Source organism: Neolamprologus brichardi, chromosome 19 (genome assembly GCF_056152115.1).
Source record: "Neolamprologus brichardi isolate AB-2024 chromosome 19, ASM5615211v1, whole genome shotgun sequence".
NCBI classification, from domain to species: domain Eukaryota; kingdom Metazoa; phylum Chordata; class Actinopteri; order Cichliformes; family Cichlidae; genus Neolamprologus; species Neolamprologus brichardi.
The window spans coordinates 7536217-7678847 of record NC_142122.1 but is presented as its reverse complement, the minus strand read 5'-3'; the positions used below and the strand labels follow the sequence as shown (position 1 = coordinate 7678847).

The following is a 142631-nucleotide window of genomic DNA, read 5'->3' as shown; positions in this document are numbered from 1 at the left end:
CTCCAGGTCGGGCCACTTCTGCCTGATGCGGTCCAGCATCTCCTGGTAGCTCACCATCTTCTTAAAGTTCCACTTGTTGCCTGCAGAGAGGAGACGAACCAGGCAGTGTAGCTTTAAACAATGGATGTTTAAAACGTTTGCAAGAGCATTTGAAACTCTTCAGGGGACGTGAGTACTTACCATCGAAGGGCATGTACTCTATAAAGCGCACCTCCAGAGGCTTCTTCTCTGTCAGTGCTGCAAAATCAAGCAGCTCTTCCTCATTGAGGCCTCGCATGACCACGCAGTTGATCTACAGAGAGAAGTGAGCAACAATAGGCCTCTGATTACTGAGCTATTATTTTCCTAACAAGCTGGTTATGTAACAACCGACAGAAAATGACTTACTGAAGATGTGTGGGCCAATATTTAATTATGTAACACAATAATAACAGCCTTATAAGACTGATGAAAGATACATGACAATTCATCCAGTGATGTTAACGACTGGATGAATTCACCACATTTTTGAAAATTTATAAAAGCAGAAAAAAATAAAGACAAGTTGAATAAAGCACAGCGAAAGTAATTTAGGGGAAACATTAACATGACAGCTGCAGAAGTGGCTGAAACCGAACCATGTGAGGGACTGCACTGAAAACAAGCAGAGTATTTGTTCTAAATGTGTTCTAAAGAAGAAAAAGATGCAATGCATTATGCACTAATCGCATGATTTATGTGAGTTTTTTGCAGCAGTTTGCTACTTCCGTTATGTATTGTTTTAACTTCTGTTGCGTTTTCTTCTACTTTCTTATGCTTTGTGTGCTTTTGCAACATTTCTGTTGGCTTAGGTTGCCGTGCGTTTGACTTCTCAGGGCCACCGTAGGATTGATCTTAGATCAGTAAAAATGCTGGTCCCCAAGAATCCATCCTCGGCCCCTTGTTGCTCTCCAGTTTCAGGCTTTCACTCAGACACATTATTCAAAAACACCATATGAAAGTCATCACAGGGAACTCACCTTTCCTAACCATGATTTTATTGTTTTCTCTCACTGATATTAGCTGATTATCTCAGAGTTTTTGGGCACTCTGCATTTTAATTTGCTACATTTCTGCAACTGTGAAACACTTGTGCAATTAAATCTTACCCATTTTAATAGTTCTATATAAACAGCAAAAATGTTAAACAGTAACAAAAAGGAAGACATTGAATCGTAGTGGGGATATTTTCCATAACAGAGACTTAATATGAACAAATACCTTCACAGGACTGTAGCCCAATTCAATGGCCTTTTCAATGCCCTCCATTACTTTGTGAAACCCTGGAAAAGGCAAGTAGAAAATTAAATGTGACTAAGATTAACATTTTACATTAGGTGCATTAGTAATGCTACTAATAAATAATAATAGTAAAGTTTCTTTAAATTGTATGTTATTAAACTACAACTAAAGTTGAGAATGGTGTGTGATTGGAGGCAGGTTTTGAGAAATAAAAATGCACCGAATCATACAACAAAAACAAAGATCAGAACAAAGCTTTGTGGTTTCTGAAATGAGTGGTGCTTCCACACGAAAAGCTCGGCCTTGTCTGTTCTCCTCCACCTTTTAATGTCCATAATTCACCACAAACCACTTATATAGAAACATGTAATCCCTCCACAGCAGCTCAAGCTTTTGAAAAGCAGACTGTCAAGGTCAGAGTCATTTGTTTTCACTTGCTCAAAACAATTCAATCAAAGCAGGATCTTTATGTAGGATGAGGCTTATGTTTTATTTACAGTTTGCACAACTGCAATTTGTACTGAATAAAGAAAAGAAACAAGATTTCAACAGTAACTTCTATTACAAACACAAGAAGGCAGGTGCTGTAAAGCCAGTTTTCTTTTCTCCGCTCTTCTTCATGTCCTAATCTCAGTTAGTCCATCTGTGTCTGCCTTTCACGAGCCAACCACCCATAGCTCTGCCCTGCTGTCACCTGCAGTGTTTACAGCTTACAGCCTTCTTCCCTAAGCTTGTGGGATGGACCCACAACAAAACTACACAACTACACAGATTTATGCCTATCATACACTAGAAGAAAAATCTGAACTAGGAAAACACTAAAAAAAGGAACAGTTTCATACATAAAGACAGTGAGAGCTTTTAGCCAAACATGAAGAATATTAAATATGTTTAATTTCATCTGAAGTCAGTCAATCAGCCAATTATCTGGGCACACTTTGGGCCAGTTAGCACCAAATGAGCATTATTTAAACACTACAGCCTGTCCGAGTACAGTTGCTCAGTACCCATCACTTTATCACCACAGTGACAGTGATATCTCCCATCTTCTGACCGCTGCTTCCAGCAGGATAACACACCACGTCACAAAGCTCAAATCATGTAAAACTGGCATCTTAAACATCACAATGAGTTCATTATACTCAAATGGCCTCCACCATCACCAGATCACAATCTCCTTCATATTTTCTAAAGACGTAGGGATTTAGAAAATATCTCACTGACCATCTGACACTTTTGTGGTTATACACTCCTAAACTACAGCGTCAATCAGCTATAGCCTCGTGATGTCGCTTTGATGTCGCTCAATCTACGCACACTATTGGTGTTTTGATCATATGTCTCACACAGCTGACACTGATACACTGACGACGCTTCCATACCTTTCCGTCTGACAATAAACTCAAATTTGGCAGGAACTAATGAATCCAGGCTGATGTTGATCAGGTCCAATCCGGCGTCTTTAAGGTTTGGCAAAAGCCGAGCCAAGTTCATGCCATTGGTTGTCATGGCAATAGTCTTGAGGCCCTCCAACTTTCTGAGCTCAGCTGTAGAGTAGAAATGGAAAGCAAGACAGAATGAGTGAAAACTGATGAATGCAATGAGTGAACTTTTACCTTTAGGTTGAAATATTATATAACAGATGGGTTTATCCATACATAAATCAATCATTATTCGGGGCAATCATGGTTTAAAGAGTTGGCTGTCCATCTTGTAACTGGACAGTCTCAGTCTCGGTCGTTGTGTCCTTGGGCAAGACACTTCACCTACCGCCTACTGGTGATGGCCAGAGGGGCCAATGGCGCGATATGGCAGCCTCGCTTCTGTCAGTCTGCCCCAGGGCAGCTGTGGCTACAACTGTAGCTGCCTCCACCAGTGAGTGAATGAATAGTGGAATTGTAAAGCGCTTTGAGGGCCCCGAAAAGCGCTATATAAATGCAATCCATTATTATTATTATAGCATGATAACAGAACGAAATCTTTAGCCATGTAAAGTGGATATCTTTATCTGTTACTATGCACCATATTATGTCACTGTGAAATTATGTTTCCTTGCTTGAACGCCTGTCAATAAAAAAGGCTTCTTTAAATAAATTTATGGGTTATTAAAGTCTTTATTATCCATAACTAGTACAGTTACTCCGGTCATTTTGACATTAGGCAAAGATAATGCAGAATGAACTCACAAACACACACAGCACCACAATGCAACTAAATCCATCCAGTAAACCTAGCCAACTACGATTACTTGTAACCAGTAGATCCTTTTTATAACTGTACACGCCACATCAGCGGTTCTGTGAGCCAACAAAAACAACACAACCAGCTTCACTGCAGCTTTTTCACCCTCCTCCTGTGAGCCATTCAGCCTCTGTTCCTTGAGCTTTAAATCTCAGTGCAGTCGTTTCAGACTCTCATTCATGTGCTCTGCCTCCTCCTCATCTCCACCTTTATTCTGGATGCTCAATGTGCCTCACCAGTCTCCAACTCTAATCTCCATCAGCAATACTGTTGTGTATTTCTTCCTACCAATGTCGGCAAATCATTTATTAATCAAACTCCGCACTTCAATAAATTATATTCCGTCATTTCAAGTGATCCTCTTGCTTCCTGAAATAACTAGTGCAACCAAATCCAAGTTATGCATGAAGTCTCATGAGCCCCACACACAGCTAGTGGCAATCAATGGTCCTCTTTCCAAAAAGACCTGACCCACTAGTCCTGCCACACACCCTCATTCATTCACGACAGGCTTTTTCTTGCTGCAAAGGCTTCACTTACAAAGTTTAATTTAAAACCAGGCTGTAAAATTCAAATGATGCAATAATACATCATTAGTCCAAAAACACAACTGCAGTGTAACAAATCATTTTCCCTTCCACAGAAACCCTTAAACTGAAGCCATGCTTGCAAAATTGCTTCTCTTCACTTCAGCTGCAGTCAAGTCAGCAGAGTTAGCACATGAAGGGTCATATGATTGTTGGGTTTTTCTCTGTATCTATGAAGCGCCTTGAGGCGACTTTTGTTGTGATTTGGCGCTATATAAATAAAATTGAATTGAATTGAATCATCGGTCGCCTGGTTGCCAAAGCTGACTTGCTCCTCTGAAAACAGTGTCACTACATCATTTTAGTCATACGGTAAACTGAAGAAAGCAAGTTTATGTTTGCTACAAGCTGATCCAAAGTGTTAAAAAAGTGTGAAATGACTCAAAGCAGCTTCCAAGTTTTTTTATTATTGAAAAAAAAAAAAAAAAGCCTGCACAAACTATTTTCTCCTTGTTTCTTACTGATAATATGGAGCACATCAGGTCTGATGAGCGGCTCCCCTCCAGTGAGGCGGATCTTGTCCACCCCCTCTTGGACGAAGAGGCGAGCCAGGGTCAGCACCTCAGAGGTGGATAGCAGCTGGCCCCGTGGTGTGAGCTTCACCCCCTCCTCTGGCATGCAGTACTGACCTAGAAATGAGAAAGATGAAAGATGTATTTTATCCTACATTAGCGAGAATTCCTTCTTTTACTACGATAAATACTGAAGTAACACAACGAAATAAAAGGGAACAAGGGGACAAACCAAAAACTCTTTTGTGCAGGAAAGAAAACTTTTTCTTTCTCCAGTAGGTCAGCAGAATTTGGGCATTTTAGTGCACTTCTGTGAAAGGTTTACTAAATACAATGGTTAACTTGGTCTAATAATGTTGCTCCACTAGTGGGCTGGGAATGTAACAATGGTTTCTTGATAAGATCCACAGAAAATAAACATTTACTCACAGCGGAAGTTGCATTTCTCTGTGAGGGAGATTCGTAGGTAGTTGTGCCTGCGGCCAAAGTTGTCAGTCAAGAACGCTGAAAAGGGAAGTATGCTGTCGTCCCTGAGCCTCTTCTGGGGAGGAAAAGAACCGGGAAAAGACACCGATCAAACTATATACCCTGGCATTCAACTTATTTAGAATAAAACACAACAGCCCCTCTGAGTCCCATCATGCCAGAGACACAATAATGTCAGCTGAAGCCAAATCTGTGTCCCAGCTCCTGACCTTTGCCCATCACGCATGAGCACCTGCGGTTATGTCAAAAGTTACCAGTATAAAAGCAAACCAGTGACTCAGCAGTTGCTCGGAGACACTCTGTTAATCAACAGGCTGATCATTTAACTGCACTGATCTTTTTAGACCTTCCCAAGTCCCTTCATTGTTTCTTAAGGTAAAAAGCTTCATATAAAAGCCACTTATGCACACTTTAGTCAATTTTTCCCTATTATTGCCCTATCATAATTATTATAGTCACTGATGTAAAATGCACCTGCAACCCAGAGAGACACAGCAAGAAGATGAACAATGAATGCTACTCTGTTATTTGACTACTGGACATTCAGGAGCATGCTTGCTCTGTTAATCATCTCTGATTATCAAGCACATGGATAGAGTAAGTAAGTAAGTAAGTAAGTAAGTAAGTATGTATGTATGTGGTAGAAACAATATTTTAAAGAAGTAGACTATCTCAATAACACCCTCTTAAACTGTTTATACTTTGGGCCTCCAAACGGTCCAAAAGATCTCCAAAAGATTCAAAATCTGTATCATCTAAAGCACAATTTCAATCCAAATAGAAAAAATTACTTTTAATCTCAACCAACTTTATTAGTTTATAACAATTCTTTTCCTACTTGCAACTACTGGCTATCACATCTATCTTATCACATGATATCAAGTATGTAAAACTACAAAGCAGTGACAAACGTAAGGAAGGTGAGGTGTTGTTTCCCCCCTCTGATTGGTTTTCACAATCACGCCAAAAACACACCCCATGACCCCCTTTTATATCACAGCCACGCTGTCATAATGGATAACCATTTGGTTTAATATTTATTCCTTAGTTTAGTGTTTCCTGGGCCCAGTTTATAACCTGTTCAGGTTATAAGCTTCTCACCTTTACCCCTTCAGACAGGACAATCTTAGCTGCAGGCCCGGCTTGTGTTACTGTTTTGGAGGTTGACTTACCTGTGTTGCCCTGGTTTTGAAGTTGGAACCAGCAATAGTCGAGTCTGTGAGTTCAAGTTCATTTTCCTCGTGCGTAACACCGGAACAGCTCCGCGCGATGCTTCTGTTCACGCGCCGTGCAAACAGTTTCCTAACACGTGTCAAAGCGCCGTTTCTGTCAAACAGACGGCAGCACATGCTAACAGGAGCAGCCATAGTTCAACCATTTGACAACTCCGAGGTCCTCTGTTTGCTCTTTCTCTCCGACCTGCAGTTCAACAACGTCTCTAACCAACCTGGACCAATCACAGTAACGGACGCATACCATGGTGCACTATGGGTAGTGTAGTCAAGCGTAACCAAAGATTTTTTTTACATAGAAACCGCCAATGGAGGGTAGCACTGAGACAGGTTATTTCAGGGAACTAAAAGCAAATTAAAACTAGGAGTGAAAATAAAATAAATTAAAAAAAGACGATTTTAGACAAATATGAAACCTAGCTTAAACGTGCTGTGAGTTAACACAGCAAAGTTGTATTACCTCTTATGAAGTTCTTAAATCAGCCATCCTGCTATTATATTTAAAAAAACAAACATTTTTTTTAGTAAAACCTAAACTAAAAAAAGAAAAACTAAAAACTAAAAATATTGTGTACTTGGACACAACTCGGATCTTGGAGAGGTAATACTGACAGATTATGTTCCCAAACAAAATAAGCAAAAGCAGCCTGTTGTAAGACACTTCTTTTCCTCATGGGTGCTGGTGTTCAGTGATCCAAACTGAATAACTCGTAAGGTGACAGTTCCCATGCTTGATCCTCTGAACCACACAAAACTTTAATTTAACATGAGTGCCATCTAACTTATAAATAAGCTTTCTCCTTTAGGAAGGAAAAGAGTCTTGAAGGAAGTCAGGCTCAGGGCATGGTCCCTCCAAATCAGGTCTGGAAGAACCTCAGAGCTCTACAGTAATGATCTAAACTCAAAATAATCCCTGTTACTTAAAGTACTTAGTCTGACCATGGTTTGTGACTTAGTATTTCTTAGTATTTCTAGTGCCCCGACCTTTGATGGATTCTCATATATACTTTACATCTCAGGGTACTTGAATTTTATTGTTCCTATTTTTTCCCCATCCTACATGCATATCTTTTATTTGTTTGTTTTAAATAAAGCTTATAGCGTAGTTTTCATCTATGTGCAACTTAGCACATAGATGAAAACAAAATAAGTAACGTCTTTATGTGTGTTGACTTGGCAATTACATTATTTAGCAAGAAATATTGAGAGTAATTAGTTGAAAGCAAATTATAATACTTAATAGCTGCAGATGATGTGCTGAACTCTTGCTTGGTGCATAGTTTTGGTGTTTTTCATAACATCCTGTAGCAATGTGCATAGGCATTTGGCTTTTTCACCAGCAAAATTCACCCAAAAAATTAATTTAGTGCATAAAAATTACCAGAACTCTCAGCTCAGTGCATGAAAATGATGTGCTGGACTAGTCCAAACTCGACTAAACTAAAAGTAATATTTAACTGAATATGCAACAAACTGAAATAAATATTGAAAGTACTGTTTTGCATTTTTTATGTTTTGTTTGTTTGTTTTTTTAACTACTACAAAATAAGAAAAAAAATGGGAAGCATCCTGCGGGAGTCTTCACTACTGGAATCAGTCAGCAGTTCACACCTTGCCCACTAGATGGAGATGCAATCACATGCGGAGCATTTAGGTGTTCAAACGTGAACCTGTTGGCTTAATCAGATGAATTAAATAGAAAAGGGAACATTTTGTGATTGGATTCATTTTTCAGACCTGCTCTCAGTATAATCTGCACAACTCATACACATCATGACACAAAATAACAGACTGTGACTAGTAAATATTTAGTGTAGCAGGGGATATCAAGGTGACTTTTCTGGCTCTGAATACCTGTAAATCAACACCTTTTAGCAAATACAACTGCAAAACATTTATGTGAATTTTAAGCTCTCAGGCAATCTACAGCATAACTGTGAAAATAATAACTCCCTCCCAGAGCTATAAATAGTAAGGCCAGCTGTTGGATCTGCAGACTTTCTGTTTCCCTGATGAGGGCTATTGTATTGCAATCAAGACACCTCGTTTGGACTAAAAAGCTCTTTGTCTGTGGAGTATATTTCTCAGCACCCCTGCTGAGTTCAACCCTGCCAGTAAATATGTATTTCCACAATACAAGTATATCTTGAAATAGGTGCGAACATACTGCGTGTTTAACGCTCTGTTCCTATAAAACACAGTTATACACCATGCAGTGCAATACAAGGAGAACCTCCAATAACAAATACACACACACATATGTGTATATATATATATATATATATATATATATATATATATATATATACACACACACCAAAAAGCGAGCTCTGCAGAGTCTCAATCACGTCAGTGAGATGACACAAAATCAAACCTACCTGTCTAGTGTTCACAATGTCATACCCCTTAGATTTCCTTCTCAACAAATTTTCACTAGCTCAGTGCACACAGTGACAGTGAATCCATGCAGGTCATCAAGGGGTGATTTCAGGTATTAGTGTTTTGGTTCAGTGCACACAATTTTGCCTTTAATAGATTCACATTTTCATCAAAGCTTCATTTCATTTGACTTCGAAATGCTACATGAATATAGTAACTTGCAACTCAAGCACGTATACTTTCCACCACCCTGAAGATGCAGACTGCCGCCTGGGATCTATTTGAGCTCTGCAGTGAGCAGATCCTCAACCAATCTAAAGGTTGTGAATTTCTTTTGTGATTGTTGTTCTGATAGAGGCATAAAAAACCCTTACGCGTTTGATTCAGATCTTTATGGTCCAAGGTGGGAAAGTATTCTTGCACTAAGCATGAAAACATGTTTTAGCTTCTCTCTCTGAACCTAAATGTTTTGCAGATTTAATTATCTCTGTTTTATCGATTAACGATTCCTGATTATGATTTGACTTGCCTTGATAGTATTTCTCATCTGATTCTCCCATGTTTTAACATTTCCCAGTGGTGAAAATTAACTCAGTTAGTCAATAACTGTGTTTCAGTACAGTTTTGAGGTATTTAAATTAAAATTTTGCACAACTTTATCCTTCTGTCCTTTTATTTTTATTTAACAGCTCTATTACTATTCACTATATTATTCAGTCCAAGATTTTGCACCACAAACTTGATTTGGTTTTTAATATTTTTAATAGTACAGTCCCATGAAAAAGTATTTGACCCCCTGCTAATTTAATTCCCCCGCCCCTTTTGCTTATTTGTAAATTTGTCACAGTTAAATGTATCAGATCAACAGATCAAAATGTATCTGAATGAACTTACTCTGGGGAAATATAGCAGGAATAATTCCTGGAATTAAAGATTGTAACTCCTTATATACTATATGGAAAAGAAATACTAGGCCATGAACACATTCCACCTACAGGAGCTGCTCAGCTATGGAAACCCATGCCGTGAACCTCCAGCACACAGTTTTTGTGCTGATGTTAATGCCAGAGCTCTTAGAGCTCTGCAGTCATCGAGTCAGCAGAGGTTGGCGACTTTTACACACTAAGCACCTCAGCAAACCCCACGCTGTAGTGGTCTACCTCCTTGTGGCTGAGCTGCTGTGGTTCCTAAGCACTTCCACTTTGTAATACCACTTATAGGTGATCGTGGAATATTTAAGAGGGAATACGTTTCACAAGGTGACTCGTTGCAACTGTGGCATCATGTTACAGTGCCATGCTCAGTTTCAGTGAGCTCTTTAGCGTTGTTTTACAAATGCTTGTAAAGGCAGTCTGCATGGCTAGGTGTTTGATTTTATACACCCGTGGCAATGGGACAGAAAACACCTGAATTCAAAGAGTTAAAAGTTGTGGCTTAATAATTTTGTTCATATAATATATAATAGAAACAGACCAAGATCAAATTTTAACTAAAAACATGAAAAAGATTAGTATAGAGACAGGATGGCCATCTATGTCAAGAATTGGTAGCCAGATATTTCATCTGTTTAATATCTATCCAGTGCATGTAAACGTTGTGGGAATGTTAGCACGCTTAACATCACAATAATGAAAGTGGATTATAAGGAAATAGACCTGAAACCAGCTAACAGGGGTTCATTGTAAAGTTCTGATAATCATTGCAGTCTTGGTTTACCACTGTTGATGACTATTTACCTTTGCATAAAAATAGGCAGACCTTACCCTGAAAATTTAGGGTTATGAAAGGTTTTTATCTCCATTTATTTTAGTGATCAGCACATTTCTACATTGGCTATTGCACAGGTTTCTCGTCTCTCTTAGCACCTGAAATGCATCCAGTTTCCCAGACCTCTTCAGCTGGGCAGAAATCGCAGCCAACCAACAATCCTGTGAAACATGCTGATTTCTTCAGTACTCAAGAATATCACTAAAATGTACCTCTCTTTTTTTTCCAAACTCCTTCTTTTTCTTTTCTTTTTTAGCTCTTTCTTTACCCAACAGGTGACCATGCATGATTTTATGTTTTTTGTGTCTCTGGATTTTTAGTTTTTGGAAACATCAGTCGAAGCTCAAGGTTGGAAGAATTTGACAGGATCTGTATTTAAAATGCAGGTTTTGCACACTGCATTCATAATGTGAGCAAAAATGTGCAACAAAACCCATGATAAGTGCATCAGTGTATTTATTAAACACAGCTAAAGGCTGAATGACTCTAGACAAATAATTATTCATCGAATTTCAAATGATGGCCATTTGCATCACAGAAAAGCTGTGAAATGTCGCTTTTTAGCAGATGCACAGATACTTGTCAGAACCCTTAAACATCTGACACATGGCTTGTGTTACTGCTGTGGTCTGGCTAGGTGTGAGGAGTGCTTTAGCACTCAACCAAAGCTGGAAGGGATGCACGTTGAAGCAATACCTTTCCCTCTCTTTGAATGTCTATGCCACTATTCTATCTTTTTAGTTAATGTTCATATTATTTTCATCGCTATTTTTCCACCAAACAGCAACCACAATTCCCAACAGAATCGTGGCAACACACCGAATAGTGTTGTGCGGTCTGCAGGCCTGTTGATGCCCTTGATTAGTTGGTAATTATCCTGTCATGACACAGCAATTAAACGGTGGTATTTAAAGCCAGTGTACAATGTGAAAGAGTTTCCTCAAATAATAGGCTCACTTCCCACTCCCGTCCAGCAGCAATTCTCCTGCTCCGTGTGGGTGTGAGTTACTATTGAAATAAAGGGAACATGAATTTGCATATGGCTAACACCAAGTGGTTTAATAGCTAATCTCAGGAGTTGTTTTTCCTGAGCGCTGTGTAAGAGTTTAATGTACTCGCCTTTTCGCTTTATTTATTTATGAACTGAAAGAAATAAAACCTACTTACTACACCAACTATTTGTGTGTAGTGGAATAAATATATATTTGCTTTAAATATAAATATATTATAAAATATTAACTGACATATCTCTTTATAATGTGAATACAGTGTAGACGATAGTCAAGCCATAATTTCTTTCTAGGAAGTTTCTAAACAGAACTGAAAGATGGATAAATGCAGCCAAACAAACAATAGCTCATCATGATGATATCACTGCCATGCATCATGTTGTGTGTTTGACTGTGTTAACTGTCTTTGCTTCATTTATTATAATTTGGTGCCCTCTTGGTCACATTAGGTATTCTGGGAGGTTTGTAATACCCAGCTAAGGCTAACAGCTAGCTAATACAATTGCATAGAGGTACAGTTTTAACCAAGTGAAATCTTGGCCCAGGTAAGCCTCTGCTATCACCTTGCTATTTGACTCAGTATGATTTGAGTATATTAAGTTAAGTTACTCAGTTAATAAGCTGTGTAGCTATGATTATTTGTATGTTTAATACTAGCAAGTATAAATTAGCATGTGTATGCTAATGCGTTATCAGGCATAATGCTACTTCACTGAATGTTATTTTGAATTTATTTAGGCTACTTTGGGATTTATATTATTGCTATTTATGACAATGACACTCAGTGTCAGCGATAATGTTTATGCATGCTTAGTCAATGAAAAAAAAACAAACGTTCCCCTCACTCCCAAGGCGTAATATACCGATGATTTGTCAAGTCCCCAGGCGTTCCTGAGGAACACGAAAGGTGACCTTCCGCGTTCTTATGCTACACGCTGGGTTATGGATGAAATCGAGTAGAATGATGCTACATGTTCCAGCCATGTATTCCAGCACTAACCATAACCTTATCCCTAACCAGCACTTTAATGACGTTAGTGTTTTCCAAAGCGATTTAAGTAAAAATAAAATGTGTAGATTCATTCAAAATGGTTCTCATGTTTCCTAATTTTTCCGATCTCGTAATATAGGGACGTATTAGGTGCCCGCAAGCATAATATATCAATGATTTGTCACCTAGCGTAAAATGTTACGCTAGGTTTATTTTACGCTAGGTGACAAATCATTGATATATTATGCTTAACGCTTTAGGAGTGAAAACGTGTTGGAAAAAACATTGATCTGTATTGTTGTTTTGTGTTTATTTAGTTTTACAAAAAATATTATCCTGTGCTTCCTAATGTTATAGATGTGTAAAACAAATATGACTTTTATTATTAATTAATAATCTTTAGTAATAAACTGTATTATGGCTCTGGTTTGACAACACTGGTAATGCAGAGCTAATTGGAACACTGTGTCTAAATTATAGTTTAAACTATTGCACCCATACAAACAGGAGGGGGGGATGGGATCACTTTTGGATATGAAGACATTTTTAGTTGTAAATCTGTGTCGTTTAACAATGATCTCATTTTTGAATAAATAATGAATTACAATCCACCCCCGCCTATTCACGGCTCAGTGTTTGATTCACTTTTTCTTTGATTTTTCTGTGGAGCTCCAAATTATTCACAGAAAATTGTGTTGTATATCTTTATGTCAAGTTATTTGTAATTCCTCAGTGTTTAACCCTTTGTTCTTGTTATCCTTTGTTTTCGCTTTCTGTTTAGTCTTTCTAGTTTCAAGTATTCTTAGTTTTTCCTTCTAGGTTCTGCTCATTTTAGTTATCATGCTTCCCCTGTGATTGCCAAGCTTTCATTTGCAATCCTGTGTTTAGTTATTTATAGTTTTATTTTATTAGCCCTTCGTTCCATGTGCACTGTGTCTAGTTTAACTTTCCTTGTCTCATTATTGCTGATTGTTCCTGCTGTGTGTCCCACCTGTTATTCCCCTCGCCTCATTACCTTCTGTATGTCTGCATCCTCTCCTCATCCTTTGTCGCATACTCCCTCCTTGCCATGTGTTCCCTTGGTTCATGTTTCCCAAAGTTATGTGCTCTGTTGCTCAGTGGTTTCCTCAGGTAACAGCTGAGATTAAAGCGAGACAGTTATTAGAAAAAATACTGATATTATCTAACTTTTTAAAAAAAAAAAAAAAAAGCATAAGCGGTGCAGAAAACCTCCCTCAAGTCAAAAACTCGTGTTTTCTTTTATTTCTTTATTTTTTTCAGTAATGGAAGCAAACTGCTTTGATTTGCCAGGTTGCAATCACCTCACAGACACAAGTGATAGAAAGAATTTGAGATTTTAGCTCACGATCAACAAACATCTAACATATAACAAGGCATTTCTGTGAATTTGTACCATATCACATAAAATCAACATTCAGCTTTTGAGAAGGTGAGAGATTCTGCTTTATCAGCTACTATGACACAAGGACAGATGTGAGGATATTGCTCGAAAAATCGTGATACTTAAGGTGGCATCTGTGGTGTGATGGTTAATCCAGCCTTGCAAATTAAAGCAAAAAGGTGGCATGACAAAATGTACACATTATTCCTTCATAACTGCTCCACTTCAAGAAAATATCTATATTTTCCTTGTAGAAGGTCTTTCTTAGAATAGAGCCTCAAGTATATATTTTTTCTGTCCACATTGGCCTTAATATGCTATTACACTCTCTGTACAAGCTTCAGGAGAAAATAACTACTTATTTAGCTGCTAAAGGCTGCACTATGTACTTCAGTCTAGTTGCAAGCTTTGTGTTTGACATTTGCTGCTGGGCTGACAGCATGCTGCACGGTCTGAGGTTTTATTGTGGATTGAAAAAATGGAACAGGTAGAAAATCTTTATCAACAACTCTGATAGAATAGTTATTACGTTATTAAGAAATACTCATTAAATCTGGTTTAACTTTTGCTTCTTTATTTGTTATCGTTTCCTTTTATTTAACTATTTCTTGCCAAATCTTTTGTCGTGTTCATAATCATTCATGTGTCTCTCTCAGTTTTCAATTTGAGTGTAGTCAGTGAGTCCAGTAGCCATCAGAACTCATCAGAAAAAAAAACCCTGAAACTCAAATTCTGAAAGTATTAGGAAACAAGTTATTTTTATATGGTGATGAATGACTGGTGAGTGGCTGAAATGCAGAGGCAGAGTATAGACCAGCAGCAACCACAGCAAGGAAACAGGCAGCCTTTTTAGGAAAGGTTAATCTCACCTTGCTTGTGTCTTAACGGGGATGCTTGCATATTCACCAAAAGGTGACTAAGCCATGTATCATATTTGCATATAATATGTATGCCATAAAAATCTACACAAAAACCAGTCAAATATCTAAAATCCACAAGCAACTTGGTGAGACTCCGTTTCTCAAGGAACCTTCAAAGGCTGTTCAAAGCTCTGTAGTCAAAGGACCAAACAAGTGAAGAAGCACTCCACCCAATTCAGTCAACACTGCACTTAAACCAACAGCCCTACACACAATAAGTTGAACCACACGATCTGTTTCATTCCCTAAGGCTAATATAAGGCTTACAGGATCCGTCAACCATACACAGAATAGCTGCTCAAGTGCGTGGAAGACAGAAGCATACACAAATCATTAGAATGTTTAATAGATAACCAATAAATATTTCAGAGTTCTCGTGTGCAAGTTGATGCATTTTAATGTGCAAGTCTTTTTTCTTACAGTGCAGAGTGTTCGCTGAAGTGCAAATGTGCCTAATGTTCTCTAAGAGAGAATAGATTTTATTCAGGATCAGTAACAAAATACTTCTTCACCACACACATGAAACTTCTTTTTCGAGGTTTTGTTTTTGGCACAGCTCTGCTGAAACTCATGTCTCCTACAGAACAGGTGGATTTCCAACAACTTGCTGCAGGGTGGCAGTTAAAATCATTCTGCCCTCAAGCAAGATCTCTTTGTGTTTCTGGCACCAGTGATTAGTAAGCAGGTGGTGCAGGTCTATGAGGCTATTTAATCATTAGTCATCAGCATTTGTCATGCCATTTGGGATGCATGGAGCCTCCACAATTTTTGCTTTTATGGTGCAGGAAGTCGGGCATCCGCCTGTTCCCCACTGATTGGAACCTGCCAGGTTTGGAGCTTTGATGCATACATCTCACTGAATGCCAGCCCAAAAGGAAAATGAGATTTTTAATGGTGTGAAATAATGCTAATAAGAATAAATCTGTTCTTTCTAAAGCACAATGACTCCAGGCGTAGTTTTGGTTTTGGTCCTTTAAAGAAGCTCTTTCACCCAGCCACATTGAATCACCTTCATCCATTTGTGTGTAATTACCTGCTTTTAGCCTCTCAAAGTAAAACCATATAATATATCATTCTCCTTGGCCTGGAGTTTAAATGAATGGCAGAAATGGCAGAAAAAGGAGCTGTGTCTTTCTACAAGCTACTCACGCATGGCAAATTACTTACTGAAATATTTCAGGCCCTTTAATGAGGAAAGGATTTTGTAGAAGATTGTAGGAGGCCAGTTATTAACATGTCACAGTTCAGGCTTTTTTGTCATCTGCCAAGAACACCAGGACAAAAACATGACAGCTGAGATGTTATGATGGAAGATGACTAGAGACAATCTGATGTTTTTCAGACTCCATCAATCTAGCTGAGTAATGGCACATGGCATTGTCAACTCATCACCCATTACATGCCCACAAAGTACCTTAAATTATTGAGCGTGTTGCTTTTTAACGCTGGCGATGGCAGCGATGACAATCAATCTGCAAGTCAGGTAACGAGACATATGCACTTCAATTTTGGGGAGGCTGACAGTGCTTTCCCCATATATAAAAAGGAGGGAGGACAGATTAAGATGACCATTTCCAAAGCTGTATCACCAATGAAGCATCCACCAGTAGATGCTAAGGTCACTGGGACAACCACTGGAGACATATAAATAGCTTCTGAAATATCGTGGCCTATGGCGAGATGCTATCATGCATTTTATAATACTATATGAATTCCATATAACAGTTTATCACTACAGAATGGCAGGAAGGTGACTTTCTCGTTTATGCTCCTAACAGCACCATCAGTCTGGTCTCAGAAGGAAAGACTGCTGAGATAAAAGTGCAGTAAACTGTTTTTTTTTGCCCTGCCAGAAAACACCACAGCTTTTTAAATATTCTCCCTTTTTTACAGTTTCATAAAATTGGGAAAACGGTTAATTACAAAAATACAACATACATAATAAATAAGTATATATAAATAAGTAATAAATATATCAGATGATGATCATCCATTGTCCATTGTTTCCTATTATACTCTAGCATATATTCCTTGCTGTCCCAAAATACAGTTTGCTGCAGGGGTCTCAAACTCCAGTCCTCGAGGGCCGGTGTCCTGAAACTTTTCCATGTGTCCCTGTTGCAATACACTTGAAGACAATTAGTAGGTCATTAGCAAGAGTATAGAACTTGACTGCATGCTCAAGCGGCAACCCATAACCATACTCAAGTAAATTTAAGTAAATGTTTGGAAAAATGTACTTCTAAAAGTATTTTTATTGCACCATATTCGTTCACTCATGAGCTGCTGTAGCATGAATCAAATGGCTGAATTGCCACCTCAGCATGCAGTCAAGTTCTATAGTCTTGCTAATGACCTACTAATTGTATTCAGGTGCGCTGCAACAGGGACACATGGGAAAGTTGCAGGACACCGGCCCTCGAGGACTGGAGTTTGAGACCCCTGCTTTACTGCAATGCTTCTTAGTTTATTTAGATGAGGCTTGCAGTAGTCACCATGGCGCCACAGAAGGACCATCAAAATAAATTGAGGTCCTCATTCAGAAATGAGGGGCTACCTCTGTAGGTTATGAAATGTTATGAAAATTATGGCACAAACTGCTCCCCACCACAGACACCAACACAATTAACCTCTTGTGCTATCTATGCAAGGATTATGTGAAAGAGTGTGGAGAGAGTTTACGAATGAGAAGCAAAAAGAGCCATCAGCTGCAGAGTCAAATGTTAGAACAAGCTTTTGCTGGCATATCATATAATTAAGACTCATAAGGATAATAGCGACAACTTCTATCAATAGATATATAGTTTTGTGCACTGACCAAAACACTCGACTCCAGGTATACAATGACCAACCGAAAACATTTCTTACAAGTCAATTTGCCTTGTTTATATTACGACTGTTAGGCCAAAGTAGTGAAGGAAATCTACAGCATAGCATACTATGCTGCAACAAAAGATAAGTGAATGAGTTTAATGGTGCACTTTATCAGAGACTGGACACTCTGCAGTCATTGTCAGTCGGAAAACCCAGACTATACTGTAATTTAGAAGAAAGCGGACTGAACATTGCACATACATGAGAAAAGAATGACGACAACACAACAAAGACCAAAGGGAGATTCAGACGATGTACAGGGCAGAGGGGACACACCTGGGGAACGTGGCTGAAAGGAATCTAGCTGACAGGAGACAGGAAGTAAAGCAGCACGTAACATGCATGGGTTAAAAGACTGTCAAAACAGGAAACACAACACACCGAGAGCCAGACATACAAACTAGACATAGGGAAAGAGTAACAGAACACAGACACATGACAGGGACCACAGATGAACATAACCAAATATACCAACAGAGAGATATGACAGAATACAAACAGACCCACAGACTAAACCTGACATGGGACTGTAAACCACACTCGGCCCAAAGGTAAACAAGCACTGAGACCTGACAGGCGCAGAAACACAGACTGACACAGAGACGGAAAAGTAATCAAACATGGACACATGACTGATTTCTACAGAGGGTGCATGGAGGTGAGACTAGGACAGAAGATATGGGGACACAGCTGGAGGGACAGGCAAGAATACAATGCAAGCAAAACTACGGACTATGTAGTAAAACTTCACAGCATCCACCAATAGATATTAAACCCTGTGTACATTAATATATTATTTTGTAAATTTTAGTTGTCACATGTGAAAAGGACAGACCATGTGCACCATGTGTTTTGATGAGTTGTAGGATGACATATGCAAAGATATACTTACATATGGACATGTGCTGTTTCCTGTCAAAAGAACTTGACAAGCTGACAAAAATGTCTTTTTTCAGCCACCTACATTTTCTTGTAAGGGTACAATTAAATTTTTTTTACAAAACAGAATATTTTTTCCCCTTTCTCGGCTCAGTTTAAAAAATATATCTAACACAGTCATACTGTATCCTTCACAGAAAATTTCCCCATTAAAAAAAAGAGAGAATACAAGCTCTTACCGGAGTTTTAATCTGCCAAACGCAGCTTTTTGTTTTTCCCCATTTTGGCTACTAACAGTCTGTCTCTGCACCATCGATCTTGACACAACTGAGCTGGAAAATGAGTCTTTCTTTATAATTGATAGCTTTGTAGGTCGGGGGAAGATATCTCTATTGACAAGGGATAAACACACCAATCAATATCATCCAGAGCCGCTGTTCTTTTGACTCAGGGATACCCCATTGTTCTGTTTTTTTACTTAAAGCTCTAGCTGTGGGACGCGAATCCTCCTGGCACATGCGGTGCGTCTCTGAAGTTAATCCCCAAGCTGTTTATCAGTTCTTAGCCAGAGTGGGTGTTAGCCACAAGAGACCCCTTTGGAAAATACTGGGACATAAAGATGTTCAGAGGCAGGCAGCAGGACAGCTGTAAAATCATAATTTGTCAGACATTAGATGATAAGACCGGTTTGGGATGGAGGATTTGCCTTATGATGCAGTGCTGCAAATGCACATTGATTACAGATACTGATTCTGTAATCACATGGTTCCCACTCCCAGGCAGTGGAGAGGTTAAGACGATCATGCTGACTGAGCATTGCAGTCATTAAACTTTTATATTGTTTTCCGTTGTAGTCAGCATGAATTGTAAATTTAATTTCCCGAGATACTGCATAAGAAAATGTCTTGTACAACACTGTAGACATATTCTTATGAAATATAGTTAAATGGCTAGTACTGCTTTTACGCTATTGATTGACTGATTGATTGAAATGTGTGGACAGATGCGAAACATTAAACAAGACCTATGATCATTTTCCTTATTCGCTCATATACAGTATGTTCTATATATTAATATATATTCTTTTGGTAGTGAATACTCATATTAAACACATAATGAGGTCAGATTACCTACAAGAAATGCCAATCATTCACTCGGGTGGAGTGATAAAATATGTAGAAAAAAATATTAATGTGGGCTTTTGCTTAGCCTCTAGCTTCAAGGTTAAGGGAATACTCACTGACTTATGGCCCACTGATTCTCAGCATGCTGCTTCGTCCCTTTCCCATCCTTTTGCATCTTTACAGGAGCTATTATTAACTTCTGCAGAGGTGAAGCACTTTCTCAGAGATTAATGAAAAGGTAGTCAGCACGTGAATAATTTAGGTTTGCCCTCTTCATTCATTGCTGAACTCAGTTTTGGACATATTTAACCCCAGAGTTTCTCCTCCTTTGATCTGAGAGCGCTACAGGAATTTTTTTAATTTTAATTTTAGTGCGCAGTTTTAGAATCAGAAGCTGTAAACAAATGAATAAATTATGAGTAAAAACAGAAAAATATGGTAATCGGAGAGAAAAGTAATTTCTATGAATGAGTGAACTTTAAAACTGCCAAGCCTCAGCAGCTAAGCTCCGCTTAAAGCTGCAGTGGAAACCATTATTTGACAGTTGACTGTCAAGTTTCTGCTTCAAAACATCACTAAATATAATTTCTAGAAATGCTTGAATGCAATTATGGAAATATTTGCAAGCAGTTCAAACATCATGCTTTAACTTCAGCACTGAGAATATTCTTTGCCAGCAAAAATGCTGGAGTTTAGTCAAAGTTAACTTTCTCACAGTCTTACCTATTAGAAACTTTAGTGTACAGCCGTCATATACACATCATCTCAAGTGACAGGAAACATCATGGTTTTGGATTTTGATGTAGTTTTGCTTTTTTTTTTTTTTTTTTTTTTTAAATTGTGGCTAACCAGTCAGTTTTTTGGATACTAAATGAGGGAAATGACTCTGCATGGCAACCATAATGAGGTGTTTCCTTTATTACACATGTAAACAGAGAATGCTTCTGGAAGAACATAATGCTGCCCCATTATTCATAGTAACGCACCATTTGCACAAACAAATGCTCAAAATATCTTTTATGTGATGCTTAAAATGTAAAGATTAATTTGTAACCTGCATATATATTCTGAGCCTTCAGCTACAGGCTGTTAAGCTCACCGCCAAACTCTGAACACTATGCTGCTGTGATAAAAATCTGCTTCTTATGAAGTTGCATAACATACAACATGTGATGCCAATTCATCTGAGTTGACTAATTTTCTGTCTCTGTGAGCACCTGTGAAGTGGGCTGGAAATGTTTAGCCAAGGGTGAAGAAAATGTTTTTGGGGTCATGGTGTCAAAGGAAACGTTTTCTTTTAGATTTAACATTTACTTATAATCAGACTTTAACACTATTAAGATATTGTTATGGAAAGAGTGCAAACTGTGTTTGAAGCCCACGCAGAATTTTCTCCTATACAGCCTGTTTCTAAACACAACAAGCAGCTGTTTCCCACAAATAAGCCGCAAAATCAGCTTACAGCTTGATATTAATACTTAATGCATTGGGCGAGTGTGTGTTTAATCGTAGTGTCTTAGAATGTGGATGTGTTTAACCCAGTGCGTGATGCAAAATGTGCAGGGAACAGCAGGAAAGCTGTAATGTAGATTAGAGAAGAGATTTTGACAAAGAAAAGAACAAGAGTACTAACGAGTGAAGAGTGTGTACTGAGAAGGTGGAAGGAGTTCTTTGAGGATCTCATGAATTTAAAAAAATGAGAGCAAGGAAAACAGAAAGAGGAAGGTTAGTGAATCAGGAAGTGAAAAGGAGGAAATGAGGGCAGCTATGAAGAGGATGAAGAGCGGAAAGACTGTGGGTCCAGATGACATACCTGTGTAGGTATCTGTAGGAGAGAGGACACTGGACATTTTAACCAGATCATTTAACGCTATCCTGGAGTGTGAAAGGATGATTTTCACTTCACAAATAGGGGTGATGTGCAGAGCTGTTGAGTACAAAGGGATAAAGCTGATGAACCATACCATGGAGATATGGGCATAAAGTATTAAAACGAGCTTAAGAAGAGAGGAAATGATCAGTGAGCAGCAGTATGGCTTCCTGCTGAGAAAAGCACTACAGATGTAATTTTTATCTTTGAGAGTGTTGATGGAGAAAGATAGAAGACGTCAGGAGGAGTTGCACTGTGTCATTGTAGATCTAAATAAACAATATGATAGGCTGCCAAGAGAGGAACTGTGGTACTGCTTGAGGATGGTGCAGGAGATGTATTAGGACTGTGTGACAGTGGTGTGGTGTGCAGCAGGAGTAAAAGGTGGGTTCACGTTGGGGGTGGAATTACATCAAGAATCAGCTCTGAGCCCCTGCTTGCAAGACTTCTTCTTCCATGATGGATGAATAGCCACTAAATCTTGATAAAAATTGAACTCTGTCATTACCATTCTCCAACAAGGTGGAAGTTAAGGTGGATATTTAGAAATGGTTTGATTAAAATGTAAAAAATTGCAAACATGGTGGAACTCAGTTACCCATGAAGTGTAGAAAAGGCACTGAGGCAAATCACATTTAAGGAAACATGTCTTTGTGACCAGTTATCATAGAGAATACTGGCATTTTACTGGTGATTAAAAAACTGATTTTTTTCAGCTTTTTAAAAGTTTAATTTTATCATTCGGTGACGAAGGCGTTCTGATAGTTTGCTCATCATGTTGTTCGGTGTCTTTGTTTTTACACTTTGCCGTTCCTTAAAGAAATGTGGCTTCTAGGTTCAGAAACAAACCACTTGTTTTAAAAGCCATGTAATAAATCTTTGCAAATGAGAATGCCCCTCTAGTTTATACTGGTGCTTTTTTCTACTATAGCATGTGAAAATGTTATACAAATGTGCAGCATGCAGGCTCCGGCTCTGAGGTTGCCTGGGCAACTTTTGCACCTCATGTGAAATGTACTCATTTCACAATAATAAAATATGAGAATATATAAACGAACCAGAAGGATGTGGGGACTTTCTGCACACTCTTTTTTTCTGTTTCAGGATTTAGTAAAGCTGGAAGGAGGATATGTTAATGTAAAATGTGAATATAGAAGTGGTATCTCAGCAGGAGAAAGCTTCATCTGCCCTCAAGGAAAGAACAAGCTCTATCTCAAACCGTCCCCTTTTAGTTGTTTGTCCCCTGGTATTCAGAGCGCTGGAAATGCACCGATGTACATACAGCCCAAAGTACAGCATGGAATAAAATATTCCCATCCTTCCCTAAAGGAAACATTTTGCATGGTCACAGCAGCTCTGCAGCTTTGACATTTTAAAGAGCAATTTGCAAGAAACGGATGTGAATAAGAAGTGAGCTCAACCATGTGATTGAGTTTCCCTCCTGTCCCCAACGATATTTAGAAAAGCTCAGCGCCCAGAACAGTAGAGCTCAGAACACATTATCCTCAGTTGGGTTTTCTCAAGAATCACAAAGTTGTGTGTTTGCCATGGCTGAGGGAGTGCTAATTTCTTATAGGATGATTAACAAACGCACAAACAGATGATAGTTCCTTAACAGCTTTACTTAACTGATCCCTTTAACGTTAACTAGTGATGACTTCATGAACTTCTTCACAAATAAAATTTTTATCATTAGAGAAAAAATTACCAATAATCATCCCACAGATGTAATATTATCTACAGCTACTCTTAGTTCCATTGATGTTAAGTTAGACTCTTTTTCTCCAATCGATCTTTCTGAGTTAACTTCAATAATTACTTCCTCCAAACCATCAACGTGTCTTTTAGACCCCATTCCTACAAAACTGCTCAAAGAAGTCCTGCCATTGATTAATTCTTCGATCTTATATATGATCAACCTATCTCTAATAATCGGCTATGTACCACAGGCCTTCAAGGTGGCTGCAGTTAAACCTTTACTCAAAAAGCCATCTCTAGACCCAGCAGTCTTAGCTAATTATAGGCCAATCTCCAACCTTCCTTTCATATCAAAAATCCTTGAAAGAGTAGTTGTCAAACAGCTAACAGATCATCTGCAGAGGAATGGTTTATTTGAAGAGTTTCAGTCAGGTTTCAGAGTTCATCACAGCACAGAAACAGCTTTAGTGAAGGTTACAAATGATCTTCTTATGGCCTCTGACAGTGGACTCATCTCTGTGCTTGTCCTTCTTGACCTTAGTGCAGCATTCGATACTGTTGACCATAATATCCTGTTAGAGCGATTAGAACATGCTGTAGGTATTACAGGTATTGCACTGCAGTGGTTTGTATCATATCTATCTAATAGACTCCAATTTGTGCATGTAAATGGAGAGTCCTCTTCACACACTGAGGTTAATTATGGAGTTCCACAGGGTTCAGTGCTAGGACCAATTCTGTTTACATTATACATGCTTCCCCTAGGCAGCATCATTAGAAGACATAGCATACATTTTCACTGCTATGCAGATGACACCCAGCTCTATCTGTCCATAAAGCCAGATAACACACACCAATTAGTTAAACTGCAGGAATGTCTTAAAGACATAAAGACTTGGATGGCCACTAACTTTCTGCTTCTTAACTCAGATAAAACTGAGGTCATTGTACTCGGCGCTGAAAAGCTTAGAAATATGGTATCTAACCAGATTCTTACTCTGGATGGCATTACCTTGGCCTCCAGTAACACTGTGAGGAACCTTGGAGTCATTTTTGACCAGGATATGTCCTTCAACGCACATATTAAACAAATATGTAAGACTGCGTTCTTCCATTTGCGCAACATCTCTAAAATTAGAAATATCCTGTCTCAGAGTGATGCTGAAAAACTAGTTCATGCATTTATTACTTCCAGGCTGGACTACTGCAATTCATTATTATCAGGATGTCCAAAAAACTCACTGAAAAGCCTTCAGTTAATCCAAAATGCTGCAGCAAGAGTACTGACAGGGACTAGAAAGAGAGAGCATATTTCTCCTGTTTTGGCTTCCCTTCATTGGCTTCCTGTTAAATCCAGAATTGAATTCAAAATCCTGCTCCTCACATACAAGGTCTTAAATAATCAGGCCCCATCTTATCTTAATGACCTTGTAGTACCATATCACCCTATTAGAGCACTTCGCTCCCACTCTGCAGGCCTACTTGTTGTTCCTAGAGTATTTAAAAGTAGAATGGGAGGGAGAGCCTTCAGTTTTCAGGCCCCTCTTCTGTGGAACCAGCTTCCAGTTTGGATTCGGGAGACAGACACTATCTCTTCTTTTAAGATTAGGCTTAAAACTTTCCTTTTTGCTAAAGCATATAGTTAGGGCTGGACCAGGTGACCCTGAATCCTCCCTTAGTTATGCTGCAATAGATGTAGGCTGCCGGGGGATTCCCATGATGCATTGAGTTTTTCCTTTCCAGTCACCTTTCTCACTCACTATGTGTTAATAGACCTCTCTGTATTGAATCATATCTGTTATTAATCTCTGTCTCTCTTCCACAGCATGTCTTTTATCCTGTCTTCCTTCTCTCACCCCAACCGGTCGCAGCAGATGGCCGCCCCTCCCTGAGCCTGGTTCTGCCGGAGGTTTCTTCCTGTTAAAAGGGAGTTTTTCCTTCCCACTGTCGCCATAGTGCTTGCTCATAGGGGGTCATATGATTGTTGGGCTTTTCTCTGTATCTATGAAGCGCCTTGAGGCGACATTTGTTGTGATTTGGCGCTATATAAATAAAATTGAATTGAATTGAATTGAATTGAGGATCACCAGCCAAAAGAATTGTCATCGTATGAGAACAAAAGGCAGGGGGAACCTTTATGATGTTATATCTCCCTCATGGGAGGAACACAAAGGAGCAATGACAACTAAAAAAGCTTTCAGTGCAACTTTTTAAAGTGTGGCTTTGTCCTAATGGCAGAAAACCTTTTTCTATCACTTACTTCTTTTTGTATCGTGCATCAGCTTCTAATTTGTCCACATTTTGAGAATGGCACATCTTCTGTTTACAGCGTTATTTTTATTTTTTGCATTTTTAAGTTCTTCTAGTTCCTCTTCTTCTTCTCATTTTAGAAGTCACCTCAGCATCATCTGCCTCCCGAACATCCACTGCATGTTTTCCCTCACTATATCCTTCTCTGAAAGTCTTGAGCCTTGCGTCTCAAAACACGATCCCTCTAATATTTTCATTTCTAATCTAGTCTTTCTCGGCCACTGCCATTGAAAACCTTAACCTTTCCAGCTCTGCTACCTCCAGCTCACCTCCTGTCTTTATGGTAGTCCCACCGTTTCCAAACCATAAATGTAAACTCTTGTTGCTAACCTTCTGTCACAAGTCACCCCAACATTCGTCTCCACCCACTCCATCTCTCTTCTTCGTCTCTCTTTAATGCCAGGAATGACACAATGACACAACCAGCACAAAAGCAGCTAAAACTGGTCAACTGAAACAGCACAGAAATTTAGACTCTATGAGAATAAAAATACCTTAAACAACATATTGACTCATCTCTGTGAGATAGAGACGCTTGTGAGTAAATCTTTTGTGCCGTGCTTGTTGCCTCTGCGTTTATAGTTGAACACCTGCATGCTCTGACAGTGACAGCGGTCTATTTCTCCCGACTTCTGTGTGTTGTTACGTCTGATCAGGATGAGAGGGTGAGCAGTGGGAGGATTTGGAGATACTTGTTCTGCTTTTTGCACTAAAATGACTTTTCTTTACTGTGATTTTAGTGGGCAAGGCAACCTGCTTTAAGCTGAACCTAATTAAGTAGTATTTAGTGCATAACCTAAGGAGTGATTCAAAATAAAAGTAACAAGCAAAAACACAAAATATCTTCTGAGAGCAAAGAGCAAACACAAAGGAAAATAAAGAGCAAACCACATATGTTCCAAAGGGATTCATTCCATAAACACCCCTTTGGTTTCTGAAAGCTTGAGTTTTATTGCTCTTTAAAATTGGATACTTATCTCACGGTATCTGACAGAATAGCAGCATTTAACACCTTGGCATGAAAGTGTTTTGAGAGGTTGTCTGATTATACCAGCTGCCACTTTATGCACACTTCTCGTCTTGCTCACCTGGCAAAAACTTATTTTGCAGAATCCTCTATGTCAGAAAATGACAACAAAGCCTTGGTGCATGAAAATGTGATGCAAAGGGGCCCTGACTCATGTGACAGGTTGACAGTAAGAATAAGTTGGACAAGTAGTTTTAAGGGTTTGTCAGGGTGTGCCGAATATTAGAACATTACACGTGTCAGTCCACAGCCACACAGCACAGCGGACAACCTCTCAACCCCTACCAGCAGTGGCATTTCCAGAGAGAACATGCATTATTGACCAAGAAGTGCTTTGCAAAACTAAAAAAGAGAGGCACAGAGAGTCTCCAGCGTCGGCACTTGAAAACATTCTCTGAAAGAGGCGAGCTGCCCTAAAAAGTAGACGGGGTCACCAGCTGTGAGCAAGTGGGGTCCAACGAAGAGTACAAAGCAGTTATTGAGTGGGTAAGGCTGAGTGCTCTCAATCTGTCTGAAAGGTCACCATCCTGCCGCTTTCGCCGATTAAAATTCTAAAGATCAATAATTTAGCTGTCAGAAGGAGTTTTGAATCAAAGCAGTCTCCACCTCAAAGTTACATTTTCCCCTTTAGACTGAAGCGTTTTTTGAGAACGCCAAAGTCGAGTTCACCCTGAAAGATTCTGAAACTGAATAAAAGGAACACATGCGATTCTGTTTCAGTATGCCGGTAATAAGCATGCACACACACACACACACACACACAGCAGCAAAGACTCAAATGAAACTCACAAAAATAACACACTTGCACAATTTGTGTTTCCCTGAAAGACACCGCCAGAAATACATTAACAGCTTGAGTCACTCCACAAGTAATCCAACACTGGTGAGTCTCCCTCTGTCGCCTCGAAGCACATCTAACGTCTAGCAGTACTCCCCAGTGACACCAGCGTGCTACCTGTTGTTTGTTAAGGTTGACTGACACAATTTTAACCTAAGTGCTTGGTGTTAATCTTTAAAATGATCAAAACTACAACAGGCACCTTAAATCTTTCATCAAATGAAATGCCACTGGGCTGTAATATTATTATTCTTATAGCACCAGTGGATGAGTAGGACCACTTGCAGAATATAACTTAATACATATATTATGGTACTTTACAGAAGAACAGACTGAGTGCAATTGTACGTTATTCATAATTTATATTTATTTAAGTATTTATATGTTAAGCTGCTACTTTCTGCTTCGACTCTGCTATTTTGAGGCGAATTTGTTTAATTTTTAAATATTAAGATATTTGCATATTTTTTTAATATAAATGTATTAATATTTTTAAAGCTACTAATAATTATATTGATGTTATCAGAAAGAATTTAAGAAAGACATTAGGGCACACATAGAATCCTAAAAATAAAACTTCCTAATAGGAAAAAAAAACTTTAAAAAAATCCTGTTTTGAGGAAAAGTGAAATTTTTTAAACTTTTTTGTGACCATGGAAATTTAATTTAACATAAAAATAAAATGCTGCCTAGATACGTGTTGTACGAGTTGTGAGACTTACTTCTAGTAGGACCTTGATATTACACTGTGATATTATGAATAACTCTACTCAGCAGTATGCAAGTAACTACAGTCATCTTCAGTAAATTCATTCCAAGGTCAGACTGTGCAGTAAAAAGTCTGACATCTCATCCAGAGAATTTCAAACAAATTCAAGAGCTACATTTCAGACTCTATAGGCCTCAGTTAATATGTTTAATGTTAAAATTTAAAACAGTACAGTTAGGATGTTTGACCACAATGCACAGCGCCATGTTTGGAGAACTCACAGCACAAACTCCTCATACCAGCTGTCAAGCACGGTGATGGAGAGGTGATGATGGATGAGAGGAGGTAAGAGGAGTAAAAACTGACTGCTGGTACACGGGCATCCAGACAGGTGAGTTGGACGCAACAGGGCAGGCAGGTGAAGTTAACTGGAGATTTCAGCAGAGCTCCTCTGAAATGCAAACAAGTGAGAAACCAGAACTGCAGGAAGGACATGGACAGGTAACTAAGAGGCAGATGGAGAAATGATGTTAATGAATGTATGTAAATGGAATATTAGGTTAACAAAGACAGAGCATATTACCACCATGGTTAGCATAATGATCAGGTAGAGATCATCAGCTGTGGTAAAGATCATAGCTGATGAAGAGGTTTGGAACAGACGTAAAAGGACATCTGAAAGAGATTAAACTGAGAATGGACTTGAAAAATGAGTGAGAGAGAGAAATAGAGAAACTAAAACTCCCAGCCAGCCTTGATCTGTATATCTGTATTCTAGAGTCACATGTCCGACCATCTGTTCAACTTCAGCTAAAACTTTCCACAGCATGTCTTTCATCCTGTTTTCCTTCTCTCACCCCAACCGGTCGCAGCAGATGGCCGCCCCTCCCAGAGCCTGGTTCTGCCGGATGTTTCTTCCTGTTAAAAGGGAGTTTTTTCTTCCCACTGTCGCCAAAGTGTTTGCTCATAGGGGGTCATATGATTGTTGGGTTTTTCTCTGTACCTATGAAGCGCCTTGAGGCGACTTTTGTTGTGATTTGGTGCTATATAAATAAAATTGAATTGAATTGAGTTAGCTGAATTGAGTCATGCAATGGAACAACGACCCCATGCTCATGAGGAACTCTGCAACAGCAAAGACTGAAGGTGTTGCAACGGCCCAGTCAAAGTCCAGACCTCAGCTGTGCTGGGACCTTAGAAGAGCTGTGCATAAACAATGGTCCACAAATCTCAATGAATTGAAGAGACGTTGTAACAGTGCAACAGATTAGGTAAAATTGTTCAAGATGTGAAAAAAACATATATTTCAAGTATTTAAATATTATTGTGTTTATTTTTTAAGCAGTCAAAACCTTATATAGCATCACAAATAGCACACCAGTTCCCCACACTGTCATGGTCCTGAGTCTGCCGACTCAGTGTTTTGTGTTTCTTTGTGCTTTTGTTATTCTGAGTATGTATTCTGTTATTATTTGCCATTTGTTAGGGTTTTGTTCTCTGCCTGCCCTGGTCCCACTTCTGTGTTCTGTCTGTCTATGGTGTCACACTGTCTGCGTGTGAACCTGTCTAAGTTCAGTGTCTCGTCTAGTTCTCTGTGTCTGTGAGTTTCCTGTCTTATTCTAAAGGTCCCCTCTCATGTGAGTGTGTTCAGTTTACGTTTCCCCTGTCCCGTCGTCTCTGATTTCTCCCAGGTGTGTTGCCCTCCTGTCTCTCATCTCCTAATTACCTGGTGTGTATTTATACTGCGTGTCTGCCTGTGCTCCTGGTCGCGTCGTCTGTGTTTCTCTGTGAATCTTCTGTGTACTCAGCATTATTCCGTGTTTCACCGTGTCCTCCTTTTGTATTCGTTTTCCCAGTTTAGGTTTATGTTTCGGTTCTGCCCGCTTCTTGGTTATTACTCACTGTAAATAAATCTCACTTGCACCTCCACCACTGGCTGCTATTTGGATCCTCCTTCTCACCTCCACACGACTGCCGCTCCAGCCGTGACACACCCTGGTCAAAATCAGCATTTTTGGCAGTAATTTTGAAATCAACACATTGCAATCAACAGTGCTCAGACTGCAGTTTGTTGGTTTTATATATTATGTATAAAATGTTTGTAATGTGAGAAATAGTGCATTGTTTATACTGTGTAGGTGAGAAAAGGAACCTTTGTCGAGTGCAGTTAATCTTTTAACATTCACCAAATCACTGGTGCAGCTGTGTTTTAGCTTTCAGCCCCTAGTTTTCAGATTTTACCTTTTCAAATACCCTCTAAGATGAACCTAAACCACAGATCCAGATCATGCTATGCATTTACTGCTTGTGCACTTAAAAATCCTGATGGGAATTTGAATAAAAGTGTGAAATAAGCATTGCTCTTCAGATGGTAACCTGTCTCCCAGTGCAGTGCTGATATCTGATCAAGTGGAAGGAATCTTATTACACAGAGACTTGCTTAGATTTCAAGTAATACGACCCTGTTTCCTATTTTCATCTCCAGCTTAGTAACACCTTAAAAATATCTGTAATGATTCATTCCTCTGACGTGCATTAGATGGGGGAAAAAACCCACCTTGTTGCTCTATTAAATCTATTACAATAAACTGCGGAGTGCATTCAATGTGGGAGTCCAGTCTGAAAGCAAAAAGCTTCGATGAGGCAGAATAATAAGAGCAAGACTGTTATTTAAAGACTGGAGCCATGACAACAGAAGACCACTGCTGGCGAAGAAAATTAGTTGTCCTTTTTTGAGAGTGAATTAAGAGCAGATGGGTACGTGATGCTCTAATGTTATGCATGATATTCACTAAAGGACATAAGGTTTACTTTTAAATTGAGTACAATGAACTCGACTGACACCAACACTTATTGTTCTCTGTTTTGTCTCACTAGACAGCAAAATCAAAGAGCTGCATGTTTAAATCGAACAACCCTTTAAATCTGACACATCGCAGTCATATTTGCAGGAACAAACCCCGAGGCAGAAGTGTTGCTGCAGACTGGTGAGAGGGTCTAGGATCTAAGATGCAAGAGTTGGCTTTGTTGAGCCGATGTGCTATTATTATAATGTCAAACCCAGAAAAAGACATGCACACTGCAGAGCCTAACAGGAAAATCTAAGATTTGCATAGGTGGGATTGATTGTTTTCCTTGCAGTTTTTGTTTTCCCACACACAGAATGGAAAAGAGAATAATTTCTTTTGTTGGATCAGTGTGTGATGATGTTGAAAACACACATGTTTTCTTAATACTATAGTTTCAGGTAGTTTCCACACACCCCTAAAAATGAACTGTTCAAAGTAGTAATACAGATGTTATAGCAGTTGTTTTAAGTAGTGGTATACTTCCAAGAGTTCAGGCTTGATTAACAGAAGAAAGGCTCAATCATCTGGATTTTAAGAGAATGTAGGAAGAAAGAAAAATGTCTGGAATACAGAATAGAATAGAATAGTCAGAAAAACACTGGAATAGGATAAGATGATAAGAATAAAAATAAGAAACTACCCAAATTGATCTCGTTTTTATAGGTGTGTATTCACTAAATTTTAAAAAAGCCAAACAACAAACTCCATAGCTGAAAAATGAAGCCCACGCTGAAGTGACAAAGACTGCAGTTCTTCTAATGTCCACTTGAGGCAGAAGTCAGTTACCACAGACTTCTCTCTTCAAATCCTGACTTTACAGCAATAATAAATATGTTTACAGCCTGTTAAGGGGCGGGGATTTCTGACTTATTATACACACAAAGTTTGCGCTATTACTGCCGCAGAGAACATTAGCATTAAAAGCAGAAGCATTAAATTAGGTAGATTTTTTTTTTTTTTTTAGGTTCTGGTGAGTTTAGTGTAAGATTGGAAAGGACTCCTTCAGTTTTTTTTCTAGGCTAACAAAATCAACAGATGATAGTCGTGTGCACAGCTGTGAACTCAAGCAAAGGAAACTCCAGTGCACACCAGGGATGTCTAGGTCATCTCCATTTATCCATAATGTGTTTAGCAAGAACAAAAAAAGAAACACATACAGGCCCTTTTGTTTTCCTCTAAGATCTAGTTGCCACGCGAGCCTCATTTTTGCTGCATTATATTTCTTTAAAAGTACCTGAAAAAAATGAGCATGGGAGAATTCAGCTACCTAAACCCACTCCTACATGCATGCATTACTAGATTACTGTTACCAATAGAGCTAATTAAAAATAGCAACTTTACCATCAAGATCCACATGGTGACTCTGAGGTTGGGGATTGTGGGAGATATCTGGTGTGAAGCATCAAAGCTCCCTGTGGCAATCCAGGTATCGATAAGGAGGCTCTCGAGTCTCTGATGTTTGTTTACAAGTTGCCAATGATCAAACATATCTGAGGGGAAATAGATGAATTATATCCTCCTGTTTAGAGCAGATTTTCTGATCCACCTTTGAAGGTCGCTGCAGACTCTGGTCAGCAACTTGTAAATCAAACCTGAATGTGTCCCTGCCATGCAGTGGGAGTGAGACTGAGTCATCTGTAATGGTTGCTGATGCATAACATATTAAGTGCTATATTTGGCTGAAGTCAGCTAAGTTATATCAATTTCCCTTCATCCTTACACACACACACTATGTGATAAACAGTTAAAAATTTACCTCCAAAGTCCAGCACACATTTAGAAAAAATCTGGAGGTGCAAACTTTTGAGTCACACGCCCTGAAAACATGACAGCACAAACATTTTACATAGTGCTCTCTGAGCCAGTGAAGCTGACAGATCATCATCTGAGACGGAGGATGAGGAGGTGGAGGCAGGACAGTGGAGTGAGAAGGAGACGGAGAGGAACAGCGGGTGGGGTGGGGTGATTTTCAGCACTCAGTGTGTGTGTGTGGGTGTATGTAGCTTTACTTTGAAGTGTTTTCCCAGCGGGGATGGCCGTTTCTAACAGACCACTGCACTGTTTTGTGTCAAATGCAATGCACAAGGAGAGATAAGCACGGAAAACTTAAAGACCAGCATGGAGATTAAGATCCAGACAGGCAGCTAGAGATACACAAAGGCACACACACAGCTAGACAGACACACACACAGGATCAACAGTTTCATTGATTTATATCACAGAAAATACTGACCCGTTCCTGCACATATCCTGCACCCACTCTCAGTGGTAAAGCATTTTTCAGGTCTGGCTAATCAAGCAGTTATTGTTATATTTCCTGTGCATGCCTGCAGGAAGAAACAAACAATGGGAGCTTAAAAGCAGCAGCTGTAGGACTGTTTAGAAATCAGCAGAAAAATTTGTCAAGGTCTCAGAGGCGTGCATTTTTAGAACCTTAATTTTGCAATTTTGTTCTGTTAAACTTTCTTTACTTCATCATTTTTGGCATCTCTGCTACTCTGTGTGTAATCTGTGTGAATGGATGTGGCAGTTTGCCGAGCTAACCCTGTTGTGGTTCAAATGCACAGAAACTATGTGATATACTTTTACTGAATATGTTTCACTTGGGAGGCTTTTAGTGCTTATACACTTGGAGCCATGTCACCAAAAGATGTCAGTATGAATGTTGAAACATATTTTGTGTGGATGTTTTAAGGATTAAACCTTTCCTCTGTTTTTCCAACACATTATTTGTTTGGTCTGACTTCTTTGAACTGTGCACTTGCACTCTTTGTGTATTTGTGTACTTTTGGATTTCTGTTTTTCATGACTCAGTCCTGTGGACTTTGTGTGCCAGGTAGTAAGCTTCCATCAGCTGTCAAAACTTCCTTTTTATTGTGTTTGTATGCCTCATGTGTCCTGCATTTCAGTCCTCACTCTTAAAAATCAAAACAGACACACTAAACACATAAATAAAGATTATGTACATCATTTATGTACAGTCACCACCCACATCATGATTTTCCTTGATTTTGATTCTAACAGTCTCTATCTAGGGAAAGTTTGATGGACTGAGGGGCACTGCACACTCAGGCAGTAGCACTCAGCTGCAATGTAGCCACACCCCAAAGCAAACCCTGCTTTTTTATTCTAATATGACTATGATTAATAAAATAAAAAACATGTTGCATTGAAAAAGAGTTAAAAGCAAGAAAATGTTAACTGAGGTCATAGGCCAAGTAAAGCCCATCTATCTATCTATCTATCTATGTTGGATAGATGGATCTATCTATAGATAGATAAATACAGTTGGACATACTGGACATGAAAAAGAATTTAGCCATTTTTCACACCCAAAAACTGAGTCTGTATATTTTATATACAATCTGTCAGTACTTTACACACCATCTTTTGTTTATACTCTTGTTTCCAGTTCTTGTATCTGGGCCAAGCTACAAGAATTTATTCATCTACAATCACTTTATCCAACACTGCAAGCATGCTACCAGACAGAAATATCATGCATATCATCTTTAAACCAGGTCTGTTTCTCCTGCTGAACTGAATCATTTTACCCGTGAGTTGGGCAGACCTAGTTTGCATGAAAATTAATTAAAAGCCTCCCTTTCCATCCTGTCAGCCCCTGCAACGTGACAATGCCATATGTGTAATTACAACACAGCCTTCATTGAGTGAAGAGGCAGCCCTCTACAACTGAAATGGATGCAGCATTTGTTGTGCTTCATTTCTGTTGCATCAAATCTGGACATTTCGAGTTGCTGTTGAGAATTTTTAGAACAGGCTCTGTAACATCAGTCTTTACTGACTCATTGTTAAAGGGATGTTATTTACTGGAGCTTTTCAAGTCTCGCTCTAGCCTGGTGATCGAACAGAGGGAGAAATTTTATTTCAAAATTCTCCCGAGTATCTCTGATCTGTGGAGCCTGCGGTTGTTTGGTTTTGCAGCAAAGTTGTTGAGCTGTTAGTGACAGAATGTAGGAACGTTTGCTTCAGGCGAAACCTTAAAAAATATTGTATAGGGCTTAAAAATTATTTGCACTATGAATTCAATTTTTCATCCAGAAAAGGAGATTTATGTCCCTGCGAAGTGAGTAAAACAAGCAATTTTATACATCTGATCAACTACATAAATAAAGTCATGTAAGATTGACAAACACAACACACAGAACTGATCCAGTCTTAACTAAAAGTCTCACGATTGTAAACCTCCTCTTTCCCTCTTGCTGCTATCCTTCTGTCAAATATCACCCCTGACACTCATCTCCACCCACTACAGTTTGTCTGCACTCTCTTCTCCACCTTTCTTCTTCACTACTCAGTTGAACCCAGTTATTTAAACTCATCCACCTTCACTATCTCTGGTCTTCCCAGCCTCACTATTACATGTGTCTCCCTGTCATTCACACACAAGCACACAGTCTTGCTACTACTGACATATAATGGAATATAATGGAACTAAATAATACTTCCCTTTTACTGCTCGAGACATCAAAGAAATACGTTTTGAAAAACCCAGAAATTTCTCTTTTCAGAAATCATGACCTGACTCATGAAAACCAAGTTCTATTTTTATTCTAGTTATTTAAAAATATATTTAAAAGGTCACCTGAGCACCAGTATCAAATGTAAAGTAATGTATAATTTCTAATGTGTTTTCCATTCTTCTTTTTGTTGTTGTTCTTTTGGGGTGGCAGGAGGTCAGGAGGTGGAGTTGTTCTATTCCTGGTTGTATCCTTGGGACTGAACCTCAAGCTGCTTTCCGTATGTGTGTGACATTAGATAGAAAGTGCTTAGGTGTAGAAAAACAAATGCTTGTATGAAAGGATGAATAACGTATGTTGTATAAAAAGCTTTGAGTTATCAAGTAAAGTAGAAAAGCACTATATTAAAACCATATGTCCCCAAAGCTGTGACACGAACACTAAAATGATCTCGCAGCACAGGCCAGAGGAAAATATGTGAATTTGACTTTTGGTGATAAACTGTCCATTTAAAACAGGTGTCAAACCTACAGTCATAAATAGCCCATCATTTCAGGCCACTGAATAGTTTAGCAAATGGCAAAAATTGCAGAGAACCAGGCAGCAATTTTGGACTTCTGCTGTATTTTGCATCAAGGAGCATTGTGTTGCAGGTTCTGAAAAATCGATCCATCATGAGAGTGGTCATCCAATTTTGATCTGAGTCAGAGGTCTGAGTCATTGTCAGTTTTCGATCCTTCTCGCTGGCAAAGATTTTAACCATTACTTGCCATTCAGCACTGAGGTGAGATCACCGCTCCAATGGGCTGTGCCATGCCTCGGTAAACAGACTAAACGTCGAAAAGCTCAGATTTATTGCTTTATCTTTCTTCCCTATTTTTTTCCTATCACGCTCTTTATCAGGTGTTTGATGGCTCTTGAAATGTGAATGTTTTCAAAATGTACTTCTTTACAGTAAAAGAACGGGGGAGAATTGGAGGTTTTTGAGGTTGTAAAATGAAATTACACTGTGCTGGATGCAGCCCATGAACTAAAATGAGTTCTATAAACAGGTTCACATTTTAACTTTGATTTACACAAATTGCAAACAGCTGTAGAAATCAGTATACTAATGTGATTATATTTTCTGATGATATGGTCATTCTTAGTCTGTTAACCAAAGATTCAAATATTGCTATTTACAAAAATTAGATTGAAAGGATTGGTGTAAGAAGCACAGCCTGATGTTTAAATGAATAGAAAACCGAGAAAGGTATCTTTGTTCCAAGATCTGTTAGAGATTACAGTCTGACTTTAATTAGCAAAGAAAAGGCTGAACAGGTGACAGCATTCAAGTATCTAGCTGTACACTTTGATTGTCAGTTACAGTGGGTTGTATGTGTGTGCATGAATTAGTCAGCGCTTGCATTTATTGAGAAGACTCAGGGTCCATAACATGGATAAATGCATTGTGTTACTATTTTATAGGGCCACGGTTGAATCTATTGTATTTTATAGCATTACTACAGGCTTTGGTAACCTTTCTACCAAGCTCAGATCCCAAATTCAAAATTGGATTAAAAGGGCTGGAAAGATAATTGAACTGCTCCCTCCAGGAGATATTTGAAGGGTCAGTGATAAAGCAGAGTCTGAAAGTCACTAAGGATTAAAAATCACATCCTTTGTAAAGAACATGAGTTGATGTCCTCAGGAAAAAGGTACAAGGTACCAAACTGTAAGATAAATAGGTACAAATTTTCTATTGTCCTTTTATAAATCGAATTATTCTCCCAGAGACAAAGGCTAATCTAATTGTTTGTCATGCTGGTATTTAACTAAACTGAGTGTATGACGAACTGATTTGCCGTTATTCTCATTCATGTTGATGTAATGATTTTCTGAGGACATGCACAATATTTTTTCACATGCAGAAGCTTTAATTCTGTGACAACAGTCTTCACAATGACAAAAGGAGATAAACGGGCCACAAGCGAAAGCAACACATTGAAAATGGCCCAAACAAAGCGACAGAGGACTAAAGACAATTATGTTCTCTGTATAGGCGTTGAGTTCATAAAAAAGAATTATCTGGGGGCCTTTGATATATTTACTAAATATAACGAATGAATTTATTTTTTTCTTTAATCTTTTGTTTCGGTCACACCTCAGTTAATAAATTCCTGTTTCAGTCTCTTTCTTTTTTTCTTCTCAGAGTTTTCCTTTCTCCTAATAGCTATTTCTCCTGCGCGTCTCCTTGCCGGACTTTAGCTCCATCAGCTCCACTTCATGCTTCGCCGCTGTCTCCAGAACTTTCTGCTTGTTATAGAAGATGACAAAGTTGTTAATGATGGGGTGGATAGGCAGCGCGATGGCTATCACCCCGCACAGAAAGCTCACGGCTGCGTTGCACTTGCCCAGAGTGGTTTTGGGGTAGATATCGCCATAGCCCACTGTGGTCATTGTGATGATGGCCCACCAAAAAGATTGCGGGATGCTCCGGAATAAAGTCTCCGGGTGGCTTTGCTCCATAGTATAGGCCAGCGCTGAGAACACGAAGATGCCCACGCCCATATACATAAGCAGCAGCCCCAGCTCTTTGAGGCTGTTCTTCAGCGCGTAAGTCAGAGTTTGCAGTCCAGAGGAGTGGCGCGCCAACTTGAAAATACGCGCGATGCGCATGATGCGGAGGGCCTGGACAGCTTGCTGTACGTTTGCCAGCTCCATGATGGATGTGGTGCCGAGGTAAGTCAGGGCCAGGACCACGTAGAAAGGCATAATGGCCATAAAGTCTATGATGTTCATGATGGAGAGCGCAAAGCGCAGCTTGTTTGGTGACGAGGCGAGGCGCAGAAAGAATTCCGTGGTGAACCACAACATGCACACCGTCTCGATCGCCTCCAGAGTCGGATGCTCCACCAGTTTCCCTTCAGCGTCCATCACCTGGAGCTCCGGGATGGTCCCCACACACATCACCACTGCCGAGACCAAGATGAAAAGGAAGGATGCGATAGCGATGATGCGCGCCGGCAAAGAGGAATCCGGCTTCTCCATCAGCCTCCAAAGGAACCTCTGGCAACGCTGGGTGCGCGTGATGCACTGATCCACCTCCATATCCTCCAAAATGACTTTAACTTTGTTTGCAATTTCTTTCAGCTCTTCCTCCTTCTCACTTAAGTAACTTTTACAGCATTCATCTAAAACATTTTGGTCTATTTTCCAAAACTCCATCTCTTTGATGAAGCAGATGGGGCAAATGCCGCGTTTGATGTGGATTTCATCAAAGTAATAAACGTCGATGATGCACTTGAACGCGTCGGGATCTCGATCAAAGTAAAACTCCTTTCTGCCCGGATCGAAGTCATCGCAAAGTGTCGAGATAAGTTCGGAATTCTGAGTTGAGCAGTTCACCAACTCAGCCAGTCTGCTCTCCGGGTAGCGGTTCAAAACATCCCCGAAAAGCACCACTCTGACTCCGCCGATGTTCACAGCAATCTCCCCTTCGGCGCACAATCCAGCTCTGTAGTTTGGCTTCGGAATTGTCCACATTTTATCAACTGATCGATACTTGTTGATCCTAAAATGCAAAAATGAAGCTTACTAACCGGAGTTAATGCCCATGATGGCTTGCGCGTAAAATGCTTCTCTTCCAGAATGCTTGGCGCACTGAATGGCAGAGTTAGAGCAGCCAGCTTTTTCTAACGCACGCGCTCTCTCTCTCTCTCTCTCTCTCTCTCTCTTTCGCCCTCGCTCTCTTTTTTCACACACACGGACTAAGAGAGAACAACCTCAACACCTATCATCTCTATCGCAAGCCTCCCTTTTTATCACTGCAGTAATCCAGTAAAGCTTTTGGCCCTAAAGAAAGCTCAGAAACAATTAAACAACACAATTAACTATTAAACACACAAACTGTGCATAATGGCTTTATATCCTTATTCTTCACTTGATACTTTTCTAAATGTAACATTTCCACACTGTGCATCATAGAGTTGAATTAATCCACCAATCAGCTCCTGTACTGTCTCCAAAGGTAATCTTACAGCAGGAAACATGTGGATCAGATATGATTTATATCAGACATCAGATAAAATGGTTGATGCACACAGCAGAGACAGTGCACTCTCTGGTGACCATGTACTGAATAACAATTCAACTGTAGAAAGTAACTGAATACATTTACTCAAGTATTTCATTTAAGCACAATTATTATTTTTTTTGTATCACTTTCACTTGACTATTTACAATTTATGCTACTTTAAGGAAGCACTTTGTATTTAAATCTACTCAATATGGACTTTAGCTATATTTTTTCATGATCCTAATGTTTTTGTCTTTGTGATTGACTGCAAAAACTGATCAATTAATTAATTAAACAAAAAACAGTATCTTCCATAGATGAGGTCTGCTAGTGGACTCGTATCCATTCGAGTAACTTTGGGGTTGAGTTCTTTCCTTAGTATAAGTTACACTGTGCACGTAAACTCCAAATCTCAGTTTCAGAAGCTGGTAAGTCCTTACTCTGATTACAAGGTGCCAACATGAGCTGAGGTTATTCCGGTGCCTGCAGGTGATTCTTGGTTTCTGTTGTATGTGTATAGGTTTTACCTTCCCTGTGCTCATGAGTGTTTTCCTTTTACCAAAAGCAGGAGACTTCTCTATTTCAAATTTTAGCTCCTTGTGTGGTGTTTTGTATTTTTACTTCCCTTCACTGTTCTTTTTTCATCCTTGATATTGTTTCAGTTGAGTTTACCCACACCTTATTATCCCACTTCCTGGCGTGTACGTATACATATAGACTGTGTGTTCTCTTTCAGTCAGGATGTCATCTAATCTTTCTCCCTTTCTAATCTTTCCTGTGTTTAGTTTATTTGGTTAGTTTATTGGAGTTTTTATTCCCTCCAACTGTGAAGTGCTTTTGGCTTTCTGTATTTTCTCATTGCAGTTGGTTTTTTTGGTGCAATCTGACTCAAGCCTCACACTGGTCCACATAAAACACCTTATAAGAATCCAAGACCAAACGAGAATTAGTCATAAGTTCAACAATAAAACGTAAGCATTTGACAAAACTCTATTTTCTTCTTTGGTGTGCTGTTAATCATCTTACAAAACCTGCAAAGCAGCTTGTGACCCTTGTGAGCTCATGTTAGGAACCCCTGAAGTAAACTAGTACTGCTATATACTACTAGTGGTACAAAGAGTATTTTCATCCAGTTAGCAACATGTTTAGATAATATTTTTTTCTTCTTATTAACACATTAAATACATGCAAAGGTCCTCTTTATTATCACTACTGCAGAGGTGCATGCTGCTGTAGTATGCATACAATTATGACAAACTTCATATTTAATCCACACTGTGAATGTTTACCTTCTCATACCTGTTGCAGCACAAAATTTACCTTCTGCATCACAGACGATACTGAGTCCCCAAACGTAATCTTGTAATAGGCAACACATGGATCAGATATTATTTATATCAGAGGAAAAACTTGTGGGCGTGCATACTGCTAAATGCAACCAGATGCATTAGGATATCTTAGCATCTTAGCAATTGCTGGCATATTGCATTTCACATATTTGCTACTGGGGCATATAAAATCTTAGTAAACCATACAAAATCAATCAACATACTAAACAGAATGATAGTATTGGAAAATGCACCACTGGTCTCCAGCTGTTGAGCAGAGTTGGCTGCAGATGTCTGTTAAGCACTTGATCACAGCCCACCTTAAAGCCTAAGAAAATCTAATTAGTGTTTTTCCACACGCTGCATGTTGTTATTGCAAAAATGTCAGTACTGCTTTAATTAGCAACAGCACCTGGTGATTGTACAGACTATAAAAATATACTGACTAATAAAAAAAAAGAATACTGATTAGAAATATTACTCTGAATATTGACCGCTCTACCTACTGAGCTATCCCTGCCCGTGGCTTGTTACAACATGGTGACTACTTTCAAAGTGAACCTGTTTTGCTTTTCTTTATTGTTTTTAGATACATGTACAGTTCCAGTAGTGGATATTCATAGTGAATGGCAAAAGGAGCTCTTTTCTCACCCTTGTATTTGTGTGATATCACTGAGGTGAAACTCCAAATATGGTCATTTCAGGCACACAGATCTGGCTCTGAACACAGCAGCCTCACTCACCTGCTCTCAAAGTTTCTATTTATGAAAGGCAACGAGTGAAAAAAAAGATGGTTTAAAAAGGGGGTGTTATAAAGGGGGGAGGATCTAAGAAGCTGCACCAAGGCCTGATATAGCATACGTGTGAACTGTGAATCATGCAAAAGTACTTTATTTCACTAGCTGGGCCCACATCGTCATTTTAGGTTTGACAGCGTTTTAGTAGGTAAAGGTGAATGCTTGGACATGAATTGAGCTGCGGTTTGGGAAAGGCCTTGAAGTGGACTGGCGACGGCTCCCGGGCCTGGCAGATCCCCAAAGAAGGCATCCCCTAGAAGCATTAATAACTGTGTGATACGAAGGTCGAAGACGTCAGCAGAATAATTAGATTTTTCGATTCGACTTATTTATACAGCACCGAGCCACAGTGACAGACACCTCGAGACCCTGCAATGATGTCTAGAGGAAAACCCAACAATCATATGACTCCCTATGAGCAAGCACTTTTGGCGACAGTGGGAAGGAAAAACTCTCTTTTAACAGGAAGAAACCTCCGGCAGAACCAGGCTCAGGGAGGAGTGGCCATCTGCCGCAACCGGTTGGGGAGAGAGAAGGAGAAGAGGACAAAGACGAGCACACGGAGAGCGAACGTCCTTCCGTGGTGTGGAGTGGATGAGCTCAGACAATTCGGAAGGAATGGCAGGAGAAGAGATCAAAGGAAGTTGCAAACAACGGAAATCTTAATGGATGAATGAGGAGAACCTTCGATCGGGTAGCGACATGGCTTGACTTTGAGCTGAAGCTCTGACAGAGAAGAATGCTGGATTTGAGATTTGAGGTAGGACTTGGCGGCTCAAAAAGCTTGTGAGCTTGTCTTTGAGTAGAAGATGGAGAGGGGGTGCTTAGCTGGTTAATTACTTCAGATAAGGTAGCAATAACGACTGAGCTGATTTCTGAATTAACAGAAGTGACAGCACCAGCTCGGGAAGAGTTGATGAATTGAAAGACTGATTAGAGGAAAATAATCCGTATAATAATAACCCCCAAAATCGTCCGAGAGCAGAGTGTGAGTCCACTGGACTTCGTGGGAGATGATAAGCCGTTCAGACGCAGTCAGAACTGTGAGTCAACTTTGAGAGCAGTCTCGAATGATTGTGTCGAGGGTGAATGCCTGGTGATGCTAGTGAATGCACATCAGAAGTGAAGGGACGCCATGAAGAATTATGTGCACGACGCAGTTTGGATGTCTTAAAAGGAGCGATAGAGGACATAACCTGGCATCTCGGTACCACGAAGGTTCACCTTTCCTTTACTAAGGCAGGAAAGATGGCAGCGAAACTGGCATTGCGGTGCAGAAAGCATGCTGCTGCATTTGCGAATGAGGGATAAAGAGAGAACCTGGCATCTCGGTGCCAGAAGGGTTTACTACTGCTTTGCAATAACGGATGCAGAGAAACTGGCAACGTGGTGGAAGAAGATTGCTGCTGTGATTACGAATGATGGATATAGAAGGAACCAGCTTGAAGGATTCTCTAGCCATGATGGATGGACAGGAACTGGCAACTAAGGGGTAAGAAGCTTGTCACTGCGGTTTGCACATGGCAGATATAGCAAGAACCTGACATCACTGTGCTAGAAGGGTTTGCTGCTGCTTGCAATGATAGAAGCGGAGAAATTGGCAGTTCGGTAGTAGGGAAGCTAGATGCTGCATGCAAATGGGGGATGAAGGAAAACCTGGCAACCTGGTGCCTTTTTATTTATTTGTCTATGCAGAAAACTGCCAATCCGATGATAGAAAAGCTGCTGCTGCTTTCGCGAATGAGGGATAAAGGAACCTGGCAACCCGGTGCCGACATTTGCTATCGAGTTTAGCCGAGGAGGGAAGAGGGAGTGAACCTGGAAACTCTGTGCCCGAAGCATGCTGCATTTGTTACGGAGGGAAGGAGTACTGGCAACTCTGTGCCCCCCTTTTTTTCCCCTTAACTATGCTGAGAAACTGGCAACCCGATGGTCGAAAAGCTTGCTGCTGCTTTTGCGAACGAAGGAGAAAGGAACTTGGCAACCCGGTGCCGAGGTTCGCTGCAGAAATTTGCGAAGGATGGATGGGTGGCTGAGAACCTTGCAACCCGGTGCCAAGGTTTGTTGCAGAGTTTTGCAGATGAGAGGTTGGGAACCTGGCAACTCAGTGCTGACGTTTGCTGCAGAGTTTAGGCTGAGAACCTGGCAACTCTGTGCCAGGTTTGTTGCAGAATTTTGCGGAGGAGGGATGAGTGGCTGAGAGGCTGGCAACCCAGTGCGATGTTTGCTGCAGAGTTTAGCAGAAGAGGGTTGAGTGGCCGAGAACCTGTAGCAGAGGAGGGATGAGTGGCCGAGAACCTGTAGCAGAGGAGGGATGAGTGGCCGAGAACCTGTAGCAGAGGAGGGATGAGTGGCCGAGAACCTGTAGCAGAGGAGGGATGAGTGGCCGAGAACCTGGCAACTCTGTGCCAACATTTGCTGCAGAGTTCAGCAGATGAGAGTTTGGGAACCTGGCAACTCGTTGCCCACGTTTGCTACGGAGTTTGTGCGTGTGTGTCTCGTCTTTCCTGAGAAACTGGCAATTCGGTGGTAGGGAGCTTGCTGCTGCGTTTGCGAATGGCGGATAGGGAAGAACTGGGCAACCCAGTGCCAATTTGCATAAGCATTTAGCAAAAGGAGAGATGGAAACATCACGACGATGGAGAACAGTTGAGAGTATGGCGCTAGCGACAGATTTCCAGCTTGCATTAAATGGTGTTAGTGGGAACGAGAACAGAGCTGAGCTGAGCTTCCCCCTGCTACCTGGCGCTGGCGGGTGGGTGGAGATGTTGGAGCTGCGCTTTGTTTGGAAGCGTGGGTTCGGCGCTGACGGCTAACTCGCCCGGCCTGTGACCCGTTTCGGAGCAAAATGAGAGGAGCTGTGAGTTCTGCTGGCGGGCGACCTCGCTGGTTTTCGCTGAAGTGGCGGGCGGCCGGAGTTACTTCATGACTGGATTTAGCGGAGATAAACCGACTGGATGGATGGATGTAGCAGACCGTATGTCGGGTGGCGAGAAAACTGCTAGAAGGTCCTCGGCATTCGTTGTTTTGGAAGCGCCGCCGGAGGAAAAGCGATGGAGGCAGAGGTTGAGTAGTTGTTAACGTAAAATTACGTTACTCCTAAGAGATTAGCTGTTTTTAAAGGTATTCGCCGAGAATAGAACCTGATTGCACGTAGACGACAATGAACAGTTTGCAGAACTGGGGGGAACCTATATAGATGACAACCGGAAGGAGCGTGTTTGGAGGCGTGGTCCCGCTCCTGAAATTCCGATACATAATCTCCAGAATCCAGAAAAACACTATGGAGTTGAAAATGAGCAGAACGGCGCCACTTTAAGATTTTGAGACTTGCAACACATGAACATTCTGATCTAAATTGGGTTACAAGTGATGTTTCTATACAGATTCATGAATCCATTCTCTGGATAATGCATTTCTAAATGTACTAGGCTGTCTTGCAGAATAACAGGCAATGGTGAATGAAGAAATCCATTTTATTTGTGCAAGCTGTAAGATTTCTAGAAATAATGTGCTCACCTAAAATGTTTGAAACTGACATTAATATTTACAGTACATATACTTTTAAAATGAATCCCTGAAAAAAAATCCCTCTGATATTACACATATTTTAAGGTTTTCCACAATTCCACGTGCAGCACATGACAAACACAGGACACGTGCAGCTTGCTTTGTGGTGAAGACGACCCAAGGATTATTTACACCTTCCTGTATTTACACCTTACATCTTTCTCCTTTAAGGGAAATGTTGAAAACAATATATTTATATTCTCCGGTTTTATTTTAGCGATCGGGGTCTTTATGTTTCTGGCTGTGAGTGACTGAACGGGAACAAATCACAGCTTGTGTGTGCTTGCTCTTTCAGTCTTGCTGTTGACAGCTAGCTGATGTCCAACACGTTGGTGCTGATATGAAAGCAGATGTAGGAGAAGTACTCCTGCTGACAGAGTCCTGGGATGTCACAGCTCACCTGTTTGCAGATCAGACACAGAAAACAGTCACGCACACACTGAACCAGCAGCAGTGTTTCACTAAATTCAGCTTGAGTTTGTATGTTTTTATTGTTATTTCCCTTTTCTCTCTGTTGTCTCAAAGGTCACGAGTGAACTTGACTGAGAGATATGTTATTTCCTGCTGACTGCTGACAGGTTCTTCCTCACTCAGACATCAACAATCTGGGAAAGCACTTCACTTGTTGGTCTGTCACTGGTCTTATATAACGATACCATTTTTACCCAATAAACTATTTGCAATAATTCTGTCATGTTCTTGGGTCTTTTGCTGTTTTTTGGTCATTTGGGTTCTGCTGTTGTTAAATATCTTCAGTTTATTTCTTAGTTTGTTCCCGTGTTTAGTTACTTATTTGTCTCTTGTGCTTTGTATTAAGTTTCACATCCCTTGTCTCGTTGCCTCAGTTGGGTTCAGCTGTCCTCCCAGGTGTCTCTTGTTTGCATTAATCACCTTGTATCTATATTCCTTCAATTTGTGTGGGGTCTTCGTTTTGTTCTCCTCATGGTTCTGTGTGTGGCCCTGCTCTGTTTCACTAGTTATTGGATTTCTCATTCCTGTCCAGCTTTTATTTTCTATTTTGTATGAGTGCAGCATTAAACCTGTGTTTGACTTTATTCCTGTCTCTTGTGTTTCTGCATTTGCATCCAAATCCTGCCTGCAGCAGATGCACATCATGCACAATTAATTTGTGAAAACATTTAGCTCTAAGTTATTTGTTGTTGCTTGAGTCTTGATTTCAAAATGTTTAATATTTTTAACCTAAAAAAAAAACAGGCTACATAAAAAGGTTCAGGTAAAAATTTATATTTTACATCACCAAGCAGCAAAATAACTGTGCACATTGAGGAAAGTGCTTACAGTCAAACCCAGAGAAGTAAAAGCTGTTACAACAGTTAAAAGGAGTCCAAGAGTACACTACGAATGCTCCCCTGTTCAAAAATGAAATCTCATACTTCTGTCTGTGCTACTTTTGTAGAAACACTCTTATTTAATAAGTAAACTACAGCAAGTTTCCATTCAAATTAAATAGCAAATAATTCAACTGTTATGAGATTGCATATTGTTGAAAAAAATAAGGTTTGAAGTTTTTAAATAATGTCTACCTGGAAAAAGCTCAATTTTAGTTTATCAGGATTAGTTCAGGCAGGCCATCAAGTCGAGCACTCCCAGCAAATGAGCTCATCTGTAACACAGTGCAGATCAGATTCTCCTACATATCTATTTGATAAGCTGATTTAACCTGGCCACAGTTGTTGTGAGCCACCTTGCAGCCTAACTCTACCCAAACTCATCCTTTTGAGGGTCTGTTTGATTTACTGAGTCACACAAAAGCTTCACTTGGATTCACCATAATGTTTCCCATTAGTGTTAACAGTTTTTTTAAAGAACAACATTAAGGTGGACATTTCATCTTTCACTAAGGAAAGTATCATGGGTATGTTTGCAAAAGACAGCACAATGAATACCGTACAAAATGGCCCAGGTCATTCCTTCCACTAATTTTCAGATATCTGTGTCTGTGTGATAAACCTATGTAGCACACAACTGACGAGGCCAGCATTAGACAACAACTTCATTCTTTCATCCATATATGGTCCCTCCCAGCTTCAACAAACAAGATGTCGTCAGTTAAATCCCTCAATTTGTGGCTTTTCCAACTAATGTTGGTGCATCCATCTTCTGTATGTCTGTGCTTTACATTAATATAATGACAACATTATAACACTGTGGCTCCTTACATCAGTAATGCTGGCAGTGGGGTCCAGATGCACAAACAGTGAAGCGAGTTCTTCTTTCAGTTTCTTCGAGTGCTTCCTGTCAGTCTGCAGTAGAAGAGCCTGATAATTCACAGGTAACCCATACCTGAAAGGAAATATCATCACATGAATCAATCGCGAGCCTTCTTCACGAAAAAAAAAAATCACCACTGTCATCAGTTGCCGACCTCAGGACTGATTCCACAAACACCCGCAACGCTTTCAAGTGAATCCAGGCAACAAACACTTCACTGAAATTCACCTTCAGCCAGCGTACAAAGATTCCCTGCGAAAGAGAGAAGCGCATTAATAAAACACCAAAACATAAAAAAACTTCAGAGAGCGTGTGTAATGTTTGACTCACATATTGCTCCTTTTTGTGAAAACTAAGCTGCATAATCTCCCGCTGCTTCTGCTCCTCCAGATCAAAGCTGTAGTCCCGCACGAAGAACCTGTGTGGACCAGAGGCTACACTTTGGTAATTCAAACAGACAACACAGATTTGACTATATTGGGTGTTTTCTGTCACACCGTCCTGCTTACTTGCTTTCCTGGGCTTTGGCTTTGAATTCACACACAGCTCTTTTGAAAAGTGTCACTGAGAAGACTCCCCCCTCTCCATTCTCATACAGCTTCCTGACAGTCACATAAGAACAATAGAAAAGATGTAGCAACAAGGTAAAAGACAACAAGGAGTAAGTCAAGTAGTGTTTGTTACTTGCATTTGAACTTATTGCTGCAGGTTCATTTCAAGTCTGTGTTTATTGAGCCAATATAAATCGCCTTGAAGCAACTGTTATTGTGATTTGGCGCTATATAAATAACGCAGAATTGAATTATATGGAATTTGTCATGAGTCCTTAACAGACTGATCACAATGTAATAGCAGGTTGATAGGATTTACATGGGCAACATCAGGTTCTCTGTAAGAAAAACACTCATCGGCCACTTTGTTAGGTAAACCAAGTAGTAGGGTCAGAATTTGGCATAAACAACATGAAAGCATGGATCCATCTTGCATTGTCATCAGGCTTGTGGTGGTGGTGGTGTAATGGTGTAATGGGGATATTATCTTGGCAAACTAACTGAGTATCATCTGAACACCTGTTGCTGACCATGTCCATTGCTTTATGACCACAGTGTACCCATCTGCTGATGGCTGCTTCCAATGCTTGCATGACAGTGAGTTCACTGTACTCAAATGGCCTCCACAGTCACCAGATCTCAATCAAATAGAGCACCTTTGGGATGCGGTGGAATGAGGTTTTGCATCATGGATGTTAGCTGACAAATCTGAAGCATGTGCGTGATGCTGTCCTGTCAATATGGACCAAAATCTCTGAGAAATGTTTCCAGCACTTTGCTGAATCTACACCAGCACAACAAGTTGTACCTAATATAGTGGCCAGTAAGTGTATGAGCGTTACAAAAACTAAGATGGAATGTGGAGTATTATTTTCTAGAAGTTAAACAATTATCAATTTAGCTGTCTAGGCCTTATACCGACAAAAGAGTGTCTTGCAAGTGATAAGTAGATTTCTTGGATCAGGGGTGCCTCCAAGGGGGGGCGCAGAGGGGGTACTGGTCACCTCCCAAAATTTGTCATTCATCATTTTTTGTCATTGGTATTGTGTCACTTGGTATGTCCCTCACGATTTCCCCTTCCTGTTTTGGATGATTTTATTTTTTATTTTTTATAGAAATTGGATTATTTCCTGCACATCAGCTCTGACAAAGTTATTTTTTTCATGTCAACTTTAACATTTTACTTGTCAAAAAAGACATTTTCTTTTCGCTTCTGCAGATCCAGGCCAAAAGACTCTTACTTTCTGCTGGTAATGAAACACCTCCGGTTACTTAGCCTGACCTTTTGGATGCTGAGAGCAGCTACCGGTGCACTTGTACTTGGATCGAGTGGAATTGTTTGTCTCATGGCCAAGAGTGCATAAAGACAGCTCACCTGCTCGACCGCGGAACCACAAATTTTGAAAAGGACTCGTAACTCCTCTCCCATTGCGAGTAGCTCCCTCTGTGACCAGAAAATATGCAGAAACAAACATTTTAATATTAAGACTATCCCAGAAAAACATAGTCATGTTGTGTCACTGACCGGGCTACCACTACCAGCAGAGTGGTGAGGTACTCTGAGACCACCAGGTCTTCTTTCCTCACGACATCATTCAGACTGCAAGTTTGTAAATTGCCACTGCAAAGACAAAAATTCCACTTTAGTATGTGGATATGTATACATGCATATCTATAGATAATGTAGGGATTTTTTTCTATTTAATATAACTAATGTTTCTCACTCTAGTTTGTGCTCGAGGTTTTGCAAGCTCGTTTTCACACTGTTGTACGCTGCAGAACGAGATTTTAACTCTGCCTCCACCTGCGAAACTTCCTGAAACACATGCAGGTGTTAAAACTTGGGTAGGCAACATGTTTCTGCCATCTGAGAGGGAACTAGAATCATGTAGCTGCTTCAGAATTTGTTTTCAGCCTTTGGAAAAGCTAGCCTGAAATGCAAGGTTTTTGCCAAACGTCTTTTCAGAGTTTATAATTAGAATAAAGTGTTGGAACTGGTTAAAAACAGAGGACTTTGAAGTGGAGGAGCAAAGTCTGAATTAAGTGTGATGTCAAAAATCAGCAGTGACTTGTTCTGGTGCACAGAGCTTAAACAGGAGAAGCTGTAAAAGTAGTGCTCACTTTCAATTTTAGGAGTATTTTTTCTCCCTCGTAGTATTTAGCTTTAACAGCACACACACATCAAATATGTAATGCATTTACTAAAGGTTGCAGGTTACATTGGCTCATAAATTACTAAATGAGCCAATGTAACCTGCAAGTTTATCTTTATTCTACTGATGTCAGCGTTAATCTCGTTAAAATGACGTTAAAGCCATAACCGCATTACCATGGCAAATCTCCGTTAGCGAGTTAGCGCATATCGCCCCGTGCATGGGGCTGCATGGCGTCAACGCATTAGTGTGGTTAGCTCATTAACGTGTTAGCTGACAGCACTACTTTATTCATTTTAAATGTAACTGAATTTAGTGAAATTACAATCTAGTGAAGTTTACTCTGCCATTAGTAGGATTTCTGTGACACACTGTGTAAAGAGTTGTTCAATATCTCCTGTAACTCTGGCCTGAAAATATGAAAATGTAAGAGTTTGTCGTGATGATCTTTAGCTGTGGTTTATTTATAGCCTCATGTTGGCATTTTACTTCTAATGATTGCTTTTATGCTTCAAATATCAGAAAAGTGAGTCATTTCATTAAGATTATGAATAAAATATGTAAGTAACTTTTAATGTAAACATTTTATAACATCGCCCAGTCATATAAAACTGCATATGAAGCTATGCTAACAGGTAAATATGTTAGCATGTGAAATGTGACTTTGCTGTATTTTTTGTGTCTATCAACTTGACAAGAGTTTAGTTATAAATTGCTGTCATATTTATGTCATTAATTATCATCCCCACTTTTTTATGAGGTTGTACCTTGTTGATGATTTCTGCCAGACTGGAGAGAGTTAGAGATGTAGGATATTTTGCTTTGTCCCACTGAAACTTGATCATGAAGTTCATCAAGTCAACTAAGAGAGAGAGGAAAAAACATAAGTTGTGTATCCAAATGACACAACTTTAAACACACCGAGGGTTTGGTATGTCTTTAAGAAAAAATCAAGCAGATACTACAGATGTGGTTTATAATAGGAGTCACACAGAACTGCACTCCAGCTCAAAGAGCAGATAAAATACCCCTCAGAGACTTGAGGTAAGCTTTCAGGGGTGACAGGGCTGCTCTCTGGTTCTTGCTGTGGTCTGATGGAGGGAGAGTAATCAGACATGCTGGTTAGCCTGGTCTGCTGTTGTTCTCTCCTACAGCCTGCAAGCATTAGTCTACAGTAAAAGCATCAGGCCTTTAATGGAGTTTTTCAGTAGCTGTTAGTCTTAATAGCAGTGTGTATGTGGCCTGTATCCAGTTTCCCTATGAGATAATTAACACTCTCGGCGTGTGTGTTTGTGTGTGACTCACCTCCATTGGCCAAAGCATTTTCCAGCACTTTGTCACTAGACTCCAGCACCTCCTTCATACACTGGCATGTTTTTTTGATCACACTGACCAGGCGACAGGAGAAACACCATCATTACACAGTGTTTATATGTTTTGCATAAAGTTCCTGCTACACACAATGAACTGCTGATGTAGAAACATCTCAGACTGAAGAAAAAGTAAGGAATAAAACTAAAGAAATCTTTTTGCATTAAAGACTTCCCCTGATGCTCTGCTTGCTTGCTTGCCTAACTTGTCTCTGTGCAGATCTCTACACTGTCCAGAGCTCCTCGAGTGTGACGTAACTGTTTTCTGTCCTTGGTTCGCCTGTTGCCTGTTTTCAAGCCTCTTATATAGTTTCGCAAGTGTACCAGTTGCTCGAGTGAGCTTGGTTTTAGCAATGATTTTGCTCACTTAGCTTAGTTTTTTATAAGTTTTGCTGAGGCGTTTCAAGGACACCCGCTTGCTTGCCTATACGTCATATTTCTATTCTTCAGTAAGTCAGAAACAGACCATCACAGAGAAGTGTTCCTGTTAGATTCTATTATAGATGGCCGTGGTTTCCAGGTCTGGAAAATTAAGCCAAAACGGAAGTGCCTCGCACCTGCATTCTTTCAAATGGCCAGCAGGGCCTGAGTCCACTGGCTGCCAAAAGACTTCTGGTAGTATAAATGTCTATGGCAAAACAGTCCACAACTCTCATCTAAACACTTTCCTGATCACTTGATGGGCTTAATGGCTGGTTTAAAGTCTTTATTTGGTACATAACTGTAATTATTTGAATCAGATAGGAGGGTTATTTATGTTATGAATTCACTGCAAGCAGTAATACACATACAATCACATCCAGATTCTTCCAATGCTTGTGCAACTGTTTAATTAAATGGCAAAATTATGATATCAAAAAAGTCTGAGCTCCACGCTTCATATTAAGACTTCAGTGGATGACATCACCAGGGTCTGTCCATCCATCCATCCATCCTCAGGGTTTTCAGGGTTGCAGATGGCTGCATTTACCAACAACATAAGTTATGCTTACTTTTTTACTTAATGAAGTTCTTTCTTACATTTTCATTGTGCAATTCAACATTTCAACACCTGAAAATACTGACATTCACACCTCTTTGTGTTTTTTTGTTTTGTTTTTTCCATGTTCTATGTTTTCCATGTAACTCAAACTGCATTTCTTATATTTGAGATTTTACTTTTCAATAGACAAAAACTAATAATTAAATTCTTACTGTTTTCCCTTGTAAGAAATTACTTAGTAGTGAATTATAGGTTTCATAGCTTTAATGAATGCAACTAGTCTAAAGTATCTGCTGTCATAATTAAAGTTTTGTTTTGATTTTCACTTTTCCTAGCATTTAAATCTGTTCTTCTGGTCCATGTCCTGCTTTTCCCAGTTTGTTTCCTTATGTTTTTCAGTTGCATAAGTAAATTTTTAACTTTAATTGGATTTATGGGGTTCTTTGTGTTTGTTTGTTTTATTTTTCCCCGCAGCATCTTAAGTTCTTACCTTTAATACTCATTTTACTTTAGGGTGAACTGTCTCTTTAAAGTCTGGACTGTGTCAGCTCAAATGCACCAGCAGTGAATTTAAAAGCAGGAGGGAAAACTAACCGATAGCTGCCCCTGACCATCAATTAATCATGGCACAGACTGCACAGGAGCTCAGAATCATTGGGTCTTAATGAGGGACAAAGCTGCACGTGAAAATGCAAACATGCGATGATTAATGAGACAAACTTATTCATTAATCAGCAGGAACAGATTGAGAGCAGCACATTCAGCTTTTTTACCTTTCAGTCAGCGTGTCGAGTTTGGAAAGATCATCTGACACGCTGAGCAGACTGTCCAGTACTCCCACCTGAGGTCACGGCACACACAGCACAGTTAATGTTACTGCAACCTGCGTTTAATAAATCTGACTTCATAACACCCTGCATTTACAATCACTACATCTAAAGCTGCTTAATGTCTGAACTCTTGATGATACAGAAATGCGTTTCCTGGAAGACAAGATGCTCATTGATCACGTTGAGTGTAACGATTCAGATGGAAATTTTGCCTCAAACTGTAGAGAGCAACCTGAGCCTTTACCTCTTCATCAGAGAAAGACACCAAACACCATCACTCTCCTGTACTGCTAAAAACACAGAGCTAACACACACTCATGCCACTTACTCTTTGTTTTTGTTAGCGCTGAGACACAATATCATTTTTTTTAATCATTCAGAGGATGCACATCCTCACCTTAAGATCTGGAATGGAGAACCTGCAGCAGGAGGAGGCCAGGTTGGTTTTGGCAATGGTGCGCTTGAGTTTCTCTACACTGGTTAAACTTGTTTTGTCCAGTGGAACAGAAATCAGCCAAAAGTCCGTCATGACTTCCCACAGGTACTGCCTTTGGCACCAAACTGTGATCCTGAGCAGACAAACTTATAATAACATGAACTCTACCACTGAAATATGTAGAGTCTTATTCTAAGGCAGATTTGTAAAATAGCATGATTCACCTGTGCTCAGGATTTTGTTCTTTCAGCTCTTGCCTTGATAATGCAGTAAAGGAAAGAAAAACCTCTTTTCAGAGCAGAGACTTACCTTCAGGTTATCTTCATGACCGTGCTGTGCCTGTCCCCGTGTGAGTGTTGGAGAGTCTGAGCAGCAGCTCCACCTGAGACTGGCTGAGCCAGCCCACTGTCCTCTGCTGTCTGTCACCAGAAGCAGTTACATCACTCCAGGTGATCTGAGCACAAAACAAAATAGTCGCCATGTTTGTGTGTGTTTGTGTGGATGGGCCGACTAATAGATCGATGAGCGCGAAGAACATAAGTCCAATTCGTAAAGATAAACATAAAGCTCTGATTAAAATGAATCGGACGGTTCAAGAATGGTATGATCTTTTTGATGCCAACAAATAATCTCTGTATAATCTCTTGAACATATTTCTAATTTCACAACAGAAGTTTGGCTTATATATACAGTGGAGGTAAAAAGCTGAAGTACTTACTAGAAACATAAACAACATGCAAAACAAACCAAAATGAAGCCAACTGTTATTTACTGCATTACAATAAACCCCAAAACACTGAAGCAACATTCAAAGTTCCACCCATGGTAAGATAAAAGAGGAAAAATATAAGGAAGAGGATATAAAGGCAAGTATTCAAGAGCCTCAGACAATAAACTCACAAATAAACCTCTTCAAGTTCATTTTTAATTTGGACAAAATGCCAATGTTATTAAAAACATTTAAATGATACGGTCCAATTGTATATGTGAAATAGCCCCTTAGCCTGAACACTGGAGCGCTGTCAAATAAATGACCCGACCATTTCTGTTCAATGAACATATCACCTTTCATTTTGCAAAAATGATAATTTAGATATGTATAATTATAAATGAAAACTATAAGAAGAATAAGAATAAAATAGGCTACAATATTCAACTGGAATGTGAAATGTATAGTGCTTAAACTCTTACAAAAACAAAGAGTCCACATGCTGGAGTCTTTGCTCTACAGCTAGATTTTTATGAGATTGTACATTTTGGCATTAAAGGAAATGAAACTCCAGCTAAGGAGCCATAAAAAGCATTTTCATTGATTTAGTTTTCAGCTTCAGACAGAAGTCAACAATATAATCAAGTAGAAATTGAAGGAAACATGGCGATAGCAAAGGGAAATAGGTAAGAAAAGGATGATGGTTTCACAGAAATGGAAGGAAAGGAGAAACTGGGATGTATAAGAAGGAGTATAAAACAATAAACTATTATCAAGACTTGGATTTGAAGACATTGGATTAAACTTAACATAATTTATATCTATTTATAGCTTTTTCCCCCCTCATCTCGACTCTCTAACTTTATCTCCAAAATAGTCGACCTAAGCTGTTCACAGCAGGTCTCACTACCATCTTGGAAACTTTTTCTTTCACTCTTGCTGCTATTCTTCTGTCACAAATTACCCCTGACACTCATCTCCACCCACTCACCCCTGCCTGTCTCTCTTCTTTACCTCTCTCTTGCACTGTCCATTGCTTTGAATTGACCCCAGGTATTTCACTTGTCCACATTCTCTACCCCTACTTATAGCAGCTCCTCCTTCTTACCTGTCTCCCTCTCATTCACACATATATTCTGTCTTGTTTTTACTGACTTTCATTCCTCTTCCAATCAGAGGATAGCTGCAAATCTCCAGACTCTTTCCCACCTGCTCTCACTACAGATCACAATGTTGTCTTCTAACATCATAGTCCATGGAGACCCCTGCCTGACCTCATCTGTCAGCCTGTCCATCACCACCGCAAACAAGAATGGGCTCAGAGCCAATCCCTGATGTAATCCCACCTCCACCTTGAACCCATCTGTCACCCCGCACACCTAACCACAGTGTCACTGTCCTCATACATGTCCTGCATCGCCCTCACATACTTCTCCTTCAACACTCTCAAAGCAAACATTAAATCTGTAGTGATTTTATTCAGCAGGAAGCCATACTGCTGCTCATTGATCATCACCGCTCTTCTTTAGCTTGTTTCAGCAACTCTTTCCCATATATCCGTGGTATGGTTCATCAGCTTTATCCCTGTGTAGTACATTTTTTGTACATGTAGTACATTTCCATCTCTGTCCTTAATCACTCCAACCTGTTGCACATTCTTTTCAAATTGGTCTTGCTGCCTTTAGCCAATCATTATAAATTGTCTCCTTCTTTAGTGTCCAACCTAACCTCACTATAAGCCATTTCCTTTGGTTTCACCACCTCTCTATTTGTTGTACCTAGGTTCCTAGAACACGTCTTCTTTCTTCATCTTCTGGACATCCTTCCTTTGAATAATCTAAGGAGCTTGGAAAGAAAAACGACTGGACTTCGTTAAGTGTTTTCTTTCCAAGCTCCTTAGATTACCATGGCCTGGATGACTAAGAACCTACACAGACATCCTCCTTTGAATACTTTACTGAATACATTATTCATAACAGGGCAGCAAAATACAGGAGAATGTGACTGGGCTTTCTCTTTCTTTTGAATCCAGCAGTTTGTTATTTACCAACAACAAACAGAGAAGAAGAAGAAGAAAACTGGAAGAACCCTTTCGCTATAGCTATTGTTTAATTTATTTAAAAGGGACAGTGAAGTTTAACATAGTCCAATTACAAAACACGAGACTGATGTAACGCACATAAATTTATAGCTATTGCTAATTTTCAACCATTGTCCCTTGTTGGGCTTACAATCACAATACATACATTATACAATTATTTATAATGCTCTGTTTTTGTTTTGTTTTGTTGTCTATTTTTAACTAAAGTTAAACTACATTTTAAATTAAACATAGCTAGTTAAAACAGGTATATGATACATACAAAAAAATAACTATATATGTGTATTAAATAGCGAAAACAACGTAGCTAACTGGTCGTTTTTGAACCTCTCGGAACTTTGTGTAGTCTGTGCAGTTTCTACTCGGACCCGTTTCTCTAAACTCACGTCCACTTCCTGTTTTTGCTCCTCTAGTAGCAACGTGGGTTCAGCACAGCTCGCCGGTGTATAGCAGCAGCATCAGTGTTATGCTCTCGTTCTACAATGCAGGTTTCCAGCGTGAATGATGTCAAAATTTACAATTTAAGCTACGGGAAGTCTCTTCCAGAGGTAAGAAGCACACTTCCTGCTCCTGATGTCCTTCATGTCATACCTGAGAAGTTACTGCTTACCTTCACCTTAGCCGGCTAACCAAGCTAGCCGTAAGATGAGTGTTCTTAACACTGTATTAATGAAATGTTATAGCTGAATTCATACTTATTAACACCGCCATTTAATGAAATTATTCATATAAATAAATGGAAAAAATCTGCCGCTGCTTGGAAGAGGTTCACTGACGTAGATGAGGTCATACTCAGAAAATTTAATCAAAGTTTATCTGTATTTACAGCAGCGATAGTTGTTATTATTTGGGTATTATCACGGATCAAAGGTCTAACATTTCAGATACTACATGAGAATTGGGTAAAACTTTAAAATGTCTATTTAGCAGTTACAAACTTTATTTATAGGCATCTTTCAGGCAGGTTAGTGCAGGTCAATGTGCTCCACAGACACAGTAAAATGTGGTAAAACTGAGTAAATGATAAATTAAAAAGACAAAAGATCATAATATAAAATAAAATGCTCATTAATTAAGGGAGCCTGTTGAAACGGTTAATGTATCTGATTAGGATGCTTTCTGGATACAATGAATAAAGTCCACCTTTAGTCTCCTTTTAAGTTTTCTTCGACATGTTGAGAACAAAATACAGCCGGACCACCTCAACCAGGAATCAGTAAGAGACAAGGAATACAACTGATATGTTGGTGTTGTCAAAGTGGTGATGTCAAGCTCATTCTGAGAAAAACAAAATTTTGAGATAATCACCTTAAAAAAAGAGCAGTTAGTTAAGTCCATACATATGCTTCTTTCCATATTCAAAACAGCCGCGTCCTTGTGTTTTCTTTTTTCAATTTCTGACAGTCTGCTCGCTGAGGCAGATTCTCTATTAATGGGTTACCATTGATGTCACCTGACAGTTGCGGCTCCATTTGAGATCTTTCTTACTGTTGACCCTGTTAACTATTTAGGTTACCTTTTTTACCTTCTATGTAGCTTTGTTTTTGTGACCTGCCATCAAACTAAGAGAAGAGGAAGCAGCTGTGTTGTTGAATGTTATTCTTTATGCTAAATCCTGATCACCTTTGTGTTGTTAACACAGTGGCTGTCAGACAGGAAGAAGAGACAGTTGCAAAAGAAAGATGTTGGTGAGTTGACAGCTATAATTACAGTTTCCCACACGTATTGATTTCCTTCTAAATGTTTGTCTTTACTCACACGCTTCTGTTCTTTGCATTACTCAGAAATTCAACGCAGGATTGAACTCATCCAGGACTTTGAGATGCCCACAGTGTGCACCTCCATCAAAGTGTCCCGGGATGGTCAGTTCATCCTGGCAGCAGGTAAAAGATATATAAAGCTATATTTCCACCTAAAAGTCTTTTATTCTCAAAACTCTGGAATAACTCTAGAAGTCAATGAATTTATCAGAGTCAATCAAAATCAGAATACTTAATTAATCCCTGAGGAAAGTATGTAGTTAAAAGCTTCCTTCAGACCGTTGTTAGTCTGCAGTTCTTAAACAATTCTTAGGCAAATTAATTGGCTTCATATAGAAAAATAAAACAAAAACAAAAGCTTTGGTCTTCACTAGTCATCCTTGTCTAAAGCTGTGTCTTGATTTTAGAGCTGTCGGAGCAGAGAGCATTAATTTCACATTCTGAAAAATTTCAGCTGAGCTAGCGCACTGTAGGTAGCAGATTTCTCTGATATTGCAATAAACGTGACAGTCCTCTGCTCAAGTTGCAGTGCCATGATAGTAACGAGCAGTTTCTGCATCACATTGAAATCCCTGAATAAAGCATTTTTTGTTGCTAACTGACAGACATGCTCCTGTAGCAGAGGCACACATCCTGCAGAAACTGAGCAAGGAGCCTAAACCACTTGCACAAATAAGGAAAAGGGTGGCCAAAGTGATGGTTACAGTAAAAGGGCAAGGTTGGCAAACAGCACTCGATGACAAAGCTGATGTCAAATTGACATCACACCTGCCATTTCTGCATGTTGTACACCTCTCGATTTTATAACCTGGTGTGTTGTGACATTGCTGCAAAAGCTGGCAGCGTCGTGAGTGTACGATTGTGTCAGTTTTTACTACCATTTTAATAATACATCAGTACAGATGGTCAGAGATTCATAAGTTATGTGGGGGAGATGTTGCATTTGTTAGAAAACATGGGACTTTGTGGAAACTGTATGTATCAGTCTTAATTTGAAATGTAACAAATGTTAATTTTTTAAAAAGCCTATTTACCATGAGGCTAAAACAAAGCTAATAGGCAGGTTGAAAGTTAAAAAGTTAAAGTGATCATCTTGTCTTTTTAGTATCCTTATAACTATTGTCACAGCCAAAGGTGTCAGAGGATCATTACAACTCCCAAGTTCACGCAGCAGAACCATCACTTAGTGTCATCTTAAAGTAATACTGCCCGAGTCCAGGGATGCCTACAGGGTCAAATCATTTTATTTTTGTTCTAGGCACTTACAAACCAAGGATTCGCTGCTATGACACCTACCAGCTGTCCCTGAAGTTTGAGCGCTGTCTAGATTCAGATGGTAAGTTTTTAGACTCCGGCTTTGCTCAGCTCCGATTACTGGACAGTGACTAAATTTCATTATTGTCTTTTCTTCCTCTGAAAGTCGTGGCCTTTGACATCCTGTCTGAAGACTACTCCAAGGTGCGGGCGGCCCGTTTATTTTGAAATGTTGAGTTTTTTCAGCATTTTTAAATTCTGATAGTTCAAAACTCACTCTGCTTTTTTGTTTGTTTATGTCATTCTTCTCTGTGCAGTTGGTGTTTCTGCACTGTGACCGCCACGTAGAATTTCACTCTCAACATGGACACTACTACAAGACTCGTATTCCCAAGTTTGGTCGGGACTTTTCCTACCACTATCCCTCCTGTGATCTCTACTTTGTGGGGGCGAGGTGAGAATACAGTCGGATTAAGAGTCCTCGGGTGCATGATTTAGCAGTCAGCTAGCAAAGTTAAAGCATTAATAGGGTTCAGCATTTGCAAAAATCCACTACTTTGTCTGTAAAAGAGCAATTTAACATATAATAGACGGCAGGAAGTCCTCAGACATGCCAAGAATCCCTGAGTTAGTTTGTGCAGGAAAGTAGAGCGGACAAAAGCACCTAGAAGGGGGTGAAGGTACGCATGTTACTTGTGAGTTTAAAGTGCCGAGTGCAATGTTTGTCTTCCCTGTTACACCAGAGCTCTTTGCTTTACAGTGATGATAAAAGATTTAGTGGTAAAAATGTATATCAAAATATAAATCTGGCAGTTTTAGGGTATTTTTATTTATTTCTGTCTCTCTGTGACTTATTATATTACTGCCAGAATAAAAAGAACACAAGGTTCATTTTACTCAGTTCACTTTTATTTCTAAAGCATCAGCTCACAATAAGTCATCTGAAGATACATTTATATTGTAAAGTAAAAACTGGACCGTGAGGAGCAGCAGGGAGAAAGAGACCTATGACAGAGCGAGGCAAATTAGTCAAGCAAGCATTAATATTTTAAAGAGTAGTGTGCAATTAATTAGTGTGGTTGTTTTCACTTTCAGTTCAGAGGTTTTCAGACTGAACTTGGAGCAGGGACGTTTCCTTAACTCTCTTCAGACTGATGCTGTGTAAGTGTTTTCTGCTCCAGTGAAAAGGTTTTATGTGCGTTGGTACTAATCCGGTGTGATCCGATATTAACTCCTCAGCCAATCTTTTTTTTTTTTTTTCCCTGGACTTCTCAAACAGGGAGAACAACGTGTGCGATATCAACCCCATCCACCATTTGTTTGCCACAGGATCCTCTGAGGTAAGTGTGAAACGGTGACTGTGTCTCCTTTTAATGCTTATATAAGGTTATTATTTAGTTGTTTATATTGTTTTTGCACTTTACATAATCTGTTCTCATTGTGCCACCAGTGCTTGGGCTTACTTACATTATGTGTTTCTCTTTTCAAGAGGTCACTAGCTACAGTAGAAAAATTAGCTCCATACTGAATAATGCATTTATTTTTTCCCTTTTGAATTTCTCAGCGGTAGATCTTTCTCTTCTCGCCTCTGCTCGGTATTGTTTGTTAAAAAGAATCACACACCAGCTGGGCTGACAAAAATAAGTGTTTCACATGATTTCTGGGTGTTAAAGTTCAAATCGTTGCCTCTCACATAAAATTTAGAGCTGCCCACGGAAGAACTTGCTTATTATAGCTTTTCAATAGTTTTAAAGTTGTTTAGTTAATTAGAAAAGCTCAAATTTTCACTTGTGCGACTCTCTGACTTTTCTTCTGCCGACTCACCAGGGACGGGTCGAGTGCTGGGACCCCAGAGTCCGTAACCGTGTGGGCAAGCTGGACTGCGCCCTGAGTAGCCTCGCTGAAGGAACAGAGTAAGGAGCAAACTGTCACGCTCAGAAAGCTGATCTCAGCCTGACGACGCATATGCAGCCACATGGCACTTTTCACCACAGCCTGCATGAAAAACAAGCTGCAAGCTATGTGTCATTATGGCATAAAACACAAATATCCAGCTTCTTATCCTGTTTCTGTGTGTTTTACCCCATCTTTAAATGGTATTCTCTGGAACTGTCGACAGAGTTCAAGCTTTGCCGTCCATCAGTGCGCTGAAGTTTAACAGCTCCCTCACCATGGCGGTCGGCACCACCACTGGTCAGGTGAGCCTAAACATTCATGTTACCAGAAGGCTTCTTTTTCTTTATCTATGTTATTGCCAATCTGAAAACAGCATTTTGACATTATCTGTTGAACAGCAGTCAAAAAACACCTTACAGTTCTGTGGCTGCATTCTTCTCTGCTTCTTCTGTGTTTGTTTGTTGTTGTGAGCTGTCAGCTCCCCACAGGCTGCGCAGTTACTGTGACTAATCAGCTCACAATTAGGTGGCTGATGTCATGCAGTTTGCTAACAAGTTAACGCAAGTTCAGTTTTCAGTAAAAGGTCAAGGGATGAGCTTTTGGTTAATCGTGTAGATGCTTTCTCATGCCTTTAATTGCACTTCTCTTTGTTTTGGTTTTTACATTTGGCAGACAGCTTCATCCAGGATTCTGACAGCTCTCTTTACTTTTCTGATCTCTTGCAGGTGCTGCTGTATGACCTGCGCTCCAGTCAGCCGCTTCTAGTCAAAGATCACCTATACAACCTGCCAATCAACTCCCTCAACTTCCACAATCAGCTGGACTTGGTTGTGTCTTCTGACTCCAAGATCATAAAAATCTGGAACAAAGACACTGTAAGTAACAGCCATCAGTTACAGATTATTGTGCTTTCACTATGTGGATCACTAGAAACTCATGCTCACTCTCATCTTTCATCCATCGTATATCTTTTCCACAGGGAAAGTTGTTCTCCTCCATACAGCCTCAGACCAACATCAACGGTGTTTGCGTCTACCCAAATTCAGGTGAGAATTAAGTTGTGGAAGCTGGAAAGAAAGTTTGAGGAGAGCAGCCGCAGAACATCAAGAATGCATCTGCTTGACCTCTAAATGAACCAACACTGCAGATGTAGCACTGCAGAAATATTCAATAGGATGTTTCCCACATAGTTAGAGTCTAACTGTGGCTGCAGCTGTGAGCTGTGGAGGGTGGTCAATGTCAGTTCAGTTCAGGGTGCTTTATTAAGCTTCAGGATTTCCAATGAAGCAAGAATGATGCGATTATTTTAATATTTAATTTGATATAAAGATTAATTATATGTGTGTGCTGCTTTCATATAGCGGTGTACTTGCTGTCCTCCGTGTCTCTATTTCTGTTCTCTCTTTGATCTCTTAAAGTTTTTTTCTGGTTTGATCAAGCGTTCGACATCTGAAAAAAATTACTTTTATCATTATCCACTTACATGACCTGTTGATTTTTAACTAGCAGCTGTATACAGATCAACCTCATCGCCCCAGCTATATTTACTTTAATTTGAAGTTATCCTCCCTAACTCCACTCCTTGCATTCTTAATATTACAATGTCAGATAACTGCACATAAATATGCAGCAGTGATACGTTCTTGAACTTCTGATCGATTGTTATCGGGGGTCGGGTTTAAGATGCTGTGCTTTTCATTAAATTAATACAAAAGTAGAAAATTCACAGGTGGTGGTGGGTGGGTGGCTGCTGTGTTGGGCCCCCACTTAAGCGTTGGCTGTCTTTTAATATGCCTGCAGGTATATTAAAATACAGCCAAAGCTTAAACCCATCTAGAAACCCACTGAAGCAAAAACATTGTGGAAACTCTGCAGTGTGTTGAAGCGCAACCAGCAGCTTTTATGCATGACTAAATAGGCCTGTGAATGAAACAGTAATGATTCCTGTAAGTTAAGCTGGTATTTAAAACGAGAGTTTTTTGTGCAGCTCCACCTCTGGATGGCGCCATCTTATTGTAGAGCTCCCACACTTTTACTGTGTGACAGGCAGTGTGTACAAGGGGAATAAAACCTCAGATTTTTCTATAACTTATAGTGATGTTCTCTAAAGCTGTTAAAAAGCAGCACCAGCTTCTTGAGTTTCTTCTGTTTTTGTTCATTTTGGCTGCCTGAATGTTTTTTTAACTCTTCATTATTAGAGCAGAAATGGGTTTTTCCATTATCATATGAAAATCCAGATTCCAGACAGTCTTTCATATACCAGTGCTGAAGGAACTTGACCTATAAATTACTAGATGAGGTTTTAACTGTTCCTCTGCTCTCTGGTTCATGAACAGGTATGCTCTTCACTGCCAATGAAGATCCCAAGATGAACACATTCTACATTCCAGTGAGTACAGAGACATTTATATTCTCATACACCAGTCACATTTATATTTACAGTACACCAAAGAATGATTCATGTTGCAGCTTTTCACACAGCTTTGCAATGCAAGGTCACCTTTAGGAGCTGGCCAAAGAGTGTGCACGTGCCATTTGTTTTCTGTCACCGAGTGAGTCATTGTCAAACCTGTGGGGCGGGGATGAACTGCAGGTGTGACACACAATGATGTGAAAAATAAGAAGAATCAAACACGAGTTTGTTGATGGTGTTTTTGCTGGTTTATAAAAATCCTGATGTGAGGCCTGTTAACTTTTTCCCAGCTTCAATAGTGAAGCATGCCTGAAAAAAGCATGGGATCAGACTTCTCACGAGGCCCCTGCTTAATGAGTAATTGTTCCTATCAACAGTCTGTTCTGGGACTGATATGATCTTACCTCATGTGATATTGTCAGTGCATGCACGCGCATCTGTGCATGCGTGTGTGTGCATATGTGTGTACAGTCAACTAGGGTTTGCTTTGTGTAAATGGGTTCTTTCCAGCCCTGTGGAAAGGCTGGAAACTTTGGTCCTTTTGTCCTATGAGAAAAGGTGACTCTGTCATTGTTTGAACATACAAGCCGATAACTTTACCTGATTTAAAATTAGCCGACCTCCCATTCAGTATCATCTTCTAAGGCATCTCCTGACATTTTCCAGGACCGCTGCTGTTTTTAGACAGCACCATGGAAGTCCTGTTTTGACCTCTTATGCTGAGCGCTCGGTGATTTCACCACGAATCCCAAACTTGGGCAGAGAGCAAAGATCAATGCCGGTTTCAAACTGGCCCAAAGTTCATATCAAATATCATCCCTGGTAATGAGAGCTAGCTCTCTAGTCAAGGAAGAGTCTTTCTACTGCAACTCTGCAGTAGAAAGAGAGCACTCATTGGAAGCGATCAGTTTGTTTTGTTTTTTTGCCCACACCAACACAATCTTTGCTCACCACCTAACAATTTTGCCCCCTCAATATCATGATCCGCCTCATGGAAGTCAACAGAGGAGATATAATATGTACATAAATGCAGACATGCGAGAGGCTACTTGTGATCACACCTGTCAGGATTTCTTAAAGAGGTGGTATTGCAGAAAAGTTGGACCTGTAGCTGATTTGGAAGAAAATCTTAAAGTAGGCTAAAACATAATTGAAAAAGATCGTATTCCATGTGATTTTTGGTGTTGACATGTTTATGTTTTGAAAAAGCAGATCCGAGTCACAGATTAGCCAAAAAAATGAATTTGGGATACTGCCTGCAGCGTCATTCATGTTGACAGAAACTGTTACAACCTAAAACTGTATTACAATTGAAATGTTAGCAAAAGAACTGATGTGCATGTGCATCATGTCCTGATAATAAAATAAATGTATCTACCCACCATGGATGCACAGTAGCTTCAGATTTTAGGATTTTTGAAGGGCACACAAAGAAATATTTGAAGGTTTCAGTATTTCATCTCTCAGTTAATTAAGACAAGAATTATCAGATAAATAAAAATGTTACAAGTGGTAGTAAAAGTGGTAATAAGTTATATTTGCTACCCTGTCTGGATAAGTGGATCTGAAACAAATGGTTGTTTTCTTTAAAAGCTCATTTCATCACTTTTCCTATTTCCCAGGATTTAACAGTAGAATGCTGTTGGTGTGACTTCAGGGCATTTTCAACCAAACTGACGTTTTCTGAACCAAAAAGGGTTCTCATCTCCACATGTGACCCCTGATGATCTGTGTTAGCTTTGTTAGCTCAGGAGTGATGTGACTAAACAATGACAGGGACACTGGACTTTGACCTCAGTGGTGTGACATCATCGGACTTCGAATCAGTTACTTCTTACTCAGCATTTCGATCAGCGTTCTCCAGTCGAAATATTTGAACTTTGAGAACTCGGTCACTACAAAGTGAAGAAGACGAGCCTTCAGTTTATTGAAGCACGTCATGATATAAACAGATGACTGAGTTTGAAATGTAAAGAAAATTAAAGTAAGCATTTGGTATGATCATCCTTGTAATTCTACACAGCCTGCACACTCAGCTTTCTGGAGTTCTTTCTTGTAAATTCTTTAAGTAGTTTTCAGGAGGAGTTCTCCAGATTTCTTGAAGGATATTCAAAGCTCTTCTTTGGATGTTGGCTGTCTTTTGTTCTGCTCTCTGTCAAGATGATCTCACACTACTTTAATAATTTCGAGTTCTGGGCTCTGCGGTGACTGATAGCTTTCCCTTGTGTATTTTCCTATCCTGGTGTTGTTTTACTGCACTGGCAGTGTGTTTGGGATAGTTGTCATGATGAAGATTGAAGCTGTTGCCAATCAGACACTTCTCAGATGGTTGCATGGTAGATTACAATCTGATGGAACTTTATTGTGTTCATAATTCCTTAAATTTTGATCAGATTTCTAACACCGTTGGCTGATAAAAAGCCCCAAACCACAATCACCAAAGACAATCACGGTTGCAACTCCCACCTAACCGCCTCCATAGATATTGACAACTTTCTTTCTTTCTTTTAGATTTGTTACTTGTTTTGTCCTCAATTTGTCTGGTTTCATCATTCCTTTTAAGAAAATTACAAAAATCTTTTTACATTTTTTGTCGATTCTACTAAAGACATGGAAACAAACAATGTGTCTTTACAACAGGCTGCTAAAAACCAAAGTACACAAAGATAGAGTTTACTTTGGTTCTTTTCTAAGTTGTCTGTTATGTGTAGACACACCACTGAATCATCATTTGAGTTACATGCCTTTTTTATGCTTGAATGATTCATAGGTCAGTGTTAAGTAGCTTATAAATCAACAAAACACTCCTCTGAATATGATGAAGTCACAAGGACTGCACTGAAAATCGGTGAAAAAAAAAAGCCTAAGTTAAAAAAAAAATTCTGGCTCCCTGGAAGCAAAATGTAAAGAAATGAAGTGTGGCTCATTTTTTTTCACAGTAGTGAATGTCAGAGTCTGACAGATTTAAGTGTCTGCATTAGATGGTGAGCGTGGGGCTCTGGGCAGATACGTGCGCCTGCAAATATTCTTTTGTGATGTGTGGATTTTTCCTCAAAAGTGCTACAATACAGTGCATCACTATGCGTGTACCCTTTAGGCAAACTTTAAGCAGATCACAAAAAAAGCAGGACTGTGCATCTGCGGTATCTGCAGCTGTCCCTGCTGTATACTTTAAAAGCTGGTTCCTGGTTTCTGTTGGGTGTTTTGCATGTTTGCCTAAAAATAACTGCAAGGAATGATCGAGTCTTATTTGTAACTCCTGCTGACCTGAAGCTCTTTAGGTTGTTCGTAATGTTAGTTGTCTACATTTGAGAAAAGTACAGAATAATGCCCAGTGAATTTTCGAGTGGTCACATGTGTTTGCTGGTCACCATCATGCTGTCCTGACTGGAAGCAGATTTAACCTTAAGTTATATAATATCTTCAAGAAAACCTCGGTTTTCTCAACTCTAGTGTCACACTTTCTATTTTATGTTATGGCTTATGAGCTGGTTTATGGTAAAAGAGTTCTGCAAGTTAGTGACAGTACTGCCAATTTCCACTTTTTGGATACCAGGAAGTTTTAACTAACAGGGGGCAGCCTGGTATTTGGACCCTGAGATTACAACCAACATATATGCTTTAACTAACTTTAACTTTAACTGATTGTCTTCGAGATCAATGTTTATGAAAACTTTACAGAGAAAGGCTTGGAACAGAGGTTCTGTGGTGGAGACACATAAATCCATCTTCATCGGAGTCACACGCTAGTCTACTTCTACTGCTGGTCCCAAACTCAAATAATTGACAAAGCTGTCTCCGTAAGGGCATCCAATGTAAAATTGGTGCCAAATCAATGTGCGTGTCCACACGCTGTGGCAACCCCTCGGGGTAAGAAGGAAGCAGCTGTTTCTTAGTGCTTTTGTATTCTAGTGGATTCTTCTTCTTCTTCTTCTTCTTCTTCTGTGAACACACAAAAGGATTGTTTTTAAAACTACACACTCAAAAAGCGATTTCTCGACCTTTTGCTACTCTGATTTTCCTGTATCACCAGTGTTGCATTACAAGTCGTTACAGTTCCCTGAAAACCCTTCAGGACATTTTTTTCCTGCTGTAATGGAAACATGACCTGACCGAGTTGGGCTATTTTTTTCTAACAACAAACAGTACTCAACAGTCTAAATCTGAACCAAGCGGGTGGATGTGTTTGTGTGTGTGTGTGTTTAGGCTCTGGGCCCAGCACCTCGATGGTGCTCCTTCCTAGACAACCTAACAGAGGAGCTGGAGGAGAGCCCGGAGAGCACGGTGTATGATGACTACAAGTTTGTCACCCGGAAGGACCTGGAAAATCTGGGTGAGACCTCATTACCTTAATTGTACCTTATGAAACTGCAGAGCACTTGGAGTAAATCAGCCCAAATTTGAGCACTTTTAAAGCAAAAAAAAAATCCTCAATCTAAGTGTGCAATTTTTGGCTCTTTTGGTTAGAAAGCAAAGAGAGCTCAAGAGATCTTTACACAAAGAGTGACTTTAATACCAGCCCTGATAGTTATATCCAAAACTATGAATCAGTGTGAGCCACTTCGCCGCCTAGGGGGGTTAGTTTGAGTGGCTAGACTGTCTAAGTAGAGGCCACGGGAATGATTGAAATGCTTTAGGTAAGAGAAGTAGGGTGTAGGGGTAAGAGAGGGGGAGCACGAAGGGTCAAAGGAGTGGATATTGGATGGGTTGAATGAACACTGGAATGCAGGCTCAGCAGGAAAGAGATCAAATGACAAGAAGTAGAAAGATGATTGGCTGATGTGTGATAAAAGAAGAGGAGGGAGTAGGCAGGGGAACAGCACTGTTGGTATACAGGAGCCATGTAATGCGGCCCTGTTATGTAACACGTCCATATTGAGTACAGCACACTTGTGAAAGTTTCTGAGAAGAGGAAGTTCCTCATCATTCAGCTTGTAAGAGCGTGTCCTTGTCTACTCACGCTATTACACACATCCTGTGATGTATGGGAGTATTTGTGCAACTTTTAAGCTCAAGTCAGGCGTGGAAAGAAGAGCAATATTGACTATTTCCATATTCAAGCGTCATTTACTCACACGTTCACTGGGGTCTGAAAAATTTATTGAGAAGTCTTGAAATGTGACAAAACCAAAGTTTTTAGATATATAATTTTATGAAGTAAAAAGATGTTAATGTTTAAAAAAGGACTAAAATGCAATCGTAATATAGAATAATATAGGGGTAGGTCACAAAGATTTTTGCAGTTCATCCTGAAGGGAAGATGAACGTGTGAAATTCGATCCAGTACCTGAGACATTTCACTGATCCACAAACAGTCGCCTCTCGTTAGGAGAAGGGGAAAGCACGAAAGCCCTCATCTTACTACATTTAGAGCCAGTCAGTGAACGTGTATTTACTGAAAGATTTCATACTAAACCACAAAGTTTCTCCTCTTAAAGGTGACACAGGAAGTCAGTCAGTGACACACGTCATTAGAATTCATTCTCTGGTTACTGTCAATGTCTCAGTCGCATTATGTGGCAATCAGTATATGGAATATCGGTAGTCATATTTTTTTAGCGTTACATTTAGTAGATGTAAAACTACAGCAGATTGTATTTGCAAAATATGTGTGTGTCTATTTTTTTTTTTTTATTTCATGGCCAGGTTTGACTCACCTGATCGGATCATCCCTCCTGAGAGCTTACATGCATGGTTTCTTCATGGACATAAGACTTTATCATAAGGTATCATCCTTTTTGTGTACATCTCAGACTTTTGTCTTGTTCAATTCAAACTGATCCTAACGTGACACACTAAACCTAAACTGCAAATGTTTATTTGCTTGGCCGTAGGTTAAAAGTATGGTCAATCCTTTTGCGTACGAGGAATATCGCAAGGATAAGATTCGCCAGAAGATCGAGGAGGCCCGAACACAGAGAGTTCAGGTTAAGGTGAGAGTTTAGTTTTTCTGCTAGTTGCTATGGAAATGTCAGGTCTCATTTTACTGGCTTTTTCGTGTTCAGTACTGAAACATCATAGTTAGAAGATGAATCAACAATCAGCATTTGCTGTCTAAGAAACGGCTATAGCCTCTGAATTTCATTATGGTTGAGCAAACATTCAGATTTAAGTCCTTTTAGTCCATATTTGACTGGTTTGGTGCAACAGCTGTAGCAGAATAAACACAATTCATCTGCTTCTTACAATGTCAGCGTGTGACTCCTGTGACAGTCTGTTTATCTTTTACCTCCATGCCCTCATACAACACTTTTCTGTGTAGTATTTATTATGATCAATCTGTTTTTGAAAATATGACCTGAATAAATAAGATTCAGAGCTAAAAATCCCAATAACCTGTTGCATCAGCTACATAAACAGAATTCCACAGAGTTAAAACCCATTAAACTGGATTTTACTGGATTGAAGTTCAAACCTTTACTCACATCCTGTCACACTAAGTGCAAAAGCTAATAAATGGTATGGAATGTGTGATTCACTCTTCAAACTGATTGGATCATTTTCTCTCCGTTCTCGTGTGTGCTAAGTACAATTTGTTCTCTCTGAAACAGAAACTGCCGAAGGTGAACAAGGAGTTAGCTCTTAAACTGATGGAGGAGGGTGATAACGAAGCAGAGGTGGTTTCCAGGAAAAAAAAGGGCAAGGTAGAAAAACAAGATTGCAACATTAATGTTTTTGATTTATTGTTAATGTACACATTCAGAGATCATAATGTTCTGCCAGGCAGCTTCGTAGAATTCATGACAAAATGTTCCTCTTTGTTGACTTTTTCCAAACCGCAGGCTCTCCCCAGCATCTTGGGAGACGACCGTTTCAAGGTGATGTTCGAAAACTCAGACTACCAGGTGGATGAGCAGAGCGAGGAGTTCCGCCTGCTCAACCCCATCGTCTCCAAAGTCGGCCAGAAAAGGAAGAAGAAGCTGCGGCTGCTAGCTCAGCAGGCTGCTGTTTCCGAGCAGGTAAAATGGTTTCCAAGCAGGTAAACGACACGGTGTTTTACTGCACGAGCAGGTAACACTGCATCGTTTTACTGAGATGGCCTCTTGTGTGTGGAGGCCACGGAATTAAAATTTTTTAATTTTTTAGTTTTTACCCCTCAGCCATAAAAGGCTGGCAATAGCCCATCAGTCAGGTGGGTGTGCAACATTGACACCCAAATTTGTGGATGCGATAACTTGAGAATGAAGCAACCTAGGAGTTTCAAGCACCACAGGTGCATCTACTAAAATTTGAAACAAGTCTGAGTCTCGGTGACCTTGACCTTAAGGTTAGCGGGCAGGTTTTTTGCAAATTTTGTGAAAATGATAACTCAAGAACAAGGTGATGAAGGATTTTAAAATTCATAATTTAGGTACATTTACTAGGAGGCTGAGGCACTTCTAACTCTGACTTGCCAATTATTTATGTTCACAATAAAAGTTTAACTATTTAACAACATTATTTCTAAAATAGGTTAAAGGGCTTTTTTGCACAGTTACCTAGTATTGATCTATAACTGTGTTAAATATATTCCTCACTTTAAGGATGTCAGTATTTGGCTCAACTTAAAAAACGGTGTCCTAATTTGTCAAAATAAAATATATGAAAAGGCCCTTTTATTTATGATCAACTGGGTTCTCCCTGCCCTGCTCTCAGTCTCATTATGATTACATCTTAGTACTCATGGAGAGAAATAAGACAAAAACAGCTAAAGAGTTCATTGATTGGAGGATAACACATATACACACATATGTAACAGAAAACACAAAAGTTGGTCCACAGGGAAAGCTTTGCCTTTCAGCTGTGTCAGTTAGTTTGACCACCGATTGCAGTTACATTTAAACCCCCCAAGCATCCAAAGAAGAACAATTGTTTGTTGTAGGTGTAAAATATCTTAAAAGCCCTGAACCTTTACTGTTAGCTTCCTCAATGTCATGTTGGCTCTCTTACTGATGACATGAGGCAATGTAAAGACACAACATAGACCTGCATGCATAATTAGAGCTTTTAGAGCAGCAATGGGACTGATATCAATTTCAACTACTCACTGGTCATATGCCATGTTTACGCAGGTTTAGGTGGTTGTCATGTCTCGTTTGTTTCAATCTGCACCACAGAAATGTGGTTCAAACTCTTACAGAAGTGCATTAGAGCCGAAAGGATGGGCTAATCAGATGGGCACAAAATCAGATACAGCTATGGCTAATTTGGTGTGCAACAATGGACGATCAGCTGAAAAACCAGCTGATCCCAGTCACCAGCAGACTGGTGTATATGCGGTGTTCAGGCCTTTTAGAAAGCAAGTATGTGCTGAAACTTTTGCACAAAAGAAAAGGGGGCGGGGGTGTAACTAAACAGTGGCTTTTCAGATTTATTTCCATTATTGGAATCAGCGCATTATTAATCCCTCTGGACATGATCACATGTTTTTCTGTTGTTTACAAGCCTCACTGAGCCAGCTGTGTATACACGTACTGTGTTTTCTTGATATATTGGAAGATGAGGGCCCAGGAAGCAGATCACATCAGTGATTTATTCTTTTTGCTCATTTTCATCTCCCTGCAGGTGCCTGAAGATAACGACGAGGAGCCAGAGGGGCGAGCCAGCTCCGAGGAGGAGAGCTCTGACGATGACAAAAGCTGGGTGGAGGAGGTGAGGGAGCAGCGGAGGTTGCTTCGGCAGGAGGACAGAGACCGCCGGCGGCAGGAGAGGAAGGACGCAGACCGCAACACTGTCCTTGTGGAGAGGGAGCAGAACGGAGGAGAGGAATCCTCAAATGTGGCTGAGAGCAAGAAGACGAGTCAGCCGCAGTTTTATCAGATCAAAGCTGGCGAGGAGTTCAGAAGTTTTAATGACATGGCCCGCAAGCAGAAACTACAGAAGTATGTCTTTGGAAATGTACTCTGTGCTAGATGAGTTATTGTTTGAGACACTCTTTGAAACCCAAATTGCTTCAGGGTTTGCAGCTGTTAAAGGCAGAGAATCACCCCACCTGTAAAGTATTAATAGTCTGTGTCCTAACGCTTTATGACAACGCTCTGTCTGTACTGTTTTGTATATTCTGCCTGACGATCATGTGTCCCCCCTTCTAGGACTTCTCTGGAGGAGCGGCTAAAGTTAGAGGAGCACTCCGAAACCAGTGGCATGGCTGACACCGCAGTGGGCAGCAAACAGCTGACCTTCACTCTCAAAAAGGTACACTGCTTACTTGATGCTTTGCCTCTAGTCTCTTTAAATCATCACAATCACTCACAAAGCAGCAAATAATGGAGACACTTATGATGTCTCCGGGATCCAGAACTTAAATCTGGAAAATGTTCATAAGATGAAGGTTTTTTTAAAAAAAAAAAGAGATTTAACCACTGACTCTATACATTTATCTCCCAGTGAGATAAATGTATAAATGTAAGGTTACTTTGGCTACGTTCACACTGCAGGCGAAAGCACATCAAATCCAATTTTTTTGACCCTATGCGACCCATATCCAATCATGGTATGACAGTGTGAACAACACAAATCCGATATTTTCAAATCCGATCTGGGTCACTTTCGTATGTGGTACTGAATCCGATACATATCCGATGTTTTAGAAAGTGACTGCTGTTTGAATGGTCATGTCGCATTAAATTTGTCTTTTACGTCACCGGCACAAGACAGACGCCAATTATCAGCGCCGGAGAAGACATCGCAAACGCTTCCTGGCCATCCAGTGTAGATGTCAGTGAAACTGTTGGGAAGACAGCGTTGGAGAAACGTGAACATTTTTATTTGTACTGTATAATCTGCAGATTCTGACAGAAATCTGCAACTATCCTTTGAAGCTCCTCTCTAAAACAGCAATAAGGATCGTTATTAGGTTATTTACATTATTATGTAAATAACAAAATAACTTAGAGCAAAAATTGGGAAACGTAAAGTCCAAGGTCTTTATATTAACGGCCATCAGTCAAACAATACTGTTTGCTCTGGGTCTAAACAGAGCGCGTTGTGTGTGACGTCTTCTTTTGCGCATGCGGGCCGCTTTGAGCGTTCACACTAGAGCGCATTTGCTGTCGCATTTTATTTGTAGTGTGAACAAGCAGACAAAAAAATCGGATTTGATCAAAAAATCGGAATTGAGCATCAAGACCTGCAGTGTGAACGTAGCCTTGGATAATCCTTAAGAATAACTGCATCACTTTGCATCTTTACATAAACAATCCCTCTCCTCAATTGAGAATTACTTAATGTCTGGATGACATTTCGCTGGTCTGAAGTCATCTCATTGTCAGACAAAGCAAGCTAAAGTGCTTTTAGAGAAAATGCAGAGAGGGTTTGTTGGTATATGATTGGTTCTTCACCTTAAACAAGTCAGTAAATACATCATCAATCTGCAGGTAGAATCGCAGCACTTGCATTTGTTTAACATCCGTCCTCCTGTCCTCCTCTGCAGTCGGAGCAGCAGAAGAAGCAGCAGCAAGCGGAGCGGGAGCACCACGAGGAGAGGAAGAAGCTGAGGCGCTCCGCCGGACACTTGAGCAGCAGCAGGGGCCGCGGGAGAGGCTGGGGCGGCAGAGGACGAGGTCGCCATTGACTGACGCCTAACTGGCAGAAACCTTGCCCTGAAGTCAGAGTTGAATAGTTTGTTCCATTAACTCAGCTCTGGCAGTCGTCTTCAAGAGTAGAAGTATTGTACTGACTTTAAGCTTTTAATCAGTGGTGGGAGACGTGCTGCAGAGACTGGTACTGCTGCACAGACGAGCCCGTCCCTCTCCTGGGTGGTCTGGGTCATGTGTTTATCTGCTCTCTGCTAATTCAGAGCATATTAAAAAAAGAGAGATTACCCATGTCGCAGTCTGTATGAATATAATGCCAGGCCATTATCCATAAGTACCCTGACTGCATATATTTTAGCAGGAGGGCCCAGGAGAAATTAAACACAGACAGCTGAGAGGACTTGGCATGTAGCTGCTTTCTGTGGCGTCTAGTTTCTTAAAGTGGCTCCGTGGTGGAGCCTGTTTCAGCTAAAGAAGAATGGAATGTGTGGAATGAAAATGTAATTGTTTTTTTATTAATGCAGAAACATTGTTAAGCCAACACTGAATTAGAAACATTTGTACTATATTATATTATATTTGGTACATTTGCCTGTATCCATTGTTTTTACTGTTGAAAATCAAAATATAAAATAATCTGCCAGAATATTGGAGCCTCCCTCCTTTGCAGCAGATCACTCCCTACTTGTGTGAGAGAAGAGGAGAACGAATGAATGAGGAGACCTTCTTCCCCTTCCCCAAATACAACTGCAGTTCTTGGAAACTGGAGGCCTTCCCATCAGTCCTTCCCATCCCCCAACCTGCTGATGGTGTGAACCCCCTCTGTTGCTCTGTGGCTCTTTTCAAATGTGAAAGGGGGAAGGTTTCTGCACTCGGCGTGGTAACCCCAACCATTTGATGTTACCACGCCTCTGCACCACAATCCATCAGGTTTGTGACAGCGTGGAGAGTATCTCATGCAGGAGAAATCCATTTCAGACACATACTTACTGAAAAGTTGCTGCAGAAGCCTCATAATCTGTACTCTGTATAGAAGAATAGTTTAAAATGAACAAAATGTAAGTGAGAAAAAATACACCTAAACATTAATACTGTATTTACATGATTAAACATAACATGGGGATTTTATTATTAAACAACCTAAGTTAACTTAAATAACCTGAGTTATCTCAGTCCTTTATTTATCCAGGTAAAAAAATCTCATTGAGATTAAAAATCTAATTTCCAAGAGAGACCTGGCATCATGGCAACAAAAGTCAAAATACAAATACCACATAAGTATATAACATTTAAAACAAATACATTATTATGTACAAATGTGAAAAATAAAATAACAGATCAAATTAAGCGTGACTTTAAGAACAATAACACTGAGTAAAAGAGTTATTTTCTTGTTCCTTTAATGGACTTAAACTCCTTCAAGGTAACCAATTCTGATCGTTTCAGTTCCTTCTGCAGATTATTCCAGGAAGCAGGGGCAGCGTATTTAAAAGCCTTTTTCCCTGATTCTGTTCTGATTTTTGGACAATCAATGGTATGATATTGTGAGGACGAAGGCTGTATTGGTTGTGGTTTTTACACATATAAACACATAAATAAGATGGAACCAGCCCAAGGAGAGATTTATAGATAAAGATCAACAAATGGGAGAATCTTCGAATATGCAAAGATGGACATTTAGCAGCAGCATACAAAGAGCAATGATGTACACGATTTCCATAACCAGTAATAAAACGTACAGCACAATGGTACACAGTATCCAACCTCTTTAGGTACGGGCAGATGCATTCACTAAAAGCAGGTGACCATAATCTAATAAAGGTAAAAACGTTGCATGAATCAAATGTTTTCTTACTTGGAGGGAGAAACAGGATTGATTTCTAAAAACACAACTGCACAAAGTGCAGTTTTTAAATGAAGTTTTCATTTTCTAAGGGAAACAAAAACCATCCAAACCTACCTGGCCCTGTGTGAAAAAAGTAACTGTCCTCTAAACCTAATAACTGGTTGTTTCACCGTTGGCAGCAAGAACTGCAATCACGCGTTTGCGATAAACTGGTACTGAGTCTTTCACATGGCTGTGGAGGAGTTTTGGCTCACTGTTGCATGACCTTAAACATCCTCTTTAAGGTCAAACCAAAGCACCTCAATCACTGCTCCTGCATAACTCAAGTGCACTTGAACTTTAGGGTACGAGTTCTCAGGGATCATCAAGATGTTTTTGGCAAATATGACAGAAACTTTTGTGGTCAGCAGTGATTTTCTCCTTGGAACTTTCCCATGGGTGCCATGTTTGACCAGTCTCTCTTTTCTTGTTGAATCGTGAACACTAACCTTAACTGAAGCAAGTGAGGCCTGCCGTGCTTTAGATGTTGGTCGGGGTTCTTTTGTGACCTCCTGAATGAATCATCATTGTGGTCTTTGAGTGATTTCGGTTGGACGGCCACCCCTGGAAAGGTCCACCAAGCTTGAAAGTTTTCTCCATTTGTGGTCTTGGTTCTCACTGTCGTTCACTTGAGTCGCAAAACCGTAGAAATGTCTTGGAAACCCTTTTCAGATCTTTTTTTGTGACTTAACAAGGCGGAGCCTTTACTTTTTCACACAAAGCCAGGTAGGTTTGGATAGCGGTTTCCCCTTAATAAATAAAATCATTATATTCACGAATGATATTTGTCTAATATTAAAATTTGTTTAGGTATGACAAATATAAAAGAAATTAGAAATAAGGAAGGTAATAAATACTTTTTCACAGCACTGTAGGCATGGACATTGGGTCTCTAGTTGTCTACCACTAAGGTAGTGGTACAGGATGGGGTGTATATAAATCAGGCTTGTTTAGAATCTGGGTCAACATCCAGCAATTTGATTCACTGACTCTGAGCTTTTTATGAGCAGTTTTTTTTTGCTGGAGACAGAAGCCCTGGTGAAGGAGGTTGAAACTCAATAAAAGACTTTTTTTTTTTACTGTTAAGTCAAACTATATATGAATTGTTAATATGTCCAGAGGTGTTTTAATGCCTTAGTATGGAGATGATTTTCTTTTCTCTACGCATATGACAAATTATATCAGTGCTTTCACATCTACCTCCCACCCATACCTCCCCAAGATATCAAATTATGATTTTACCCTTTACTCGAAATGAGGACGCGCTCCTTTAATCCTCTCAATTTGTAAATAGATCTAGGTGTAATATACTTTTAAAACTTTTCCAGGGTGAACAGGAAGCTTTAGGCTTGTGTAAGTGTGCAATAAAGGCTTGGTGACGAGACCCCTTTGTTTGGGGACACTGCTAACGTTTCTGGTTGAACAAATAAACATTTTTTTTTAAATGTCATCTGGTGTAGTACCAGCCAGATTGGCCTCCTTTTTGTTCACAATGCTTTGGCTTCACCATGACTACTGGCAATTAGGCCACAAGAACTGGGTCAGCCAGTGCCAGCAGAGAGAAAAGAACCTGAATGTAAGATGAAACATCATGCAGGTCATCATGAGGTGTGAATTGAATTTTGGGTTATGGAAGGTATTTTTACATCTGCTAGAAAAGTTATGTGTGTGGTTAATTTTTTTGTTTCGCTGTATAGAAGATATAGAAAATATCATAAACTAATCTGGGGACTTTATGCATGCTGGACTTAAAAGCCTCAGACTTCTCTGGTTTTTCCATGTAATGATCAATGAAAATCTCAGATTGGTTGTAGAATAGTGGCCCCTTGTTTGTTTCAGATTTAATTTTATGTTTTACCTTTCTGATAAGTAATTGTGCATCCAGTGGTTAAGGACAGCAATGGAAAGGTACTAATAAGTGAAGAGAGTGTTGAGAAGACGGAAGGAGTTCATGAAGAAAATAAGAAAGGAGGGTGGATCAGGATTACTAAAGAGGAAATGAGGACAGCTATAAGAAAAGTGTGTGTTCATGCAAAAAGCCAGATTTACAGTCTGTATCGGTGGAAAACTCAAGAACCTGTCAGTTTAGCTATTAAATGGTGTGAATGGGCATTTCTACAGCTGTCAATACTGAATATGTATTTGTAGGATTTTCCCTCTCAGATTGCAAAACATTTTGTGGGGAAAGTTGAACCCACAACAAAGAAAACCATGTTATATTTTTCTCCTGACAGAACTGTATTATGATCGTTGAATTTATTAGCACTAGGACGCGGAACTGTTTAAAGCTGTGAGTGCTTTGCCAAAGACTATAGCTCTCTGTATCCTCATTACCATGTTTAGAGCAGAGCCCCAACATGTTTCTGGTCTCAGTACTACTTTTTATGAAACAATGTAGAAAGTAACATAGAGCGATGGATGAAAGGGAAGAATATTTGCCCAAAACAAGATTCGTAGTAGCCATGGATATATTACATACCATAAACTTACCTTTCACGCTCAACAGAGGAGTTTGTAGTATTTCAGGTTTTTAATTACATTTTTACAAACGGTAAATGTCCTGGTTCTCATATTGTAGTCTTGTCTTCTACCTGTGCATTCATACAAGCACTTTTTTCTATACATAAGTGCTTTCTATCTAACATTCATACTCTGATGGATGTATCGGAGAGCAACTTTGGGTTAGTAACTTGCCCAAGGATATTTGACATGCAAACTGGAGCAGCCAGGGATCAAACCACCAACCTTCCGATTAGTTGATGACCTGCTCTACCGCTTCAGCTACAAATACCCAACAAAGACATTGCTCCACACTGAAATCTGCAGAGTACAAAAGCCCCTGCATGTTTTTAATCAGCAGTGTGCACACACAGCTCTGCAACATCACAATTTGGCTTTTATGTATAATTTTTTTAATACTCCATTATTCTTTTACATATCACGTTGACCTGCCTATAGAAATGCGTAATAATGTGATTCATGTTAGAATAATGCGTAAATCTTACCAATGTGTAATTCAGGTGTTCTTGAATGAATTCAGGATTTTGAAGAAATCATAGTTGCACAGGGAAATGTGAGTCAGAATTTTCCCTTCAGATACCTGCATCTTCATGGCATGCAGTACAAATGTGTGCATTTAGACATGCGGTACATGTGACAAAATAGCATTAACTTCATTCATTTTCTGATTATTAGGATTTGATGCATATAGTTAGGGCTGGACCAGGTGACCCTGAATCCTCCCTTAGTTATGCTGCAATAGATGTAGGCTGCCGGGGGGATTCCCATGATGCATTGAGTTTTTCCTTTCCAGTCACCTTTCTCACTCACTATGTGTTAATAGACCTCTCTGTATTGAATCATATCTGTTATTAACCTCTGTCTCTCTTCCACAGCATGTCTTTTATCCTGTCTTCCTTCTCTCACCCCAACCGGTCGCAGCAGATGGCCGCCCCTCCCTGAGCCTGGTTCTGCCGGAGGTTTCTTCCTGTTAAAAGGGAGTTTTTCCTTCCCACTGTCGCCAAAGTGCTTGCTCATAGGGGGTCGTATGATTGTTGGGCTTTTCTCTGTATCTATGAAGCGCCTTGAGGCGACATTTGTTGTGATTTGGCGCTATATAAATAAAATTGAATTGAATTGAATTGATGATAAATAATGTTTTGTGCTGTTCTATAAATCCCACGTGTCAGCTGTCGGACACAGATTAGTGGTTTATTAACACAGAATTTTACCCATATATTAAAATATACAGGTTCTCCTTCGACAACCTCACATTGATCTCAACCGACACACTGTTTCTGGAGTGACATGCATGTATAAAACCTGCACTTGCACTGCAGTGTTTTTGTTCTATATTGCTTGCGTTCTTGTTGGGTCTTCTTAACTCAATAATTTGCATTCCTCTTTGTGTGAACTGTGTTGGTCATTATTGAAATGAACTGGCTGTGACAGTGGTCATAAATTTACACATTGTTACTAGATTACATGCAACACCTTCTGCTCTCATCCAACCAGGCATCTCAGTAATTTGACCTGCTTAGTAAATTTGGCCCTCAGTAGTACAGTGTGTGCAGTTAGGTATGAAATCCACTTCTAGATCCTGGTGCCAGTTGTCCAACTTCACCAAACAACCAAGGCTTCACAGCACCAACTCCAACTCTTACAGGGTCAGCGGAGATGTGAAAATCAATGAGATGTACAATAGTGCCATTTTTCTTTAAATTTATTACATGCCAACTCGGTGTGATTCTGCAGGCCTCAGTAGGTGGCTTATTATTTATGCAACGTTTTGTACTTTCATCCTAAGTTTCATAGACTAAATAGTAAAACTGTGACGCATGAAGTGTAAAGCTTTAAGCCTTCTCTTCAGTCTGGCACTTTTTCTGCGAAAGGATCAAAGGAGTGAAATGTGCTGATGCAGCAGCCTGTCCGCAGAGCTTCAGGCCAACCCAGGACGCATAAAAAAAATCTTGCAGTGACAATACCTACACTCTTTTTTTCTTTTTTTTCTTTTTCGAGGTCTCAGTCCTCACACCACCATGCGAACAAACGCCGAGCAACTCAACCCTGAAAGAAGAAAAATTGATGAGTCAGCAGAGAACAAGCTGAAACAACCCACTGACAAGTGGGCAAGTAGAGCATAAATATGTTCAAAGCCAAAGGCATGATAATAATGTTTTTATTATACTGGATTTTGAAATTTAGATTTGAAATTATTTCTTAATTGGTTGTGGTAATTTTGTAAATTTGACATGTTTAAGATAAGAAACGTCCTTTTATTGCGACTTTTTGTATTCTGGAAATCAAGAACAGCTCTCAGATTTTACCAGACTGTTCTCATTCCTGGTCCAAATAACAATGTTATGTCAAAGCTGACAGTGAGACTAAGTTAGGCACAAGTTACTGGGCTGCTGCGCATGATTCACTCAGCTATGCCAATAATGACACATCACTATAACTGCCGACTTGTCTCAACAATGAAGCTTACTGTTATAAGGACATGTTTTACCCCAAACCACAGTCTTGCTGGTTGTCCGAAGCTAATCAGTGAGTAAAAGTGTAACCCACCAAATATTTTGACATTGCATCTCCTTAGGCTGACTGTGTTGTCTTCGTGCATAGTCTTGTATTAATACATTTAAAAAAAACACGTCGCACCTTCTGCATAATGGTTCATCCATCCATCCATTTTCTTACACTTATCCGAGGCCAGGTCGCAGGTGCAGCAGCTCAAGCAGAGAAGCCCAGACCTTCCTCTCCCCAGTCACCTCCTCTAGCTTGTCCAGGCCAGCCAAGAGATATAATCTCTCCAGCGTACAGGTGCCCAGGAGGCATCCTTGTCTGATGCCTGAACCACCTCAACTGGCTCCTTTCTCTGAGCCCCTCCCAAATGGCTGAAATTCTCGCCCTATGTCTAAGGGAGAGGGCAGCCACCCTTCGGGGGAAGCCAATTTCCATCCTTGTATCCGTGATCTCGTTCTTTCGGTCACTACCCACAGCTCGTGACTATAGGTGAGGGTAGGGATATAGATCGACCGGTAAATTGAGAGCTTCGCTTTTACACTCAGCTCTCTCTTCACCACAACAGACCGGTATAGCATCCGCATCATTGCACCGGCAGCACCAATCCGCACAAAGGGCAGGGCCATATCATATATGGACCAATACTTTATCCAAACATGGTATTTTCTGGCTCCAAAAATTCAACATGATGGAGACAAAAATGCTTATTTTATGAGACTTCAAATACAGTGGACACTGTCATCTTTTATATACAGTCTTTGGCTGTGATGTGCCAATGTGACACCTCGATATGTCCTAGGTGGCAGACATTATTTTATGGGGACTCTGCAAAACCATCTTCCCCCCTTGTCTTTCTCACCTACTTTGGGGTTAGAGATCCACTTGTCCTTACTGGATTCCTATGAGCTAGAACTTCATGGAACCAGCAGCTCTGGAAAGACATAACAGTCTTCCTCTTTCAGATCACTTTTTTCATGATACTTTTTTTATTTCTCCTCCATTTGAATAATTCAAAAATCAACCTGCAGCTACAAATTCACTGAGTGGTGTCCACTAAAAGCGATTAAGATTTAATCTTGAGTACATTCATCTACGAGTTGACACAGCTTGCCTGAAATGCAGGAGTAGGATCACATCAGTGATTCTTGTCAATGAACAGCCAGTCAGCAAGCACTCACAAGAACAAACCTTTAATTGACTTTTTTTTTAATGTATTGTGGTAACACGCCTCACTTTAAAGTCAAACCTAAATTACAAGCCTCTCCATGCCTGTGGATTTAATGTAAATGCAGATCTGAACATTTAGTTCCATTCTTTCACTGGAATTTCTTAGTCATACTAAGTAGTCCCATTCTTGTTTTAGCTTGCTTTATTTCAGTATGCAATAATGTAATAAAACTGGTTCTGGCAGTAGGTTGTGTAACCTCACTCTTCCTGTAAAAGGTGCCTAGTTGTGTTGCAATCGTTTTAGCTCTAGGCAGCAGTCAGGTTGGATTCTGTGGTCTCACCTGAGCTTTAAGTTAATTAAATTATCTGCATGTTTTGTTGCAAGTCACACTGTCTAATCTGAAATGAAGCTATGTAAACAAACACCGCAGGTACCATGCACTACACCAAATGGTATGCAGGGAAACATTAAGATTCCCGGTCTGATCCTCAGTCTGAGCCGGAAAGGTCGAGTCCATTTAAATGGATGAGTGAATTAGCTGTTGCTTTAGACAACAGATTTATACAAAGTGAATGTACATTCGCTTGTTATCCTGTTCTTTATTTTTTTTTATTTTTGTCAAGTCATAATTAATAACTGCAGTTGCAACTCTGGTCAAAGCTCAATAGACAAAAGCAGTTCAAGCATGACCTGAAAGAAGAATAATTTGTTATTCCCACAGGTAAAATATCATCCCCAAATAGGGGATGACACCCTGACAGGAGATTGCAAATTCACGAGTCACTTTCTTTTTCTTGTGAAAAAACAAAGTTATATATTTTGCTTCAGAACCTAAAAAAAGTACTTAGGCAAGAGCACAGAAGGCAAAGTGATAGATGGATGGAATCAAAAACAAAATATTCCAGAACCATGAGAGCAATTAGTAGCTCAAATTCTCAACTATCAAGAACTACTGAGAATGCTTGCTGGCAAGGAGACGAGGGGTGGCCCCTTCAGCTGTCACGCATCAGTAATATTCATAGAACCAGTGTTACATCTAGTAACAACTTAATTCAAGTGGAACTTTGGAACCTTGGTGAAATAAATACTTCCTCTTAAACTTGTTTCTCTTAAACCTTGGGCAAGGAGAAGGTTACACCCAGGACAGGTCTCCAGTTTATTGCAGAGTTTTACGTTTTTATTTAATTTAAATATTAAGTTATCTTTAAAGCTTTATCAACAATTAAAATTGAAGCGTTAATAAAGTTCTGTATTTTCTAATTAGTTTTTATTTTAGTGCTGTCAATCGATTAAAAAAATAACTAATTAATCGCACAATTTTCTGTAATATAATCGCAATTAGACTGTCAATTAGACTGGCTTGAAGTACCAGATGCCGGACTTCATTGATTAATGAAAACATTCTTGGCAAATGCTTTCGCTTTCGTCCGTCTTGCGCCGGTCCAAGAATTTCACCTCTAGCGGCACAATACGAATGCCCCTGGCCGTCCCTCTTAATCATGGCCCAAGTTCAGAGAGAAAACCCACAAAATAGAACCGGAGTCCTATTCCATTATTCCTAGCTGCGGTATTCAGGCGACCAGGCCTGCTTTGAACACTCTAATTGAAACAAGGAACCAAAGCTATGCATGTTCTCAACAATATTAAAATGGCCTGTATTTGTATAGCGCTTTACTAGTTCCTAAGGACCCCAAAGCGCTTTACACATTCAGTCATCCACCCATTCACACACACATTCACACACTGGTGATGGCAAGCTACACTGTAGCCACAGCTGCCCTGGGGCGCACTGACAGAGGCGGAAAACTAAAACTAATAGTGAAACTAATAAGAGGTGTATTAATAGGTCTGCCATTTGTTGCAATTCACGTGGCATTGTGTCAGGTCAATATGTCTGAGGTAGACTTACTGAGCCCCCGATTCTCCGTTAGTGGTTTGTCACAAGCAGGCTGACGCATTAGCCAAAGTCCTAGCAGCATCGCCGACTAATGTATGCTTTGTGTCAATGTGATATTTGAAGCTGGAAATGCTTCGATGAAAAGAAAATTCCTTCTTGCACAATGTGCATAATACTTTATGTCGATCGATTGTTCCGTCTTGTTATTTTTTTTTTTTTAACTCAAATTTCCCATTGAGAGGGCCAGTATGCGTTTATCATCTTCCCTATTGAGTTGACTGGTTCAGCTGCCCATCACTACAAGATCAACTGCCCATTCGCGCATGTGCGAAGGTAACTCTACTTGGACAAACTGCTCTAAATGCGTTGACAGAAACATTCCAGGTATTTTGAGTCATTCTGCACTTCAGATGCGTTAATTGCGTTAAAATTTTTAAAACAGACTCCAATTTGGACAATCGAAGGCCCCCTCCCCACCGGAGAGGTGACATTCAACGTCCCACTTGTCAGTCTGGATAGCCGTGACCACCACCCAACACACAATAATGTCATGAAAGCATCATTTTAAAAAGGGCTATGCAAACATGGCCAGTAACTTTCATTCTAATGATGTGCAAAATGATTTGGGCACAAAACAAATTTTGCTGTTAGAAAACTTGCAGACTTCACTATATACAGTGTAGACCCTCTAAACTAAGTTTGGGGGATGTGATCTTTCAAGAAATGCAGACCAAACTGTTGTTGGTTTACTTACACAGCATGTCTTGTAGAATTAACTGGAGTCAACAGCAACAGCATAGTGCAGCCATATCTCAAGTCTAATAACAGAAGACAGGAAAAGATCAGTAAAGAAACAACTTCCCCAAACCAAAGCACAAATAAAACAATAAGTAAAACAGGCTGATCTAAAGTATGATTAAAGTTCAGCCTGATTAATATAAATGTCACTGACAGTTGCTAATATATTGGAAAACCAAAATACTTACCACTGAGTTGATGTCCTTCTGTCCAACAGCAGGAGTGCTGGTCATAGCCTCAAAGACAGTAAGAAGCAAGCAGAGGGAGAAAAAGCAGAACATTTTTCAGAAACTGGTTTGATCCTTAATGGCTGTGCAATCATTGTAACATAGAGTTTGCTTATGTTGTTAAATAAAGGCTAGATTTGACATTAATAGATGCCACAGATGTTCAAAAGCTGCCACAAAGCATGAAAAAAATGGACGTCTCCGAAAACGTCGGAGCATTTTTGCAAATATGTGATGTCTTGATAAATCGAACAGATATTTGAACTTTACACAGCTACATTCTCGCCTGAAAATATCTTAAAATTTTATTTTTGTGACCCAGAAAAAGTAATAAGTTTTTTAGCCGCACTCCTCCGCCATTGCCGCACTTACAAGTACGCACAGGCTCCGACAACCGTGGCCGACAAATGCGATCCTCCTTTTCCCCAGACCCTTTCTGGGTCACGAAATAACCTTTTAAGATATTTTCAGCCGAGAATGTAGCTGTGTAATTCTCAAATATCTACTGAATTTATCAAAATATCACATATTTGCAAAAGTGCTTCCACGTTTTCGGAGAGCTGTTATCCACCAGCGCGATAGCTGACCGGGAGGTCAAGGCTTGATAAGAGTCCACGAGCACAGCTAACTCCTGGCTTATTGTTTTAAGCCCCTGCGGTCTTTTGCTACTCAGGTTAAACATGATATATATATATATATATATATATATATATATATATATATATATATATATATATATATATGTATATATATATATATATGTATATATATATATATATATATATATATATATATATATATATATATATATATATGTGTATATATATATATATATATATATATATATATATGTGTATATATATATATATATATATATATATATATATATGTGTATATATATATATATATATATATATATATATATATATATGTGTATATATATATATATATATATATATATATATATATATTAGCCATATATATGATGGCTAATTTCACCGACATATTTTTATGTAAGGTTTTTAAGGCTGTGGTGTTAATTTTTAAGTAACATGAGCCCAGCGGCAGCAGCAACGCTAGGCTAACACTAACTAGCTAGCAAGATTATAAACCTGGTGCTAAACTAAGAGAAGCCACAAAATCAGTTTGAATAAGAGTAAACATTTACTCACCAAGTCAGTGTATCAGGTAAAGATTCACAGCAATGACAACAATAATATCTTGAGCTGACGCTTTTCCAGGTTTGCTCAACATATTCCATAACAAATGCTGGCACCATGAACATGCGGACTGATCCGAGAGGGAGGAGGACGGTAGTGACATGGCATTTTCAAAACACATCTTTCATCCTTCCACACTGAGAAGCAAAACTTCCAGCTTACTTAGTTTTTCTAAGTTAAGACAACTCAAATAAATTGAGTTTATCAGCGTTTTTGCATAAAATGCACTGGTAACTTATTAAAATCTAGTTCTAATAAGAAATTGATAAAAACTAAGTTCAGCCTATTTAATATTTTTAATTAAACACAATATTACATTTTACAGTGGAGTGCAGTCCATTCTTGTGAGAAAACTGAAAATTCTTTTCTTATTCTCAACTGCTGCAGAAACATACACAGAAACTCTAAAACTGTCAGTCTGTCAGCTGATCTGTGCACAACGAAAAGCAAAAGAAATGAAGAGAAATAACAAAGCCAGATACAGCGATCCACGCAGGCACCAAGGCGCTTAACACTGTGCTGTATCTTGTGGGTGGCCAGTAACAATTATGCTCCTTGTTTTTGGTAAGGCCTTGGAAATGTGGGGGAGAGGCCACACTGGTACACAGACGTGCTAACGGAAAGTCCAGACAAAGCGAGATACAGACATTACAGGAAGAGGAGAAGGAGAGGGGAGAATCATGGGCAGTTTGTGGAAAAAAAAAATTACAAGAAATGAATAGCTGGAGTGCATGGAAGTAGTTTGGTATAAATGTTGCTTTAATGTTTTTTTGTTTTTGATCTTGTGATTTTGAAGAAGCTGATAAACATCTGCTGAAAATTAATTTGTCCCCATGTGTGCCCACTTCCTGCCTGACAGGCATGGGGCTGCAAAGGATGTGAGGCCTCCCTGCATGCCTACTGGAAGTTCAGATTCAGGGCACGACTATAAGGAAAACTGCAATGTATGAAAATAACTGGAGATTATGTCATCATGCAAGGTTGCTGCTAAACCTCACTTTAACTTTCTGACCAATCCACAAAGGGCTTCACTTTGTAGGTTTTTGGAATAACTTACATCATTCACCAGCCCTGTAGAAGATTTGAAAGGAAACTCTGTAATGCAAAGAGTAAAATACTGTCCTGATTACAGCCTCAAGACCTGGAAAAGATATTAACTTAAGCCCACAGAAACAGTATGTGGTCCTCACGAAGTCCTAAAGTTTCCTGCAAAATGCCTGTGCAACATTTCCACATGTACTATTGGGTCACACTAACCAAATCCTTCGTTTTCCTCCATTTAGTAATGTCTGCTTGCAAACCAAATGTCTATGAAAGCAACCTTTGGACTGATTAGACTGTGCAATGAGGGGAAAATGTCTGGAGCCTGGTTAAAAAGCATTTTACTGCCTTGAAGTAGAAGCTTCATGAAAGTATTCTTTTCAATCCTGAACACTATTTTTAGTGGGATGTGTATTTTTCTATTCACAGAAAGTTTTTTTCTGAACTAAGCTGGACATAAAAATGTGCCGTCATTCTGTGAAAATGGGGGATTACGTAAACAGCAGCTGTAATTACACTGTTACAATTACCACTGTGGTGCTGTACAAAGGGGAAATTACACAAATATTGTCTCACTGTCTAAATACTTATTCACCCAATTGCATATATATATATACACAACACCTGACTTCACAGAGCTGCTCTGGCATCTGTGCTTGTGTTGACACTTCTGAGTCATCCTGTGATCTCCTTTAATCTCATTATACAGGTCAGGACGTCAGAGTGTGTCTAAGCAGACTGCCGTCAGGTCACGGTCTGAGATTGTGCTGCCAATGAGACACAACACACTGCTGCAATCTGGCATCATAAATGAGTATCTCTGGGATTAACACAAAATCAAGTGTACGATATATGACGAGAATATATTAGTATCTCCGAGTATCAGTTTATTAGTATATTAGACACAGAAGATCAGTAACTCATCAGCCTAGCTTGCCTTATAACTAATAATAACATTAACAGTTAAGGCATAATGCTAGTGGATTTGTTTATTTGCTTTTATTGTTATTCATTCCCCATTTTGAATCAAAAAAACAAAGATAACATAAATTTATTTAAAAGAAAACCCCAGCTTGCTATGTTAGCACTTTAAACCTAATGGCTAACAATCTTACAATTGTCAACCAGTGAGTGCACCCAGGTTTATCTTGCACTGATGGACTATAATTTACAAAATTAAAAGCAGGTTTTAGTCAACATGACCCAATATTAGTGATTGAGCCCAAACGTCACCAGAAAATTGTTTACCTAGCTCAAAGATGAAGAGAGCGGTAGATTGTTTTTTTATACAACTGAAAATCTTTTTGGAACAAGATGATTCGCCCACTGCTAACCAGTAAAATGAATACAGGTTTAAGGCGTCACTTTTAAGACCTCAAATCTACGTCCCGTCAGTTGTATCCTGTCTTTGGCCTATGTTCTCTGGGCCCTGAAGGTGATACAAGGCTTTCATCTAGTATGGACTCTTCCAAACAGTCTTCTAAAACATTTACATGTGATGATGATGCCAAAGTCCTTTCCACTTTATTAGAAAATTCCTTTGGCACATAATGAATCATGGCTAAATATAAACCTGTTATAACAAAGCAGGCAAAAAGGAGACCTTTTAAATGCTATAATTGCTTTGACCAGCCACTTATCTCGTGTAGTGATATGAAAGTGATATGAGACTTGAGAGTTTACTCTTTTTTTCTCCAGTAAATCATTATGGGAATCATTAAAACACACGGGTTACTTGTGTGTGTTTCTGTTACTGTAGAACAATCAATTTGCTGCTTCAACTGTGATGTATGCCATGCAATTGATACTCAGAGCTAAGGAAAAATCATGCTGAACAAAAAAATTTGAATTTGCCTTTGGACTGGTTGTAAAATTGATTTGGTTGCACTTTCTAACAGAGCTTAAATATAGATTTTAACCCTGAAGATTTCAAGCACTGCACCTCATAAGTTATGTGGGACTGAAAGTGCTGTAAACAATAACATATAAATAAAATAAATGGAGGGTTACAATGTGCCACGTTTTGACACACTGCAATATCCTCTAAGGTCGTGAAACTTGTAAAATATTAAAATTTTGAACGGCTTCATAAAGTTAATTACTAAATTATTGTACAAAAAACAAACAAAACAACTGCTTCTGATGAGGTTTTTTTTAAGATAAGATAAGATAAGATAAGATAAGATAAGATAAGATAAGATAAGATAAGATAAGATAAGATAACCTTTATAGTTCCACACGTGGGAAATTTGTTTTGTCACAGCAGGAAGTGGACAGTGCAAAAGTTATGAAGGAAAAATTAGAATATAATAAGAATAAATACAATACACAACTGTACAGAATAGAATAAATAAAATACTATATACAGTAGAATAAAATAGAATAAAATATACAATAGGATAAAAATAGAATACAAATGCTATATACAACTGAGTAAAAAATACAACGATGCCAGAAAAGAGTATTGCACTTAGTGTTATTGCACATGTGTGGATGTGTGTGTTTGATCAGTTGAAATGTGTGTGTTTGTGTGTGTCAGTTTTTCCCCGGATTTGACATATTTTATATGGAACGAGCCAGTAAATTTAAATTTGAGGTTTAATTCAAATCTATTGTGTCTTGTGTCTAAATCTATGTAAGAATTCGTTTACATCTATAGTTTTCCATGGTTGTGTGTTTTGTTTTTAATGTCTCATGGAGAGGTTATTTAATATATAGTATATATGCACACTATTACAAAAGCTTTAGTTACCTTTGTTAATGATGCGTGTGTCATAAACCAAGTTTGTCTTTCCCACCATGTGGATGAAGGGGACAAGACTAAACCGGTTCCTATGTGGATGCGAGGCCGGTTCCAGCTGGCTGCGTTGCCGCGGTAACGCGCGCTCTATAAATACTGCCGGGCTCTCGTACCGGCTTACACTCAGTTCCATCTGTGTCTGGGAGGTTGCGCTTCTGGCAACGGTCTTCGTCGTAAAGGGGAACTGCTTTATTTCTTTTTTATCCCAGCTTTTGGGTCTAATGGACAAACTCTTTGTAAATGCTTTTTAAGGTAAGTAAGGGTATTTTGGTGAATTATCCTTCAATGGAAGTCTTTTTTTTTTCTTTGACTAAATACTCTTTAGCTTAGATTAACTGGCAGGGTTTTTTCAGTTGTCGCGAACACATGAACAGTTTTGACATGTTATGTATTCCTATGTTATTTTATAGTAATTGAAATGTTGGTTTGATTCCAAACTGTGTTGCTGTGGATCGTAGAGTGTTAACAAACAGCACTACGTGGCCGGCGAAACAGATGGGGTGGTTAGCTTGTTAGCATTATCCTTTTTGTGTGTGTGCCTGAACAATAAAAGTACCCTCCGAGAGGTTGGCTTGTGATGGATGTTTTTTTGGGTCCTTTATGTTTGGTTGCGAGACTTTAGGTGAGTAAAGTTAACCTGTCTTGCCTGTTATTTATGTAACAAAACGTGTTAGTTAATGGTAACCAAAAATTGCCTCATGGCACGAATGTGGCTAAGCGGAACCGGTATAGTGACGTCGGCGCTAAATGTTAGTCGCTGATTGGCTACCTTTCATGCTCTTCATGTAACTTTAAAACGGGGACGGTTTTGTAATTGGGTAAATTCTTGAATAGGCGGGACACTCTTTTCTTTGAATGACTTTTTCCTGTGCAATATCCTCAGTTATGAAACCCAGTGCCATTAGAGACTAAAGTTAAGTGCGTGTGTTTTAAACATGCCTGAAATCTCAGAAATGCTAGTTTTAATAGAATAACTGGTAATCATGTGTTTAAACCGAAGTGTCATCATTTCATTAATGGGCTTTTTGTTAAACTGTCAACTGCTCCTGTTTGCAGAATCTTCACTCAAGGAAATCACACACTGGCTACTCAGCAGGCCCTGGCCTTGAGTCTTATTTGAAAGGGTTTAACTTCACTGGTGAGCCACCTTGGCTTCTCTGCACCTGAGTGACAACAACACCAAATTCCATTTCTTTCATATCAAAGTAAGTGTTCTGCATCTGGTTGTTTGAAACTTGATTTAACATTGCATTGTCATCTGGGCATGACTTTCAGATAATATTGTATCAAAAACACCTGTTCACTTGGTGCTTTGAGAATTTTTTTTTCCTAATTTTTTTTATGTAACTTTGCACTGTCCACTGCTGTAACAAAACAAATTTCCCACGCGTGGGACTAATAAAGGTTATCTTATCTTATTACTCATCTGTGGAATATGAAGGGGACTTTAGTAACTGAAAACATAGAGGACAGGGTGTTCTCAAAGTGGCATGTAATCTGAGTATCGTTTCTTTTTTCCAGTTCACCAGTGACCATTCTAAAGGACTTCTTGCAACCATGAACACTGCCACGCCCACTGACTTTGACTTGTCTTTCCTCGATGAGGGTTTCTCTGCTCGTGACATTGTTGAGCAGAAGATCAATGAGTCGTCCATGACGGTAAGCATCCTGTGCTGGCACTGATGCACTAATATTAAAAGTACAGTCTAGTTTATTGTGTAATTCATCATGTATTGATTTTTTTTTTTTTTTTTTTTTTTTTTTTTTCACCTGTTACAGGATGACAGGGATGCCTTTTATGTCTGCGACTTGGGGGACGTGGTAAAGAAACACCTGCGATGGGCTCGGGCTTTGCCTCGTGTTAGACCTTTCTATGCTGTCAAATGCAACGACAGCCGGGCTGTGGTGATGACACTGGCGACCCTCGGAACAGGCTTTGACTGTGCAAGCAAGGTAGGCTTTGAAACTGCTTTCATAGCATTAGATGATCTCACAACAATGCAGTACAAAGCACTCCTGAAGATTAGCTGAAATTGCATTGGCAGCTTGTATTTTTAAGTTGGCACTGTCTCATTGTTGACTTTGCTGCCCTCTAGACGGAGATTCAGCTGGTTCAGTCTCTGGGAGTGGATCCAAGCAGAATAATCTATGCTAACCCCTGCAAGCAGGTTTCTCAGATAAAATATGCATCTGCCCACGGGGTCCAGATGATGACCTTTGATAGTGAGGTGGAACTCATGAAGGTGGCGCGCTGCCATGACAATGCCAAGTAAGACTTTTTCTATCTCCAACAAAGAGTCTTTGTCTTGGTTTGTTTATTTCTCACCTCTTAACTCTTTGTGTTCAGGTTGGTTCTCCGTATTGCCACAGATGACTCGAAGGCCGTTTGCCGTCTGAGCGTGAAGTTTGGGGCCCCCCTCAAAGCTTGTCGAGGTCTCTTGGAGCGTGCCAAAGAGCTGGGGCTTGACGTGATTGGTGTCAGCTTCCATGTTGGCAGTGGCTGCACCGACCCGGAAACCTATACCCAGGCTATCGCAGATGCACGCTGTGTGTTTGATACAGGGGTAGGTTTTGACTGAAATGCACACACAGCTGCAATTATGTGGATTTTTATAAAGCCAACTTAACCCTGTCTGTTGTGAACTCTAGGCTGAGTTGGGCTTCAACATGGATCTCCTGGACATTGGAGGTGGTTTTCCTGGGTCAGACAATACAGAGCTTAAATTTGAAGAGGTAACTGCTTTATTATAATAAATGGTATGGGTCACATTTATGCATTTGAACTGTTTTAAATGTCATATTCAGAAAATGCAAAAGTTTAACATGTACATGTGGATACTTCTCTTAGATCACAGGAGTAATCAACCCAGCCCTGGACAAGTATTTTCCTGTTGACTGTGGTGTTAACATAATTGCTGAGCCCGGGCGCTTCTATGTGGCCTCTGCTTACACACTGGTTGTGAACATCATTGCCAAGAAAGTCATCATGGATGAGGAGTTTGCCTCTGATGGTAAAGATTCTGCTTTCTACTAGCAACACTTTTTTTTTTTTTTTATAAATCAGTTTCTTACTGGTTCTACTGATGTGATGAAATTAATTTTGCCTCCACAGAGGAAGATGAAGGGACCAGTGACAGGACTCTGATGTACTATGTCAACGATGGAGTGTATGGCTCTTTCAATTGCATTCTTTATGACCACGCTCACTGTCTGCCAACCCTGCATAAGGTATATAAAAAGGCATTAGTTAATCTTTAAATATAAAAAAGGTGAAACCTGTGTAACACATGTATATTCCTGTTTTAGAAGCCAAAGCCAGATGAAGTGATGTACCCCTGCAGCATCTGGGGCCCAACATGTGACGGTCTGGACCGCATTGTCGAGCAGTGTAGCCTGCCTGACATGCAGGTGGGCGACTGGTTGGTGTTTGAGAACATGGGCGCCTACACAGTGGCAGCCTCCTCCACCTTCAACGGCTTCCAGAGACCCGACATTCACTACGTCATGTCACGTCCTACCTGGTGAGTCAGTGTCACAGAGGCTCAAAGTCTGGTTAAATGATTCGTAATAGGAAATTTTGCAGCTTTAATGTAACATTTATTATTGTCTTTCAGGCAACTTGTGCAGCAGATCTGTTCACAGGGCATCCCAGCACCTGCAGAAGAGTCATACCTGTTTGAAGTGCCTGCCTGTTGTGGCAGAGAGAGCAGCTTGGACCTGCCTGCTGAGCCTTGCCAGGCCCATGTGATTTAGATATGCAGTATGTCTGTCACATGTAACATCAGTTTATGGACAAGGGTTCTGTGTATAAGGATTTTTATTTTCTTGTTTTTCTGCCCTGTTACCTAAAATGTACAGTGCTTAACAAATTTATCACACCACTAGCCATAAAAACCAAGCACAGATCTTAACTCTGTCACATTTATCAGGCAGAAAGAAAATTCCACTGTGCCAGTCTGAGGTAATCAAACCTAATATTTAACCACTGAAACCTTTCCGTTCAGAAATTCAAGTGAATGACTGACATTTGTCATTTTAACAGTATAGCTCTTTTTTTCTTTTTTTTCCTCCTCCTTCAGCTCCATGATGGCAATAATTACCTCTTGGCATTAATTATTTTGATTAAACAGATTACACATACTGGTAGATGAAACATTACAGAAACAAATGATCTTTGGCACTTGCACTAGTGTTAATTAGGGCAGCTGTGGCATAAACCTTCCACTGGATGGTGCTCTAAACTTTTTAAGCACTGTATGTGAACTTTTCCAGGCCAGTTACTTGACAGAATGAGAGGGATGTGTCGCAGACATTTCAGTTCTTTATGGAAGCTCGAGATCAACCCTGAATGAAATGAGGCTGAATCACACTCTTGTGTCTCTGTTGGTTCCAGGTACAGTGCAAAGCTCTGTACTTGAATTTGCTGCTGTAGGTTTCCCAGCAGAGTCTGTAAGCGCTTGAGTACTGTAGTTCACAATGAACCTATTTAAACTGGAATAGTATAGGGAGGGAATTTGTATGGACTTGCAGCACTGGAACCTGATTTGGAAACAAATTTTTGAGCAGACTTGACAGCACAAAGTAAGAAGGCAGGTTTATTAAAGATCCAGAGGCTTCGATTTGGTGCACTGTTTTGTGTGGTAATTATGTTTTATTAAATATCTTTTTGTGGGTTAACTGGGGGAAATGAATTACTGTCTCCTTTATCTTAAGTGAGCCCTCTGGTAGCCCTTCTTTCTGTAGTACTCAAATACAATCTGGATTTTTAGTATTCAATATCAAGTTCTCATTTATTTATTATATTTATAAGAAGTCAGGGAATGTGCACCCTTTTGTTAAACTGCTGTTCTGTCTACAGCTGAAGTAACATCCTCAGCTGGTAACTTGCACAGAGGCAATGGTGTGTGGTTTTAAATTCCTCAAAAGTGGCTGCTATATTATTTAACTTTTCCATGATCTTGACTTCTGTAAAGAACATCCCCCCCCACCCCAAGAGTGTTAATCCTCAAGATGACAAAGCTTATTTATTTGTCAGCAGTTATTTAGTGCTTGTTCTATCAAAGCTTCTCTGTAGATTTTGACTATAACCTGTATTTTCTGTATAAATTTTGAATATGTCTCACATGGCATGATATATGCATGAATCATACTCTGCATGTTGAAACAGCATATATAATGTATATACGCAACAGATTTCAGAGACTACCCAAAATCAATCTTAAAGATTAACACTTGAGCACAGGGACTCAAAGCAGACTGCCCCTCTTCTCTCTTCTCCTTTCCCTTTTTTTTTTTTTTTTTTTTTTTGGTTAAATTTAATTTGTTTTCCAGTTATCATATTAATGAGCAGAAGCAGTGTTTTAACTATACTTTTGAAATGGATATGAAAGAGATGGGAATGCATATTCATAACGCTTTCCTATGGAAACTGAAGTTTTGTATTTTTTTAAATAAATAAATGACCACCTTAGTTTGTGTTTGTCATTTTCTTCTCCTTTTGCACAAATATAAATGAAAAACCATTTAGTGGCTGAGGGGGGGAAGAGTTTTACTTTAACTTTGCATGCAGTTAATAGGAGTAGTGATAGAGGATGATCCCCTGAAACTCCACTGCCCCCACCCACCAGTTTAACAGTATGAGTCAACATTGTCTTTTTCAGGAAGTTGGCCATTTTTACGTGTTGCGCAGCTGTTTTATGCGTGAGCTGTGGGGCGTGCCGGAGTGTCTTAGAGAAATATCCACACGCCATGACCAATGGGGATTGTACCCGTACATATATGTGGAGAGATATGCTAGAGAACTTACATTGGGTGGTGGTCTAACAAATTTGTTAAGGACTATATTTACATAAACACACGTGTGTTTATGTAAATATTTGAACATCATGGCAATGTACTTTTCATTATTTCTTTAAACAGTCCTTGTGATTGCACAGCATACATCTTTAATGATTGTAGAAAACAAGAATTAAGTGCACAAATTTGAATTTATTTTGGATTTTTAACGAAAATAGGATCAAAACTATACATTTAGCCTATAAAATGGCAACTATAAAAACTCATCCATGTTAGCAGATTTTAAGAGCTATGATTTCTTCACCCAAAGTTACCAAACCTAAAGTTTTCCTACTAGATGTATATGACTATATATCTAACAACAACTGTTTGAGTTTTTTCTTTAGTTCTGCAGCATTTTATTGGCCTACACAGTGAAAACTCCCCTGTGTATGTGAATGAGATGAAATACTTTATTTCCATCCAACCAAGAAAGCCATGATTTCATGGTAGGAGGACAGATTCTTTTGCAGATCAGTATTATTTATAACTCCTACATGAAAGTGTGAGTCTATGACTGCACCACAGATATGCCCTTCCGTTCATAATGCTTCCTAATGTACTCAGTGATGGCGCTCTCATGATTAAGCTCTTTCCTGAACAACATAATATAACACTTGGGAGCCAAGTGACAGCCGAGAACGCTGAAGCATGAAGTGAGGATGGCTGCACTTTGTACGGCAGGTTTGTATTTCCCTGTTAAGGTCAGATAAATTGGGAGGAAGATAATCCAGATGACCACAAACAGCAGCATACTGATGGTGATTAAAGATGCATTTTTGTACAAATCCGGCAACTGTCTACCTTTGAATGCGAACACCAAACAAATAAAGCCCAAGAAAGCGTTGTAGGCTAACATTGCTATAAAGTATTCATGGGATTGTGTCTCACACTGCTGCAGAATGGTCTCTTTCCCTGGCATCTCTTTAGGAATTGGTGGATTTACAATCAGCCATGAGACAGACAGGGCCAGCTGGATCCCAGAGACAATAGTAACTACCAACAGTGGCTTATTCAGCTTCTTTATCCAAGACCCTACGTTAAGGTTAAAGTTGAAAGCTACCAAGATCTGAAGCAAGTTAGCTAGAATGCAAGAGATACAAAGGGTGAAGGATACACCAAAGAGAGGCACACCTACACAGTGAATCTTCTCAGTAGGTTTGCCTATGAAGGTGAATGTAAGACAGAAGCCAGCCACCAAGGAAAAAAGCTCCAGAAAACACAAATAACCTCCAACTGCCTTTACAATGGGAGTTTTAAGATATACTGCAAACAGAACAGCAAACACAACGGTAGTAATGATCCCAATGACTGCAAGGGAGCTGAGAATGACTGAGAAGGGATCGGTCCAGAGGAGAAATTCATCCGTTTTGTTGAAACACTGATCCCTCTGTTCAGCAATTGAATATTGGTTGTCAGTGCAGCTCTTGCATGCTGAACCTGCAGAGGAAATACAAACATAAATAGCATAAGGGAAGAGGAAAATGTTTTATTACTCAATGTAAAGATTAAAATCCTTTGATAAGGAGCAAGGGGGGAAACCCCTGCATTACAAAAAATGTGCTTTTACGTGTGGAGGGACCAAACTACATCATCACAGAGCAGCAGCGTGAGAGATCAGAGGATATTTGCAAATTAATGCAAAACTGGCTTTGGATATTTTGGGAGAGAAGACAGACAAGAGTATATGCGTCTAATATGTGTTCATCTAATAAGTACAACAGTTATTCCATTTTTAGTATACAAACTTTTTAAATTCCCGAGCTCCGTGTCAGTGACAGTCAAAAAAACAACTCCAGAAAATCAAACAAGAAGCATCTCTTTTTCACATGACTGTAAGTGTAAAACAGGTGCATTACAAGGTTTTCAGTCAGATTTTGTAAAGTGTATCTACCTTAACATGAGGTCAAATGTTTTAGTTTAATATGTATTATTTAATCTTTGTCATTTATTTTATGAGATTTAAGTGTTCGCAGAAATAGATCTAAGTATGCTAAAGTTGTTTTAAGTTATTGTTATCCTTTCTTTGGAACAAGCTGCCTTTTGATTATCTGTCAATAGATTTGAAAACAGACCTTTTTATCCACACTTATTAAGTGTTTTTTATTTTGGTATGTTTTGTTTTGTTTGTTTGGTTTTTAATTATATTTTGTTGTTTTTGCCACCTTAAGGGATTGTAAACCTACATGTTTTTTTTGTTTTTTTTTTTATATTTTTGTCTTCTGTTAAATGCATTAAGTTTAGATGTAAAGAAGTGTTAAATCTAAATAAAGTTGCCATTTCCAGAATAAACTATTTCGTATAACTTGTCCACAAGCTGAAATACAAATTTTCTGTTTGAATTAGCTTTCATATTTGAATTTTTTTAGCAAAAACTTTCTTATCTAAAACTTAATATGGAAATAAACTCTTCAGCTGTCACTGAATAATATTTGTTTGCTACATTACTATCAGAATGAGCTGCTGAAGTGCATACAATCAATTTTTGCCTGTATAATTGAACTTTATCAATATTTGTAATAAAAGATTTACCATTTCCAGGGGAAAACGTGCCATCAGCACATGAAACGCAAACTTTACAACAGACTTTTCTCTTCGTTAGTTCTTGTCCTGGATCACATGTTTTCGCACAGTTATATGCTGAGCCCTATGGAGGAAACAGTACACATACATGATGCTCATAAATTATTATGGGTAATAAATGAATGTTGAAATTGAATCTCACCGTCTGATTTATCAAGTGTACAAGAGACTCTGGGACTTTTGTCATTTTTCCATTCGGAAGGTATTCTCCAATAGTTTGTATTTGTACACCCATGTTGAATTCAGACATATTCCAGTATACAATATCGTATCCCAAACTGGGATCTCCATCACTATTAAAAAAGATACGTGTGGTTCCCACAGTAAAGTTTACTTTCTGGATTTCTGAGAGAAGCTGTGAAAACAATATGAACATAAATCAACCAAGACACTTGTTTAAACTGTACAAAATACAAAGAATAAAGAGAACTTTTAAGGGGGTATGTGTTGGACTGTTTCTTTGTTGGAAGTGATGACTTGCGCAATCCTACACCATGAAGACATTACCCATAAAATGAGAAATTATTAAAACATTACACACAAAAACAGGGCAAGCTGTCACTTTTGTAAACTGTTGGCATTTCCACAGTTATATTATATTTTAAGCCAAGGTCATCAACTCCTGGTCCAAGTATTATACTTTGACATAAAAAAAACTTGGTAAATGTCTTAAATTAATGAACAGCAAAACAACAACAACAACAAAACAATTAAAAAACATATTTCCTGTACCTCTGATGCTGTGAATTTGGAGCTACGTTCACAATGATGGTCGTCACACTTAAGCAAGTGTCTGAGCCCCTCACCAATGACTTGAACAGCTAAATAGATATTGTAAGATTCTTCCTTGTCAATGCAATTAGCCAAGAAGCTTGTTCCCAGACATTGATTAGATTCCAGCTGATAGTTTAGCGAGCAATTATTTGCTTTTACTTCTTCAGACTGATTTGAACAAAGTGGATGCTGCCTCAGATAATATTCGACAAAGGCGTTTTTTTGAGTTCCATTAAAAATCGACATGACGTAGTCTTTAAAGCCAGGCACCTCATTCTGCTTAAATATGAACCCAAAAACTTGTCCGGCAAGTTGGATGTCTGGAATTGCAAAGATCTTTGGAGAGCTAGACCATGTATCACTTGCAATCCAAGTTCTGTTGAATTTATGTTTAATCGCTCCTTTCAGGATGATTTCAACATTAATCTCCTTTGTGAAGAGGATGATGGCTTCAGCGGAGGAGTTTTTGATTTTTTCCAGTAGTTCAGTCAGCTCAGTTTGGGTCTTAGCACTATTTATATTAAAATCAGCAGACAAGATGTGAACAAATTCACTGCAGATATTGGTTTTGCTGAAAGTTTTCACAAGGCTATCACTACCATACTTCCCGTACTCATCATCACTTCCCACAATAATCACTGTTTGCCAATAAAATGTCTTCACCAGCTCAACCATACCCCTCGTCTGATATTCATCACTAGGCACTGTTCGTAGAAATGTAGGGAACTTGTACTTCCTGCTTAGCAGCTCACTAGTCGATCCATAACTAATCTGTTAAAAGACATAAAATAGGTAAATTCACCAATATTCATACCAGGTTAGATTCTCATATTTCTGAGGTTTGTAGTGCAGTATCAGATAAAGAAAGAACCAACCTGGGCAACTGAAGACAGAGCAACAAGTCGTGCAACAGCTATAGATGCTTCTGAGGTCCTCTCACCGATCACCACCTTGGTTTCGGGTTCAGGTAACTTGGACTGAGCATCTGCTGGCACTAAACAGCTTTCTGGGTCTGACTGATTCTTCAGCAGCTGGAGAGTCGCTCTCAAGGCGAGGCCGACATCTCCACAAGTGTCATAGATGTCGTATCCTATGGTGATGTTAGGTAGGTTGATTTCTCTGAGGGCGTATATCATCACTTGACTACGGAGGAACATTTGTATGTCATAGCTGCAAAAATGGACAGAATACAGATTAAATTCATGAATCATTTATTCACAGTAATGAGCCGATGAACTAAGGCAGTACTTACTCCTGACAGAAGAGAGGTCCAGAAGTGTCAGTCCTATTGGTTTTTAAGTGAATGGGGAAAAGTCCTCCAATGATGATATTCCCAGGATAGTATACACGTAGGAGACCATTCTCTCCTAAACAGGAATGAAACACACTCATGACAAATAGCTGTATGAAGAACATTGTGGATCCGCAGAGATACAGATGTGCATTAGTTGTTTCTGGTGAGTATAAACTGGCCCACAAACACTAGCTGTTATAAACTTCCCCTCATGGATTATTTGCATGGTCAAACAGAGTCTTTGTAACTCTATGCAAAACAGTCTGTCTTCCTTAATTCTTCCCAATACGAAAACACAGAGATGATTTGAATCACTCATAGAAAAGGACTTATTCGTGAACAGGCCTGAGTAACGGTTTAATTGTTTTTAGATGACAGAAAATAAGCGATGTTAAGGCTCGATGTCAAGGATTACTCTCTACTTTCTATCAGCCGCAGTTGGTTTTGGCTGACAATGACTAAGTGGTGAGTCAGGCTGCTGCTACTGACAGGGTCACCTATTATGTGCCAAAGGTTAGATGTTAACCTGAACTTTGGTCCTTTTATGTTTTTAAAAGATTCTTAAACAAACAAATAAATAAAAGCTTCATACAAAGAAAATCCAGTAATTCAAATGCTGTTGTTAAACTATGGGGTTATAATTATAATTCAACAATGAACTGTTCACTTTGGATTGTATCAACCATAAAATGATTTTTACATTTAAGTCATACAGAATAGATATCAAAGCCTTAAACAGGCTGACTTCTGCTAAATGGGTCAAACTGGGCAGAAAGTATACAAACACATAACATCCTTATAGAATCTGATGTAACACTATAGATCAACTTACCTCAGAATATATAAAGCATATAAACATATATACAAACATTCTATCAACATGTTGGAACTGGAATTCCAACATGGTGATAGAACCAGACATGTGTCAAGTTAATCTGGCTGTAGGCTATGGCACTTGGAGCTAGTTTGAGTGCACACAGAGTAAACTGCACGCTTTAGTCATGAGGCTAAATCACAGAAATCAGAGGGGAATGATAACGTAGACAAGATTCACCAGATCGTTGACTTTTGGTGACTCATTGTGACATTTATGAGGTCAACTCGTGCATGAGAACAACACCAGGTAAACTCACGACAGTATTAAATATTTTACTGTCCAAGTGCAATAAGAGTGATGGACCGTGTCACAAATGTCACAGATCAAATGAATGAATGACCCTTTATTTATCACTTAAAATTGGACTTAGCAAAATTGGACCCCTTCCGACCATACATACATTACAGAAACATCACATTGGGGAGACGGGTCAGAACAGGTAGCTTTTAGAAAAATAAACAATGAAATGTGCAACACAATAGGGGAGAGGAGGAGAAAAAAAGAGAACTCTACCCATCAGTTTGAGAACAGAAAACAAAAACTCCTCAGCACAAAAAGCACATGGATCTTCACACCTTTACGCCATTAAAAAAACACACATGACAAGCAACAGGGGTGGGTATGGGGTATGTGAGTGAGCCGGTGTAGACAGCAGCATCCAGTCCTGCAGCAGCTCTCTGCTGGTCCAGTTGACCTGCCGACTGCATAGGAAAGGAGCAAGCATTGAACACTCTTCCAGCCGGGGAAATTGGCACGGGGCATTGCTGTCCTGGGGATAGCAAAGCAATCCCCAGGACGGCAATTCCTATAAGCACTGTGCATATAGGAGCTACTGTGTAGAGGTCTGGGGAAACACATAAAAGTAATACACAAAAAATAACTATAATACAGAAAAGGACCATTAGATTAATATATAGTGTGGGGTACAGGGACCATACAAATGCACTCTTTCTCAAAATGCAAGCTTTTAAATTCCAAGAATTGGTGAAGTTTAAAACGGGGCCAATAATACATAAAGTAAGAAATAAAATGCTTCCAAAAGAAATTTGTAAATTGTTTCTAGAAAAAAAGGTGAGTATACCTTACGTTGTTAATGGAATTTAAAAGTACAAAGTGCTAGAACAACTTTTAAAATTATGTCTATCTCAATAGCAGGAGTTAAATTATGGAAATAGATAAATAGAATATAAAAAAACTAATTTTAAACAAATATAAGAATGAAGAAAATGGGGTTAACCCAGGACGGTAGTGGTGTTCTTTTTTTATTTTTTCATAAATTGTGAATCTGCAAATTTACTTAGTTTATTTCTTGTTTTTGTTTTATGTATGTAAGTTTGTTTTGTTTTTCTTTTGCTTTATATGTTGTTTAATTTAAGACTAAAAGAAAATTAAATGAGTGAGAGGTAAAACTTGAGGGGGTAGAGCCAAATAATTCTGCCTACGCCTTTTCAAACAAAAAACTGGAATGGTATTTTTTAATGATTTTGAATGTACATGTTTGAAATAAAAATGAACTGAACTGAGCTGATGCCGAAAGAAGACAGTTGACCAAAAAGCTCGGTGATAGGAAAGTTGGTTGATTTATTTCGTAAGAACTAGGGAAGTGAAAGTTATCTGGCCATTTATTTTTTAAGGCACACTCATTTGAATTATTTGTTGACATTTCAGTCCCCACTCCACACCAGTTGATGGCGGTAATGCACCATTTAGCTGTTTGCCAATAAACAATATAAAGAGGAAGGTCGTCCATCACCCCTTTCCGATACCAAGTAAAATTCAGGGTAGTATCGATGATACTGATCTGATACCGATACTTTGTACAAAAACATGTTTTATTTATTGTATCTTTTATTGTATCTCAAATTCAAGTGTCGTAATGATTACAGGACATCAGATTACTTGTTCTTATCACTTAATAATGCAGAATTCATCATATAAAAATAAAAAAACTGAAGTTGTGCACTATTTGAACACCTTGCCTGCCTGCAGCACTAAAGGACTCCGTGAGAGACGTCTGTCTCGCCCTAGCAGCACCTGTTCCTTTCCTCCACTTCAGTTCGCCTCAACATACGCTCATCATATGCTGTGATATGATTTACTCTGAGGTGTTTGACAAGGTTAGTGGTTTTGCCACAACACCTCACTTTCTTGCCACATGTATTGCAAACCACGTCTCGGCTGTAAAATACGTCCGCACACAACTCCAATTACGCTGAGCCATTGTTGTGAGTGCATACACCAGGGGCTGGGACACATTTATACAGCCGTATTTTGCACATGACTATGAAAGGCGTAAAAGGAAGTAGTTCCTTCCAATGTAGACAATGCAAATAATATAGTTTCTTTCCACTGTGTTCCTGTTAATGATAAACTACAAATTTACCCTAAATTCCTAAAATATCGATATTTTAATGTGAGAATCGATTCTAGAACATAAATGATTGGTATCGGAAGAATCAATATTTCAGTATCGATCCGCACATCACTACTGAATGCTAGTGCAGCTGTCCGCTGAGCTCTGTTTTGATGACGACAGTTTCTGTGCCAAGAGTTTTTGCTCACTTAATCAGTATCAAGTAAAAGAGGGTGATTTTCCAGACTTCCTTGGTTATTCGGTTCGCTACATCCTCTTATTCAGAATTTCCACTATCGTTTATGTTCGCGGCCCGCTTGCCACCTCTAGCTGGTAAGTTTTTCCTTCCCTCTGTCTAACTCTAGGGTTACAGTATAAAACTCTCTCTGTGGTGATTTAGCGCTATATAAATAATAAATAAACTGAATTCAACTACTCTCTTCTGTATTTGCACGATGGGATGTTTTATCCCCAGCAACACAGGCAAGACTGTCAATTTTGGGTGGCTTGAATGAAAGTCAGTTTAATTCATAGCAACAAGTTGAAACGTTAGTAGTGAATAACATACTTCTGACTTGTTGGAGCTAAATCTGCTGACAGTCTGCTCAGACTGATGAACCCAGATTTCTCATGATAAAGGAAAGTTTATCTAGTAGTTTTCTAACACTCACTCAACACAGTAGTACAGGCTGTTGAGACTGACCTGATTTTAGTTAATTTATTCAAAGCACCTGAGCTGATTTCCTGATTAGTGTGTGATGTCACGGGAGGGGGCGTGGTCATAATTTTTGGTCGAGCCGCCATCTTAGTAGGCCAAACAAAGGGCTACAAGAGCTAAAGCACACGGAAACATCAGCTATGGCTCGTACTTGCCGTGTTGTCAGATGCAGTTTTAGATGCACGATCGGGAAGGGAATACGCTAGAAAATGGGCTCTCTTTTTATCGTTTCCCCTCCTGGAAGCAACGCGAGGGATTTCATGTATCTTATGTTACCAGACGAAGACGTCAGGCTTGGATAACAGCGGTGAGACGAGCTGATATCGAGTTCTCTGCCACCAGTATTTTTGTTGGTGTGCTCCCGAAATTTTTATTCTGGTAAGTTCTAAAGAAATTCATATTGCTCTTTGTTGGCTTTTAATTTTATTTTCAATGCGCCGAGGTCATAGAAAATTAGAACAAACATCCTAATGTGTGATGCAGCAGAACTGTGTTCTGTTTATGGAGTAGCTTATCGGTGACAACTCCAGAGTAGCAAGTGGAATTTGCCTTTTTTGCGGACGGCTCCTTTTGCCTTTCACTGCAGACGGTGTGTTTCTGTTTTCATCTAGCGCATTTTTTTTTGGCAGCTGCTGAGGAGAAGTCAAGTGGCCAGAGGTGCTGCTGGTTGATTCGAGTCCACGTTAGTGCACACAAAGTAAACTGCACGCTGTAGTTGTGAAGCAAAAACGCTGAAATCGGAGTAATAAAACGTAGGAGGGGAACGATAATGACGACAAGAGTCTCCCAATCGTGTCCTGTGAACAACATCAGCGTGGTGTTAATTGTTTGCTGTTTTGGCAATCGCGTGGCGCATGAGAATATCACCAGCTAAACTCGTGACATTTTTAAACATTTTGTTGTTCAACAGCATCAAGACAGACGGAGTGTGTTTGAGATAACCTCACAAGTGTCACAGATGACACATTTGGTGTTTATTTGCTGGTTTGTCGGTAGCAGCTCCTGAAACGCAAGTGTGCCACACATCTGTTCGACCAAATCCAGTTAATCTGCGAAGCCAGATCTGGGCCGATGGTGCAGTCCAGTACTTCAGCTAGAATGAAAAAGACACACAGCTGGAGTTATTCTGTGTCTTTATGCTGCACAGCTGTTTCTTCTTCTCACACACACACACACTGTAGGCTGAAGCTGCAGTTTGATCCAGACATGGAACTAATGAGGGCAGAAAGACAGAAAAAAGAAATTGCCTTAGAAAACCTAAGCATAGTGTACTAAAGACTGCTAAGTTAGACCAACCTATTCATTGTGAGTACTCAGTGGAACCTGAAATGTTTGTCAGTGGGACAACTCACTCAGGAAATGCCAGGTTGTTCTTAGCACTAAATTATGAAACAACTTGTATCAACTTGCTCTTTTTTAGTTTGCTGACATACAATCACATTATTTTATCATCCTTGAACATTGAGATTTCTACTGCCTACAGTATTTATGTTAAGTGTTGTAAGTATGATTCAAAAAGAATAATCTCGAACCACCTAGGCTGTTTTAAAATAGTTGACCGTGTACGGTTACATAAGCGTTTCTCAGCAAACGGATTCGATTCTGATCAAATATGTTTGCAGTTCAATTAAAAATGGATCCAACTGATGATCATTATTGTTCAGTAGCAGACAGTAACTGCAAAACTGAGTCATTGTGTATGCTGATCAATGGTTTGTGTCTTCACGCCAAAGTAAAGAAGAGCAGCAGCTCGCAGGAGAAGGAGGAGCCTGTGCTGACCCATCATCTTCCCTGCCACATCTGGCAGAGGACAGAGGCATTCTACAGCAGAAGAGGTGGGTGTAGCTACTTGTAGTGCCCGGCAGGTGCGGGGGTGCAGGACGTACGGGAGGGGTGGGCGGGCGGGCATGTGGTGGGCCGAGCGGGCGGGTAGTGTGTGCGGTTGAGTAGTACGGGCTGTTGACAGGTGGAGGACGGGCATCTTGCCCTCACCTCCATGCTTGTCCTGTCCACCGTTTGTGCCACTTTTCCGTGCAAGCTGCTCTTCTGTTCGTGCCGCTCCTCCGTCCGTTCCGCCCCCCGGTCCATCCTGCCCCTTCGTCCATACGTATCACACTTCCGACCGTGCGTACCGTCCTTCGTATGTTCCGTTCTTCCGTGCGTGTAGTAGCTGCACCCACTCAGAGGGGTCTCTGACTTGCTGTTTTTTTTTTTTTTCTCATCCACACAGATTCTGATGACGAACAGCCTCCAAGAAAAGGTTTCTCCAGGACCCTCATGAAAGTACCAGGTATAGAATATTTTAATGTTTAGTGTGTGTGTGTGAGAGAACAGAAAAATTAAGATCTCATCAGACACCGTCACTTCCTGTAATAGTGTCTGGGACAAGAAAATGTTAAAGGCAATGTCTAATACCCAGTAGAAAAAGCCCAATAAACAAGGATTGTTTTCAGTTGACAACATTGTTATACCTCTCTGACCTGTCTTCGCCATGTGATGTTTTTGTGTAATGTATGTATGGTCGGAGGGTAAGATGGCGCCGCCATTGCGTGCAATAGGTCGGCAGCCTTAACATGAAATTTCCCCTTGTGGGACTAATAAAGGTATATCAAATCAAATCAAATAGTCATTCAATAATAATCATTAATCAGTCAAATATTATGAACGCAAAGAACTGGTTTAAAAAACTAAAGGAAGGAACAGCAATTAGTTCTGATCTTATCTGCTTAAAAAAATCCAGAAACGATGGGGAAAAAGAGAAGAAATACTCCACAATAAACTTAGTTTTAAATGGTTGCTGTTAGCATTTGCACACATTTAATAAAATAAATCATGTGCATTTAAATGAATGGTATATTTATGGTTTTGGAAAGTAAACTTGAACATGACAAGAACAGCAACAAAAAAAAAAGAAGAGTTTAAGTCACCTCCGCAGTCACCACATATAAATACAATAGGACATCTTTGGGATTTTGTTAAACAGGAAATTCACATCATGTTGACACATCTGCAAAAGTTACATGATGCTGCCAAGTTCTCTGGGGAATATTTCCTTGGTGAATTTGTGCAATTAAGTATTGAGGCAGTAAGGGAGGATTCAGGCTCACCTGGTCCAGCCCTAACTATATGCTTTAAGAAATAACCATGTTCATCTCTCCAGTGGTGACATAGATAGAGGCCAAGTGTCAGAGATCACCTGCCTGATTCAGTTCCCTTTTTATAAAGAGATATTTTTACCAACTGTATTTGAATAATATGCAAAATGCATTTTATTTGCATTGTAAATATTTTTTGCTGTATTGAGGCAGTTCTGAAAGCAAAAGAGGTCCAACCAGTATTAGCAAGCTGTACTCAGAGAGCATATTGTACATTTATTTTATAACATTTATAATGTGCTTAAATGGTTGTAAATGAGAACACTTGGTTTTAGTTGTTTTTTTCCCTGATTTTAAAAAAAGCATCTATGTCATTAAGCTGATAAAAGGAAAAAAAATGGTATTTTGTCCGAGGCCTTTTTCTTCTTTAGCATTTTGTCCCTTACAGAAAGAGTTCATGCAAAACATTGAAAAGTACTTCTGGGTATTTGTTTCACTTTAATCATGCATTTCCATCCAGGAATTAATTTCCATCTAGGGAGTGGTCCAGGGTGACAATGTCTCGATTCACAGGGCACGGTGTTTACAATGTCCATGAATGGTTTATTCACTGAGTTCGGGGACTAGTGCCAAGTTAAGTAACAAGGACACCTGCTATACCTTCTCCCTTTCATGCAAGCTCAGCATGCTGTGACTGAATGACACACGCACATTGCCTTTTTTATTTTACAGATTGCACATCCTTGATTCCTCTTTTTGACCCGTCTCCTTGCATTTCAGAGCCTCCTGCAGAGATGGAAGTAGAGGAGGTGAGGAAGATATCCTACAAGAGGACTTGAGGAAACAGGCATTTAACAAAATGAGGCATCTTTGCTTTGTAGCTTCATTTCTAAGTGTTGTCAGTTCAATATGACGTTTGGCACAGCTGTACCATAAACTGTGTTCTTATAACCCAACAACACCTATAGTTGGCATTTGTTGTTAAAGAAGTAACAGTTCTCCAAAGTCACATTGTATGTATAAACATACGTAAAGTGACCACAATTAGAATCATAATCAAAACACCAAAGTATTGTATATATTTAATTCAATTCAATTCAATTTATATAGCACCAAATCAGAACAACAGTCACCTCAAAGTGCTTTATATTGTAAGGTAGGCCCTACAATAATACATACAGAGAAAAACCCAACAATCAAATGACCCCCTACGCGCGAGCACTTTGTTTTTTTTTTGTGTTTTTTGCCTGTCCTGTTTGGTTCTTTTGCCATCAGAATTATTGTCTAAAGGCGAAGAAAGATGCCCAACGGATTTACTTTACCAAATGGACCCTCCCAGCCTTGCCGTAATGGTCTATTTGATTCACCTTTTATTGTTTATTTTATTTTTTATTTTCACTTGCTAGATACGGGACAGACTTGAATGATGAAAAGAGAAGGGAGAAAGAAAGAGGGAAAGAAAAACAGCGGAGACGAGGGACGGGGATAAAGGACAAAAACCAACAAAATAAGCAGACAAAAAATACATATATCAATCACCTGGATCACCTGTTGAGAATGAAAAAAGAAAACAAGCAGAAGAAAATGAGAGCAATAGAATAAACAACATCATGATTATCTATGTGAATATTCCCCATGTGATGTTTTTGTGTAATGTATGTATGGTCAGAGGGTAAGATGGCGCTTATTAAACATTAAACATTATTGTGCAGCACGTAAGATCGACAGCGCACAGTGTGCTTTGAGGTAGAAGCCAAAAAGGGTGTCGTTAGTATCTGTGAGCACCCGTGTGTACACCTGTGAGCATGAACGTGCTTGTTTTTCAAAGGTTCCTTCATGTAATGATCTGCTAGAGGGTGTGGGGAGCCACAGCCCTGTCCTCCAGGGCATGAAGCAGGTATGGAGGAGATCAAGACTCCAGACATCCAGAGGCCCTCAGAACACAAAAGACCAAGGAAGACCAACAGAGGGGTAGCCGCGTCACTATCCCAGAAAGAGCTGACGAGAGTCCCAGATGAGGGGTCACTCAGCAGCCGCGCTTTGCAAACGCCTGGAAGAATTGGTTGAGCTGCTCATAATCACAGGTCTCTGTCAAGCTTGTCAACACCTCCTTTACAAAACATGCATCGTTTAAAGCACCACTGGTTGGATCTAGGATTAGATCAGCCTTCTGCGATGGTGAAAGAACGTCCAGAACTGCCAGCTATGGATACAAAAAAGTAGAATTCATGAAATGCATGTCTTTTGTATAATTTCCAGAATTTTGCTTTGCGATTCTCAAGAAAGACAGGAAGAGTAATGTAAAGCTTACCGTAGAGATGTTGAAGTCTTTGAAGTCAGAGTATGATGTATATTGGATCAATGGACCCAGATTTGCTTTAACCCATTGGGCATCACTCTCATTTTGTTGCCTGCAAGCTAAGGCATGCAAACAAAAGTTATGATTTGCTCAATTTAGGAAGGTTTCTGACAGGTAGACATGAAAGAATTTGTGGGCAAGTTTTTTATCTGAGTGCTTTTCAAGACATTTCACATTGGAAAGCACATAACGCACCCTATGTCTGCCCTACCTGGCTCATTGATGGCATTTTCAGCATTTCTTAGGTAGCCCAGCAGACCATGTGTGATCTCTTGCCGTCTGTACAGTGGCATCTCCTGGATAACTAAAGCCAACCCACTCACACTGCAACAGTTGAAAGAAAGCGTTCTCATGCTGCTCTTTGTCACTATTGTCATTTTCATTTACAACAAAATCTTGATTGCTCCAAGAAAGCTACTCACATGACTTGGTAGTTTGTGCAGCTGATTTTTGTGGTTGTGTTTATGAGCATTTCTGGAGTAAAACTGGCAAGGATATGAATCAGTTTCACATGGAACCAAAGTTTATAGTCGTTTGTCGTGAAAGTGGAGAAATGTGGACTGATGATGATGAAGGTCATATTCATGATCCGATCTCTCACAACAGGCTGGAAATGTGGGGTCTGTCATATTAAAGTGGAAAAAGACATAAGCAAAGGTGAGATTGCATGTTGGAAGTACACCCATACAACATGGCACAAAGGCTGTAACCATTTGTTTTCTAAGATACAATAGCCAACAAAGGATGTAGCGGTTGAGACCAATGTTTTATTCTGTGTTTACTTGTGGAATCAAATAGCCGCATTGTTTTCCTTCACCCTTTTAGGACGCTAGCCTACCTGTCCATTGGCTCTCAGCTGTGTCAGGAATTCATCCACATTTTTTAGAGCGTCGCCCTGTTCAAGTTGTTCAAACACAAGATCAATAAAATCTGTGCTATTTGAGGCTCCAGAGCTCAGTAGCAGCTGTGCCACCTCAGAGGGATTGAGCGTTGACAACAATCCAGCCTACAACAGGGAATCAACATAATATCAGACAGCAGTAATGACCAATGCTGTGGGTAAAGGATTACATTTTGCAACCAAAGAAAGTGTGCTATATGATTTGCTTGTATTTTTGATATGGCAAAATAAACTCCTGTGTTTGTCTTCTTAAGTCTACAATTTTGTTTTCCTGTTCTTAAGGGAGGACTAGAAGTGAAATGTAGGGCTTACCGTAGAGATGTTGAAGTCTTTGAGGTCAGAGTATGATGTATATTGGACGAATGGACCCAGATTTGCTTTAACCCATTGGGCATCACTCTCATTTTGTTGCCTGCAAGCTAAGGCATGCAAACAAAAGTTAGGATGTGCTCAATTTAGGAAGGTTTCTGACAGGTAGACATGAAAGAATTTGTGGGCAAGTTTTTTGTCTGAGTGCTTTTCAAGACATTTCACACTGGAAAGCACATAACGCACCCTATGTCTGCCCTACCTGGCTTATTGATGTCATTTTCAGCATTTCTTAGATAGCCCAGCAGAGCATGTGTGATCTCTTGCCGTCTGTACAGTGGCATCTCCTGGATAACTAAAGCCAAACTGCTCACACTGCAACAGTTGAAAGAAAACATTGTTATGCTGTTCTTTCTCACTATTGTCATTTTCATTTGCAACAAAATCTTGATTGCTCCAAGAAAGCTACTCACATGACTTGGTAGTTCATGCAGCTGATTTTTGTGGTTGTGTTTATGAGCATTTCTGGAGTGAAACTGGCAAGGACAGGAATCAGTTTCACATGGAACCAAAGTTCATAGTCGTTTGTCGTGAAAGTGGAGAAATGTGGACTGATGACGATGAAGGTCGTATTCATGATCCGATCTCTCACAACAGGCTGGAAAATTGGCATCTGTGAAATTGAGGTGGAAAAGAAATTAAGCAATACAGAGACTGCATGTTGCAAATTTACTCATACAACATGGCACAAAGGCTGCAAGCAATTCTTTTCTATGATAGACTCCTTGAAGACTTGTGTAGCGGTTTAGCAAATGTGTTATTCTGTCTTATCGTGCTGGAATAAAACACCAGGATTGTTCTCCTTCACCCTTTTAGAAGCCTAGCATACCTGTCCATTGGCTGTCAGTTGTGTGAGGAATCCATCCACATTTTTTAGAGCGTTGCCCTCTTGCAGTCGGTCAAACACACGATCAATCAAATCTGTTTTATTGGAGGCTCCCAAACTCAGTACCAGCTGTGCCACCTGAGAAAGACTTAGGACTGACAACAATTCAGCCTACAAAAGAGAACCAGCATAATATCAGACAGCAGTCATGGAAAGGTTCTGGGTAAAAGAATTTTGTTTACAGGAAGATGTACATCTGCAGTTGGCACTCACAGCGGACAAATTAGGATTGAAGGCTACCAAGTCCTGCACAGTTGCAAAATCAGAGAAGTCGCCAAGGTTTGCCTTTAGCCACGCTTGGCTCCCTGTGATAGATGAGACACAGCCAGGATCTGCAGAAAAAGCAAGAACGTTATTGACAGGGTAATATACCACATGTGTTCATGGAAAAACCAAAGTGAGCTTGAGTTTCTCCTTTTACCTGTTGAGTCATTTCTTGACAAGAACGGTTTGATGAAGTGAGTGAAGACTGCTTGCTGTGTGTCTCTGTCCATGGATGCCTTTTGGCTTCCAAATGCCTGAATGCTACATTTGAGAGAAAGCTTTCAACATCTAAACTTCTAGTCAACTGCAAGTTTGCAGAATAGAGCAATATGTCTCATATTTACTTACACAGTCTGGTATGTCTGGCAGCTGAAGTTTTTGGAGCTAAGGCAAAACAGGAAGTTGAAAGATGGAACGGCCAGAAACGGACGGATCTTTGTCTTGAACCAGCTGGTAATGAACTCCTCACTCTGTAGTTGTGCCTGGCTGAAGTTGTCAATTCTCACTTCTCCAAGAGCCTCGAGCACATTTGACGAGGTCGGGTAGGTGTTGTTGCTGGCCTTGAATTGGCAGAAAAATTGTTGTAGCTGGACCCAAACTTCACGCAGGGAAACGGCAATATTGTGAAAATGTGATTTTGTACTTACCATGTTAGCAAATGTCTCAAGGGCCTGGTCCAGTGCAGCAGAGGCTTTTTGGAAGAAAAGCTTCCAGACTTCTACTGGGTATATGTTTTGGCTTTTCAGTGTGCAGTTCAGCAGTGTGACCAAGTTGCTGGATGTGAGATAGGGAGCCTTGAAAAAGAAAATTGACAAAGAATACAGCCATTTCGTCAGAGCTCATGGAGATTTGTCTCAGGACCATAATGGGGCAAAATCCATGCTCTGTTTTTGGAGGTTAAAAAGGAATCTTACAGAGGAACAGGCATGTTCTGTGATGGTGAAATTGCACAGGGCTGCCGAGGAATTGCCAGCCGACAGGATTTGTTCAAGTTTTGAACTGTGGAAAAAACACAATAAATTGAAATCCAATGTCCCCTTAATTACACTGTGTTAACAAATTTTACCTGGACAGAATCAACATTGAACAAAACGGCATTTCACCCACCCATCAACTCCATCACAAATGAGATTCACTGTGAAAAGAGAATGGTTGTGTGTCAGATAATAGTCCTTCAGAATGCATTTATATCCTTAGAGTTGAAATGTCTACTTTTAGACAGACTTACCATGAACTGGGGTCACCTTGCACTGAAGACAAAGAAAATATAATTGTTAGTATAGTGGAAACATCTTCTTCAAGTGTAAATACCTTGAGTTTGTCACAGTTGGCCCAATTAGTGTGCCAAACCTGGATCAAATATTGGATAACCCATGTAAGACACCCTCCCACACCCGCCCACCCACCCCCCAAAAAACGAATCTTACCACAAAGGAAGCTGGAACTGAGCAGCCTGTTTGAGAAGAAAAAGAAAGGAAATAAATCAATGGAGTAGTCATTACAGTGCTGGTACTGGGCTTTTGAGAAAAGTTTAGTCAGGAAAGCCTATTTGCCACATACGTGGGAATGTGTCCTGGAGGTACTGCTTGCTTGATCTCACGCCCTGTGAAAGGCCCAGTGGCAATGCTGCCAAACTCTGCGCAAGACCATCGTATCTAAAGAAAGAAAAGATTTCATTGTGACTTGTCAGGAGCCTCAGCTTGGCATTGTGCACACCCAAATGTCTAACTGTGGATATCAGAAATATCTTACATAGCCTCGTAGGATTCACAGGTGATGTTACTGGGGATCACCCGCAAGCTGCTAGAAAGGATGCTCGCCATCACAGGAACCAAATAAACCTGGAACCACTGTTGATAGTCTTCTGGCTGAAAGTCTTTAAGCTGAGGAGCAAGGGCTTTCAAGGTCAGGTTCAAAATGGTGTCTCGCACATCTGGATTTTGGATGAGGGTGACATTTCTCTGAAAAGAGAAGGGAATCATAATAAGGTCAGAGAGGAAGTCCTGAAGTCTTTGTGGAAATGCGGAGGTGAGGGGGAGCTTATCTAAACTAAATCTTTGTACTTCTGTACAGCAGGGATGCCTCAAGGCATGAAGCATATCAGAAATGGATCATTTTGAGTTAAACACTTGAGCAGGTTTATGAAAGAACACTGTTAACATTTGTTGATGTTTGCGCTGAGGTAAGGTTACCAATGAGAATTCACCTGCTTGTTGATGTTTGCAAACGCCTGGAAGAATTGGTTGAGCTGCTCATAATCACTGGTCTCTGTCAAGCTTGTCAACACCTCCCTAACAACATTTGCATTGTTTAAAGCACCACTGTTTGGATCTAGGATTAGATCAGCCTTCTGCGATGGTGAAAGAACGTCCAGAACTGCCAGCTATGGATACAAAAAAGTAGAATTCATGAAATGCATGTCTTTTGTATAATTTCCAGAATTTTGCTTTGCTATTCTCAAGAAAGACAGGAAGAGTAATATGAAGATTACCGTAGATATGTTGAAGTCTTTGAGGTCAGAGTATGATGTATATTGGACGAATGGACCCAGATTTGCTTTAACCCATTGGGCATCACTCTCATTTTGTTGCCTGCAAACTAAGGCATGCAAACAAAAGTTAGGATGTGCTCAATTTAGGAAGGTTTCTGACAGGTAGACATGAAAGAATTTGTGGGTAAGTTTTTTGTCTGAGTGCTTTTTAAGACATTTCACACTGGAAAGCACATAACGCACCCTATGTCTGCCCTACCTGGCTCATTGATGGCATTTTCAGCATTTCTTAGGTAGCCCAGCAGACCATGTGTGATCTCTTGCCGTCTGTACAGTGGCATCTCCTGGATAACTAAAGCCAACCCACTCACACTGCAACAGTTGAAAGAAAACGTTCTCATGCTGTTCTTTGTCACTATTGTCATTTTCTGTTACACCAAAATCTTGATTGCTCCAAGAAAGCTACTCACATGACTTGGTAGTTTGTGCAGCTGATTTTTGTGGTTGTGTTTATGAGCATTTCTGGAGTAAAACTGGCAAGGATATGAATCAGTTTCACATGGAACCAAAGTTTATAGTCGTTTGTCGTGAAAGTGGAGAAATGTGGACTGATGATGATGAAGGTCATATTCATGATCCGATCTCTCACAACAGGCTGGAAATATGGGGTCTGTCATATTAAAGTGGAAAAAGACATAAGCAAAGGTGAGATTGCATGTTGGAAGTACACCCATACAACATGGTGCAAAGGCTGTAACCATTTGTTTTCTAAGATACAATAGCCAACAATGGATGTAGCGGTTGAGACCGATGTTTTATTCTGTGTTTACTTCTGGAATCAAATATCCGCATATTCGTCCTTCACCCTTTTAGGAGGCTAGCCTACCTGTCCATTGGCTGTCAGCTGTGTCAGGAATTCATCCACATTTTTTAGAGCGTCTCCCTGTTCAAGTTGTTCAAACACAAGATCAATAAAATCTGTGTCATTTGAGGCTCCAGAGCTCAGTAGCAGCTGTGCCACCTCAGAGGGATTGAGCGTTGACAACAATCCAGCCTACAACAGGGAATCAACATAATATCAGACAGCAGTAATGACCAATGCTGTGGGTAAAGGATTACAGTTTGCAATCAAAGAAAGTGTGCTGTATGATTTGCTTGTATTTTTGATATGGCAAAATAAACTCCTGTGTTTGTCTTCTTAAGTCTACAATTTTGTTTTCCTGTTCTTAAGGGAGGACTAGAAGTGCAATGTAGGGCTTACCGTAGAGATGTTGAAGTCTTTGAGGTCAGAGTACGCTGTATATTGGACAAATGGACCCAGATTTGCTTTAACCCATTGGGCATCACTCTCATTTTGTTGCCTGCAAGCTAAGGCATGCAAACAAAAGTTAGAATGTGCTCAATTTAGGAAGGTTTCTGACAGGTAGACATGAAAGAATTTGTGGGCAAGATTTTTGTCTGAGTGCTTTTCAAGACATTTCACACTGGAAAGCACATAACGCACCCTATGTCTGCCCTACCTGGCTCATTGATGGCATTTTCAGCATTTCTTAGATAGCCCAGCAGACCATGTGTGATCTCTTGCCGTCTGTACAGTGGCATCTCCTGGATAACTAAAGCCAACCCCCTCACACTGCAACAGTTGAAAAAAAACGTTCTCATGCTGTTCTTTGTCACTATTGTCATTTTCTGTTACACCAAAATCTTGATTGCTCCAAGAAAGCTACTCACATGACTTGGTAGTTTGTGCAGCTGATTTTTGTGGTTGTGTTTATGAGCATTTCTGGAGTAAAACTGGCAAGGACAGGAATCAGTTTCACATGGAACCAAAGTTCATAGTCGTTTGTCGTGAAAGTGGAGAAATGTGGACTGATGATGATGAAGGTCATATTCATGATCCGATCTCTCACAACAGGCTGGAAATGTGGGGTCTGTCATATTAAAGTGGAAAAAGACATAAGCAAAGGTGAGATTGCATGTTGGAAGTACACCCATACAACAAGGTACAAAGGCTGTAACCATTTGTTTTCTAAGATACAATAGCCAACAATGGATGTAGCGGTTGAGACCGATGTTTTATTCTGTATTTACTTCTGGAATCAAATATCCGCATTGTCGTCCTTCACCCTTTTAGGAGGCTAGCCTACCTGTCCATTGGCTCTCAGCTGTGTCAGGAATTCATCCACATTTTTTAGAGCGTTGCCCTGTTCAAGTTGTTCAAACACAAGATCAATAAAATCTGTGTCATTTGAGGCTCCAGAGCTCAGTAGCAGCTGTGCCACCTCAGAGGGATTGAGCGTTGACAACAATCCAGCCTACAACAGGGAATCAACATAATATCAGACAGCAGTAATGACCAATTCTGTGGGTAAAGGATTACAGTTTGCAACCAAAGAAAGTGTGCTATATGATTTGCTTGTATTTTTGATATGGCAAAATAAACTCCTGTGTTTGTCTTCTTAAGTCTACAATTTTGTTTTCCTGTTCTTAAGGGAGGACTAGAAGTGCAATGTAGGGCTTACCGTAGAGATGTTGAAGTCTTTGAGGTCAGAGTACGCTGTATATTGGACAAATTGACCCAGATTTGCTTTAACCCATTGGGCATCACTCTCATTTTGTTGCCTGCAAGCTAAGGCATGCAAACAAAAGTTAGAATGTGCTCAATTTAGGAAGGTTTTTGACAGGTACACATGAAAGAATTTGTGGGCAAGATTTTTGTCTGAGTGCTTTTCAAGACATTTCACACTGGAAAGCACATAACGCACCCTATGTCTGCCCTACCTGGCTCATTGATGGCATTTCTTAGATAGCCCAGCAGACCATGTGTGATCTCTTGCCGTCTGTACAGTGGCATCTCCTGGATAACTAAAGCCAAACTACTCACACTGCAACAGTTGAAAGAAAACATTGTTATGCTGTTCTTTCTCACTATTGTCATTTTCATTTGCAACAAAATCTTGATTGCTCCAAGAAAGCTACTCACATGACTTGGTAGTTCATGCAGCTGATTTTTGTGGTTGTGTTTATGAGCATTTCTGGAGTGAAACTGGCAAGGACAGGAATCAGTTTCACATGGAACCAAAGTTCATAGTCGTTTGTCGTGAAAGTGGAGAAATGTGGACTGATGACGATGAAGGTCGTATTCATGATCCGATCTCTCACAACAGGCTGGAAAATTGGCATCTGTGAAATTGAGGTGGAAAAGAAATTAAGCAATACAGAGACTGCATGTTGCAAATTTACTCATGCAACATGGCACAAAGGCTGCAAGCAATTCTTTTCTATGATAGACTCCTTGAAGACTTGTGTAGCAGTTTAGCAAATGTCTTATTCTGTCTTATCGTGCTGGAATAAAACACCAGGATTGTCCTCCTTCACCCTTTTAGAAGCCTAGCATACCTGTCCATTGGCTGTCAGTTGTGTGAGGAATCCATCCACATTTTTTAGAGCGTTGCCCTGTTGCAGTCGCTCAAACACACGATCAATCAAATCTGTTTTATTGGAGGCTCCCAAACTCAGTACCAGCTGTGCCACCTGAGAAAGACTTAGGACTGACAACAATTCAGCCTACAAAAGAGAACCAGCATAATATCAGACAGCAGTCATGGAAAGGTTCTGGGTAAAAGAATTTTGTTTACAGGAAGATGTACATCTGCAGTTGGCACTCACAGCGGACAAATTAGGATTGAAGGCTACCAAGTCCTGCACAGTTGCAAAATCAGAGAAGTCGCCAAGGTTTGCCTTTAGCCACGCTTGGCTCCCTGTGATAGATGAGACACAGCCAGGATCTGCAGAAAAAGCAAGAACGTTATTGACAGGGTAATATACCACATGTTGTCATGGAAAAACCAAAGTGAGCTTGAGTTTCTCCTTTTACCTGTTGAGTCATTTCTTGACAAGAACGGTTTGATGAAGTGAGTGAAGACTGCTTGCTGTGTGTCTCTGTCCATGGATGCCTTTTGGCTTCCAAATGCCTGAATGCTACATTTGAGAGAAAGCTTTCAACATCTAAACTTCTAGTCAACTGCAAGTTTGCAGAATAGAGCAATATGTCTCATATTTACTTACACAGTCTGGTATGTCTGGCAGCTGAAGTTTTTGGAGCTAAGGCAAAACAGGAAGTTGAAAGATGGAACGGCCAGAAACGGACGGATCTTTGTCTTGAACCAGCTGGTAATGAACTCCTCACTCTGTAGTTGTGCCTGGCTGAAGTTGTCAATTCTCACTTCTCCAAGAGCCTCGAGCACATTTGACGAGGTCGGGTAGGTGTTGTTGCTGGCCTTGAATTGGCAGAAAAATTGTTGTAGCTGGACCCAAACTTCACGCAGGGAAACGGCAATATTGTGAAAATGTGATTTTGTACTTACCATGTTAGCAAATGTCTCAAGGGCCTGGTCCAGTGCAGCAGAGGCTTTTTGGAAGAAAAGCTTCCAGACTTCTACTGGGTATATGTTTTGGCTTTTCAGTGTGCAGTTCAGCAGTGTGACCAAGTTGCTGGATGTGAGATAGGGAGCCTTGAAAAAGAAAATTGACAAAGAATACAGCCATTTCGTCAGAGCTCATGGAGATTTGTCTCAGGACCATAATGGGGCAAAATCCATGCTCTGTTTTTGGAGGTTAAAAAGGAATCTTACAGAGGAACAGGCATGTTCTGTGATGGTGAAATTGCACAGGGCTGCCGAGGAATTGCCAGCCGACAGGATTTGTTCAAGTTTTGAACTGTGGAAAAAACACAATAAATTGAAATCCAATGTCCCCTTAATTACACTGTGTTAACAAATTTTACCTAGACAGAATCAACATTGAACAAAACGGCATTTCACCCACCCATCAACTCCATCACAAATGAGATTCACTGTGAAAAGAGAATGGTTGTGTGTCAGATAATAGTCCTTCAGAATGCATTTATATCCTTAGAGTTGAAATGTCTACTTTTAGACAGACTTACCATGAACTGGGGTCACCTTGCACTGAAGACAAAGAAAATATAATTGTTAGTATAGTGGAAACATCTTCTTCAAGTGTAAATACCTTGACTTTGTCACAGTTGGCCCAATTAGTGTGCCAAACCTGGATCAAATATTGGATAACCCATGTAAGACACCCTCCCACACCCACCCACCCACCCCCCAAAAAACGAATCTTACCACAAAGGAAGCTGGAACTGAGCAGCCTGTTTGAGAAGAAAAAGAAAGGAAATAAATCAATGGAGTAGTCATTACAGTGCTGGTACTGGGCTTTTGAGAAAAGTTTAGTCAGGAAAGCCTATTTGCCACATACGTGGGAATGTGTCTTGGAGGTACTGCTTGCTTGATCTCACGCCCTGTGAAAGGCCCAGTGGCAATGCTGCCAAACTCTGCGCAAGACCATCGTATCTAAAGAAAGAAAAGATTTCATTGTGACTTGTCAGGAGCCTCAGCTTGGCATTGTGCACACCCAAATGTCTAACTGTGGATATCAGAAATATCTTACATAGCCTCGTAGGATTCACAGGTGATGTTACTGGGGATCACCCGCAAGCTGCTAGAAAGGATGCTCGCCATCACAGGAACCAAATAAACCTGGAACCACTGTTGATAGTCTTCTGGCTGAAAGTCTTTAAGCTGAGGAGCAAGGGCTTTCAAGGTCAGGTTCAAAATGGTGTCTCGCACATCTGGATTTTGGATGAGGGTGACATTTCTCTGAAAAGAGAGGGGAATCTTAATAAGGTCAGAGAGGAAGTCCTGAAGTCTTTGTGGAAATGCGGAGGTGAGGGGGAGCTTATCTAAACTAAATCTTTGTACTTCTGTACAGCAGGAATGCCTCAAGGCATGAAGCATATCAGAAATGGATCATTTTGAGTTAAACACTTGAGCAGGTTTATGAAAGAACACTGTTAACATTTGTTGATGTTTGCGCTGAGGTAAGGTTACCAATGAGAATTCACCTGCTTGTTGATGTTTGCAAACGCCTGGAAGAATTGGTCGAGCTGCTCATAATCACTGGTCTCTGTCAAGCTTGTCAACACCTCCCTAACAACATTTGCATTGTTTAAAGCACCACTGTTTGGATCTAGGATTAGATCAGCCTTCTGCGATGGTGAAAGAACGTCCAGAACTGCCAGCTATGGATACAAAAAAGTAGAATTCATGAAATGCATGTCTTTTGTATAATTTCCAGAATTTTGCTTTGCTATTCTCAAGAAAGACAGGAAGAGTAATATGAAGATTACCGTAGATATGTTGAAGTCTTTGAGGTCAGAGTATGATGTATATTGGACGAATGGACCCAGATTTGCTTTAACCCATTGGGCATCACTCTCATTTTGTTGCCTGCAAACTAAGGCATGCAAACAAAAGTTAGGATGTGCTCAATTTAGGAAGGTTTCTGACAGGTAGACATGAAAGAATTTGTGGGCAAGTTTTTTGTCTGAGTGCTTTTTAAGACATTTCACACTGGAAAGCACATAACGCACCCTATGTCTGCCCTACCTGGCTCATTGATGGCATTTTCAGCATTTCTTAGGTAGCCCAGCAGACCATGTGTGATCTCTTGCCGTCTGTACAGTGGCATCTCCTGGATAACTAAAGCCAACCCACTCACACTGCAACAGTTGAAAGAAAACGTTCTCATGCTGTTCTTTGTCACTATTGTCATTTTCTGTTACACCAAAATCTTGATTGCTCCAAGAAAGCTACTCACATGACTTGGTAGTTTGTGCAGCTGATTTTTGTGGTTGTGTTTATGAGCATTTCTGGAGTAAAACTGGCAAGGATATGAATCAGTTTCACATGGAACCAAAGTTTATAGTCGTTTGTCGTGAAAGTGGAGAAATGTGGACTGATGATGATGAAGGTCATATTCATGATCCGATCTCTCACAACAGGCTGGAAATATGGGGTCTGTCATATTAAAGTGGAAAAAGACATAAGCAAAGGTGAGATTGCATGTTGGAAGTACACCCATACAACAAGGTGCAAAGGCTGTAACCATTTGTTTTCTAAGATACAATAGCCAACAATGGATGTAGCGGTTGAGACCGATGTTTTATTCTGTATTTACTTCTGGAATCAAATATCTGCATTGTCGTCCTTCACCCTTTTAGGAGGCTAGCTTACCTGTCCATTGGCTGTCAGCTGTGTCAGGAATTCATCGACATTTTTTAGAGCGTCGCCCTGTTCAAGTTGTTCAAACACAAGATCGATAAAATCTGTGTTATTTGAGGCTCCAGAGCTCAGTAGCAGCTGTGCCACCTCAGAGGGATTGAGCGTTGACAACAATCCAGCCTACAACAGGGAATCAACATAATATCAGACAGCAGTAATGACCAATGCTGTGGGTAAAGGATTACAGTTTGCAACCAAAGAAAGTGTGCTCTATGATTTGCTTGTATTTTTGATATGGCAAAATAAACTCCTGTGTTTGTCTTCTTAAGTCTACAATTTTGTTTTCCTGTTCTTAAGGGAGGACTAGAAGTGCAATGTAGGGCTTACCGTAGAGATGTTGAAGTCTTTGAGGTCAGAGTATGATGTATATTGGACAAATGGACCCAGATTTGCTTTAACCCATTGGGCATCACTCTCATTTTGTTGCCTGCAAGCTAAGGCATGCAAACAAAAGTTAGAATGTGCTCAATTTAGGAAGGTTTCTGACAGGTAGACATGAAAGAATTTGTGGGCAAGTTTTTTGTCTGAGTGCTTTTCAAGACATTTCACACTGGAAAGCACATAACGCACCCTATGTCTGCCCTACCTGGCTCATTGATGGCATTTTCAGCATTTCTTAGATAGCCCAGCAGACCATGTGTGATCTCTTGCCGTCTGTACAGTGGCATCTCCTGGATAACTAAAGCCAACCCCCTCACACTGCAACAGTTGAAAGAAAACGTTCTCATGCTGTTCTTTGTCACTATTGTCATTTTCTGTTACACCAAAATCTTGATTGCTCCAAGAAAGCTACTCACATGACTTGGTAGTTTGTGCAGCTGATTTTTGTGGTTGTGTTTATGAGCATTTCTGGAGTAAAACTGGCAAGGACAGGAATCAGTTTCACATGGAACCAAAGTTCATAGTCGTTTGTCGTGAAAGTGGAGAAATGTGGACTGATGATGATGAAGGTCATATTCATGATCCGATCTCTCACAACAGGCTGGAAATGTGGGGTCTGTCATATTAAAGTGGAAAAAGACATAAGCAAAGGTGAGATTGCATGTTGGAAGTACACCCATACAACAAGGTACAAAGGCTGTAACCATTTGTTTTCTAAGATACAATAGCCAACAATGGATGTAGCGGTTGAGACCGATGTTTTATTCTGTATTTACTTCTGGAATCAAATATCCGCATTGTCGTCCTTCACCCTTTTAGGAGGCTAGCCTACCTGTCCATTGGCTGTCAGCTGTGTCAGGAATTCATCCACATTGTTTAGAGCGTCGCCCTGTTCAAGTTGTTCAAACACAAGATCGATAAAATCTGTGTTATTTGAGGCTCCAGAGCTCAGTAGCAGCTGTGCCACCTCAGAGGGATTGAGCGTTGACAACAATCCAGCCTACAACAGGGAATCAACATAATATCAGACAGCAGTAATGACCAATGCTGTGGGTAAAGGATTACAGTTTGCAACCAAAGAAAGTGTGCTCTATGATTTGCTTGTATTTTTGATATGGCAAAATAAACTCCTGTGTTTGTCTTCTTAAGTCTACAATTTTGTTTTCCTGTTCTTAAGGGAGGACTAGAAGTGCAATGTAGGGCTTACCGTAGAGATGTTGAAGTCTTTGAGGTCAGAGTATGATGTATATTGGACAAATGGACCCAGATTTGCTTTAACCCATTGGGCATCACTCTCATTTTGTTGCCTGCAAGCTAAGGCATGCAAACAAAAGTTAGAATGTGCTCAATTTAGGAAGGTTTCTGACAGGTAGACATGAAAGAATTTGTGGGCACGATTTTTGTCTGAGTGCTTTTCAAGACATTTCACACTGGAAAGCACATAACGCACCCTATGTCTGCCCTACCTGGCTCATTGATGGCATTTCTTAGGTAGCCCAGCAGACCATGTGTGATCTCTTGCTGTCTGTACAGTGGCATCTCCTGGATAACTAAAGCCAAACTACTCACACTGCAACAGTTGAAAGAAAACATTGTTATGCTGTTCTTTCTCACTATTGTCATTTTCATTTGCAACAAAATCTTGATTGCTCCAAGAAAGCTACTCACATGACTTGGTAGTTCATGCAGCTGATTTTTGTGGTTGTGTTTATTAGCATTTCTGGAGTAAAACTGGCAAGGACAGGAATCAGTTTCACATGGAACCAAAGTTCATAGTCGTTTGTCGTGAAAGTGGAGAAATGTGGACTGATGACGATGAAGGTCGTATTCATGATCCGATCTCTCACAACAGGCTGGAAAATTGGCATCTGTGAAATTGAGGTGGAAAAGAAGTTAAGCAATACAGAGACTGCATGTTGCAAATTTACTCATACAACATGGCACAAAGGCTGCAAGCAATTCTTTTCTATGATAGACTCCTTGAAGACTTGTGTAGCGGTTTAGCAAATGTCTTATTCTGTCTTATCGTGCTGGAATAAAACACCAGGATTGTCCTCCTTCACCCTTTTAGAAGCCTAGCATACCTGTCCATTGGCTGTCATTTGTGTGAGGAATCCATCCACATTTTTTAGAGCGTTGCCCTGTTGCAGTCGCTCAAACACACGATCAATCAAATCTGTTTTATTGGAGGCTCCCAAACTCAGTACCAGCTGTGCCACCTGAGAAAGACTTAGGACTGACAACAATTCAGCCTACAAAAGAGAACCAGCATAATATCAGACAGCAGTCATGGAAAGGTTCTGGGTAAAAGAATTTTGTTTACAGGAAGATGTACATCTGCAGTTGGCACTCACAGCGGACAAATTAGGATTGAAGGCTACCAAGTCCTGCACAGTTGCAAAATCAGAGAAGTCGCCAAGGTTTGCCTTTAGCCACGCTTGGCTCCCTGTGATAGATGAGACACAGCCAGGATCTGCAGAAAAAGCAAGAACGTTATTGACAGGGTAATATACCACATGTTGTCATGGAAAAACCAAAGTGAGCTTGAGTTTCTCCTTTTACCTGTTGAGTCATTTCTTGACAAGAACGGTTTGATGAAGTGAGTGAAGACTGCTTGCTGTGTGTCTCTGTCCATGGATGCCTTTTGGCTTCCAAATGCCTGAATGCTACATTTGAGAGAAAGCTTTCAACATCTAAACTTCTAGTCAACTGCAAGTTTGCAGAATAGAGCAATATGTCTCATATTTACTTACACAGTCTGGTATGTCTGGCAGCTGAAGTTTTTGGAGCTAAGGCAAAACAGGAAGTTGAAAGATGGAACGGCCAGAAACGGACGGATCTTTGTCTTGAACCAGCTGGTAATGAACTCCTCACTCTGTAGTTGTGCCTGGCTGAAGTTGTCAATTCTCACTTCTCCAAGAGCCTCGAGCACATTTGACGAGGTCGGGTAGGTGTTGTTGCTGGCCTTGAATTGGCAGAAAAATTGTTGTAGCTGGACCCAAACTTCACGCAGGGAAACGGCAATATTGTGAAAATGTGATTTTGTACTTACCATGTTAGCAAATGTCTCAAGGGCCTGGTCCAGTGCAGCAGAGGCTTTTTGGAAGAAAAGCTTCCAGACTTCTACTGGGTATATGTTTTGGCTTTTCAGTGTGCAGTTCAGCAGTGTGACCAAGTTGCTGGATGTGAGATAGGGAGCCTTGAAAAAGAAAATTGACAAAGAATACAGCCATTTCGTCAGAGCTCATGGAGATTTGTCTCAGGACCATAATGGGGCAAAATCCATGCTCTGTTTTTGGAGGTTAAAAAGGAATCTTACAGAGGAACAGGCATGTTCTGTGATGGTGAAATTGCACAGGGCTGCCGAGGAATTGCCAGCCGACAGGATTTGTTCAAGTTTTGAACTGTGGAAAAAACACAATAAATTGAAATCCAATGTCCCCTTAATTACACTGTGTTAACAAATTTTACCTAGACAGAATCAACATTGAACAAAACGGCATTTCACCCACCCATCAACTCCATCACAAATGAGATTCACTGTGAAAAGAGAATGGTTGTGTGTCAGATAATAGTCCTTCAGAATGCATTTATATCCTTAGAGTTGAAATGTCTACTTTTAGACAGACTTACCATGAACTGGGGTCACCTTGCACTGAAGACAAAGAAAATATAATTGTTAGTATAGTGGAAACATCTTCTTCAAGTGTAAATACCTTGACTTTGTCACAGTTGGCCCAATTAGTGTGCCAAACCTGGATCAAATATTGGATAACCCATGTAAGACACCCTCCCACACCCACCCACCCACCCCCCAAAAAACGAATCTTACCACAAAGGAAGCTGGAACTGAGCAGCCTGTTTGAGAAGAAAAAGAAAGGAAATAAATCAATGGAGTAGTCATTACAGTGCTGGTACTGGGCTTTTGAGAAAAGTTTAGTCAGGAAAGCCTATTTGCCACATACGTGGGAATGTGTCTTGGAGGTACTGCTTGCTTGATCTCACGCCCTGTGAAAGGCCCAGTGGCAATGCTGCCAAACTCTGCGCAAGACCATCGTATCTAAAGAAAGAAAAGATTTCATTGTGACTTGTCAGGAGCCTCAGCTTGGCATTGTGCACACCCAAATGTCTAACTGTGGATATCAGAAATATCTTACATAGCCTCGTAGGATTCACAGGTGATGTTACTGGGGATCACCCGCAAGCTGCTAGAAAGGATGCTCGCCATCACAGGAACCAAATAAACCTGGAACCACTGTTGATAGTCTTCTGGCTGAAAGTCTTTAAGCTGAGGAGCAAGGGCTTTCAAGGTCAGGTTCAAAATGGTGTCTCGCACATCTGGATTTTGGATGAGGGTGACATTTCTCTGAAAAGAGAGGGGAATCTTAATAAGGTCAGAGAGGAAGTCCTGAAGTCTTTGTGGAAATGCGGAGGTGAGGGGGAGCTTATCTAAACTAAATCTTTGTACTTCTGTACAGCAGGGATGCCTCAAGGCATGAAGCATATCAGAAATGGATCATTTTGAGTTAAACACTTGAGCAGGTTTATGAAAGAACACTGTTAACATTTGTTGATGTTTGCGCTGAGGTAAGGTTACCAATGAGAATTCACCTGCTTGTTGATGTTTGCAAACGCCTGGAAGAATTGGTCGAGCTGCTCATAATCACTGGTCTCTGTCAAGCTTGTCAACACCTCCCTAACAACATTTGCATTGTTTAAAGCACCACTGTTTGGATCTAGGATTAGATCAGCCTTCTGCGATGGTGAAAGAACGTCCAGAACTGCCAGCTATGGATACAAAAAAGTAGAATTCATGAAATGCATGTCTTTTGTATAATTTCCAGAATTTTGCTTTGCTATTCTCAAGAAAGACAGGAAGAGTAATATGAAGATTACCGTAGATATGTTGAAGTCTTTGAGGTCAGAGTATGATGTATATTGGACGAATGGACCCAGATTTGCTTTAACCCATTGGGCATCACTCTCATTTTGTTGCCTGCAAACTAAGGCATGCAAACAAAAGTTAGGATGTGCTCAATTTAGGAAGGTTTCTGACAGGTAGACATGAAAGAATTTGTGGGCAAGTTTTTTGTCTGAGTGCTTTTTAAGACATTTCACACTGGAAAGCACATAACGCACCCTATGTCTGCCCTACCTGGCTCATTGATGGCATTTTCAGCATTTCTTAGGTAGCCCAGCAGACCATGTGTGATCTCTTGCCGTCTGTACAGTGGCATCTCCTGGATAACTAAAGCCAACCCACTCACACTGCAACAGTTGAAAGAAAACGTTCTCATGCTGTTCTTTGTCACTATTGTCATTTTCTGTTACACCAAAATCTTGATTGCTCCAAGAAAGCTACTCACATGACTTGGTAGTTTGTGCAGCTGATTTTTGTGGTTGTGTTTATGAGCATTTCTGGAGTAAAACTGGCAAGGATATGAATCAGTTTCACATGGAACCAAAGTTTATAGTCGTTTGTCGTGAAAGTGGAGAAATGTGGACTGATGATGATGAAGGTCATATTCATGATCCGATCTCTCACAACAGGCTGGAAATATGGGGTCTGTCATATTAAAGTGGAAAAAGACATAAGCAAAGGTGAGATTGCATGTTGGAAGTACACCCATACAACAAGGTGCAAAGGCTGTAACCATTTGTTTTCTAAGATACAATAGCCAACAATGGATGTAGCGGTTGAGACCGATGTTTTATTCTGTATTTACTTCTGGAATCAAATATCTGCATTGTCGTCCTTCACCCTTTTAGGAGGCTAGCTTACCTGTCCATTGGCTGTCAGCTGTGTCAGGAATTCATCGACATTTTTTAGAGCGTCGCCCTGTTCAAGTTGTTCAAACACAAGATCGATAAAATCTGTGTTATTTGAGGCTCCAGAGCTCAGTAGCAGCTGTGCCACCTCAGAGGGATTGAGCGTTGACAACAATCCAGCCTACAACAGGGAATCAACATAATATCAGACAGCAGTAATGACCAATGCTGTGGGTAAAGGATTACAGTTTGCAACCAAAGAAAGTGTGCTCTATGATTTGCTTGTATTTTTGATATGGCAAAATAAACTCCTGTGTTTGTCTTCTTAAGTCTACAATTTTGTTTTCCTGTTCTTAAGGGAGGACTAGAAGTGCAATGTAGGGCTTACCGTAGAGATGTTGAAGTCTTTGAGGTCAGAGTATGATGTATATTGGACAAATGGACCCAGATTTGCTTTAACCCATTGGGCATCACTCTCATTTTGTTGCCTGCAAGCTAAGGCATGCAAACAAAAGTTAGAATGTGCTCAATTTAGGAAGGTTTCTGACAGGTAGACATGAAAGAATTTGTGGGCAAGATTTTTGTCTGAGTGCTTTTCAAGACATTTCACACTGGAAAGCACATAACGCACCCTATGTCTGCCCTACCTGGCTCATTGATGGCATTTTCAGCATTTCTTAGATAGCCCAGCAGACCATGTGTGATCTCTTGCCGTCTGTACAGTGGCATCTCCTGGATAACTAAAGCCAACCCCCTCACACTGCAACAGTTGAAAGAAAACGTTCTCATGCTGTTCTTTGTCACTATTGTCATTTTCTGTTACACCAAAATCTTGATTGCTCCAAGAAAGCTACTCACATGACTTGGTAGTTTGTGCAGCTGATTTTTGTGGTTGTGTTTATGAGCATTTCTGGAGTAAAACTGGCAAGGACAGGAATCAGTTTCACATGGAACCAAAGTTCATAGTCGTTTGTCGTGAAAGTGGAGAAATGTGGACTGATGATGATGAAGGTCATATTCATGATCCGATCTCTCACAACAGGCTGGAAATGTGGGGTCTGTCATATTAAAGTGGAAAAAGACATAAGCAAAGGTGAGATTGCATGTTGGAAGTACACCCATACAACAAGGTACAAAGGCTGTAACCATTTGTTTTCTAAGATACAATAGCCAACAATGGATGTAGCGGTTGAGACCGATGTTTTATTCTGTATTTACTTCTGGAATCAAATATCCGCATTGTCGTCCTTCACCCTTTTAGGAGGCTAGCCTACCTGTCCATTGGCTGTCAGCTGTGTCAGGAATTCATCCACATTGTTTAGAGCGTCGCCCTGTTCAAGTTGTTCAAACACAAGATCGATAAAATCTGTGTTATTTGAGGCTCCAGAGCTCAGTAGCAGCTGTGCCACCTCAGAGGGATTGAGCGTTGACAACAATCCAGCCTACAACAGGGAATCAACATAATATCAGACAGCAGTAATGACCAATGCTGTGGGTAAAGGATTACAGTTTGCAACCAAAGAAAGTGTGCTCTATGATTTGCTTGTATTTTTGATATGGCAAAATAAACTCCTGTGTTTGTCTTCTTAAGTCTACAATTTTGTTTTCCTGTTCTTAAGGGAGGACTAGAAGTGCAATGTAGGGCTTACCGTAGAGATGTTGAAGTCTTTGAGGTCAGAGTATGATGTATATTGGACAAATGGACCCAGATTTGCTTTAACCCATTGGGCATCACTCTCATTTTGTTGCCTGCAAGCTAAGGCATGCAAACAAAAGTTAGAATGTGCTCAATTTAGGAAGGTTTCTGACAGGTAGACATGAAAGAATTTGTGGGCACGATTTTTGTCTGAGTGCTTTTCAAGACATTTCACACTGGAAAGCACATAACGCACCCTATGTCTGCCCTACCTGGCTCATTGATGGCATTTCTTAGGTAGCCCAGCAGACCATGTGTGATCTCTTGCTGTCTGTACAGTGGCATCTCCTGGATAACTAAAGCCAAACTACTCACACTGCAACAGTTGAAAGAAAACATTGTTATGCTGTTCTTTCTCACTATTGTCATTTTCATTTGCAACAAAATCTTGATTGCTCCAAGAAAGCTACTCACATGACTTGGTAGTTCATGCAGCTGATTTTTGTGGTTGTGTTTATTAGCATTTCTGGAGTAAAACTGGCAAGGACAGGAATCAGTTTCACATGGAACCAAAGTTCATAGTCGTTTGTCGTGAAAGTGGAGAAATGTGGACTGATGACGATGAAGGTCGTATTCATGATCCGATCTCTCACAACAGGCTGGAAAATTGGCATCTGTGAAATTGAGGTGGAAAAGAAGTTAAGCAATACAGAGACTGCATGTTGCAAATTTACTCATACAACATGGCACAAAGGCTGCAAGCAATTCTTTTCTATGATAGACTCCTTGAAGACTTGTGTAGCGGTTTAGCAAATGTCTTATTCTGTCTTATCGTGCTGGAATAAAACACCAGGATTGTCCTCCTTCACCCTTTTAGAAGCCTAGCATACCTGTCCATTGGCTGTCAGTTGTGTGAGGAATCCATCCACATTTTTTAGAGCGTTGCCCTGTTGCAGTCGCTCAAACACACGATCAATCAAATCTGTTTTATTGGAGGCTCCCAAACTCAGTACCAGCTGTGCCACCTGAGAAAGACTTAGGACTGACAACAATTCAGCCTACAAAAGAGAACCAGCATAATATCAGACAGCAGTCATGGAAAGGTTCTGGGTAAAAGAATTTTGTTTACAGGAAGATGTACATCTGCAGTTGGCACTCACAGCGGACAAATTAGGATTGAAGGCTACCAAGTCCTGCACAGTTGCAAAATCAGAGAAGTCGCCAAGGTTTGCCTTTAGCCACGCTTGGCTCCCTGTGATAGATGAGACACAGCCAGGATCTGCAGAAAAAGCAAGAACGTTATTGACAGGGTAATATACCACATGTTGTCATGGAAAAACCAAAGTGAGCTTGAGTTTCTCCTTTTACCTGTTGAGTCATTTCTTGACAAGAACGGTTTGATGAAGTGAGTGAAGACTGCTTGCTGTGTGTCTCTGTCCATGGATGCCTTTTGGCTTCCAAATGCCTGAATGCTACATTTGAGAGAAAGCTTTCAACATCTAAACTTCTAGTCAACTGCAAGTTTGCAGAATAGAGCAATATGTCTCATATTTACTTACACAGTCTGGTATGTCTGGCAGCTGAAGTTTTTGGAGCTAAGGCAAAACAGGAAGTTGAAAGATGGAACGGCCAGAAACGGACGGATCTTTGTCTTGAACCAGCTGGTAATGAACTCCTCACTCTGTAGTTGTGCCTGGCTGAAGTTGTCAATTCTCACTTCTCCAAGAGCCTCGAGCACATTTGACGAGGTCGGGTAGGTGTTGTTGCTGGCCTTGAATTGGCAGAAAAATTGTTGTAGCTGGACCCAAACTTCACGCAGGGAAACGGCAATATTGTGAAAATGTGATTTTGTACTTACCATGTTAGCAAATGTCTCAAGGGCCTGGTCCAGTGCAGCAGAGGCTTTTTGGAAGAAAAGCTTCCAGACTTCTACTGGGTATATGTTTTGGCTTTTCAGTGTGCAGTTCAGCAGTGTGACCAAGTTGCTGGATGTGAGATAGGGAGCCTTGAAAAAGAAAATTGACAAAGAATACAGCCATTTCGTCAGAGCTCATGGAGATTTGTCTCAGGACCATAATGGGGCAAAATCCATGCTCTGTTTTTGGAGGTTAAAAAGGAATCTTACAGAGGAACAGGCATGTTCTGTGATGGTGAAATTGCACAGGGCTGCCGAGGAATTGCCAGCCGACAGGATTTGTTCAAGTTTTGAACTGTGGAAAAAACACAATAAATTGAAATCCAATGTCCCCTTAATTACACTGTGTTAACAAATTTTACCTAGACAGAATCAACATTGAACAAAACGGCATTTCACCCACCCATCAACTCCATCACAAATGAGATTCACTGTGAAAAGAGAATGGTTGTGTGTCAGATAATAGTCCTTCAGAATGCATTTATATCCTTAGAGTTGAAATGTCTACTTTTAGACAGACTTACCATGAACTGGGGTCACCTTGCACTGAAGACAAAGAAAATATAATTGTTAGTATAGTGGAAACATCTTCTTCAAGTGTAAATACCTTGACTTTGTCACAGTTGGCCCAATTAGTGTGCCAAACCTGGATCAAATATTGGATAACCCATGTAAGACACCCTCCCACACCCACCCACCCACCCCCCAAAAAACGAATCTTACCACAAAGGAAGCTGGAACTGAGCAGCCTGTTTGAGAAGAAAAAGAAAGGAAATAAATCAATGGAGTAGTCATTACAGTGCTGGTACTGGGCTTTTGAGAAAAGTTTAGTCAGGAAAGCCTATTTGCCACATACGTGGGAATGTGTCTTGGAGGTACTGCTTGCTTGATCTCACGCCCTGTGAAAGGCCCAGTGGCAATGCTGCCAAACTCTGCGCAAGACCATCGTATCTAAAGAAAGAAAAGATTTCATTGTGACTTGTCAGGAGCCTCAGCTTGGCATTGTGCACACCCAAATGTCTAACTGTGGATATCAGAAATATCTTACATAGCCTCGTAGGATTCACAGGTGATGTTACTGGGGATCACCCGCAAGCTGCTAGAAAGGATGCTCGCCATCACAGGAACCAAATAAACCTGGAACCACTGTTGATAGTCTTCTGGCTGAAAGTCTTTAAGCTGAGGAGCAAGGGCTTTCAAGGTCAGGTTCAAAATGGTGTCTCGCACATCTGGATTTTGGATGAGGGTGACATTTCTCTGAAAAGAGAGGGGAATCTTAATAAGGTCAGAGAGGAAGTCCTGAAGTCTTTGTGGAAATGCGGAGGTGAGGGGGAGCTTATCTAAACTAAATCTTTGTACTTCTGTACAGCAGGGATGCCTCAAGGCATGAAGCATATCAGAAATGGATCATTTTGAGTTAAACACTTGAGCAGGTTTATGAAAGAACACTGTTAACATTTGTTGATGTTTGCGCTGAGGTAAGGTTACCAATGAGAATTCACCTGCTTGTTGATGTTTGCAAACGCCTGGAAGAATTGGTCGAGCTGCTCATAATCACTGGTCTCTGTCAAGCTTGTCAACACCTCCCTAACAACATTTGCATTGTTTAAAGCACCACTGTTTGGATCTAGGATTAGATCAGCCTTCTGCGATGGTGAAAGAACGTCCAGAACTGCCAGCTATGGATACAAAAAAGTAGAATTCATGAAATGCATGTCTTTTGTATAATTTCCAGAATTTTGCTTTGCTATTCTCAAGAAAGACAGGAAGAGTAATATGAAGATTACCGTAGATATGTTGAAGTCTTTGAGGTCAGAGTATGATGTATATTGGACGAATGGACCCAGATTTGCTTTAACCCATTGGGCATCACTCTCATTTTGTTGCCTGCAAACTAAGGCATGCAAACAAAAGTTAGGATGTGCTCAATTTAGGAAGGTTTCTGACAGGTAGACATGAAAGAATTTGTGGGCAAGTCTTTTGTCTGAGTGCTTTTTAAGACATTTCACACTGGAAAGCACATAACGCACCCTATGTCTGCCCTACCTGGCTCATTGATGGCATTTTCAGCATTTCTTAGGTAGCCCAGCAGACCATGTGTGATCTCTTGCCGTCTGTACAGTGGCATCTCCTGGATAACTAAAGCCAACCCACTCACACTGCAACAGTTGAAAGAAAACGTTCTCATGCTGTTCTTTGTCACTATTGTCATTTTCTGTTACACCAAAATCTTGATTGCTCCAAGAAAGCTACTCACATGACTTGGTAGTTTGTGCAGCTGATTTTTGTGGTTGTGTTTATGAGCATTTCTGGAGTAAAACTGGCAAGGATATGAATCAGTTTCACATGGAACCAAAGTTTATAGTCGTTTGTCGTGAAAGTGGAGAAATGTGGACTGATGATGATGAAGGTCATATTCATGATCCGATCTCTCACAACAGGCTGGAAATATGGGGTCTGTCATATTAAAGTGGAAAAAGACATAAGCAAAGGTGAGATTGCATGTTGGAAGTACACCCATACAACAAGGTGCAAAGGCTGTAACCATTTGTTTTCTAAGATACAATAGCCAACAATGGATGTAGCGGTTGAGACCGATGTTTTATTCTGTATTTACTTCTGGAATCAAATATCTGCATTGTCGTCCTTCACCCTTTTAGGAGGCTAGCCTACCTGTCCATTGGCTGTCAGCTGTGTCAGGAATTCATCCACATTTTTTAGAGCGTCGCCCTGTTCAAGTTGTTCAAACACAAGATCGATAAAATCTGTGTTATTTGAGGCTCCAGAGCTCAGTAGCAGCTGTGCCACCTCAGAGGGATTGAGCGTTGACAACAATCCAGCCTACAACAGGGAATCAACATAATATCAGACAGCAGTAATGACCAATGCTGTGGGTAAAGGATTACAGTTTGCAACCAAAGAAAGTGTGCTCTATGATTTGCTTGTATTTTTGATATGGCAAAATAAACTCCTGTGTTTGTCTTCTTAAGTCTACAATTTTGTTTTCCTGTTCTTAAGGGAGGACTAGAAGTGCAATGTAGGGCTTACCGTAGAGATGTTGAAGTCTTTGAGGTCAGAGTATGATGTATATTGGACAAATGGACCCAGATTTGCTTTAACCCATTGGGCATCACTCTCATTTTGTTGCCTGCAAGCTAAGGCATGCAAACAAAAGTTAGAATGTGCTCAATTTAGGAAGGTTTCTGACAGGTAGACATGAAAGAATTTGTGGGCAAGATTTTTGTCTGAGTGCTTTTCAAGACATTTCACACTGGAAAGCACATAACGCACCCTATGTCTGCCCTACCTGGCTCATTGATGGCATTTTCAGCATTTCTTAGGTAGCCCAGCAGACCATGTGTGATCTCTTGCCGTCTGTACAGTGGCATCTCCTGGATAACTAAAGCCAACCCACTCACACTGCAACAGTTGAAAGAAAACGTTCTCATGTTGTTCTTTGTCACTATTGTCATTTTCATTTGCAACAAAATCTTGATTGCTCCAAGAAAGCTACTCACATGACTTGGTAGTTCATGCAGCTGATTTTTGTGGTTGTGTTTATGAGCATTTCTGGAGTAAAACTGGCAAGGACAGGAATCAGTTTCACATGGAACCAAAGTTCATAGTCGTTTGTTGTGAAAGTGGAGAAATTTGGACTGATGATGATGAAGGTCATATTCATGATCCGATCTCTCACAACAGGCTGGAAAATTGGCATCTGTGAAATTGAGGTGGAAAAGAAGTTAAGCAATACAGAGACTGCATGTTGCAAATTTACTCATACATTATGGCACAAAGGCTGCAAGCAATTCTTTTCTATGATAGACTCCTTGAAGACTTGTGTAGCGGTTTAGCAAATGTCTTATTCTGTCTTATCGTGCTGGAATAAAACACCAGGATTGTCCTCCTTCACCCTTTTAGAAGCCTAGCATACCTGTCCATTGGCTGTCAGTTGTGTGAGGAATCCATCCACATTTTTTAGAGCGTTGCCCTGTTGCAGTCGCTCAAACACACGATCAATCAAATCTGTTTTATTGGAGGCTCCCAAACTCAGTACCAGCTGTGCCACCTGAGAAAGACTTAGGACTGACAACAATTCAGCCTACAAAAGAGAACCAGCATAATATCAGACAGCAGTCATGGAAAGGTTCTGGGTAAAAGAATTTTGTTTACAGGAAGATGTACATCTGCAGTTGGCACTCACAGCGGACAAATTAGGATTGAAGGCTACCAAGTCCTGCACAGTTGCAAAATCAGAGAAGTTGCCAAGGTTTGCCTTTAGCCACGCTTGGCTCTCCGTGATAGATGAGACACAGCCAGGATCTGCAGAAAAAGCAAGAAAGTTATTGACAGGGTAATATACCACATGTTGTCATGGAAAAACCAAAGTGAGCTTGAGTTTCTCCTTTTACCTGTTGAGTCATTTCTTGACAAGAACGGTTTGATGAAGTGAGTGAAGACTGCTTGCTGTGTGTCTCTGTCCATGGATGCCTTTTGGCTTCCAAATGCCTGAATGCTACATTTTAGAGAAAGCTTTCAATAACTAATTACTCAACATATTCAAAATTCAACATAATTCAATCACAAACATTTCAAACTTAAATCCCATTGATATTTTACATCATCGTAATCAACGAATTGGTACATTTTGTCACAACCTCTTCTACACAGAATAAGACCTTTTTTTCTTTTTCCACATTTTCATTTCCTTTGATAATTTGATAATTTTATATGGTATTCTAATATTGGATAGTGAACTATTTTAACCTCAGTCTTTTCATGTCTGGAAAAGTTTCCAACCACGTGTTTACATTGACTTATTGACTTATTTTCAATTATATAATTTCTGAATCATTATATAACATTCTTATTTTAAAGAAACACCTTCACGAACGACCACCTTATATTAAGGTGTATGCCTCTTTTACAATAGCTGGGTCACACAGTCATAACTTGTTTGGTCTGACTTGTAATTTAACAATCAGGTGATGCACATTTTTCTTTCTTCCTTTTAGTAGTGATTTCAGTGGACTTCTGGACCCTGACATCAACATTCAATGCAATACACAGTGAGAAATGTGTTACATGTTAGAATATTCAATTAAAATTGTTTATGTCTTTAATGATTTCCACAAGCAGTTAACAGCAGTCACCAGCAATAATTGGTAAAATGGAATTTATTCTCTTACATCTCTTGGAAAGATGTGCAGCTGAAGTTCTGCTTGCTGAGCTGGTTTAGGAAGTTTCCATTGACATAAGGCAAAAGAAGAATCATCTTCAGAGAGAACCACAGCCTGATAAATTCGGGGTCACTGTCATTACCCAAACGAAGGCTGTCCAGGACTCCAAATATATCCAGAACATCAAATCCAGGGACATTGTTGTTCTGTTACAAGACAAATTTGCCATTTACCGTTCTTAAAAGCTGTTACATGTTTTACACCTACACTATACTGAAGTAAAGCATTAGCTCATTTACCAGGTCAAAGAACACTTGTAAAGTCGACTCTACAATCTGCCTGAGATTTTGTTCCACCATCCTCGACTTTTCATCTGTTAAGCTTGCATTTTTACCCCTTTTACAGGATAGCTCGCCAATCAGTATGTCCACTGCAGCAGAGATCTAAGAACACATAGAGCAGGTGAAAGGACTGGGTTACTGTCAGTAACTTAGCACAAGGGGGAGTCATTTATCAACAACACTTTGTGGTGACATTTTATAATTTAAGGTTTAAAGATGAATTTATCATTTTTTAGTCAAATTTATTTATTTTTTTTATTTTTTATTTATGTTTATGTTTATTGATTAGCATTCAAATATCTCAGTGAAGACAGAACAAAGATTTACCACAAAGCAAGAAAGCATGAGACAAGGCTAATCAAAAGGTATTGGCTGAAGCATTTGCTTATTACGCCAACCCTTTTAACAAAAGATCTTTTAGCATGCAGCTCCTGTACACAGGGCTCGAAGCAAATAATAAAATTCAATTCAATTCAATTTCATTTATATAGCGCCAAATCACAACAAATGTCGCCTCAAGGCGCTTCATAGATACAGAGAGAAAAGCCCAACAATCATATGACCCCCTATGAGCAAGCACTTTGGCGACAGTGGGAAGGAAAAACTCCCTTTTAACAGGAACAAACCTCCGGCAGAACTCGGCTCAGGGAGGGGCGGCCATCTGCTGCGACCGGTTGGGGTGAGAGAAGGCAAACAAAGCAAAAACAAAACAAACAAACAAACAAACAAGAAAAAACACCACCAAATTAATTCCAAAAGGCTTACTCTTTGAGTGGCATCTTGTAGATTTGCTGCATGGCAAGTTTCCTGGAAACCGTTGGTATGAGTGGTGGCATTGCTTAAAGAAGAAAAAACATGGCAACAGAAATGAATAATAAAGTCATCTTTAACTAAAATAACATCCCTGGAATGTATTAGGTCTACAAATATTATTGTTATTTGAGTTTGCATGCCTACCTGTTTTCAGATAAACCTGGTCCTATAAAATGCAAAAAAGAAAATGAATGAACACATGTATTAACATTTTCAAATTAATAATTAATGGAAAATGGATAAGAATGATGTTAATGGATTAACTTTTAAAAGAGGAAAAAGGTGACATTTTATTTTATATTCATATAAAATTGCATATGGTTTATATGTATAAAAAAACTTACCTTGTGTTGTGTTGGACTGTAATGTAAATTTATAGAAGAACATGTTAATTCAGTATTTCATTGTATTTCATTGTTTTTGATTTAATTATTTAATCTTGAAAAAAAAAAAAGACTTACAGTTGCAGAGACCAGTCCTGACATACATACTATGGATTTTTTTTATAAAAAAAAAAAAGTGTTAGATAAGGATATATATTCTATTAAATGACTAATTGAATGTTCAGAGATACTTACCAATGCCAATAGATGACAGTAGCAGAACTTGCACTGACATTCTTATGCCACCCATCGTGAGAACTCAGTTCTCACTTCTTCTTCTTTTTGTCCCCCTCAGTTGATTTTCAGATTATTTAATTTTTATTTTAGATAAAGATGTAAAGTAAGTGATACTGGAAAAGAAAAATGAAGTGATAAAAGTGCATTTTAATTATTGCAGTGCATTAGATCTAAGAATTGTTGATACAGAAACTCAATAGTAAAGAACATAAAAGTTGGACATTTGAATTACATGTTATACATACACAATACATACATTTTCTTTTTAATCCCTCCAAAGCTAAAAGCAAGATTAAATAGTATGGATTATTTCTTACTTCCGTACAGTGATTATAAATTAATAACAGAGTATATCAGAAAGCGAGATAAGCCATAGAAAGGTGTTTAACTGGTTGAACTCACCTCTCGAACTCCTTCACTCTGTGAGAGAAGACTGAAGATCGCTGTTAGTGGTGAAGCAGGTATATACTGGGTGGAGTAAAAGAAAATTAGAGCAGATGAAGCAAAACATGCTAAGAATGTTCTAAAAGATTCCATAGAGCATAGGTGTCAAACTCTGGCCCGCAAGCCAAATTTGGCCCGCAGCCTAATTACATTTGGCCCGCGAAGCCATACCAAATTACTATTGTTGTCATGGAAAAACCATAAATTATAAATTATATTAGCTGTATAATACTGGTATTATACAGCTAATATATATATTGTTTAGTATTAAGCTTTGCTTGTTCCATATTCAGTTTTTCAGCAAAACGTGTTTGAGTCCATAAGAAAAGATTCATTCTTATATCTGGAGGAATAAATACATTTCAATAAATATTAATGTTAGCTCGCGACTTTGTTCCAGTTTTGAATTTTGGCCCACTGTGTATTTGAGTTTGACACCCCTGCCATAGGGTAAACACATTGCCAAACACTGTGCACAAACAGTATGGACTACACTTTGGATAGATGATCATTATTCAGTCAACAGAACATGAAATTTGCGAAATATGATTAAGGACTGTTGATATGTAAATGCTTTGGTTATAACTACTTACAATGGGGTTAAAGGAAATGTTATGATTTTGGATAAAGTTTCGCAAAATCAATGTTTATGGCTAAAATGAAAACAAAAAGGATATCATTTTGGGTTACCTAGACCTCTTTTTTTCCACCTCAGTCTCACATTACTCAGCAACTGCTGAGTAATAAAATTGTTACCCCTTATGAAGGCAGTTCATCGTTACCTTTTAGAGTTTACATATACTGTAGTGGTACTGGCAATAATTTGGTTGCAAGCATGAACTTTGAAGACCAAATCAGGGAATACAATCTATCCTCCATTGCTTTTTTCTTCCTTCACCTAGGCACCTAGGCAAATCTCATGCATCTCAAATAATAATCTCGTTACCTGAAAACATCCTCATTTCTTTGTCCTTATCACTGACATTTCCCAGATTTGGTACCTGATATGCTTTTAGGATCTTATACACAAGTCTAGCATAAATCTCTGTTCTGTAATTGCCATGAAAATTCTGGACTATCTGCTTGAATGCTTCCTAAGTTTTTAATTCAGCTGGCTTTTTCTTTCGAACTCTTCATTAAGCATTAGTTCATGGACTTTAGGAGAAGATTTCAAAAACACCTTCCTTAATTTGGCTTTACTTTTCTTGAGACCAAACATACTTCTTAAAAGCTGAAACACATCACTGTTTCTGCTCAGAAGATTGTAAAGAATTTGCTTCTGGGCTCAACAAACACTAGTACAACCGGGTTGATGAGTTTCAATGTTATGCAAAATCTACGTAGGCTACATGAGTGTCGTTTGGACCTGTTGTTGACATGGTTATATTTTTGACTATAAAACTGGTCAGAAAGTTATACTGATACGTCACAACAAAACCATTCACAAAATTTACAGTAAAACAATAACATCGTCAAATTTTGGTTTTACGACCGAAAGTAAAGTGAAGCTGTGCAATTACTGTTGTGTCATTACTAAATTATTAAAACTGTTACTCCTTTCGATGTGGAGGAAGCAGCAGCTTTACTCTGAGCCCCTTATGGATGACTGAACTTCTCACCTCATCTCTAAGGGAGAGGCCGGCCACCCTTTGGAGAAAGCCCATTTCCGCTGCTTGAATCCGCGATCTCGTTTTTTCGGTTAGTACCGACAGCTCGTGACCATAGGTGAGGGTAGTGTCGTAGATCGACTGGTAAATTAAGAGCTTCGATTTTACACTGAGCTCCCTCTTCACCACAACAGACCGGTGCAGTGTCCACTGTGGCCGCAGCACCAATCCATCTGTAGATCTCCTGCTCCCTTCTTTCGTCACTTGCGAACAAGACCCCGAGATACTTAAACTCCTCCACTTAGGGCAGGAACTCGTCCCGGACCTGGAGTGGGCACTCCACCCTTTTCCTTTTGAGGACCATGGCCTCAGATTTGGAGATGCTGATTCTCATTCCCACTGCTTCACACTCGGCTGCAAACCGTTCCAGTGCGAGCTGGAGGCCATCACCCGATGAAGCCAACCGAACCAGAAAAGCAGAGATGAGATTCTGAGACCAAAGTGCTTTTCAAGATACTCAAAGACACCTTACAAGCAATTAAATACCTAAAGAAGTCACTGTGATGAGTAATGAAATGTTTATCCCACTGAAAACGCTACTTCCAGATTAACAGAATCAACTTTTGGGGAAATAAATACCAAAATCACAATATTCCAGAGGTTCCAACAGTTGGAAAACATCATATAATTAAAAAGTCAGCAATAAAGAATCAAAGAGAATAGGAACGCTTGATAAGATGTGTTTTAACACTGGCTTTGGAGATAGGGGGTCAATAATGCAAATGTGGTGTGAAAGAGTTCCAAATATGAGGCACCACTTGGCTGAAAGCTCATAGTGTTCAGATAGTCAGGCGAGTAGGGAATATAACAAGAGCAACCGAAAAGGAAAATCTCAGAGTACAGGAACGAGTGGCCATGTGCAGAAGATCAGAGATATATGGAGGTGCGAGATCATGGAGAGATTTGAAAGTAAGAAACAGAATCTTAACATTTATGCAGTATTTTTACAAGAAGCCCGTGAAGCTGTTGAAAGAAAGTATTAATATTTTCTATAGAAAGGTCTGGTAATACGATGAGCAGCTGCATTTTACACCAGTTGATGTCTATAGAGACGTTTGTAAGGATAGAATTGTAATAATCAATCTGACACGTGTCCTGTGGTAGGTGTTGCGGGAGTATGGGGTGTCTGGCCCATTGCTACGGGCCATTTGATCCCTATACAACCGTTGCAGGAGCTTGGTTCGCATTGCCGGCAATAAGTCGGACTCGTTCCCGGTGGGTGATGGGCTCCGCCAGGGCTGCCCTTTGTCACCGGTTCTGTTCACAATTTTTATGGACAGGATTTCTAGGCGCAGCCAAGTGGCGGAGGGCTTTCGCTTTGGTGGCCACAGAATCTCATCTCTGATCTTTGCGGATGATGTGGTTCTGTTGGCTTCATCGGGTGAGGGCCTCCAGCTCGCACTGGAGCGGTTCGCAGCCGAGTGTGAAGCAGCGGGAATGAAGATCAGCACCTCCAAATCTGAG

The 142631-nt window shown here is 39.9% G+C and overlaps 8 protein-coding genes across 15 annotated transcripts in view; 3 read left to right on the top strand and 5 right to left on the bottom strand.

Moving 5' to 3' along the window:
* The window catches only part of mocs1 (molybdenum cofactor synthesis 1), an 11400-nt gene extending 4877 nt beyond the window's left edge, over positions 1–6523 (bottom strand). For all 4 annotated transcript variants that reach the window (XM_087833014.1, XM_087833015.1, XM_087833018.1 and 1 more), the window contains exons 1-7: positions 6259–6523; positions 5030–5141; positions 4550–4717; positions 2643–2807; positions 1240–1301; positions 181–292; positions 1–80 (exon numbers count right to left, since the gene is read on the bottom strand). The exon at positions 1–80 is cut by the window's left edge and continues 33 nt beyond it. In XM_087833014.1, coding sequence (XP_087689140.1) covers positions 1–80; positions 181–292; positions 1240–1301; positions 2643–2807; positions 4550–4717; positions 5030–5141; positions 6259–6453 — 894 coding nt within the window. In that variant the 5' untranslated portion in view covers positions 6454–6523. The remainder of the gene's footprint in view (positions 81–180; positions 293–1239; positions 1302–2642; positions 2808–4549; positions 4718–5029; positions 5142–6258) is intronic.
* Positions 6524–37532: 31009 nt separating this feature from the next.
* Positions 37533–39077, bottom strand: kcnf1b (potassium voltage-gated channel, subfamily F, member 1b). Its single transcript, XM_035911413.2, has one exon. It carries the CDS (start codon positions 38969–38971, stop codon positions 37652–37654), a length of 1320 nt encoding a protein of 439 aa, XP_035767306.2. The 5' UTR covers positions 38972–39077; the 3' UTR covers positions 37533–37651.
* A 6431-nt stretch (positions 39078–45508) lies between these two features.
* On the bottom strand, positions 45509–53845 carry atp6v1c2 (ATPase H+ transporting V1 subunit C2). Its single transcript, XM_087833283.1, has 13 exons — positions 53714–53845; positions 53260–53327; positions 51440–51522; positions 51163–51225; positions 50902–50996; positions 49706–49797; positions 49507–49602; positions 49357–49425; positions 47940–48032; positions 47761–47848; positions 47585–47682; positions 47379–47502; positions 45509–45598 (listed from the first exon to the last, which is right to left on the bottom strand). The coding sequence occupies exons 1-13, from the start codon at positions 53843–53845 to the stop codon at positions 45509–45511; spliced, it is 1191 nt and encodes a 396-aa protein (XP_087689409.1).
* A 3120-nt stretch (positions 53846–56965) lies between these two features.
* On the top strand, positions 56966–75141 carry nol10 (nucleolar protein 10). The gene is made up of 21 exons (XM_006799400.3): positions 56966–57110; positions 58205–58250; positions 58347–58445; positions 59581–59658; positions 59743–59780; positions 59894–60030; positions 60672–60737; positions 60856–60916; positions 61404–61489; positions 61696–61774; positions 62198–62347; positions 62452–62518; positions 63809–63861; positions 68092–68218; positions 69532–69611; positions 69720–69818; positions 70437–70529; positions 70668–70844; positions 72430–72746; positions 72957–73059; positions 74297–75141. Exons 1-21 carry the CDS (start codon positions 57045–57047, stop codon positions 74435–74437), a joined length of 2163 nt encoding a protein of 720 aa, XP_006799463.2. The 5' UTR covers positions 56966–57044; the 3' UTR covers positions 74438–75141.
* A 15424-nt stretch (positions 75142–90565) lies between these two features.
* odc1 (ornithine decarboxylase 1) lies at positions 90566–95934 on the top strand. The gene is made up of 11 exons (XM_006799399.3): positions 90566–90709; positions 91514–91662; positions 91979–92116; positions 92237–92410; positions 92554–92726; positions 92805–93021; positions 93107–93190; positions 93306–93468; positions 93570–93685; positions 93764–93978; positions 94072–95934. Exons 3-11 carry the CDS (start codon positions 92015–92017, stop codon positions 94208–94210), a joined length of 1383 nt encoding a protein of 460 aa, XP_006799462.1. The 5' UTR covers positions 90566–90709; positions 91514–91662; positions 91979–92014; the 3' UTR covers positions 94211–95934.
* An 869-nt stretch (positions 95935–96803) lies between these two features.
* LOC102798557 (G protein-coupled receptor family C group 6 member A-like) lies at positions 96804–101065 on the bottom strand. Its single transcript, XM_035911405.2, has 6 exons — positions 100902–101065; positions 100525–100819; positions 99608–100420; positions 99018–99230; positions 98825–98939; positions 96804–97732 (listed from the first exon to the last, which is right to left on the bottom strand). Exons 1-6 carry the CDS (start codon positions 101063–101065, stop codon positions 96804–96806), a joined length of 2529 nt encoding a protein of 842 aa, XP_035767298.2.
* A 3912-nt stretch (positions 101066–104977) lies between these two features.
* LOC102789032 (uncharacterized) lies at positions 104978–116179 on the top strand. 5 transcript variants are annotated; one of them, XR_015716961.1, is made up of 7 exons: positions 104978–105269; positions 106625–106726; positions 107122–107181; positions 108507–108795; positions 109815–110070; positions 110952–111002; positions 116130–116179. XR_015716961.1 is itself a non-coding variant. In XM_087832903.1 (3 exons), exons 1-3 carry the CDS (start codon positions 106504–106506, stop codon positions 108823–108825), a joined length of 342 nt encoding a protein of 113 aa, XP_087689029.1. In that variant the 3' UTR covers positions 108826–108985. The 5 variants fall into 5 exon arrangements, 1 of the variants encoding a protein (XP_087689029.1); XR_015716960.1 differs by lacking the exons at positions 109815–110070; positions 110952–111002; positions 116130–116179 and having other exon boundaries at positions 108507–108985; XR_015716962.1 differs by lacking the exons at positions 106625–106726; positions 109815–110070; positions 110952–111002; positions 116130–116179 and having other exon boundaries at positions 108560–108985.
* Positions 109219–136602, bottom strand: LOC148097172 (uncharacterized). Its single transcript, XM_087832902.1, has 79 exons — positions 136515–136602; positions 136307–136425; positions 134776–134943; positions 134360–134559; positions 134149–134261; positions 133890–133996; positions 133605–133781; positions 133151–133359; positions 132959–133053; positions 132826–132851; positions 132627–132648; positions 132506–132533; positions 132313–132397; positions 132046–132192; positions 131747–131958; positions 131556–131659; positions 131348–131466; positions 128565–128732; positions 128149–128348; positions 127938–128050; positions 127679–127785; positions 127394–127570; positions 126940–127148; positions 126748–126842; positions 126615–126640; positions 126416–126437; positions 126295–126322; positions 126102–126186; positions 125835–125981; positions 125536–125747; positions 125345–125448; positions 125137–125255; positions 124867–125034; positions 124451–124650; positions 124249–124352; positions 123990–124096; positions 122354–122521; positions 121938–122137; positions 121727–121839; positions 121468–121574; positions 121183–121359; positions 120729–120937; positions 120537–120631; positions 120404–120429; positions 120205–120226; positions 120084–120111; positions 119891–119975; positions 119624–119770; positions 119325–119536; positions 119134–119237; positions 118926–119044; positions 118656–118823; positions 118240–118439; positions 118038–118141; positions 117779–117885; positions 117404–117571; positions 115727–115926; positions 115516–115628; positions 115257–115363; positions 114972–115148; positions 114518–114726; positions 114326–114420; positions 114193–114218; positions 113994–114015; positions 113873–113900; positions 113680–113764; positions 113413–113559; positions 113114–113325; positions 112923–113026; positions 112715–112833; positions 112445–112612; positions 112029–112228; positions 111818–111930; positions 111559–111665; positions 111184–111351; positions 110768–110967; positions 110557–110669; positions 110298–110404; positions 109219–110189 (listed from the first exon to the last, which is right to left on the bottom strand). The coding sequence occupies exons 1-79, from the start codon at positions 136585–136587 to the stop codon at positions 110013–110015; spliced, it is 9951 nt and encodes a 3316-aa protein (XP_087689028.1). The 5' UTR covers positions 136588–136602; the 3' UTR covers positions 109219–110012.
* Positions 136603–142631: the final 6029 nt, after the last annotated feature.

Excerpts from the sequence above, each read along its gene's own strand:
- nol10 (XM_006799400.3), top strand. The coding sequence starts at position 57,045 with ATGCAGGTTTCCAGCGTGAATGATGTCAAAATTTACAATTTAAGCTAC. Across the intron at positions 59,781-59,893 it reads TGTCTGAAGACTACTCCAAG|TTGGTGTTTCTGCACTGTGA; the intron begins GTGCGGGCGGCC and ends TTCTCTGTGCAG. Across the intron at positions 63,862-68,091 it reads TGAACACATTCTACATTCCA|GCTCTGGGCCCAGCACCTCG; the intron begins GTGAGTACAGAG and ends GTGTGTGTTTAG.
- kcnf1b (XM_035911413.2), bottom strand. The coding sequence starts at position 38,971 with ATGTGGACAATTCCGAAGCCAAACTACAGAGCTGGATTGTGCGCCGAA.
- LOC148097172 (XM_087832902.1), bottom strand. The coding sequence starts at position 136,587 with ATGGACAGAGACACACAGCAAGCAGTCTTCACTCACTTCATCAAACCG. Across the intron at positions 117,572-117,778 it reads AAGACTTCAACATCTCTACG|GCTGGATTGTTGTCAACGCT; the intron begins GTAAGCCCTACA and ends TCCCTGTTGTAG. Across the intron at positions 113,765-113,872 it reads ATTTGTGATGGAGTTGATGG|TTCAAAACTTGAACAAATCC; the intron begins GTGGGTGAAATG and ends TTTTTTCCACAG.
- LOC102798557 (XM_035911405.2), bottom strand. The coding sequence starts at position 101,065 with ATGTTCTTCATACAGCTATTTGTCATGAGTGTGTTTCATTCCTGTTTA. Across the intron at positions 100,421-100,524 it reads CTCTGTCTTCAGTTGCCCAG|ATTAGTTATGGATCGACTAG; the intron begins GTTGGTTCTTTC and ends GTCTTTTAACAG. Across the intron at positions 97,733-98,824 it reads CACGTTTTCCCCTGGAAATG|GTTCAGCATGCAAGAGCTGC; the intron begins GTAAATCTTTTA and ends TTTCCTCTGCAG.
- odc1 (XM_006799399.3), top strand. The coding sequence starts at position 92,015 with ATGAACACTGCCACGCCCACTGACTTTGACTTGTCTTTCCTCGATGAG. Across the intron at positions 92,727-92,804 it reads CGCTGCCATGACAATGCCAA|GTTGGTTCTCCGTATTGCCA; the intron begins GTAAGACTTTTT and ends CTTTGTGTTCAG. Across the intron at positions 93,022-93,106 it reads GCTGTGTGTTTGATACAGGG|GCTGAGTTGGGCTTCAACAT; the intron begins GTAGGTTTTGAC and ends TGTGAACTCTAG.
- LOC102789032 (XM_087832903.1), top strand. The coding sequence starts at position 106,504 with ATGTTTGCAGTTCAATTAAAAATGGATCCAACTGATGATCATTATTGT. Across the intron at positions 106,727-107,121 it reads GGCATTCTACAGCAGAAGAG|ATTCTGATGACGAACAGCCT; the intron begins GTGGGTGTAGCT and ends TCATCCACACAG. Across the intron at positions 107,182-108,766 it reads GACCCTCATGAAAGTACCAG|AGCCTCCTGCAGAGATGGAA; the intron begins GTATAGAATATT and ends CTTGCATTTCAG.
- atp6v1c2 (XM_087833283.1), bottom strand. The coding sequence starts at position 53,845 with ATGACGGACTTTTGGCTGATTTCTGTTCCACTGGACAAAACAAGTTTA. Across the intron at positions 53,328-53,713 it reads TCTCCATTCCAGATCTTAAG|GTGGGAGTACTGGACAGTCT; the intron begins GTGAGGATGTGC and ends CCGTGACCTCAG. Across the intron at positions 47,849-47,939 it reads GCCAAAGCCCAGGAAAGCAA|GTTCTTCGTGCGGGACTACA; the intron begins GTAAGCAGGACG and ends TGGTCCACACAG.